The sequence below is a fragment of the Colossoma macropomum genome, unplaced genomic scaffold, assembly GCF_904425465.1.
Source record: "Colossoma macropomum unplaced genomic scaffold, Colossoma_macropomum, whole genome shotgun sequence".
NCBI classification, from domain to species: Eukaryota; Metazoa; Chordata; class Actinopteri; order Characiformes; family Serrasalmidae; genus Colossoma; species Colossoma macropomum.
In genome coordinates, this window is record NW_023494784.1 from 20516806 (window position 1) to 20660984 (window position 144179).

The window sequence follows — 144179 nt, forward strand, 5'->3', positions numbered from 1 at the left end:
CAGTCAGCCCTGTGTGCTACACCACAGCCTCCACCACCATACGCCAATCGCATGCCCCGGCCCGAGAGCAGAGAGGGGGGCAATGTTTTTTTTTTTCCTTTTTGCCCCTTGAGCGTCTCTCCTAACAGGGTCAGGTCACAGAGGTGATGAGACTGGCCCCATGTCTCCAAACAAATAGAACAATGCTGGACAGTGGAAGAACACTGAAAGTCAATGGTCTACTGAACCTACAGTGCTCTAAACTGCATTTAGTTATAGACCTTAAAATGTGCTATAAAAGGCTAGTGAACTTTTATATGACCATTATACCACTGTGTAAGCTTGAAAACAATGACAAGAAGGCTTTCTTTTAAGATTTGCAATATATTCATACAGGTATGTGCAAAAATGTGGGTGCCCCTGGCGCTCCTGTTGATTTTCTAAGTATATATGGAAAAAAATGTGAAAAATATGTGGAAAAAATGTGGTCTGTGCATAAGTTACAAGGAATATTTAATTTTTCATGTTTTGATTTTGTTTGTTTTTTTTAATTGTGCTCTACAATTTGTAGAAAAATGACATATTTACGTTTGTTACCTGTAAAGGATGAGTTAGCAAAACCTAAAATTTGACTGGGAGATATAATTGGAATAGAATGAAATGTAAAAGAATGGGATGCTGTGGAACAACTGCACATGAGCCTAAGGTCACCATGACCAATACCAAGTGTCAGCTAGAGAGTATAAAGTCCCCTAGAATTGGGGGATTTCCCTAAATGTTTTTTAGCCCCAATCCCAAATAAATGTACATTACTAGTTCAAATCATCTGTATGTTATTCTTATTCATTCACTATTCAAATGTGCCACTGTGTCTCCAAATTCACAGTATACGGTGATAGCAGGGTGTGACCTGGGGGAGGCGCTGCCTCTGCTGAGCTAACAGAGATTTACTAACGTAAAGTGAAAAGTGGATCCCCCGGCCAATCATATCAGACCTCATAAGTTATATGCCAATCATATCAGACCTCATAAGTTGTTAACCAGTCATATCAGACATGAGGGAGGGTCTCTGGTTTTACTTGGTCTGCAAAGTAACTTCAGCCAGCCAACACTTAAGCTAAAGACAGGCTTTTAAATAAAAGCTCAATAAAATACACATTAGGTCTTATTCAAAATCTTTAATACACAGAGTGAAACAGAAAGTAGTTACAGAGTGATTGGACCCACCTGCAATATGGATTTGTGGTAAATTATGGTCAGTATAGCTGGATATTGGATTTTTAGTTGGTTGTTTGTTAGCTAGCCAACTTTGGGTTTACATGAGGTAAAGAAAAGAGATTAAGCTTACACTAACATTAGCTAGCTAGCCAACACGTTTAACTTCACTTCACAGTGAGAGTGTGATAGTGTATATTCTTAGTTTTTTTTATTTCTCTTCAGTTTTTGGAAACACTGACACCAGTATTTGCCACATATTGTTGTTTACAGTAAGTTAATGTCAGTGAAAAGGTCAGAACACAATTTTATATCCCTCAGTACTTCAATCTGTAGATGGAAATAAAGAGGCAGCAGTTCCATAAAAGGCCAGTCAGATGATTTTTAACAGGTAAAACAAAAAAATGTGATTGATCTTTTATTATTTCCTTGAGTTCTTGTGGAACTTGAGTTTAATTAAGTGGTGTATTACTAAACAGGTGAGGAGGGGGAGAAAGAAGCTGAAGGAGACTGACAGAGCTGAAGGAACAGATCTGATAGGGAGAGTTGTCTAAGCTTTCAATTAAAATGAATACTGAATTTAATTGAACTTAACTGAGAAAATGTAATATTTTTCATCATGACCATGACAATCTGTCACCTAGCTTATTAAACATGCCTACAGAGCAAAATCACACTCTTTCTTATTGCACCAACTGAGACTGAACTGATCTCTAATCTGTGTATTTGAATAATATTGTGACTTGGGGGGGTTCTCACAAGAAACTTGGATGACTCAAAATTCTGGTCAATAGCTTTACTCGACTTAACTGAGAAAACAGAGTACAGAAAGGGGAAACCACAGTGCTCAGGCTAGCTCATGGCTCTTACTATTAACTGGCTCTCTCTTGCTTTCCTACAACAACACACAGCCTTGGCAGAACCTAGCGCTGCCGTATCCACAGGTGTGCTCTGACGCCACAATATATTTAGGACCTTGCGGCTTATCTAGGAGAAAGGAGATAGCAGAAGTTCGTGAGATTCTTCCCAGAAGAGTAAAGGCTGAAGCCAGTCATAAAAAGTTTTCTCCACATCAGGTTCATAGAATTCAAACACTGTTTCTAAGCTGTGGTCAAATTCTGATTAAAAAGTCCAAACACTTTTGTCGCCTCTTCAGGCAGAGTTCTCTGAACAGGAACAGCAAACTCACATTCCAACATAAAGACCAGGCGTCAGACAAAGGAACATCGCAATTGCGGTGTAGTCTACAAATGGTTGAGAAATATCCAAGGCTTTGATGTTGTTTCCTGCTCTTAGGCAGTTCCCCTTCTTTTAAGGGCAATTTGGAAGACAGTCCAGCTGATCCCAGCTCCTTCTCCACCGCCCCCTCTCCTTTCCCCCAGTTTACTCTAACAGCACTGCCTTCCTTACAATGCCAAAACACTTAAGAGAAGACCAAGGCTGATCCTACAAAATCTTTCACGGGCCAATGATAAATATAGGGTCATTTTCTATTTCTGTCTCACTCAAATCTCTTCTGACACTGGATTAGTCGGTCAGCAGTTATTCCAAAGCTATGAACATCTGTCAGAACCACTTATAATTTCAGGGTAAAAATCCCTAAATAAATGATGCAATTTAGGAATGCACTGATTTTAAGGCATAAAAGGGTAAATGGGTGTGCTTAAAAAGAGAAACTAAGGCCCAGATTTACTAAAGTAAAACACAATCAAATTTAATAACACCAGCAAACAAATGTGCAGCTCATCTGCTAGCAGGGCCTGCAGAGGACTCTGTCTTTCAAATAAGCGAAACATGCTGTCCATTTTATATGTCTGCTTTAATGGATATGCAATTTGGGCTCGTTCTACTTGCAAAATATAGGACAGAGTCAATGCAAATAGAGGCATTTAGCACCCGCAGTGCAATTTACTTATGGTACAAAATTCACTTGCAACTTCATCGTGCTGTACTATTATTTTCAGTGGAGCAAACTTCTACTTTATGCAAACGAGTCCAGCCACTGCATTGTATTTATTGGGGAAAGATATTAAACATATAATATAGCAGACATCACTGTTCCTCAAGTCTTTAGCTTAGAATTTTGTTTAATTTAAACATTATTATTTTGTATAAAATATGTACAGAAATTAAAGGTGTAGCTACAAAAATGCCTCATACAACTGCTAATGGAGGTACCTGAGAAAAGCTATTTTTTAGTAAATTTTAAGTACATTTTATTTGTCATGAAATCAGAATAATTAAATAAATAAAACTAATTTATAGCCTCTCATCCTGCAAGTGAAAACAATCTGATCTGGTAAAAAACTTCAGCAAATAAAATCAGGATCAGTAGTAGGATGCTAGTACTAAAGTTGATCTTATTTGTCAAAGTTTTATACGTTACTGTATGTTATTATGTGCTAATTTTGCTCTTCTCCTTATGTTTTGCCATTTTCTCCATATTTTCTATGTGTTTTTCCACATGTTGATTCTAGGTTTTTATTTTATTGCTTTAGCTTTAGTTGTTTTTTCAACCAATTTATCACGTGTTGTCAACATTTATTTTTTGTACATCACCCGCAAAACTATCCACTATGGACACATTAAATCTACTATGATGCACATGTAAATAAGTACTCTTAATCTGTGGTCTTAGGAAGTCAGAGCCTCAGTGTTAAAGACAGGAGGTTAAGTCATTTATAATGTCTTCATATAGTCTGCAAAAAGAGCCAGAAACACCAACACACTGATAATAGCAGAGGGAGCAGGAGGGACCCTGCATAACAATCAGGAATAGGTTGACTGATGATATCTAACTGGCAGTAAATGTAGTTCAGATGTAGGAATATTAATTTAATTATTTATTAGGGGAGTAACAATTTGAAACCGAGCCTGAAACCATGATACAAATGCCTACGGCCTTGGAACCGCAATGGTCCCGTCCTCCCCCCAACCGCAACCTGCTGCCACCACATTCAGAGAAGTTTATTTTTTGTTTACTTAGACTGGTCTTAAGAGAATATTTATTTATTTATCTATTTATTTATGTTTATATAGTTTATTTGTATGCAGTTAATCTACCATGTTCTTTAGTGTTCTTCTCTTTAGAAAATCGTTACACCCATGACCACTGGTATATAATGTTATAAGATTTAATTATTTAATATAATGTTATATTATTATATTTAAGGTATAATTTACTATCATTTATTATTATTAAAATTATGTATCTATTTATTTATTTATTCACTCATTTATTAATTGAATATTCAGATTTTTAAATGCCAAACTGACTAGGAGATTTTATTATATGCATTTTCCACATGCTAACTGCCAACTAAAACTAATCACTGCCAGTTCACTGAGAAGGCAGAGAAGAGTTTGGCTAGTGACAGAGGTGGAGAGTGGAGAGAAATAGAGAAAGAGTGAGATGGGGGGAGAGAAAGAGAGAGAGCGAAAGAGCGCAAGAGAGAGGGAGACAGAGTGAGGGATAGGCTGGGGTTGGGTTGGGCAGAGGGAGAGAGAGAGAGAAAAGGGAGACTGTGAGGGAGAGAGACAGACAGTGGTAGGGATAGGCTGGAGTTGCGTTGGGCAGAGGGAGAGAGAGAGAAAAAAGGGAGACCATGAGGGAGAGAGACAGACAGTGGTAGGGGTAGGCTGGGGCTGAGTTGGGCAGAGGCAGAGGGAGAGAGAGGGAGAGAGATAGAGAGAGAGAGAGGGGTAGGCTGAGGTTGGGTTGGCGTTGAAGGGCTCCAGCTGCCTGGGTATCAGGGTTAGTGGGACTTGGAAGCGGGGAGATAATCAGCTTTATTAGCGCTGCTAAAACCAATTTAGGAGCAGACTAAGGGGATCAGACGGGCCAGCTGTCCACAACACCCCCGCCTACTTCTCATCAGTGCCCTATTTCGTTTCATTCAGCATCACCACAGGAGCAACCTCCCCTAAGAGCAGGTAGTATAATTGAATTAAAAATCATCCCCAAACAACATGAAAAACTGACATCCTTACCTTCCATTCAAATATAATTATGCTTACTGAAACATCAAATAAAACCATACAGCTACAGACTGGCTGATCTGAAAGATAAAAGCTTGAGTCTTGAATTATCTTTGTACGACTGACTCATCAGCCATTTGACTGTTTGACTTATTGTCTGTCATTTGTGAAATTTTAACACAGTCAAAGCCAGAAAAAGAACAAAGCGTACATCAATAAGGGTTTAATGCAAAAGATATATTGTGCAGAAGAGCAATATTTTTTCTAGCTTTTCATAAGAATTTAAATATCTTTGTGTATGACGATGATGGCTTGGACCAGTGTGATGACCTCATAGTATTTCTGAAGGACTGATATATGCATATGGAGAGAAGGGAGTGAGGGAGTAGGAGGAGGGGGGCTCTCAGAATGAGGCCAGCTTCATCTTAGAGAAGCTGGAGTTAACAGGAGTCTAGCACAGCATTGCCCCAGACAGAACTTCAACAAGTCTCACCCAAATCACTTTCCAGTCAGTAAAAGAGATTACCTTCTGCCATCTCCCTCTCAGCCACAACAGTCCAAGAGGGCACAGCACTCTTCCTGATTGTGGATATAGGCTACTTAACATCTGCATTAAAACCTTCTAGGAAAAAAATAGGTACAAAACGTTGGACATGGCCTTACAGTGGAATTAACGACTTCTCAGTAAAGAGAACAGAAGCAAGGAAATCATTCAAGCTGCCAAGCGTCAATGCCAGTAAAAACAGACTATCATGAGGTGAAAAAAATCAACACAGTCAAAACATCAAGACGTAACCAAATCGACTGAGATCAACTAAGAACACTTATGTGAATAAAAGTATTTCAATCATGAAGCAACACTGTTGAAGTGATCAGGAATACTCTCTAGGAATAGATGCGTCAAAGATGATCACAAAGAGAAGAAAGCAGGGGGCTAAAACTGGGAAATACAGTCATATTCAACAGTTATATCGCTGCTGTCAGATCAAAACCTTGTATCTCTAAAATGATAACCTCACAAGAGAAGGAAAAAAAACATAATTTTCCTTTAACGGAAGTCAATGGAACCAGACTTTTTCCAAGTTATTTTGGGCCATTTCTTTTGGTCCATTCAACATGAAATTTACAGACAATATAAAAGGCAACAGGTATTTTAAAATTATGTCAAAAACTGAAAAACGACAAAAATGGAGATACAAGGTTTTGTTCTGATAGCAGTGATATGCAAAAAATGACTGATAGTTCACCCAGCATAGATGCAATAACCAACAAAATTAAAGCTGACATTCTGCACTTTAAACTCTCTACATTTTTAATCCAATATGTAGAAAAAAGACTCAAAGTTTTGTCCGTTTTATACAAAACAATTCTATACAACTAACAAAAATTATGGATTACAATATATTGTAGCTATCTGAAAGAAAAAAAAAGGTGTATCCATATTTTTCTACATAATTTGAGCACAACTATGGAAATGAAATAGACCAATGGAAATACATTTTTTACATTAAAAATGTAATAATGACAATATGTTGACCGCCTCAATATGTACAGTATTTGAGGAATAGTTGACCTAAAATCTTACCACAGGGTGCACAAGCAACATCAACGCTCTTCTCACAGCACCCTGAAAGACTCACAATAAGTCTTGAGCTCTAAACCATTCAGTAATGGTATAATTTCACTGCTGAATTGAGTGAAGCTGATTGGTGCCTTTCATCAAAAGGGCCAAAAAGACACAACTGACAGCAGCTTTCAGGTAAACGGATTTACTGAGAGAAAATGACGGACTTGAACTATCTATAGTACAATGGGATCATCATAACAGACTCCTCTGACAGGGCTTTAAGTCCTCCGAGCTATCTGGGACAGTAATTTTCAAAGTATTTAAACACACTCCAGAATCAAAACACTAACAGTAGTTCAGTGGTGAAACATATCTTTGATACTGACATTTCAAGCTCCAATGATAGTAACCAGAAAGATCTACCTAGTATTGAAAAGATACGGTGGTTAACAGTGTCAAAGAAAAACATATGCTACTGAGAACTGTTAAAAATCCACTGAACTTCTTCAGAACCAATTTCTCAAGTAACTGTGGTGACCAGATTGAAATGGTTTTTTACCAAGAAACTTCTCTTCTTGTGGTTTAAACGTCATTATCACAAGATCTGTCAGAAGTGGTTAGCGATAGTTTGCACAACCTTAGACATGCAAGTGACAGTGTTATCAATAAAGGTTTGGGTAGCAGGTTCTGGAGCTTGGCCTTTCTAATACTGTGATACTGCTTTTCTATGGAATGGAAGTTTGGAACACCTTAAAAAGGGGAAGTTGGGTAATCTAAGATACTGTCAATATTTCCTGATAAGGATACATCCTGTTCCACTAACCAAATGTTTTGGTATTATTTCTCTTATCTATAAGGAAAGTGGTAAAGGCAGTCATAAAGAGATTAGATCACTCGTTCCCTAGACGGCCTCGCCGGGCAGGGCTTCAGTAACTAGGATGTAGAAGTGGGTGACACCGAAGATTGCATTAACGGAAGTCGTGTGACATCCTTGAACTAGTCCAGCACTTCACGTGGGGTGAACTGGCAGTCAGTCATGTTATCTTGGTGCAAGTGTTTGGGTGACCCGATGGAGTATCCTGACCCATGACTGCCTAAGCTATGTCGACCTGGACAGCATGCCAGTCTGCATGTGAGTAAATGCATTTAGAAGGAAAACAGAGCTCACGTCTGCTGGGCCAAATCCAACTTAATCCGCTGTTTAACGGTTGTTTAAACAACCTCCGCGAACGTTAAGTGGGCTGCCTGTGCAAGTCTGAATGGGAGGCATTTACCTCATGCAAAAACAGGCACAGGGGGCCTCGGGGGTCATCCAGAGCACCATTTAATGTGCACAAGAAAGCAACCATTATCACTCCCGCACAATGCCACAATTCTCCATCGCTGTTATCCCTTTTGGTTCACATCAGCTGAAATGAGCTGGTGACGCCTATCTCTAGGCCACGTATTGTTTCATTAAGAACTGAAGTGCAGCTGATGAACACCCATGTGCCATCTTATGATGTTCCTGAGGATGACTGTAGCTGATTTCTAACCCTGGTGCATTCATGAGCATACCATTTGCCTGCTGTGATAAAAAAAGAGAGATTCTTGCTACTAAAATAAGCTATATTAGCTATATTAGCTGTTTAGCTATATTATAGCACATAGGAGAACACCAACTACAGCATGTCTGTAGATATGCGCATGTGCATTTGTGAAAGGGCTGAATGCGTCCCTCTGTTTTCTCCTGTCTTTATTATTACTTTCCGTGGTAATGTAGCAGCAGGCCTGAAAAGTGGGGAATTAGAGGAGTGGCACGTCAACGCGTGGAGAAGGCAAACACGGCTGCTGGGCTGGGCTGCTAACAGGGCTTCAGGGGATAGAGTGATTTACTACTCCTCTCAGCTGCGTTAGAAACAGCCCCTTGGCTGTAATGAGCTTCTGACACTGAGCATGTTTGTACAGTGTTTTCTTTTATTTCAGGGGCATGACACGCTGATTGCAGAACATTAGGACTATATTCCCTCCCCTGCCTAAACACACCCTTTCAGTTCACAGAAAAAAAGGCAGTCAACTAATCTTTCACAGATTGCCAGGATCAACATAAGAACCACAGCCACCTGAAGTGAATCTTATTAAAATTCAACAGAAGTTTATCAAGCATGATTGTATTGGCTTCTTACCTTGCCACTTCACTGGGGACCGACTCTTGATTCTTCGTCATTTGAATCCTCCACAAACTTCTCTTTGTTACAAAATCCATAATGACATTGTGCCTCACACGGGAAGCAAACAGGCATATCCCCTCTCGTGGTTCTCGCACTGGCTTATTTAGACTGTAGCACAGTTCAATACACCCTACTGCCCCATTGCACATTGGTTCCTGCTGTCTACTGGGAATGGACCTATGGCAAAGGGCTATGTCAGACTGGATCGGGCCATGTCAGACTGGATCGGGCCAGCTGCTGATAAAGCCAGACGGCATTGAGTAACACCACAGCATCAGCTGTTTAGGTCTGTTACGTTACATTAAATCCCTCAGTCTGTACTACAGTGACCTTCCAGCCCTGACACTGCTAGGTCAGGATATATACTCGACTGGGACAAGGATTACTTTACTGATTTACCATAGTAGCTACAAAATGCCTTGTAGGCTGTGCTCTTGCATGCCTCTGTCAGTATTAGTCTGTACTTGTGCTCTTGGAAATTATATGGAAACGAGACATGGCTCACATCACTTACAAAAAAAGCAGACAACATTTTCACCCATCTACAATCAAACACAAAACTGTCTGAGTATTTCTACCATTTAAAATGGTTAACGGAAAAACAAACTGTCCAGTGCCATAACTGTCCTCCAGTACACTTTAAAGCCTTCATCAGTTCAACCTACAAAAAATATTTTATGTGGTAACAAGTAAATGAATTAGTTTTACTGAAATAACCACTGAATGAACTACAGTGGTGTGAAAAAGTGTTTGCCCCCTTCCTGATTTCTTATTCTTTTGCATGTTTGTCACACATAAATGTTTCAGATCACCAAACAAATTTAAATATTAGAAAAAGATAACACAAGTAAACACAAAATGCAGTTCACAAATGAAGATCTTTATTATTAAGGGAAAAAGAAATCCAAACCCCCATTAAAACATAAATTAACTGTGGTTTATCACATCTTTGGAAAGCTGAGTTCAATTTCCCTAGCCACACCCAGGCCTGATTACTGCCACACCTGTTCTCAATCAAGAAATCACTTAAATAGGACCTGCCTGACAAAGTGAAGTAGACCAAAACATCCTCAAAAGCTAGACATCATGCTGCGATCCAAAGAAGGAACAAATGAGAAACAAAGTAATTGAGATCTATCAGTCTGGAAAAGGTTATAAAGCCATTTCTAAAGGTTTGGGGCTCCAGCGAACCACAGTGAGAGCCATTATCCACAAATGGTGAAAACATGGAACAGTGGTGAACCTTCCCAGGAGTGGCCGGCCGACCAAAATTACCCCAAGAGCACAGCGACGACTCATCCAAGAGGTCACAAAAGACCCCACAACAACTTCCAAAGAACTGCAGGCCTCACTTGCCTCAGTTAAGGTCAGTGTTCATGACTCCACCATAAGAAAGAGACTGGGCAAAAATGGCCTGCATGGCAGAGTTCCAAGACGAAAACCACTGCTGAACAAAAAGAACATAAAGGCTCGTCTCAGTTTTGCCAGAAAACATCTTGATGATCCCCAAGACTTTTGAGAGAATGCTCTGTGGAACTTTTGAGACAAAAGTTGAACTTTTTGGAAGGTGTATGTCCCATTACATCTGGCGTAGAAGTAACACAGCATTTCAGAAAAGGAACATCATACCAACAGTAAAATATGGTGGTGGTAGTGTGATGGTCTGGGGCTGTTTTGCTGCTTCAGGACCTGGAAGACTTGCTGTGGTAAATGGAACCATGAATTCTGCTGTCTAACAAAAAATTTCTGAAGGAGAATGTCCGGCCATCTGTTCATGACCTGTTCTGCAGCAGGACAATGATCCAAAACACACCAGCAAGTCCACCTCTGAATGGCTTAAGAAAAACAAAATTAAGACTTTGGAGTGGCCTAGTCAAAGTCCTGACCTGAATCTGATTGAGATGCTGTGGCATGTCCTTAAAAAGGCGGTTCATGCTCGGAAACCCTCCAATGTGGCTGAATTACAACAATTCTGCAAAGAAGAGCGGGCCAAAATTCCTCCACAGCGCTGTAAAAGACGCATTGCCAGTTATCGCAAACGCTTGATTGCAGTTGTTGCTGCTAAGGGTGGCCCAACCAGTTATCAGGTTTAGGGGGCAATCCTTTTTTTTTACACAGGGCCCTGTAGGTTTGGTTGTAGATTTCTTTTTCCCTTAATAATAAAGATCTTCATTTATAAACTGCATTTTGTGTTTACTTGCGTTATCTTTGTCTAATATTTAAATTTGTTTGGTGATCTGAAATATTTATGTGTGACAAACATGCAAAAGAATAAGAAATCAGGAAGGGGGCAAACACTTTTTCACACCACTGTAGTTCAATAACTTGGTACTAAACAAAGTATTTTTTTGGGTTGAACTTGTCCTTACAGTGTACCAAAAGGTGGTCAGGCGCTGCCGTTTGCTATGAGTTCCCCACACTCTCACCACTCTTTTCAATGCTTTGATTTTTCTGAAAGCAGCAGTTGTGCTTTTGAATATTGTGTTACTGCCAGCAATGAACAATGGTGCCTGTTGGGGAAACTGAAGATGTGCTCGATAGAACATCCCTTCCTTCTCAAAATCATACTCCAATTTTTCCTAGTCATCATCGTTATCTAATTGTTATCTAATTCTTCTTTATTGTCAGCACTGCCACTGTCAGTAAAGCCTTATTTTCATAACAGCCATCGTGGCAAATTTCAACTGGTCCTGTGGTTTCTTAAAAGGGAAAAAACAAACAAAAAATCTCAGAGGCAAGTTGCTACTCGGGCCTTAAGCTCTTAATTTTCAGTGGTCAAAATGTGAAATATTGTCACCAGAGGCACCGGGCAATAGGCAATGTCAACTCCTGAGTATCTATTTAGCTTTAAGAGCATGTGCAGAAGCTTCTGGATAAACAGAGAGCAAATTATACTGAGCAAATAAGATAATTAGGGCACTCCTAAACTGCCAGCACAAAGGTCTGAGATGAGTTCAAACTGACACTTAACTTGATACACGACCAGAGGTCACTCCAGACAGCCAGTGCCCTAATGACCGGTTCACACTTAATCCCACCACTCGACCTAACACAGCAGAGTGTGTCATACAGGTGCATCCCATGTAAGTGTGTCACCCACATGTGGAACCAAAACAAATTCACTTCTAGTAAGCATTCATCTCTTAAAGTAGCGTTTTGTTATGTACAGAAAGGGCCGCAGATCAACAGCTCACTAATCACTAATCAGAGGTTCAGAACTTCAGTTGAAATACTGATGAATGATCATGATTATGAACAGCACACTGTATACACTACAGCGTGGCTATTATTAAGCAGTTAAAGAAGCAATTCTTTAAATGACATTGGCCTTGCTGCAGGCACCCCAAACTTCCAGTATCACCGTATCTTTTCCAGTATTCTATCCTTAGCTTAGTAAATGAACACCATATGGACACTCCAGAGAGACCTGTGGGAAACAGGAATGGTGAAAGAAGGAGGCATTAGATGACAGGTCCACTATTGTGGCCATCTTGAAAAAAAAAAGTGAGTTTGAGTAACAGCTGAAAGAGAGGTAGCCTGGCCTGCATGAGCAGGTTGCAGTTAAGATACTCCCACTTCAGTTGGGAGATGACCCTCAAAGGTCTTGTGTGTTAGTTTTATTGGGGACATGTCTTTCTTATCCTATAAAGCGGCGTTTTATTCTACATATTCTACATTTTTTTCGTCTGCTTAAACAGTTTGTATGGATTCATTTTTCATAAACATTTCCAACCTCTTTTTATCCCTGTGTTTTTGTTACTGAACCTTTAAGATGAATGTAAATGACCTATGTTCTGAATGCCTGCCCCATACTGTACCTCATTTAAAATTCAGCCTAGGCTGAAAGACTCTGAGTGGATGGACTAAACTGCTGTTGGTGTAATAGGCAGAGGTATGTAAAGACATTAGATTTCATGACAACATAGAAACATAGAATTCAGAAAGTGGCAGCTTTTGCAGCTTAGTTTCCATATATGGACTGCATGGACTGGTGAGTTATGTTTTGAAATGTTAACACTGTTTACATACAATAACAAACTCTTATTTTAAGAAAGCAAAGACAATTTTGTAGGCCCTTTAATAACTGATGAATAAGGCATATGCAGTGTTTCCTCTGGATTTTTTCAGGTCTTTTTCAAGTTCCTTCATACAGTAAATACACTACATGTGTATATATATTAACTTTTACATTGTTTATACATTTATTTTAAAGAAGTGCTACTTTGATTAATGAGAAGTTCATATAAAATCAGTTCATTTGTATCAGAAGAATTCATGTTTTACTGATTGCTTTACAGGTTATTACTTTATTAGGCCAAAGAATTATTCACATATATTTCTACAGAAATTTACAAAAAATAGTGGTAAGTTCCTTAAATTGACACTATTACTGTTTGGACTGTCAAGTCCCCCAAATATAAATGTTTTTGATTTTTAGGACTTGAAGAGCATTACAGGAATATGATTGCTTCTGTCTGAAAATATCCAGAAAGGGGAGCTATGACTTGCCAGTAGGGGGAACTATCACTGGTTTTCCTTGCCAATTAAATGTGAAAGTTTCGCCCTCTTTTCAACACTATATTTCAATAAAACCACCCCAAACTGATATCTCTCCTTGCATAAAAAAACTTTGTTTCTTCAAGGATCGAGAAATTATGTGATTAAATTCTACTGTGACTAACTACCAGCTAGCTGGACACTGCTCCTCTGGCACAAGCCAGCTCATCTCTGCCAAACACTGCAATATCACTGCTTTATCAATGATCACATCTGCACCAGACCTGGGATCTGAATTTAGTGCATCTTTACATTTGAAAACAGATTGAGAATTTAATTTGGCCAAAAAAATGAGTGCATCCCATCATGAAAACTGAATGCTATGAAGCAAACGTTGTGCATTTCTGTATCTCATTCAAGCCAGTGACGGCATTTGAGTTTGGCCGGGTGGCCTATTTTGTGATAGGTGAAATGCTGTATATGGGTTCAAGGAATTTAAGAATTTGACAACCTGTGAAATAATCACCCTCCCTGTGCACTCCATGGCCTTGGTTTTGCATAAGACCTCAGCTCTATGCTATGCTCTGTAGAGCACTACAATGCCAGGAACAGTTTCTCTGAAAAGGACACAAGGTTGCTGTTTGTTCCTCAAATCTCATAAGGTACACTCAGTCTTACCCTCATGGGACAGCTAGAGGCATAAACAGATAGAAAGCAAAAGCAATGTAAACAAAGTAACAATAGGCAGCTCTGGCCAGCACAGCGTTCTCCCTCTTGGGCAGTATGAAATCAATGGCTTCGGTAGGTGTTCATGCATGAAAGCGATACTGTCCATCCTCAAGGGAGGTAATGAACACTAGCATGACATACCTCTCCAGGGAAATCACAACGCATTGAAATCTGAAAAATGTGGTCCGTCACAGCTCACATACAGAACAAAGCCTTTATAAAGCCTCCGACACTGATATGCTAGAAGGGGCACAAAAGGGTTGTTGGGTAAATACACATTGTACTGGATATACATTGAGCACTGCTTTGTCAAATATGGACCTTTTGCCCTATCGTACCATTACAGCAGAAAGAACGCAAATGGGAATGGGAATGGCAAAAGATCTGTGCTAATCTGAATTCACCTCTTGGGGTTGAAAAGTGCAGCCGACAGCGAAGGCTGTTACTTTGTGGAAAAATACCTTAGTCTTAACTCATTATCAACAACATGGGTAATAGATAGCAGGTGAAGGATGAGATACAACAATGTCAACACTGCAATTGGGACCAACCATTGGCAGTCCTCCAAAAAACTCTCATCTTGACAAATGAAGTTGTCATACTTTCTTCAGTACTCTGAAATGTGAGCATAAAAACTAATCCCCCTGTTTGACTTGGACATGCCAATTAGATGAGCAGAACAAAGGTGGGGACAGAAAATTGCAAGCTATTAGAGAGAAATGATGAGCAAGTTGGAAACATTTAGGTAATATGTGATCTAAACCAGAGGGGACAGGATTTTGCCAGCAAGGGTGGTAAATAAAGGATGATTAAGAATAATAGCTTAACATTGTAAAGAATAAGAACAATGGGGAAAAAGGATGGCACTGCGATGACCAGTGCTCTGTTGCACCACACTTCTGGTGATTGCATCAAACACAGAGCAGAGTTTGAAAGATTAGAGATAATTATTTTCCTTATGACGCTATGACAAGTCAACCACACTAAGCATATTACTGTAACACAGATGAGGTGTCCTGCCTCTCTGCAGTGAAAACATGTCTAGCGGGTCTCCATTTCAAGATTAATCCACTTGACTGTCTGGAACACTTCCTCCTCAACAAATCTCTAACGAAAAAAATGAAACATACTCAAATAAACAAGCATAAGTAGCGGTGACCAGAGTCAGTTGCCACCCAGATTACAAGTCACTGTCTACTTGATGATGTGTGGCTTTAGCAAAGGTTTTTGCTTCCTGCATTAATCCATTGTTTATGGGAGAGGGGCGGATGCAGTCACTGCCTCAGTGAAGGTTAGCTAGTGTCAGGGCGGCTGTGCTCACACAGACCGCTAGGTCTAGACTCCAGTAGCATTTTAATGGGATTACACAGATTTGCAGTGATTAAACTAGTGGCCATAGTACACACGGCGCACTGTGTAGCTTTGGCCGACAACAAAACCTCTTGTTCTAGGCCTTGAGCTTTTGACATTGTAGGCTTTGGCAAGGAAGCATGTTTCCGGTCAATGTCAGTCTCAGTATTTTCTCAAACAAAAGCATATAAATTTATTTTCACAATCTATGAACTCAACACCTCGCAAACTAACTGCCACACAATAAATCACTGTACCCCAGACTCATGTCCGTACTACTGTTTAGAGTGGTGGAGATCGAGCTAAAGTGTTAGGTAACCACTGTAAGAGACTTGTATAGGTGCAGCTGCACAAGGCTTGTGGTTTGAGAAGTGTTAAGTGGTCCATAGCGATGAGAGGAATGGCTGCAGCCGGCAGGGGAAGGAGAGGAGACGGTAGGGGGTTTTAGTCAGCTCAGGCCTCAGGTCATTCTCAGATGGACCATACAGTTTACAGCCCCTTTTTATGACAAGTATGCTAAAATTCCAGGAATTCTTAGGTCCCCCCTCCCCCTTCAGATTCCTGGAAAAACTCTTGGACAAAAGTCGCACCAAAGGACAGCCTGTCTCAACTTTCTCCAGTTTTCATTAGATTACACATGCACAGGTGTATGTGTACAAATACACAGTCATTTCAGGTCTTACATTCTTAATAAAAGACAGACTCTGATGATGCTAGACATTACAAATTTGGCAAAACATTACATAGAAAGATGCATTACTGTGCAACAGTGTACACCAGCAGAACATTCAGTAATTACTTAAGCGTTTCTCTTTTAGCAGTAATGTCAAGTTCTGCTTTGCATGGTCACTTATTTATAGATTACAGTTGTATGCAAAGGTTTGTGCATCCCTGGTCAAATGACATGTTTTGTTGATTTTTCTAAGAGAAAATAAGTACACACCCTCTCAATACTTCTGCACATTTTAATGCACAATTACTGTTTATTTGCTGAATTTAACATATTAAAAACAGAGGCTGCCTTTTACATTGTGTGAAAATTTCACGATGAATGGACCAACACAAAGGCTCTAAAACTGCTTGAAATAAGGTCTGATTACACCAATTTATATTAAAAGCAAAAAATACTTTTGCCATCTCCTGGAAAGCTGTCTTATAAAATAAGATATGAGATAGTTATTTTGGACAGCAACAATTTGCTAATGTAGATGATATGTTAACTTATTTTCACTTAAAAAATCAACAAAACATGTCATTTGACTAGGGGTATTCAAAGTTCTGCATACAACTTGTATTTATTCGCCTGGTGAAGAAACTTCAGACTGCCACATGCGCCCAAGTCATGTTCACATGCTTTACATGTTAAAAAACAGAAATCTATTCCATTGTTACTCTGAAATAGGTATAGATGCCTCTGGGAAACCATGATGTATCTTATTTTCATAATTTTACAACTCATCTGTACCATCAGGGTTCATAAACTGTATGGAAAATGCTTAAAATTTTCCTCAGATGATATGGACACATTCTAAAAGAGAGTAAAACATTACATGTACATACTATTTAATAACATTTACCAAACTGTTTAAATTTAGATTAGTCCCCTCTAGTTCTCTGTTTGTTGTCTTTCACAACATGGTGATTATCACCTTTGAAGCTTTGTCATCGGCTTACTTGTCAATCATCGCTGATATCCAGTTACACTGGCCTACCGCCCTGGCCTTTTGGGACCAAGATGGACAGACATGTTAGAATCAAGATGATCATTATAGATCTGTACAGTCTGTGACTCTTGTCTTTAAAAGCATAATTATACTGCACTTTGTAAAACCACTAGTCTTTAAGTTTTATTTTTCTTTAATAATCAAGCAAACTCATCTCTCATCTCTTGCTGATTTTCTAGTTCTATAATTGTTCCCATTCAGTTACTCCAGGTGCACAATGAGCCTTTTGTATGACTTATTGGTCAAATGCCCAAATCTTCACAATGCCACAACACCATGCATGCAAATTAGTAACGTGAGAAGACGCCTGCTGACAAGGTAGTCATTAAAACATGCTGATTTGTTCAGAGTACCATCTAAAAGCAATCTAAAAGTACTTTTTAAATGTGGTTCATCAGCACAAGCTGGACACAACGGGGAAGTAGAAATGTTTATGAGATATCATGCATCAACACTAGTTTTGGTTATCTCCACTTCCCTAGCATATTACACAGCTCAAACCAATCAAAGTTCTTGGAACATGATTTTAAACACTTTGAACTTTCATCAGGCACACCTGTCAACGTAGGAATCCACCCCCTTCATCCAGGAGCACACCATCAAAGCAGCCGCAAAGCATGAAAGTTGTGGCAAGTAGTTATGGGTCAACTCATTCATGATAACAAAAGTGAGAAGGGGGAACCCACTGACCTCTGACCCTCTCTTTCTAAGGTGCTCCTGAGAAGAACCAGGTCTCCCTGCTGAAGCCTACGTGATCTGCTAAAGTCATTCCCAAGCCTTTGTAGTTTATGCTGAATGCTAAAAGCTGAAAAAAGCATGTTAGCAATGACAACAGGATCATATCTTCAAGCTCATGACAGGACGGCCACTTCTGGACCTTTTTAAGACAAGCATCTTTTAATTTTCAATGATTTCCACAAAGACACACAAAGGCAAGAGGATGAAACAATTGTGGGACACTTTTCTCTTCTTATTCAGAAAAACATCCTAAAGAAACACTATTTGAATAGGAAAATGACTGACCTTGCACAGTTTCCAAGTGTTTGGCTAAAGTACAGATTAGCTAGGAGACCAAAAGATCACAGACTTTCCACTATCACGTCTTTCGTTGTTCCTCAGCAGCCTGAATATATCAGACGCAGAGAGTCATTTACGTTTTGGAAGGGAACAGCCAAGCACCAGAGGGCCTTGCCCCAGTCACACTAGCAAAACGGGGAGAGTTTCCTCTTTTTGCATGCAGATGGTCGATGCATATCTTAAGCCCTGCACAGATCAAGATGAAGCCCTAGCCTGGGGTCCTTGCAACTCTCCCTGGCGTTTGGTCCTGCTTGAAAAGGGGCAGATAGTATTCAAAGAGCCATGACAAGATGGTGACGCACGGAGCCACAGCCCTTTATCAGTGCATCTGCAGCTGAGAGCAAAGCTCAAACTCATGCCAGTCTGCTCATATTTCCACAGCCCTGCGGCAGCCGAGTAATCCGCAAAGAACACAATAATAAATGCATTACCAATGAGGCATGATGAGATGATGAAACAGCACAGTGCAGAGTTCCTGTCAAATAAAAAAAACATTGAAAAAATAAAAACACTTGAACTACAGTTAGACTACATCATCATTAAACAGGCTATTTTCAGAAAAGTGTCACAAGTGGTGGTTTTTGGCAACCTTTCTACCACTAAGTGTGGATTTGACAAGCACCTGAAATCCAATTTATAAAATTCATGGTATCAGTTTTAGAGGCTGTAGGAGAACGTCTGGTAAACTTGTACTAGGTTTTCGAGAAGTTTCTACCCTTAAGCCTTTTATCAAGTGGGATGCTAATGACCAGATAAAAGAAGTTAATTCTAAACAGATTTCCCTCAGAAAACAACAGGATATGTCTACCAACAGAACCCCACCAAAGGGTATTTCTGTGGTATCTTTGAGGACATGCAGCTGGTCAAACCACCTGTTAACAACCACAACACCATTGGAATGCCACAGAAAAAAGGCTTGTTTGTTCTCATTATGTTTGGTAAATTTGCAAACGCTGCTGCTCTTTTCCCAAAAGGCCACCAGGAACTAGAATCAAACTCCCGAAAAAAAATCCTTGGGCTTTTTCCAAACCAGAGAGAGAGCGATACTGAAAACAGTGAGGGTAAAAAGGAACAAATGAAAAGCTGATAAGAGTGTGATAAGAAGAAAACATCAAGTTGATGTGAGCAAATTGAGGCTCTAAGTAACATTATACTATGATCATATATTTGATTACATGCTGGATATAGTTCCAAGAGCTTTGGGCACATTCTCATCTCTTGCTGATTTTCTAGTTTTATAATAGTTCTAGTTCATCAAGCAGTCTAAAGAATGTCTTGGGGAAAGCCCACAGTGCATAGACAAACAAGCATCAGAGGTGAACTGGGAAAAAAAACAGCTATATAATCAGGAGTATATCAGAAACTGCGCTACAAGTGTACACCTGTCAGGCACGGACAGTGAGATGAGCAAGAGGGTCACCACGCAATTTGTTTAGTCATCGGAGTTTCCAAAAATATAATGGTGAAGTTGTATGGGAATTTTCTTGGTGTTAGGTCTTTAACAAGGTCACACGCTAACACTGAGCCAAGTGTGTGTGAACGTGTTTAAGCACACAGTCGCTCATAAATAACTAGGAACGGACGTGTAACATGTAGATGAAACTCGGCATCTGGAAAAAGAGTCAGGCTCACACAAGGAGAGGTTCCTTGTACACGTGAAGTCAGGTAACTGTGCAGTCATATGCAAAAGTTCAGGCACCCTTGGTCAAATTACATGTTTTGTTGATTTTCTAAGTGAAAATGAGTGAACACAACCTCTACAAGGAGCAAACTTAAACATGGCATATTTTTGCAATTTTTAAGGCACAGGTTTTCACAAATTTCACAATAATTGTATATACAGCAGACAGAATAAACAGCAAAAATACATTTTATATTATGTTGAAGTATATTAAAGTATATTGTTAACTAAAGCTAACTCTACTGTTCTGCTTTATTAATTATAGTGCTCTCTAAAGGACTTTCCTGTTATATGGCATCCTGATAAAAAAAAAACAATGGGCCTCATTGAGTGTGTGTAGATTCTGTTCCTACTTAAGATCAAATCTTAAAATCTTCAAATAAGAAAACAAATGGTGAATATCAGAATCTTCATCAAACTGTATAAGTGGGATTTAAGAAGAAATTTCCTCTTAAAAACGATTGGGGAAGGCCCAATGAGTATTCTGAGACAAATAAACAAATGATAAGCAAGTACTATCATGTATTTACTTATCTTTAGCAATGTTTTAGCCGAAAACTGATAAAGAACTATATAGGCTTATTTAGAAGGCTGTAATGATGCATCATGATCCTGATATCGTGATGCAAAAATGTGCCAATGCATCATGGTCAATACATCTGCATTGTTTGAGCTCCACAGTTTGCATCACATATCAAATTGTGACCTCCAGTATCAAGAATCGGATCATGGGCCAAATGTAACCTTACACCCCTAGTTAGTTATGTAACTACATATTAATTAAAAAAATTGAGATTTGTGTGCACTTTGCCTCTGTTTAATGAAGTTTTACTGCCACTAGTTCATTTATAACCGTTAATTGTAGCCTTAATGTTACTTACCATCAAGAAAGGTTACAAATAAATATTCTCAAAAATAGTCATCTCTATAACTCCAATAGTGTCACAAAATATGTTATATCTTTACATCTTCATAAATAATAAATATGAAACAAATAAATGAATAAATAAATAATTTTGTAAATAAAAAATAATAAAAAAAATTACACATAAAACTTGTTTGAAGTAACTTTCTGCCTTTCTGTTTATATGACAGTACTCCACTAATGAAGTCCTCAGTCAATGCCATCTCAAAATGACTTGCAAAAGCAGCTACTACCATCTAGTGTCCAAAATCGCTACATGGCGCTTCAGCATGCCTTCCCCTTCCGGCAGCCTGCGCTGCAGCAAACTGTGTCCGTCTCTTTTGAGCAGCTCTTCACTCAGCCTCAAACAACAGCAATAAACCATCTCTATCATTACCCGAAAAAATGAGCCAAAACCCCAATCCAAGCACAACCACAATTTATGGGAAAACCGGAGGTGTTTTTCCAGGTCACTGCCCCACTTCAGAGGCCTCTGGTCTCTTTCTCAGAGAGCGTAAGTTTGTCATTAGCAGGGAGGACTTTATGATCGGGTCTCGTGCTCTGGCACGGCCACTGTTAGCACGACATGGCAGGGTGAGGAAATAAAGTGGTTTATGAGTCACACATGAACATGGCCTGACTGCTGTAACTCCTCTGATATAATCTGGGTTCAGACAGCAGGCACGCATGCTGTACAGCAGTTGCTGTTAGGCTTTGCATCAAAATGTCACACTTCCACACAACTATTTCTCACAGCTTACCTGAACAGTAAGATAAAATAAGTGGTCAGACAAATTGTGGAGCCATTTTTTAAATTATTTTAATGATTCTTAAAATAAACTGTTGAACAATGCCTTTGACAGTAAAGGCTATGTGTTCATATTCACATGGACTTCAGCATCACAAGGAGTTACATATATGTCTTGTTCCTTAATTGCGGGCCCTGAGTCAGAAAATAGAACCACGACCCTCAGTTACCCAACGTTTTGAAGTGGTACCGTTGCTTAAAACAACAAAAAACTTCCCATGACAAACCAACCACCTCCTAAATGACCAAAACACTTCCACTAGTTTCATGGAAACTTTAGCATGACAAATCAAGACACTCTTTGTGATACCATCAGCTGTACCATAAAAAGATGGGGGCTCATTTAGGCTTCAAAGAAGTCTAGACACAATGGGACTCACACAAAATTATGCACCACCCTCTTAACCTCAACACACATTAAGGACTGATTCCCATCAAAAAAGCGAGACCAGGAATTTCGGGATATGTGCTTATTAACCAGTTATGCAGTTTAATGTTGTCTGGTGCTGCTTCATTCATGTTTTGATGAGACTATTAAGAACTAGTAAATTATAAGAGGTTTTTTTCTGTAATGTAGACCTACTGTCTCAGTGCCAAGTAGATTTTCATTTTAAAAATGTTGATTTAAAATTGTTGGGATATAGACAACCACTGACAGCCTACTGGCCATTATATGGCATGCGACAGAACAGAGTTTCTATCAGACAGATTAAAAAATACAGCAAGAAAAAAAAATTACCAAAACTGCTGCAGGCCCAGACGCAAGCAGACTTTACTTTCCTAGATGTGGAGTAAATCTACCAAATGTCAAAGGACAGTTAAATGCTTTTCAGGTCTTGTTCAACTTACATTATTTAACTCACCTCATTTCTTTAACAACTGAAGCCTAAACTAAAATCCTCAACTGACAGGAGCACAGAGGTGGTTAACACCCTATAGAAAGATAAGGCAAGACAATCTAACAAGAAATACCTGATGCCTGACCTTTCGCTACTGCTGCTATGCCTGACAAGCTTTCAACACAGTATGTCGACCGTGGAGTTTTCAACGGCAAAAGCAGACAGTTTACCCAGTGAAAATCTTAAGGATTTTTTGAAGGAATATCCAAAAGCTCTGAAAGAGTAACAGTCAGAAGTTCTACATCTTCTCTTTCCACACTGGATCCATTTTAGTTCATGTATTGCCTTAACTGGTCTACAGAAGACACCATATCCTCTGCCATTTACCTCCCACTGACTCACCTAGAAAGAAAAGACAATTATGTGAGAATGCTGTTCATAGACTTTAGTTCTGCATTCAACAAAATCATCACACAACAACTTATTGGAAAGCTGAACTTGCTGGGCCTGAACACTTCCCTCTGCAACTGGATCCTAGAGTTCCTGACTGGGAGACCTTAGTCTGTCAGGATTGGCAAGACCACCACATTGAACAGTGGTCACTGAAATGTGCTGCAAAGCATAGCACAAAGCACATCCTCAAGTTTGCTGATGATACTATAGTAGAGGATCATATCAGCAACAATGATGAGTTAGCATACAGGGAGGTGGAGTAGCTTGCAGACTGGTGCAGAGACAACAATCCATCTCTTAGTGTTGATAAGACAAAAGAGATGACTGTTCACTTCAGGAGAACTCATGGTGATCACTCTCCACTGCACATCAATGGTTAAGCTGCGCAGAGTCAAAACCTCAAAGTTCCTTGGAGTACACATCACAGATGACCTCACCTGGACCCTCAACACAACCTGCCTAGCCAAGAAAGCCCAGCAGCAACTTCACTTCTTGCGAAGAATGAAGAGAGCAAATCTAACCCCCTACTATCCTCGCTACATTCTACAGAGGACAATAGAGAGCATCCTGACCAGCTGTCTCACTGTCTAGTTTGAGAACTGCACCATCTCGGACCACAGGACGTTACAGTGGATTGTGATGACAACTGAGAAGATCATCGGGGTGTCTTTACCCACCATCGACATCTCCTATCACCAGCACTGCATCCGCAAGGCCGCAAGCATCGTGGCCGCCCCCTCCCACCCCTCTCACGGACTCTTCAACCTTCTGCTATCTAGCAGAAGGTACCAAAGAATCCGTTCCACCACTACCAGACCCTGCAACAGCTTCTTCTCCAAGGTGTTCAGATTACTGAATGCGCTGATGCCCCACAACATCCACCTGGACAAATCTACACTCTTTCCAGCATACACAATAGACAGATCACACACCTCTTTACCACCACTGCATGCCTGTGCTTTCTTTAATTATTAATTATCTAAATTATTTAATTATTTGAATGCTGCTATGAGACCATAGTTTACACTAGTTTCTTCGTCACTCATATGCTGCTTTGATGCCAATTCATGTGTGTATAGATAGGGGTCGTTGCTGAATTTTCTACATCTATCTCACACTGTCATGCACCTGCATTCTATGTAGTCATGTGTAATGTGTTGTTGTTGTGTGTTGCACCATGGAGCCTGAAGAACGACTTTTCATTCCAATGTGAACAAGTTATACTGAGGAATGATAATAAAGATCAATTGACTTGACTTGACTTGTTTGAAGGCTACATATATAAACATTATGATCTCTGGGTAGCCTAGCAGCTCTAGAAGGATAAATATGGAGGCAAAAAGCATAACATTAGCGAAATAAAGATATACACTCCTGATCAAAATCTTAAGACCAGTTAAAAAATTGCAAGAACTTTCACTTTGCACTATTGGATCTTAAGAAGGTTCTAAGTAGAGCTTCACAATGCTAAAAGAAGAAATAGGAGCAAGAGAGCAGCCAATTTATTAAAAACAACAAGTTAACTTATTGCTCAAATAACTTATAGAACTAACAGACCAAGTAATGGGGAAAAAAATCTGTTTTTATTTTAAAATATACATGTGAACAAGTAGAATTTTATAAGCATAAATACACTGCATTGTTGAACAGTTTAAAGTGTGAGCAAGTCTTTTGTGCAATCCCTAAAAATACGGTTGCAGTTCAAAAGAAAGTTACGCAAAGCCATTTTTGAAAACTTTCACTTTCACTCCCTCTAAAGGTTTAAGTTTGTTGGCTCCTCCTTAAAGGGGATGTTACTCTTGTATCATTTCCCCCTGTCTGATCAGGAAGGCTCAGTTTAGCCATAGCGCTCAGCTCACTATATCATGAATAATCCAAATGAAACATGGGCTTTAAGTTTCATTGCTGGTTTAAATGTATGCAGTAATTCCTATTGATGCTCATTTTCAGTATTTGAACTTTGTTGCCTGGATTTGTATGCCTGGATTTGAGGCCTCCTTTTGGTTTTGGTCACATTATCACAAGTACATTTTACGTGTTAACGCGCAAAATTTTATTCACGTAACGTGCATGGTTAAACATGTTTTGAGCCCAAAGGCCTTCCATATGAGCTTGGCTTTATTTCGCTGTTAGCCTGTTAGTTCATAGTTAAGCACCTCCGCTCTGCGTTATTTTGCGGTTTGCTAGCTAGCACATTAGTTCACAGTTAGCACGCGAGCTAACTTTAAATAACGTTATTTTAAATGTCTGTATACACAGCCACTGAAATGCCATGTCCGATATTACTAAAAAGAGCTGTATCTTTGCAATGCTCAAATCTGATCTGTTTCCACATCAACATTACATTTATCAATTTGATATAAAACCAATCATTTTAAGATGTTTTAAAGAGCAAAGACTGAAAGCTGGCAAGCTCTCCCAGATAGCAAAAAAGATCTGGCCCAGATCCGGCACAAATCATCCAAAAGCTCCGGCCCAGGTCTGTAAAACGGATCTGGCCCTGTGTCCTTTTGCACAGTGGGCCAATACTGGTACAGATCCGGTTTGCGGATTTGGGCCAACACCGGCCCAGCACTGGGCCAGTTTTCAGTGATTTCTTTACTCATACAGCCCAAATCCGGGCCACATCCGTATCCTCATTTTACATTTGGATCGTACACCTCCGGCCCAGATCTGCACCTCCTCCGGCCTGCATCCGCACTCCTGCTGGCGTGGATCCACATCTCCTCTGGCAGTTTTGGTTTTTCCTTACATGACATAATTGAGTAATTTATGCTAACACTAGACATTATTTAATTCAATTACAAACTAAATAATAATTAGTTTATTTGGTTTTAAAAGTAGAAATAACTAGATGTTTAGACTAGTTTGTTTCTCTGTGTTAAATATACCATGGTCTAGGACTATCTGTTCTGTATATTTTAGTGTTTTTCTTCTCCCACACACCCACATTACTCAGGTCTTGTTAAATACAATAGCTGCATCATGTACATCAAGAAAAACACTAAAATATGCAGGGCAGGGGTACTCTAAGACCAGAGCAGGTAACCTGAAATACAAAATTATTTCACAAACAAAATGTATTTCTTAATAAATGTCTAATTGAAGAGTTGGGAAATAAAATTAAACTTTGGTGGTTTGACATGAAATGATTAATTGTAGAGAAACTTACTGACTCTTGCTGAAACGTATTCTTTACAATGGTGGTGACAGAAACCAGGGGTTACCATGACTACAACTCAAATACTACAAATAACCATTTTATTTATTTTTCAAAACCACCAGTGAACCTACACATGTCCTCTGAGTTTATATGGAATGTTGGGGTAAAATAGTGGGAAAACTGAAAAGATTATTTTGGGACCATATTGCCATATCCTTCTAATGTATCTAAAAAATGTTTTAGACCTGAAATCTATTCCAGACTATGGTGAAACAGCATCTCAGGGAGTGTAATCATTTGGTGTAATTTGGTGGAGCTTTCAGAGGTTCAGATGTCTGGTTCCATCTACCACCACTGTGAAGTTCTGACTTTATAAGATTCTCCAGAATGGAGTGTTTCTGATATCCTGATAATACTGATATCCTATTAATGTGTAATATATAATAATAATAATTTTTAAATATGCTAAGCATTACAAAATCAGATAGAGGTAAAATTCATTTTTCATGTAATCTGTATCAACACTGAATATTTCTTTTACTTGCATAAATTAACTCTTCAATCACAGCACAAAAAGTCAGTTAAAAACAGTTACAAAACAGGTAAAACCAAGAACAATTCCAAAACTGTACTGAATATGAATACAATATTTATTGAACACTTAACATTTGGCGCCTTTTTGTGTTTTCCAAAAGTGAATTATTAACCCTCTGTAGTTTGAAGAGCTGTAGATGACCTGAAAGAAACAAAAGGAAAGAAAAAAAAAATCACAACTGAGAAACTCAATTAGTTCATAATTGTATGTAATCAGGAAGTACAGTGAGTAGCACTGAGCACATGTTTAAGCTTTCACAGAAGAGCTTCTCAAAAGCATGTACATAGTATACGTACAAGTGAATTGGTAGAAATTTCTACAAAAGACCAGAGCCAGGAGTATAAATAATGTTCTTATTTTATGATTTGACTTATATTCTTAAATTTCACTTGGTATTTTACTGATTTATTGTTTGTGTTATTGCTTCCTTCAATCCCTGTTTTTGTATATGTTTAGCTTTATTTAAAATGAGAGCCACCCTCAATGTACTTCCAAGTTTAAAGAAAGGCAGACTGATTTGATTAGTTGATAGAAAATACTACTTCAATCAATGTGAAACTATCAAGAAGTTACAGTAAGAAATGTCTACCTGGAAAAAAGAATCACAGGCTAAACTAATAAGGACTACTGGGACAAAAAAATGCTTTTGTGTTGATTAGATAAAAATACAAAGTTAAGAAAACTGCAAGAAATGGACATAATACTTGTTAAATAACTGAAAATGGCAGTTCTTAATTTTGTTCAGGTAACCCTTAAGGGCTTGGACTATGTAGGAAAATCTGATTTCTGTATTACCATCCTCTCTGAGGAATAAAGAAAAAAGAATAAAAAGTTCATATTAAGTTGGTGCTTCCAGATTCTGCGCTCCCTGCTCTCCTATTTCAAATCAAGGGCACCAGTGCTCCTGGGCAAAAAACTTAACATAAAACTCTGATGAACCTGTATATCGTTCACTATAAGTTCAAACCAGGTTGCAACACAAACCTGTATATCTCTCGGCGTCCGCCTCCGCGGTCTGATGCAAGATTGAACCATCGGATAGCATGTTTGGAAATCTCTTCTGTGGTGTTGCTGCTCACTTTGCATTTCCGTACAGCTCCTACGTGAAAACATAAGTAACTAGATATGCATTTCCTGAAGGAAATACCAGAGCTTGCAAAGCAACAAAATAAAAAAAAGTGTGAAATGAAAAAAGAAAACGATAGACAGATACAGACTGGGAGTTGTAGATAGACAGATAGGCAAATAGTTGTAGATAGATAGACAGACAGACAGATAGACAGAGTTGTAGATAGACAGAAAGACAGAGTTGTAGATAGACTATAGACAGACAGAGTTGTATATAGACATACAGAGTTGTAGATGACAGACAGACAGAGTTGTACATAGACAGACAGACAGAGTTGTAGATAGATTGTAGACAGACAAATAGACAGAGTTGTAGATAGACAGACAGACAAACAGAGTTGTAGATAGATTATAGACAGACAGACAGATAGTTGTAGATATACACAGAGAGACAAACAGAGTTGTACACAGACACAGAGAGACAGAGTTGTAGATAGATATAGACAGACAGACAGACAGAGAGTTGTAGATATAGACAGACTCTCAATTTGGCTATTAAGCTTAGGAATTGGGACAATAAAAAGTAAAAGAAATGGAGACAAACTTTGTGTATTCAACATGCAGGAAAATGAGTATTGCAGTTTCATTTGCATACACTATACTTGCAAAAGAGAGAATAAAGAGCCTTACCTTCAATATTCAGTCATCTCCATACAAGACACAACCTGGAAAAACAATAAATCATGATTAAAGACAAATAATGATTAACTGAATGCATGTGTGCATTACTTTTAGTGGTGTACAATGTCACTTATCACTACAGAAAGCATCCTTTTGAAATGTACATCTGTTAAATTTCCTACATATTTCTTCATATCGTACGTACTTCTTCACGTGTGTGTACCTGGCACAGAATTTACTGCTTTAACAAGCTTTAGCAGTGAATAAAAATGAAAAATTCTTTCTTTGAGTAACTAAAAATAACACGTCCATTATAATTTACACTCATTCAGACAAACGTAGCAAGGGATGTGTGACTACCAAGTTAAATAATTAACTTATATCTTAAATAAGTACATTTCAGCTAACGTTAGCTTGATAGCTACGTTACTGATAAGCTAACCTAGCTAGCTAGCTAGTACAGTAACTAGCAAAGTAAAGGCTAATTGTATTTGTATCTCTAGTAACGAAAACAAAGTTATCTGGACATTAACTCGTGTTCAAGATTAGTATTCTCACATTGCCAGAAAAAAAGCACCTTGCTTCTGTCGTAATAATGAGGCTGAAGAGTCTTGTTAGCCAGCTTGTTATGTGAATTTTCCGTTCCACCTTAAACGGTGCAGCAGGGCTACTGACTACTGCGCCTTTTAAGGTGGAACAGACCATTCGAATGAAAAACTGGCTAATAAGATGTCAATTTCACATTCATTCGGTAATTTAACTGGCGTTATAAAGCTACGTTGCCCAGACACTCTTATTTAAGATTTATTTCTCGTCTTTAATAACATTAGTGTCACTGATAAACTAGCTAGCATAGACGCTAACGTACAGCCCTCAAGCTAGCTAGCTAGCTAACGATACAAAGAAAGAGAAAAATAACATTTAAAAGTTTCCTTCTTATCAAAAATATGACTATTAATCGTGACTCTGATAGCAGTATTAGCTAATAAGACATGAGATGTGACCAACCAGTTTTAATGGCTCCATCCTGGCCAAAATCTGGTAGACCGTTGGAAACCGTTGCGAATTTTTGAACGGTCTCGCAGCGAGGCTCTGGATCAGATCCGCAGCGCATTCACACAGCGATTGGCCATCCGTAACGTTCCCGGATTTGGAGCAAGCGCGCCCCTGTTCCGCAGAGTTACGCTGACTCCGGTGCAGATGCGTAAATGCAGATAGCACCGTCTGCCGGATTTGCGGAGACGCAGGCGGATCTGGCGCGGAGTCAGCTGCTATGTGGGCTGCTTTTGTTCAGTATTAATAATTTGTTGCTAACTCTTTGCTGCTCAGTCTACTGTAATGAGGGCAGAATACAGACCAGTTAGTTAATGGTAACCAGCAGTGCAGTCAGGGGCGGCGGTATGTTTGTGTCTAGCTGTGCGATGCAGCCAGTAGCGGCCCCACCAGTGTAGTTTATTTCCTACTGCAGTGTTTAAACGACGCTAAGTAAACGCCTCAGCTAATACATCGTTATGTTCTATATCTGTGAAGGAAATGTGAGGAGCAATGACCGTTTAATATGAAAACGAGAACAAAAACTGCAGAAGAGAGGCTGAATCCGGGCGAGACGGTGAAAGTTTGTAAGACGTCCTGCTTTTAGCACTGCTGACTGTTCAGCCTAGACAGAAGACAGAACCTAGTTCAGTTTGGAGCATAACTGTTCTGCTGTGCGTAGTCATGAACGCTGCTCTTATTATTGATCATGTTTAGTGTACTGACCAAGTCGGTTATTTACCTTTTCATTTTTATTAGTGATTATTTTCACTCTCTGACCCTCGAGCGCTCTGCGTACCGCTCGCGTGCTGAACTCTCGTTAGTTTACTGTTGCTATGGATACTGGCCCCGCCCCCACTGATCTACAGCATATACGGACCGGCGGTGACTTACTAGCTAACGGGAGCTCGTTCTGTTGTATTCTAGTAAGACAACGACGGCGGTTCAGATCCATCGATAGGTCATTTTGTGAAAATGCGTGAAAAATGTCAAGTGTGGAGTGAGATTTGAATCTCATTGCCAATGCGTGAGAGTTGGTAGCCCTCTGTTTCCTGTTTGTTGTGTTATTTTTTCTCACGCCACATTTGATTTTGCATGATTTATTTTGATTTTGTACCATTGTAAAGCACAGTTTTGTTTCTACGTTATTAAGACACCATTCAGATCTGCCCAGACTTCACTGTGCTGTTAATATTGTAATCCCTAATCTCTAATATTGCAAATGTATAATGTTGAATGGCCATATAAACTACATTGATGCATCAACACACTCTTACAATAAAGATCTATGGTAATACTACAGGAATTTCTACAGGATTACCATAAGAATCTCACAATAAACTTGGACAATGACTGTGGTTTGCTACAGGATACGTAAAGATTATTGTAGTATTATTACAGTTCTTTTTTATAAGCATATTAACATCAAACACATATACCATAAAGTGGAAAATGTGGCTCCAGTTCGTACATATGCCTTTAGAGGCATACTCATAAGGGAACTGAAAGTGCAGGTCTAAATTATAGCACTGTGTGTTGGACACTACTGGTGTTTGTAGATGGTGTTTTAATTTCAATGGCTTATTGCAGCAAATAATATAGCAGATAATGATCTAAGTGGTCTAGTTTAGGGCCCAAGCACGAGGTGCATGTCTGACCAAAAGTTTTCTGTTGGCATTTCAGAACATTCTTTGTAAAAGTTGAAGCTAAAATATTGCCATTGACCTGTGCTTTAGATGAACGGAGCTGAGAATAACCCTGCAGTGCAGTTTACCTTTTGCTACAAAAGCCCAGTATTTCTGATGGCCAAGCATGTACGGATGCCAGGAAGGCTGTGGTGTTTGTTGGCTAATAGCCCACCTAAAATAGGCCTACTTACCTTTATAAATTGGTGAGGAATTATATGAATTTGACCATTATCCAAAGGCTGTCGACTCCAGGCTCCAACAGATTCACGTTGTGTGTTTATGTGTGCCAAAGGCAGGTCATCAAATACATGATTGGACATTTAAATCTGAGTCACTGAACTAAAATTTTAAAAGCTTTTAAAAGCTTTAACAAATCTAAACAGTCCAGAGTTGAGTACTTTAAAAGTTTGCATCCAGTAAAATTCCACTAGATGGAGCCATTTACTGTGTCTATTCATTCAACTGGCTACTGTTGTAGAGGTCACAGTCCATGCAGTGAGTGTCTTTTGCAGGCATCAATCAATTTAACTGATTTCCCTTAGAACTCTATTATTTTGTTACTGCAGTTTTCAAATCATGTAGTATATTAAGGATATTTTATTTTATATATTAAACATTTTTCTAAAGCTATAACACTCATTAGGTATTCTTTAATATGTGAATAAAAGCTGTGCAACACTATCATTATTATAATTATTATTATAAAAAAAGAAAAAGAGCAATGGTGGTAACTTCACTTGTCTGTGGGCTTTTAACTGCATTATCTTGTCTTTCATTAATTCATTAATATATTATTTTTATTTACCTCACAATTTGGTGTGATTTGTTTTCAGGACAACACTGAAAGTAGTTTGCATACACACTACAAATACATGCAAATATACAGTATAACACTTTCTGTCTTTTTGTTCAACATTTTTTTGTTTACATTTTTTTTTTCAGTTGCAAATTTCATTTAACCACAACCAAAATGTGTAGCTTTTTTCTCAAAATGTAACATTTTTGGCAAATGACAGTAATGGAATAAAGTGGTTAAACCAGGGCTGCCCAAAGTGAGGCTGCAAGCCAGAGTTGGCAGTTGAGGATATTTCTTTGGCCAGCCAGAAAGTTACTCCAACCCCAAGCCCTTACCTAATGACAGAACAAACATATTGTTATTATATATAGAATTTATTACATTTATATTTTCCTTCTACATTTTGTTCGTATCTATTTCTAACAAAATATAGTGTAATGTTGTAAAATACATTTTTTAATCTTTTTAATTCTCTTTACCTCCTTTATTTCTACATTGTCTATTTAGGTCTTAAAAACGTTGTCTATGTGTGTGTGTGTGTGTGTGTGTGTGTATGTGTGTCTGTGTGTGTGTGTGTGTATTACTAAAAATTTCTTTCATTATAACAGTGTAAGAGAATGTAGAGAGGTGATCCAGTGTGCAGTGTGCACTAAAGACAATGTAGCCAGTGTCTCAGAATGGCCTATCAGACTGAAATTACCTGAAAGGGGGAATAAGGAGCCCTTTCACAAAATAAAACTGCTAAGGAGGCTTTGTGTGCACATTTGCATGTTAAAAAATCACTTTGTACATTTGTTTGTACATTTGTAGCTCTCTGAAGCTATACATATTTTTTGTTTGTTTTTGCATGCAAGAGTGATATTCTCTTTATCCCTTCAAAAGGACATTAAAATTAGTTAGATTTGCAGCACAAGTGTGAATGCATAATTGTTCTTTTTTGGTTGGTTTTGTGTCTGTTGCTAACTATGTGTTTTAGAGGCAAATGTATTTCATGCATTTAAACTGGTTTTATTACACACAAACAAATACTACCAATGAAACAATGCAAAGCCAAGTTTTAGTTTAGACAAACAAAGGCAATATTTTACATGAATTCATGCCTCAAAACACTTCAAATCACCATCTGCCCTGTTTTGCATTTTTCACTGTTGTTTAATGTAATGCACAAGCACAGAAATGACTACAGAATGAATATAAATAAGCAACAGCTGTAATATATAACTGACATGAAATGCTCCAACTATTGTATTTTTGGCAACACTCTTCATAATGAGAGTTTGTAAATGCTTCTTGGCTTGGATGAATAGTTCAAGGAAAGATTTTTTTATTAACTGGTGTAAACCTTTATATTATGTAGAGGTTGTGTACACTCTTAGCAAAAAAGTGCTCTATATAGTACAATGAAAAAGTTTGATGAGTTGGAATGACAGCAGAACCACTGTGGTGCTATATAGTAACTTTTTAAAAAGCTATTTAAAGAACCACACACACAAATGACTCTTGAAGGACTCTTTGGTAAAAGCAATTTATATGTTTTCCTTTGTCCATCACACCTGATTCAGCTATTCAACTAATTGACAAGCCCATCCTGAGCTGACGTGAGTAGCTGGTGGAAAGGTGGGTCCTCGGTAGCACTATCTTATGTAGGCTCCCTGTTTGTATTACATAATACAAAAAAAGCATGCACAAAGGCTTATGGGTGACAGAAGACCATGAAGGATACTCCTGGTATAATGATCCAGCTTCACATCAATTGAACCTATTCAACAATAAGAGCCAGTTCTTTCGGCTCCCAAACTCTTCATTCATTCAGCATTGACGTTTTTTTTCAAACTCAGTCAGAGTTAACATTATTATGACCTATGATTGTTTATTTTGGTTTATTTATGAGATGGTTGGTTTATACTGAAATAGTTAAACAACATCTTACTTTACCTCCAAATTAACAAAATAACATTATCTTGCATGCTATTTGTTATAAAGACTGTTATATTCAACTTTGAGATATCTGATGTATTTGGGAGTTGCTTATTCCTTCTGGATGTCATTACCTCTCATTTTACCTTGAAGGCATTTACAACACAGTGAACACTGCATAATTAGTGAAGGAAAGCTGATGTTTGTTATTTCAGTATTTCCTCAAATATGCCCACATATTCTAGGTTATGACTCTTTATTGCATGTATCCCCAATGCACTACGATATCGTTACAACAAGCAGCAATGCAGTCTGCTAATGCTGCTTAAACTGTGCACAGGTGAATCAAACGAATACCTCACCATTCTTGCTAGATTTGGCTCTAGATCTGATGACAACACACGCACTTCAAGCAAACATGTCACAGAAACTCCCAACATTCACCTAAATATGAGCTGGCTCCCAACATTCACCTAAAAGTTCACCTACTAAACCTGTGATACCTAAAATTGTCAGACTTTAGGTCACATTTCTCAGCTGTACGCGAGGATCCATCTGATTGAAACAGCCTTTGATGATGTAGTGACCTACAGATGCACCCAAGGACCAGGAACCTGTGATCTATGGTATCACTCCAAAGCACTTTTATTTTTAGGAGTGGTGGAGCTTCTTGAAAATGCATGATATCACGCATGATGGAAACGTATATCACCATGGTCTTGTTACCTTCTTATTTCCAAACCACACCTACATGGTCCCCCTCCACAGTGAGAGTGATATATTTTCTCTTTTTTTCTTCCATCCATGGAGAAGCCCAACATGCTCATTAACATTCCTGCCTTAGGGCCTGCTGGCACAGGAACAAGGCAAATGGTCTGTGTGCAAAACCTTTCATTCACAGCACAGGCAGAGCCATGGACACATGTGCTTGAATCACTTTTGATCAGGATCACTCGAGCATGATGTACCAAACAAGCAATGTCCTAGGTTTTTTTTTTCTCAGAGGCTGACCAGGTGATATTTAAATATGTTCAGTTTATTGCAGAACTGACCAAAACAACCTTGAGGTGAATGACATAATACCACTTTTGAGCTAATCTGAATGACGCAGAGATTGGGGAGGTTAGGGCTGCTGCTGCCTTGGCAACAGTGTGAAGATCAGCGGGCAGTTGTTTTATAAAGATGCACTCAGGCGGACATACACACAGCAGCAAGGGGGGCACACAGCAGCCACTCAGAGAGCTAGGCACTTTTACAAAGAATGCTTTTAAAGCAAAATATCTCAGTTCTTTTTCAGGTGACTTTGATTAGGAGAACTGCTTTAGTGCGTGTGCAAACTCTGTTTACTATCTTTCCACAGAATAAACGGCCCCAAAAATACAGAAAAACAAGCTCAGATGTTGTGGGGAGATCTATCATTTATCAGAATGAAAAGTTCTTATGTATATCACAAAAAAAGTAAAGAGACAAATGCATTTAAGGTTAGGATTAGGATAATGTGAGCACTGTAATATTTTACCACAGTAATATACACAGTACTGTGCAAAAGTCAGAGACCCTTCATCTATTTGATTTTCAGTCAAAACAGCCATTACAAGTTCATGTTACTCAGCACAAGTTTTTAATTTTTCAGAAGATACTTCTGCAGAGGTTACATCAAATAAAACACTTGCATAAAGAAGGGGAAAGTCAAAGAAAAATCAATGAAAATAAATTTCCCAACACTGGACCTCAAAAAATTATTAAAAGGTATAAAGAAAATGGGACTCCTAACAACCGTGAAAGGACTGGTAGACCCCAAAACTGCCCCATCAGATAAACAGTACTTAAAGCTTCAGATCTGAAAATAGCCACAGATTTCAGTTATTGTCCATCCTTCCACTGTAAGAAGACAACACTATGAGTCTGAAAGGATGTGTAGCTGTCAAAATGTTGGTACTGTGGAAAGAAAATAGACAAAAAAGAGGAAAATTCACAAATCAAACAAAAAAGCTGAGCAATGGACTGACTACCCCAGGGTCCAGACCTCAACATCATTGAATGTGTTCAGGATAATATGAAATGTAAGAAGCAGAAAATACAACCAATGTCTGAGACTGAACTTTGGAGGTGTGGAAAAAACATCACTGCAGATTTCTTTGAAAAACTGAAAGCAAGTGTCCTGAAAAGAATAAATAATAAAGGCAAAGGTTGGACAAAAAATGAAAAGATAAATAAAAAAATGTTTTCCCGATGTTGAAAAATGAATAACTTGGATTTATTTTGTTGTTTTGACTGGAAATTAAATGAAGGGTGGTCTCTGCTAAACTGTGGATCAATGGAAAATCCCAATGAAGTCTTGAGTCTTTGTCTGTCTTTATGTCTGTCTGTAGAAATGACCCAGTGCTTTAATTTACAAACACACCTGCACATCTTTTTCACATCCCTCAGGCGTTTATATACTTTATGTATAGAGTTTTCACTACTGGATATTTTAATTAAAGTGAGCTTCTCTAACAGCTGCATTTTACATTTTCTGTAGAGAATCTGCACACAATCAATATAACATATAGACTCAATTTGAGGAAAAAATAGGTGTAATAATCCACCTTACACAGATGTAGGCCTAAGTGTTCTTCTTGTGGTGATTTTAAATGCTGTTTTAGATAGAAATAAATTTAACGTTGAGACAATATCATGCATATATCAGCTGAAGAATATTATTCTTAAAATATCAGCCTTTAGTATAAATGATGTCAATTTTCTTGCTCTCTGAAGAGGTATGAAGTAATTCTGTCCTCTAGATGTCATTGTAACTCACAAATTTTGTAAAACGCGATTTTTCATGGTTTGTGGAATCACTGGATAAGAATCTCCACCAGTGCTGGGGGAAACGTATTTGATCTGCTAGCAAATAAATATATAAATAAATAAGTGCATGTGTGACAGAGGCATCATTAGCGAAAATATAGACTAATAGATAATTGGTTAATAGTAGTTTAGAATTACTCAGTACTACTTTAGTTACACTAGTGTCATTCTGTCCTCAGGTGGAACAGTACACACCTGCTCATGTGCACATTTTTACATCTCTTCAAGGACTGCCTCATGTTATATCACATCCATATGTTATATATTCACCTGCATTCACACATCTTTGCTAACTCAGTGTTGAAGCCTATTGTAGAAACCTCTTATAAATCGATGTTGTCGGAACAAAACCTCGTATCTCCAAAATGATAACTTTACAGGAGAAGGAACAAACATACTTTTAATGTAAGTCAGTGGAACCAGACTTTTTTCCAAGTAATTTTGGGCTGTTTCTTTTGGGTGTTTCATCATGAAATGTACACACAATGTGAAGAGCAACAGGCATTTTCAAATTATGTCAAAAACTAAAAAAAGGAGATACAAGGTTCTATTCTGACAACAACAATATGTATGTTTTGCACTGTCCTTGTTGCTGCAATTCCTTTGGGTTACTATGGATTCTATGTGTCTGTCTCTCTATCTATCTATCTGTCTGTCTGTCTAATATAACTAAAGTATAGCTAAATATTACAATCACCAATGTTCATAATATTTCTATAGAGGATTAGTTTAACTTGAGTTGTATATGATTAAAATGTGACAAATCCCTGCATGTGAATTAAATGTGCTTCATCAACACAGCTCTCCATTAACATTGTGTAACATATTTTAATTTTCCAGTTTTCATCAGAGGTAGGTAAAGAAGCCTAAACCCATAGAAAAGTTGTACTAAAGTCCTGTTACTGCAATGAAAGAATGAGCCATTTCCTTTCAGTGTACATTGAATAGATCTTACATGCTAATATCTAGATATGTAGGCTATTTAGATAGAGTGACGAATAGATGCTGTCATTGGATAAACTGCGCAGAGAAAATGCACAACTCTCACAATCGTGTACCCTGATATTAAAGACAAAAAACCTCTACACTAAACTTTCTCTTGAGTTTTGAGCTAAACCTGGCCCACGTGCTGAACTGCTCAGAGAGTCGGGGGTGGGGGGGTGATAGAGGGGGAGATGTGGAGATATGGGGAGGGGAGAGCAGTGGGAAACCAAACCAAACCAACACACTCACACATCTCTTGCTCATCCCAGCGCCTCAGCCTCAGACTCAGCCTGGGCCAACTTTCCGGCGCGCTCGCAGCGAGGCAGGGCAGGCGCGATCAGGCAGCGTGTGTGCGTGCAGGAGTTTGAGGCTTCCCGCGGACTGCTGCTCTCTCGCTCCGCTGAGTGATGGGACTGGCTGGAAGGGCCACCTAAAAGCCGCGATCGGCTTTGCAAACTCTGCCTGATACTCCTGGAAGGACATTCATGGATTTTCAGCACAGACTGCGAGCGAACAGTTCTGCGTTTTGCCTTTGTTCAGAGTTCACTTTGGGAAAGAGAAAAGTTTGGAGGCGAGCTGAGTGAGTGAATCCAGAAGCTCCAGACGCAGAGGTGAGCTCGGCTTTTACTCAAAATGCTCTGTCTTCGGCTTCAGGCACTCTGTTTTCACCTACACTCGAAAAGCATTGCTAAAGCGATTAAATAAAGAGTTGAGTGGAAGTGAAAGTATATTTACAGAAAACAGTTTGAGTAAAAGTACGAAAGTAGCCGCTGAGAAAACTACTTGAGTACTGAGTAACTTAACACAGCTGCAGTGGAACTTCTTAGGAACGTTACATCCAGCACCTATAAGGGGTCTCGAAGTTTGTTAGGCTCTGTTAAGCTGTTTTTTGTGGATTGTTTTGGTCTAAAATAAAACGATAAACCTCAGTGGGAGCAAAGCTAACAGAACAGAATGAACTGAAACATAATAAAGGAGTGAGCAACTTATTGTTTATGACTGAAACGTAGCTGAGTAAAAAGTAGTACTTTCATCACAAACTTGAGTAGACGTAAAAGTAGCTTTTGAAAATACTCAGCAAATTCGTCAAAATGTACATGACAAATTCGTCTAATTTACTTAAGTACATGTAACTGAATAAATGTTACTATATACCCACCTCTGGTTTTCATGAACTGAGTTTAGTCCGTTTTTTGGGCCAGTTTGGAGCTGCATGCTAACGTTAGCAGCACTAACAGCGTGCTGCAGCGTTTTGGGAGATTCATAAGTCATGAAGTCCGTACCAAACTCATTGGAGCTCTGAATATGTGCGAAGCTGGATAAAATTAGACAAAATTAAGTGGAAAATAAATGTGAAAACAGACTAGCCGAGCACTGGTGGCATGTAGCAGCACTTTTAATGTTAGTAGACAGTGTTTATTCTCTCAGAGCCCATGAGCTTGGCTGTTTTTAATGCTACAGAACAAATCAGGTTTCTGCAACATTCATTTAAATGTAGATACATTTCAGCCACAAACATTAAGCTCAAACAAAATCAAAACATGTAAAAATCTCATGATTATAGATGTAACTTAAGCGTACATTTATATTTGGTGCCCACAACACGGTTCTCTTCTGTAGAGCCTACTTATTTCACATGGCTTATCATCACACCCTCATAGGGTTTCATGGCCAGACTAAGTTTTGCAGTTTATTCACTAGTTACTTTAACTTCAGAAGCAGTGCATGCTGAGCTTTCACAGTTGGCCTGTGAAAATGTAGGAGAAATAGGACAAAGAATAGCCTATAATCGACTGTTTAATCTGTATCGGGTAGCATGTCAAAGGAAGACTTTTACTTTTTAGCTGAAGCAGTTAGATTCTACTATAAAAGTTTTTATTATTTATTAAATAGTTATTATTATTAATATAAAATTCTTTCTTTTTTAAAAGTGCTGCTTTTGCATTGAATAGTTCTTACATGCCAACATCTAGGTATATATTTAGATAAACAGACAGACAGATGTTATGCATAAATGCATAATTATTCAGAACAGTGTGTAATAAACTTTTAATTAATTAGATTTTTCTGTTTTCACATATAATCAAATTATCCACTTTGTGCTTTCCCCAGTATCCTACTGCTGGGCTTAAGCTCTAACAGATGAACTGCCACAAACGTGCTGTAGAAAAAGCTGCTCGGGCTTGCTCTTTATGTAGGTTTGCAGTTGATTGATAAAGCCACTCAGTGGGCGACGTGGTTTAATAGTTTACATGGTTGGAGGTCTTTTGAGTTATAGTGTGTGCTCAACTTCAAGAAAAAGCAACACACTGTGTGTGTGTGTGTGTGTTAAATTTAATGTGAAGCCCCAGTTGAGTCTATTAGCATAAGAAGAAAGGTCTTAGTGAATTTGCCATTGTGTGAAATGAGGAGTTCCAACAGTCAGAGGCAGAGCAAGTGAAAGGGTGTAAAGAAATGATCGGCTATTCAGATTATTCAGCCCTGCTTGGGCTCCGGTCATCAGCCTCTGTGACATGGGATGGCTGCATCACTTTCATCTTCTAGGCCTGCTTTTCTGTGCATCATCCACCTCCCCCTCCCCTCCGTCTTGCTCTCACTCTCTCTTTCTTTAGCTTTTTCTGCCTCTGTTGTGTGCAAAATTTAATGAACATTGAAAAAAGTGGACCTTAGAAAACAAACAGGAATGTGGTCTTCTATGCGCCGGTAGATGAGGTGTAGAAAATGCATGTGACAGCTCGCTGAAAAGTTTCAGTGAGGGCAACTCATAAGTTTGGACAGCAACAGTTATTTTATTTGTGAAGTGCAGAACTGCACTTTGTGTCTACACAGCCAAGTGAAAGTGGTGTAATGTGATGTCCTCTGTGCATTGCATGCAAATTCTTGTGCCAAGCGAGAAAGTGTAAACAGTGAGTTGTTTTATGATGTTTCATGTCACCCTGACAGTGTCCACCAGTACATTTTTTCTAGAGGACTGCACAAAGATATTGGAATCATTGGCATTGGCTAGGTTTGTTACAATTGAGCTGGCCCCAATTACTTTACTTTCACAATTATATGCTTACTTTTCAACAAACAGAATGAGAATTTATCATGCGTTTTTATCTGTTGAATTGAGTCAAATTTGTATAAATAAAATTAAACCGAAAATCCTTTTATTTAGATACACGTTATGGGTCTCACAGCAACACAAGTTCTTCTGAGTTGATGCTGTAACATGTTTAGAGGCAGTGGTGAGTACTGATTGTTTATTCGAGCTTGAGCTCTGCCTCTTGTCAGTTTGGAGTTACTAAGTATTGACAGCAAGATAGCTAATCAAGGAATTTGTTGACTTTAGGCTTGTATTTTCACAGCTGCCATCAATGAACAAAAAATACAATTAAATTGTTAATCACGATTATTTACAATTATTTCATGATGGTGAAAGGCCTAAAATTGGTAGATAAAAGCAGATAATTAGATTTGACCGATGTTTCAAATCAATATTTGATCATTTGTTTATTGTACTCCACAACAGCAGCACAAAAATGCATTTTATTTAATGTACTGCATTTGCAACCCTACAGAAATAAATGATGACACATGTACACAAATATTAAAGTATATATATATATATATATGTGTGTGTGTGTGTGTGTGTGTATATATCTTAATGTTTGTGTACATGTGTCACCTGATATATATATATATATATATATATATATATATATATATATATATATATATATATATATATATATATATGACTATTTTAGTCTGATAGGAAATGGTTTGAACAGTCACTATTTCAAGGATCCATTCAAAACGGCAGTTTGACAAATGCTGGAGGCCACCATAGGACACAATAGCAGTTAATCTCCTACAGCTTGAATAAAAACTAATGATGACACACTGCATCATTTGAAAGCCATTGTATCAGTCAGTACACTGACAGATTTTATATTGAACAGAAATGTTTTGTATTTTCAGCATGTGAACTAGAGATAGTGGGCCTAGTCATCATATGAATGGAACACAAATTGATGTTCAGTCTCAACTGGACACGTCATTGTTTCTCTGACTATGTTTGTGTCAAACAAGATCTTGAAGGTCTTAGACGAGATGGAGCTAAAACAGTAGCTGAAGTACAATTGTGTCTCCAAGTGAATTAATGGACTCCTGAATGATCTGAAAGATAGCGATGTTTCAAACAAGTCTGCAGTGTTCCTAGTGTTGAGTTGATCTGGAGATGAGGCCAGAGCAGTGAGGAAACAGAGAGATGTGAAGAGTGCTAACTGCTTACATTCATTTACCCTCTCAAAGGGTGCTTTTTGAGTTTCAGCTCCTCAGCGCTGGCCTTTAGGGCTTGGGACAATCCCTGCATTTTAGTGACTGGTGTTGGAGACCTCTCCAGACATCTGCTTCATTCTCACATGAGTGTCTGGGGTTAATTAAGACCACATCACATCCGGATTGTCGAGTGTGGATAGGATCCTTCATGCTTTTTTTTCCCACTCATGTGCAGCTACCAGGGCATTGTTAAGCACCTTTGCTCTGGGCCTATCATCAAAGAAACCAATGAAACCACACACTCATCTGTGTAAGAAATGGCCTCAATAAGACTTTAATAAGCCTTGAAAAAGTGCATGGCAGTAATCAGCGCCGGGCCCAAACGTTTGATTGATTGACCTCATTAGTCGTTCAGAAACTTTGCCAAACCTAAGAAAATACGCCTAGTTACGAGCCACCAGTTCATCAGAGAAAGTGACAGAGAAATGGCGTCTGTGTTGAGTGATATAGTATTTCTTTCACATAGCATGTTGGAGATCATATAAGAATGAACACATGCATGCTATTATGTGTGACTATTAAACCCTGCTCAATTATGAGGTAAGGGAAGGTGAAGAGGACATTTCTGTCCTGAATATTCATTACAAGAAATGATAAACAGGCTGTAAAAACTCATTTTTGCAATTCTGTATGTGATGAACTGGAACTCTTTTCCAGAATTTAATAAATGTTTAAAACAACAAAAAGGGGCTTTCTCCTTTTGTGCCTTCTATTTACTTTGACCTACATTTTACTGTGTCTCTTTCTTTTAAACTCTAGCCTTCCACACTAAAATGGGGGAAAAAATCAACATATGAAATCATAAATGCTGTTTATACAAACTTATATATGATTTGTTGGAGCTAGGCAATTTCTGCGTCCACAGAGCATTGCTAGCATTTCCCAAACCACACATCCACCTGTGATTCATCGACACTACCAGGCAGAGTGTGCGGAGGATGGACTCGAATTTATTTCATTGCTCAACCAAGAGTAAACATTACACTTTACCAAAATTATACATCTTGTTGAGCAATGGAGCCCATGTAGAGACAGCTGGTGGTTCTACGATGCGTAGGTCAGCAGAGCATCTTTAGACCATGAGAACAGTTGTCCTTGCTATTAATCATTGGTAGACCACCTTTAGAATGAGCTAATGCATGGAGATGGTGGCTCCTGCTCAACGTCTGACTCATCGAGAAGAGGGATGATGATATGGCTGGAGGCACTGTAAACACTCAGCACCATAGATATATGTGTGTGGTAATCTGTGGTGAGAAAAAGAAATGTACTTCGCCAGCTTCCGAGGAATCAAGTATCATATGTTGTTCCTCTCTGAGGACCAGCTTTGATATACAAGTAAATTAATTCCTGAAGGGTTGGGGTAATGATTCACTGTTACATCAGGGGCAGCCCCTTGACAGGAGCCAGTAGAGAAAGTATCATCATAGCAGTCTTGGTATCATCTTCATGGCTGTCCTGCTGTTTATCCCCCTGACTGACACTGCCTCAAACAATGCCGCACTGTTCCAAGTGTTTGTTGTCTGCTTTAATCTGATGCAGAAGCTGATTCTAAACCATAGGCGGCTCAACCAAGTCTCCATCAAGGGAGTCTTCTGTTTGTGCTTCCAAGACCAGATTATTGGAAGTGCAGAGGCCGACGTAAGTGAGTCGTGATTTATCGAGTGGCCTCCCGTAGCTCCAGACAGGGCTTGCCAGGAATGGAGTGGGCGGACGGATCTCCTTGTTATGCTCCATAGGATGAGCAGGACCATTGGAGGTTAGCTGCTGAACCCCTGCCAGGCCACAGACTCCTCTCCAGCCGGGCTGGAAGACGAACAGGACGTGTTAAGCGAGGGGAAGCCATGTGGTAGTCTTTAGCAATCGACCCGCCCCGCTCCCTGACACTCACACGTCCACTCCCGCTCATTGGCCTCTCGCTGAACGCCGTGCTGGGCCCTGGCCAGGCCGAGGCTGCACACTGAGGAATTCACTCATTATGTGCAGAGAGATTAGGATCATCTGTGTTCCTGTCATCATTGCCTAAGTTACGCTGTGGCTTAGATATATAGTCCTCCACTGTGTAGGCTTCATAACAGCGCTTTTCGGAGAACTAAAATGGTCACATTCTGGATTATGAGTAGCACTTGTTGCGCTCTGGCTACAAACAGGGGGAGAAGTTCGCACCCTTCCATCACATAGTAGTTGGACTGCATAGCGGATAGTATCATTGGCCTCCATAGGTTCATTTCCCTGTTCAATTACTGCTGTAGCAGTAAGGGTCCTTGGGCAAGATTCCTAACATCCTCACAGAGTCATAGAGCGTCAGAGGGTGTCCCATTTCTCATTTCAGGGTTGAAAGGGGGCTCATGAGCACCCTCTGTGCACCCTAACTGCACCCTTTGGCAAAGCCCACTTTGATGTAGACTCAATGCATTACAGTGCATACTAGGACCAGTCATGCTAGATTGATTTGTTTACATCTGTCTGAACAGCATGGCCTAGAAGGAGATATTGACGTAAGCAAATTAGCAAATATAAAGCATGCGAATGTAATTTCACTGTTTATGGTAGATCGGACACCCTTAAACCTAGCACCCTTGTGCATTGAAGCTCTTTCCTGAAGCTGAAGTTTTTTCATGTCACCTAAGTGCTGGCTTTAAAGAGGACCACATAGCTTAATGCACCATATGGGACGTTGCTTTCACCTACCATTGTAATTCACTCTGGATAAGTGTCTGCTAAATAGCCTATGTGGACATAAAATATCCTTCATGCTCCAGGGTGATGGACTGGCCACCATCGGAGAGCAGTTGGCTTGTCTGTGATTAGATCAGAGACTGTAAAGGTGTTGGGGTGTCAAGCAGCTGGTATTCCCCCTTCCCCTCCCCCCGTCCCCCTGGCACATACACACTCAGCATCAGACAGCACGACCCCTCTCTTCCTCCCCACAGCCAACACACTGCTGACTCACAGCTCAGACAACAAACCAGGACACAGATGGATGTCTCACACTGAGCGGTAAAATATGCTCACCTACAGTGACAGTGCTGAGAAATCTTAGTAGACACTGAGTGGAATCTGACACATTAAACATGGCTGATTGCTGAGTGGTAGTGAAGGATGAGCTTTATCTTCATTAATTTGATTCAAAATTGATTTTGGTTTTTTCCCTTGTTTTTATTTTGCAGCTTTGTAAACTATTTACCTCTGGTTTTTAGTCATACACACCAGCCCACAAGCTGTTACTTCACCATTTCAGACATTTAAGTTGTATACAATGTGTGGTTGTTGTGTTTCCCCACAGTGACTCTCTTTGTTGATGATAATTGATAGGCTAACTACTACCTTGTCTAAATTTCCCAAAGCTGATCATTGTGTTACTGGAATCACGGATAGAATCTTGACAGTGACGCCAGTGAGTCATGCTAACAGAGCTGAAGTAGAACATTTTGTAAATAATAATTAAAGGGCCAATATTATGGGAAAAAACAAAGTTCTCACATTTCGAAATAAAAGCGTTTGATGTAATATGCAAACACGGTTAGAGTTTCAAAACATACTGCTCACTTATTAGTCCATGGGGTCCATATATGGAGTCTAAGCTGCCAAAACAGCCTATTTTGAACTCATTGTTTTTGTGATGTCATGAAAACATATTTACATATATCTACTGAAGTTAGAAGGAGTGTTTAAGCCCAGATTCTTTTTTAATGAGGTGCAGTGCAGGGCAAGCAGTCACAAGAGAGGTCATTTACCTATATCAGTCTTAAAGGCACAGTTACAAAAAGATCATTTTTGACTGTAAGGGATAAAGAGAGATTTGTAAAAATCAACAATGATTGTTTTTGGTACATAAACACACACAAACATCATGTCAACTTCAGGGGAAAAAAATAATTTAAAAAATGTACAATATGGGCCCATTATTTATTTTGCATTGGAAGAGTTAAAACTGAGTTAAAAATAAGAAATAAAATGCAAAAGGTCTAGGCAGTTCTAACATTTCCCTTGTGCTCCACCTCTTTATCTCTCCCTGACACTGTTATCTCAGCTATGTGTTGTTTTTGTGGTTAAGATTCCTAACCTTAAATAGTTGCTTTTCTGCATTTCTTTCAGAGACTTATTATATGTACTTACACAACCACATGCTACCCATTGTGTTTGTTGCATAAATATGTTACACAATAACTATAATTGCCTTCCCGAGTGTGTAATTAACTTTTTAATAAGGGAAGTATCGCTGTGCTGTTGGTTCAGGGTGAGCGGAATGACAGCTGAGGCTGTGACGAGAGAGTGCTAAGAACACCGCTCGGTTTTAGCGACCCAAGCAAATGGTGTTGAGAGGAAAGAAATTCTTTCATGAGCTCTGTGATGTGAGAAGCAACAGCTGTGGCCTAGGACTCTCGTAGAGTGTCTTCTAAGTAAGCCTTACCTTGTTTCTAAACCCTTCTCACTGTAAACATGAGCCTCATAATGATTTAATTAGCACCTCCAACGTACACGGCTACATTTCTCATGCAGGCGATGCAGAACGTTTGATCAGAGAGGGATTCCTCCTCGTGTTATGTGTAAGTTCTGAAGTCAACATCTGTTTTAGATTGGATGTGGACAAAGAGATCAACCACAGGATATTGCATTTACTGAAGGCTTAGTGGGGGAGGGGCAGTCTCATCCTTTAGACTTTGGCTGTCTTTTTGACGTTTTTTCTTGGAGGTCAGTGATGTTACTGACGCAAGCCAAGCGCCAACTCATCAAAGCCCGCTTGTGTAGAAGGCATTGGTGCATGTTCTGGTAGCGTTTAGCACATCTGGCTTCAATAGCCATTCATATCTGCCTTAGTCTGCCTCTATTTGATTCACTTTCTGAAGATTTTTTTTTTTGTTGTTGTTTTGGAATCTCAGGTGGCAAATCTGCTGTCTGTGTCACGAAAAGCACCTGCAGCTTTGAAACTTTTGGACAGACTTCTGGTGCTCCAATTAAAGCACCAAAAAAGCTGCAAAGTAGAGGTACGATGAAAAAGGGCATTAATATTGCAATTGGCTTGCCAAAGTGAAGTGGAATGGAAGGCAAAAGCTAAATTGAAATCTCTAATTCCACAGTAAATTTAGTATCTCTCCCATGGCTGGAATGCCATAAAATACAGTTCCTCAACACTATTATTTTGACATACTGTTACTCAGAGCAAGGCAGTATTATACTGCAGCATGCCCTTGAGGGAAAATGCTGGTCAGTAAAAAGTGAATTAAATTAAAGGTTTCCACAGTGCATGTACCGAAAAGAGGAAGACCACATTGGTGGACTAGCCACAGTGGTCAGGCCTTGCCTCAAAAAACAGCTGTGTTTTTGTCTGAATTACGTTGGCCTTTTCTGCAAAGAAAATGCTTGTGGGCCTATAGATGGACTCATCCTACTTTGTGCTTTTTGTAAAAGGAATTGTGTGCAGGAGAAAAGCAAACTACCTGATTATCTGAAAAGGAAAAATAATAGTTAACTGTGATTTGTCCTTTATTTTGTTTTCATTTTCCCTAAGTGGGTAATAATCCTGTATTTGTTTTAATCTTTATCTTCATTTAATTTATCTTCAGTTAAATCAGTTTGTATTCTTAGCCCTTGAGTAAAGTCTGCATTACAGCAAATGTGCTACAGTCTTGGTGAAAAGGGTTGTACAGTACCAAAAAAGGTTCTACAGGAGATTCTTTCTGCAGTGCCATAGATCTATTTTGCTTCACTAAGTAACCATGTTTGATTGAGATGTATGCGTGTGAAGAACCTTCCAAAAGTTTAAACCTTCTTATATTAATGTTTTTTTTTTCTAGAAGGTTTATATCCTGTAGGTTCTTCACATTCACTAATATTATTTGCAAAAATGGTTCTCCAAAGAAGTATTTATTGAAAGGTTCTCAAAGGAATTAAAAATGGTGCTTCTATAGCTTTACACAAATAACTGTTTGTGGCGTGTAGTGCTGTATAGAATTTTTAAAAAGATCCTCAGAAGAGCTATATATAACAAGTTTTAACATTTAACCATACAAATATCCATTTAGGTCTATATAACCATTTAATTCTATATAATTCTGCCTTTACTGAACAACCCTTGAAGAAGAGTGTACGGAAGTAACCCATTCTGGAAAATGAAGTATATTTTAATCAAATACTTTTAAGCAGTTTGTGAAAAAAGTGTGGAACAGAACATTTTGTACTTTAAAACAATGGTGACTGTATTTCATTGATCCATGGGGCATTCCATATGATTCAGCTCTAACAAAGGATTGTCTTTGTCTGAGGATGACTTAGAGACAGGAAACTTCACTTACCCTGACCTGCTATTAGGGTCACCGACTCTGAGAGAACACTGGTGGACCTCCATCTCCATCATCCTCCTGTGTCAAAGATAGGGAGAAAAGAAGCGTAAAAAAACTGAACATTTCAAATTAAGAGTTCGCTTTGATGTGTGTTTGCATTCCACTGAGAACTGGTGAAAGAGAGGAGCAGCTGAAATGGAATGAGGCTCCAAGGCAAACACGCATGTTCAGTCCATTGCTGAGAGTACTGGAGTTGTTGGACTTATTTTATGTCACTGTCATTTATCCACTGGTGAAGGGCCTACAGTGTGCCACACTGCATTTGGCAACATTACAAATCAGACATATTTAAACCCAGAACATATAGCTTTAAAACTATGACTTTATGTGATGGAATTTAACGAGGACTCTTTTTAGCCTTGCCTTTGCCTGAAACTGCTTGTTCTGCAGGGTCAGGGAGGTTGCACTTTGTATTTCTGGAATTGGTCATTCTCACCCTGGCCTGTAAGCACAAGGGTCCTCTGCACACCTGTTGCTTCTTTTCAAAGTGATTACAGCCACAAAAGGAAATGGTCAAAGCTGTCCGTCACGCATTCATTTCCCCAAATCTCATTCAGTGTGAACTTCTTTGAGAGAAAAAAAACAATTTTGACACTTTGAGAGCTCACATAACCACTGCTTTTTCAGTAGAATTACCCCAGTCTTTTTCATTACTTAAAGTGAAAATGGAAATTCTTTATAATGAACAAGCAAGTAGATACCACAGGTTTTGTTGAATAAATCGTGAGTCCTTCCTTTGTGAAGCTAGTAGCATGGGGAATGAAAAAAGAAATGATGGAAAGTATTAAAGAGGTCTTTCCAAACCTTTTAGATGATGTCTTTCTTCTTAATGTGCCAAAATTTTAAAATCTGACTTTTTATGTTGTAAAACTATATATAGCTAGCATGAAAGATAGTTGTGGTCTAACTGATAAGTAGCAGAAGGAGAACGAGAGCAGGGGGCTTCTAGCGAGGATTAGCCTTCAACCCTGCAGGGTCCCATAGACCTCGGTCACGTGGACTTGAGGTTCTGATCCTTTTCACACGCTGCACTTGTCAGAGCAGCCATCCAGAATGAAAGAGGCGCTCTCTTGTCGTTCTTTTGCCCTCTCTACCACCTGTCCACTCAGTTCCTGACACCTGTACTGTCCCATCAGATCTCAGCAGCCTTGTCAAAGGGACAGCCTCAGCCTGGTTCTTCAGACCATGATGGAGAAGGGCGCACGTGTTGTTGGCACCCAGAAGTGGGAGAAGCACTAATTCCTAGTTTTGTTTGACATATCTGCACTGTTTCACTTCCAAAGCAGGCAGTATTGCTATTGTTTCTGCTTTCTGGTGCCAGTTTTAGCATGGTGGAATTTGGACACTATCTTCAAAGATTAATTTGGATCTTGCCTAATGATTTTGCTAATGACATGGAACAAGAACAACCTTGCTCAGTGAGGGTCCAGGTTACTTGGGGAGGAGTTCTTCATGAGGGCAGTGTACAAATGTGGAAAATGTTATAACTGGCCAAGAGTCATTTGGTGACAACAGAAAGATCACAGATCACACACAGCATGAGCGCCACGTTATCTGGGTTTATAAAGGCACCTTTTGAAATCAAAGTTGTTTAGTAGCATCTCCAAAGAAAAGTCTAAAAGAAGCGTCAATGAGACAGGATGGCAAATCGACTTTCTTGGCTTACAAGAAGTGAAACAGATGCTGTCCAAGCCCAACAGCCCACCTCTAATCGGCTTACCTTGGCAGTGAAATCTTCGACTGGCAGCCCTGAGAGGTGATGAATATGGTCTATGTTCATCTTACAGGACGCTGACCATAAGAAAAATGATATTTGGATTTAGCATGTTTAAACAGGGAGGCTTATGCAATGCAACATTAAGTCTTGCAGACCACTAACAAGCTGGTTTCAACATGACTCCAAGCAAATTCCTAAAGAGGCAGTTATAGATATTAGCTTACCATAATGCCATAATGAAGCAATGCTGTTACCAGACATCCAAAATACATATGAATAAACTTCATATGATTATAAAAGAAAAAGGTTTCAAAATTCCCCACGGATTGAGGCTGATTTCAGTCTGAAACCCTGACACCCCTTTCAGTCCATGTAAAGAAAACCATTTCTTTGGCTAACAACACTGACTCAGTTGGAAATTATTTTAGAGAACGTAAGTGTTAATTCCCTTTTGGTTGCCTTTAAGCATAAACACATTTAAATTGTGGCGTCCGAGTTCAGCTATAAATGAAAACAGCTATCCTCATGTGCCATCCAATTTGGAAAGCTCTGCGCCCAGACTTGCCAACAGGTGTAATGTCTTTGCACTTTTATGTGTGATTTCATTATTGCCTCACAATCCACAGTAAACTCAAATATGCTAGCTTGCACTCTGGTTTTCGGCATCAGTCCAACCCTTTGGGCTTGAATATGACTTAACATTTGCTTTATTCTTCTTGTAACCTTGAGGATCAAAACCACATAGTTATGACTGTATTTTCTTCATCCAGGTCTTATAAAATGCAAACAGCTTTTGAAAATGTTATGTATGTTATATTCTTCTTAATGTCTGAAACTGTAAGCCCAGTAAAAGCATGAGGGGAGGCTAAACCACTGACAACATCTGTTCTTTAGCCACTCTCAACAGTCTTGTTCATCGGCTAAAAAGCAAACACTGTGGATAGCCTCAATCAGTGCCTGAAAGGCCCCAAAGAGGGACTTCTTTTCAGTCTCTGACCGGCACTTGTTTGCACTGCACCAAGGATAATCTTGTAGGTTTCACGAAGTTAAACAAGCGGCACGCTGCCAAATCATCTGCTCTCAGTGCGGCGTTTGAGTGCACTGACAGAGATACAGGAGAGGAAGCTCTTTGTATGCTCCCTTTTCGCAATCATGCCACAGTTTTTGGTCTAATCATTTACACAATGTTCTTAAACATTCTAAAACAATAGACAGTACGATGGAGGGATAAAAGAAGGGATGATGGTGATCACTCAGGCAACATATTTCCTTCCAGTCCTTTGGTCTGTTTTGTATTCTTTGAAATCTTAATTCACAACGCATTGCAAATGCTTTTAATGAGTAGACACTGACATATGTAATTTTCACACTTTCTTCTCCTCCTCAGGCTCCCCACAAGTCCTGTCATGGAGACCACAACCCCAGCAGCCCCAGAGAAGAAGGAGTGTAAGGGCTCAGGCCTGGATGTTAGCAGCTTCTCCGACCTGCCTAAGAAGCCCTCGCCCACTGCAGTGACACGAGGTGGGCGAAAACTTAGTTCAAAAACATCAACTTGGCCAGAAATCCTTAACTAGTCTCTATCAATATTAAGTGAGAGGCCTGTGCTAAATCATATGCCTGTGATGATGTTCACCTTCAGGTGAGCGAGTCCCATGCATGAAATACTAAAAAGGAGATGATCAAATGCTTTAGAGGTGACCTCAAGGACAGTGATGAATTTTCATGAAACCGGCCCTACGGAGCTTATATGTAAAACAGCCCATAAATCTCATAAAAAGGACAGTTCTGTGCAAGGCTTTCATGGAATTTTTAACATGCGCTATTACTTGGTACAGTTTAGGAACCCATTTTAATTTAGTAGTCAGAAGATGCAGACTCGTGTTGACAGGCTTTCCAAAAGGTTCGTTCATTTAGCACTTGTTGACTTGATGGTGCAAAAGAGAATAAAGCAAAGGGGAGAAAGGCAGCACATGTTTAAAAGATGTCAGTGAATGTGTGATGAAAACCCAGACTAACGAGGTTGAAAGACCTTGTTCTTACCTCCAGAGTATAAATGTTATAAATTACTTAAAGCGGCTGGTGGAGTAGTGGTCCGCTCTGTCCGTCAGAGTCCTCTGACAAACATGAGGATGGTGAAAGACCTTTGAAATGCTAATGGTCTTTTGATATTGTGGCATTTTACTGTTTAATGAAGGGCTTGGTGGCCTGCCATAAGAAGGCAATGATCATTAATTGTTTAAAGAAACTGGTGAAAATAGGGCATTGGTTTGCACACTCTCGAAAGTCAACATAGACAAACATGCATATTTTCTGATGATTACAGCAGATCATTTGTACGTCTGGATTTTAAACAATGGACATCATTTTAATGATCATGACCTGAGGTTAATGAAAGTATACATGAAATATTTTGAACAAAAGCAAGGATTAAAAATGTGGTGCAGGAGATATGTTCTCACATATGAGGTTGAAGGATCCTGTTCTTATCTCTGGAGTATAAATGTTATGCATTACTTATCATGACTGCTGGAGCTTGCGAGTTTCACTTACTTTGCCCATCTTGCTCCACAGAGAGTGAACATAGATATGGTAATAGAGTTTACCATCACAGCATATTACTGTTTAATGGAGGTGGCTGATGACCTGCCAGAGGAGATTAATGGAATGATAATCATTGTTTTTGATAATAAAAAATAGGACACACAAATTAAACAATTCTCTTTTCAGGATTTTATCATATATTTATCAGTGATAGATAGCGATGGCATGATACACCTTTTTTGCCCATATCAAAACTACTATTAACATTAATAGCCGATAACATTAACGGTCCAGTATCTATTTCTTTGAAAAAAACTACCAATATTTAAAATGATTATTGAAGTAGTGCCATCTCTACTGGAAGAGAAATGAATTGTAAGATCATACATATAAAATAGAAAAACTTAATAACGGGTCCGCACCATTGTGGGCATTCTGGTCCGATTCTGATATTCAATATTTTTCCTGTACATATCGGTCAATGATGACAACAATGTCTAGATATTTATAAAATGTAGAAATTAGGCCTAAATGAAAAATAACATTTATTAATATAGGGTTTCAATAAAGGCAGCATAGAATTTTGCACAGAAGCACAGCGGTGTTCTACTAAGGACCATAAATATGTCATTAAATATCAGTTTAAATTATCAGACTATTCAATTTGATTCAGAAGTCTTTGTACATCCTAAGTTCTTAGATGTTTTGTGACAGAATGTAAGTTTGATATATTGTTTTTTTGTAGACTTTGATATAGAAGCCAACTACAGAAATACAGCCCTACCTACTGCACACATAAGCATGAAGAACACAGGGTAAACAACTACATGCCTTACCTTCTCTGTTTAGTAGTATGCCCACTAATTAACACATGGACCAGCTGTTTTGTCAGAGTAGCCTTACCCAAGGTATTCCATGATGGTGAAATCCCTCTTACTGTGTACTTTGACTTAACGTCATTCAACTCAGTTTGAATCTTAACACTTTTTCACATTGGCACATACATTACATTCACAGACATTACCTTGGACTGAATGCTGGTCATATGGTTAGGTGTTGGACCATGTGCCTTGTTAATGACTTCAAATGAGCACCTATATTTCTACTGACAGTCCACAGCTGTCAGGCCTTACACACACTTGTAGCAAGACGGCAGTCCATCTGCAGGATTTATAAGGCTCTTTGACCAGTTGTTGTTCACCGCTTAAGGCAACATGTGCTCGAAGCAGGTACAAGTATGGAGGTACAAGGTTAGTAAATGGTGTCTGTTTCAGAGGAAGTCTATGGAGGATTCTTTCTGACCGCACCACATTCCTTGACACCAGCTCAAGCCAGATTTCAGAAAGAAACCCTCAGTGTAATGTTCCATTGTGTGATTTTTCAAAAAAGTGTTTTGGATGAGAGTGGTGAGATGGAGAATGCAAGTGATTTATAACAGAAAAGTAATAAAGAAAAAAAATTGTTTGACTAATACTGATCCAACATGCAGTAGATGGACTAGGTGTTGGTCATCAGCTTGTTCTGTACTAGTACTTGGAGTTAATACTAAGGACACTTTCTTTATCTCTCCCGGGTAGGTCTCTGTGGAGACGTAGAATGTCGGATAGAGAAGGCGGGGGGGTGCGTTCTGCTCAGCCATGCAGCAGGCGGCCCTGGGGGACGGGGGGAATGCGCTAGAGGTCAGGCCACTGGCAGAGAAAAATGTGGCTTAAAAAAGCTGCTCCGTCCGTAGCCCACTCTAAAGGGACAGCCACTAATCTTCCTGAGAAAGGGATTTATGCTCTGTTTTTTTCCCCTCTTCCCTTTCTTTTTCTCTAAATGAGGCCCTTCCGCCGCTGTGGTTTCTTGGCCCCTGTGAAAAGCAGTCAGAGAATAGGGATCTTTCACAGGTAAGCCTTAGCGGCCAAAATCCACATCAGCTCCTCCTTCTTGATTAAAACCTACTGTTTTGAAGCTCACATCTGATTTTTAAAAAACAATAAGAGAAGACACTAAATCTACGTGGTAGTCAAGTATTCTTATTCTTCCAAATTGAACTTGTAAGTTGAGTTTGGGACAACAAAACAAATAGTGTTTGAAGAGAATCCTGCTGTCCTGTGATAGACAAAACAAATAACAGTTGTTTTGTGTGAGTATTGGCTTTTAAGGGTTACAAAAACAAACTATATACAGTTGTCTGTATGTATCGACACTGCCTCTCCCAATGGTTGATACCTGAGAAGACTTGCAGGCAATTTCAGGAAGGCCTATTGACTCAGTCCATTTTTCTCTTCCTGTTAGCAGTACAGCTGCCCACTATCTGGAACTGACTGCTTTCCTTAAGAAGACACTGATATATTTTCAGAGTGGGAAATATTCTGTCAAAATGTAAGACGACCCAAGAATATGTATCATTTATTTACAGAACATTTTTAAAAAGCGCTGGATCCGTGCTCGCAGCAGAAACTCTGTGGTAGCCATCAAACTTAATGCATATGGTGCTGAGATGAACTTGATGTGTCAGCTGAACTTGTGTTGAAAAAGATTCCAGAGTTTTACTTGAACTTTCTATGCATTCTGACTTTGAATCAGTTACATCCATGTGGAAACTACTTCTTTCACCAGCGGCGGCCCACTGAATAACTGGGCTAAGGGGATTTGTGAAGAGATTAATTCATGTGCCTTTTATAAACAGTTAACGTGATGGCTTTCCAAGATCCCCCCGCCCCGAACCCTTCCATCTTAAATTTCACTTGGGGGACTGGCCAGCCCTAAAGGGGATTTAAAGATTAGATATGGTAAGTGAAAGCAGGGGGATGTCTTGATTTTGTTTTTTTGCCATGTGTCTACAAAGTCATGACAATTTGAGCAAGAAGCTAGAAGAGTTGAACTGGTTTCTTTAGCAGTTTGAGAAAGTTAAAGTCAGAGAAGTCATGGCCTAGATACAGAATGAGGCTGGCTAGAAGAAGTCCAGCACATTTTCCTTCAGAGTTAGCTTGAATTAAACCACATGGGTTTTAGTTCTTTTTTTTTTCTTCAACATTTTGATGTTGGCACTTAAAAATGTCTGGCATATTTCTAAGATTAAGATGAGTGAAAATAATGAATAATATATTTATACTGTTAACTTGTAACTTCTGAAGAATGTTGTAGAGCTTTTAGAAATACCACCAGAAAGAAGTGTTTGAGAAAGAAGTTCATGATTATGGGGTAGAAGAAACACCCGTTTTGATGCAATTTGAACCACATTGTAATAAAATTCAGACATAATATCACACATTTGAGCACTGACAGAGATACAGTCCAACTCCCAAGAAGATACAATACATAAATTACTCTGAAATGAAAGTACATCCTTGTGATATTCCTTTAATGCCAGAAGGCACTGTTCCTGCTTCAAAGCCTCTAGTTAAAAGTCAAAAAGAGGCTGCTTTAGGCAATGTCTGCGCACATAAATCTCTCCATACTGGAGGAGTCCACACACATGGGGTCCAAAGACAACATGTTACATTCCAAGCCATTTACAAGCGGTGGGAGAGGAGTTGGGAGCAATATATGGATGCTTTAGGGGATTAGTTGGCTCCCCCTGCTCATTCCCTCTTCGTTTCTCCCTCTCTCTGTTCTTCTTCCGCTCCTTTTTAAAAGCATGCCATCCCCAGCATGCACGATTTAATCCTGGCATCAGGCTCAGAGATAGTTCCTTCCTGTTTTCGGTTTCCTGATGTGGATCCACCGGCCCCAGACATTCTCTTTCCAGGTGTCCTGATGGCTCCCCTTTTTCCAGCTCCATCCATTGTCAATATCTGTTGGCCAACCACCCATTCCAGCTTGAATCGTTTCGAACTAAACTTATTGTGGGAGTGGAGAACAATAAACAGCTCAAGAGTCTAAAAGAAAAGATGAACATGTGAGAGCTGTAAACATGAACTTGCGTCAACAGGCTGCTTCCTCAGGCTAGGGTGCAGGCGAGACACAGTGAGATGTGGCGTGTCCAAAGTTCAGACACATCTGTGCTCGCCGTAATGAAAACAGGGTGTCAACCACTACCCACATCTTAGCCCTGAGCCAGACCAGCAGACCAGTTAAGCGTGACAGGAAGAACATGTCTGAAGCCATCCAGGCATCCAGAGTGGATAGAAAAAGACAATTTACACTGCAGGGCAGTATATCAGCCATAGCATTCAGAACACAAACAGAACTTAGGTTACTCAGGTTTGCTGGGAGCCTACAGTTTCTTAAAGCCACATTCAGTAATTATAAACTGTTAGCAACTTTTTGTGCATTGTCATCGAGTGGATTCTTGAGCTCAGACCAGCTGTCATAGTCATGTTTTTGTTTTGTAGTCACTTCCATGCCCATATAAGGAACTCAGAGTGTTTCATGGCCATTGATCAACAAAAGCAGTTAAGCAGTCAAATTATGAATATGGCTACATTCAAGCTAACACAGCTGCTCTTTGACAGCACCAATATAGTAACTGCGTTCTTTAAAAAGACTTAATCTCAGTTGTGGCATTTTTTGTTTTGTTCATACAAAGGTGAGTTTTTTTAAACAAACATCATAATTCCTCCCCTGAGACTTATTTTGCTTGTAATTTTAACTATAAGTGTGCACTGGTAACTCGCTATCCTACATTAAAAGCCATTAGTGATTAGCACACCTATCAACCAGCTTAGTCACAGACACACATTCCACAAAGTCAGCTGCCAGCACTTGCAAGCCTAATTGTGCTTCAGAAACATTCAAGAATTTTAAAGGTTTAGCCAAAGGATGTAGGTTTAGACCCGCTTAACTCCATGTAATGTTTAGCCTGCAGTGCTAACAGAATGCCCTAAGAGGGCTTCACCTCATTGTGAAAGTCCTGGACGTGCATTGTTCCGCTTCTGTGTGTTATCTGCCACTAATGATGCATGAAGAGATTTTTAAGGTTGATACAGTCCACATGAAATGAATTTTATATGAATTGCATTTTCTAATTCAGTTCCTAATTTATTTCGAATTTAATTCCAGAGGAAGTTTAAACCTGTATTGTCAAGAAATATTGTTATTAACCTCTTAACATTCCAGGTTTATTTCATACAAAGACGCATTATTCAGTAACTACAGGGACTTCAGTGCAAACTAATGGACCTATTCTTAGGTTATAGAAGTATGTAATAAAACTTTGAGCCTGCTGGTGGTCCCATGGCTTTAAAAAAGGGGATTAATATATTACACATATTAAAAGTTTCAATTTTAATTTAATTATCTCCTTTACTGTACAGAAAAAATACTTCTGAGTGGGCTAAAATGACTTTCCAGGAACTTTCCCATAGAATGGCTTTGATGGCAGTTGAAGACAGTCAAAGGGAGGGCCGGACAGCAGCAGTCATTACTGGATATGCTCCAAGGACCCGGCCCAGACAGGCTATAGTAAACTGTGTGACCAGCAAAATAAGCAGCAGGGGTTGACTGTGTAAATGCAGCGAACCGAGGGATAACAAACAGAGGAATCCTCTGACTGCTGGTGGACAGACAGTCGCCCTGGAGCATGAGGGGGCTGTGCTCTTCTTAACCATTCAGCCAAATAATGAGTGCAAGTGAAGATCACTATGATTGCTCTAGCTTATGCTTTCCCTCACGGTGCGTGTGCAGACGACGTGGTAAAATGACCTTGCTGGAGCGGTGTCCTGCACTCGGTAGTGGATTGTGGTTGTTACGAATCAAGGCTTGTTTTTTCATGGAGAGGAGGTCAAAGCCCAAGAGAAACTAAGATTTGTTTGGATAGAGGAGAGTTGGTGTAGTTTGGCGTTCGGTCTGTAGGGAAGCATGGCTGCTTTTAGAACTCCTACCCTGATACGCCCTCTAATTTCAGGCCTAGTGGAAGTGAGCAATATGGCTGCTATGGTTTAAGAAAAGAAAAACATGAACGTCTGCTCTTGAACTGTTACTGACAGTGCTCTGGACAGGCTGGGTGGTTTGCGTTGCATATACAATAGTGTGAACAGCACAGTCTGTTTTAAAGTTGTTTATCATGCCCCAGTTAAAATTCCTGTAAAACATGATACTAACACTGCAGTTAAACACTGTATGTGTCTGTGTGAGTGTGTGCTTAATTTTATACATTTTCAAAACAAATATTAGTGATTTTTTTCCTAGCTCTCCCACCCTCCCAACCCCCCTCAACCTCCAAGATTGAGTCGAGACCAACCCCACTCCAGCCATCCACTCACCCCCCAGCTTCTTTTCTTTACTGTCCAGCCACTGAAGATCAGGTTGAAGCCGTCAGTCTTAGCTACCTGTTTCATTTAGTACATTTTTTCGATGGAAAGTTGTAAACAAACAACTGACAACCGTTTAATTCGACACCTGTAACCATCATTTCAAATTAAAAGCCCCCTGCTGAATTTTCTAAATGCAACTTCATGACATTTCATAAAATTCTGGCCTGCTGCTGCAAAATATATATAGCAGAAACACTGCATATGTCCCACCTTTGTGGAAAACATGGCTAATGTACAAAAACAAATTGGTCCAGATTAGAGATGCCACCAATCTGGCACCAGGTATCAGTGTCAGCTTGACTTAAACAGAAAATGCTGGATCAGAATCCTGCAACAAAACTGGCTTGAAATAGCACACACTCACATCGTGTGATATGATGTTGTTAGCTGTGTATTTCTTCCTGTAGTATTGTAGAATGTTTGAGTAGTTTGAGCAACATAGCCTACTTTAAAAAAGTGGTATTGTAACAAAAGGTGATATTGTGGCATCTTTAGTCCTAATTTGCCTTTTACAAAAGAATTTCTTTTTTGTTAGGCTTTAAAAAGGCTTATTTTTAAACTCTATTAACACATTTTCCTAGCTTGACCCTTCGAAGCATTCATAGTAGCCTGAAGCCCAGTCTTGTGCTGTTACTCTGACTCAGCTTGTAGTCATCTCATTCAAAAACAGCTTTAAAATGGCAAGAAAAATGGCTGTATAAAAGCAGTATTAGTTCCAGCAACTGCAATGCCGTAAATTTGTTTATCACCGAAGGAAGTTGAGTACTGATGCCAGAAATATCAGTAATATTAGAAACATTAGCAATGGAGGACACTATCAGCAGTCTGCACTGGACAGTGCTCACCGGAGAACAATGGAGAAATCAGTGTGCCGCAAAGTCAAAACAAGACATGATGAGTGATCGGGTTGCAGTCGCAAAGAGCTTGTAACATGCAGCCACTTTTGCTCTAAATGGACGTCAGTAATGAAAACTGGAACCTATTTTATGTGATTTCCTCTTCAGGTTTAGGTGAACCCTGCGTTCACACGATGAAAATAATTATTGAAAGTAGAAAATACATTCTGATTAAAGTCATTTAGTCCACTCATATATCCATAACAAAATGCACAGCTCTTTAAATTGAAAAAAAAAAACTTTTTAGGGTCAAATTTGAGTAAATAAGACACAAATGACTTTGATGAACTACACAAAATAATGTAATTAATTGTGATTCACTATTTTAGTCATTTGACAACCCAAACATATATATATATATATATATATATATATATATATATATATATATAAACAAATGTGTTTGTGTGTGAAGTAGGCCACAGGCTCTAAAGTGTCTTGGGTACTTTTTCTTCTCTTTCTGTGTGGCCTGTGGGCAGTAGTGTGAGTCTGCCAGAGACCAACATCTTTGGAAACTCAGGAACATTTTACATGGGAAATGTAAGAAAGTTTCCTTACTCACTTGCCTTTTATCAACGCCAGTTCACAAGTCTGGCAACAGCATCAAATCTCAATCACTCTAATAATAATTTTCCTCATGGCTGGCTTAAAACCAAAAAAAGTTACAGCATTATGGAAAAATGTGGAAAACCATTCACACATTTCAGCATATTTCTGTGGCGAGAGACAGCAACTACATATCAAAACCTTGGAAAGTCTGTGTTTTAGCTATTTAGTGAGTTGAGTCTGGGTTCAAGGTCAGTCTGAATGACATGGTACAAATCGGTGTGAATTTAACGTCTCCGGATGAGTCTGCTGGCCCCGTTTTGTGGCCCAGGTAATTTCCCACAATGTAAACTATGCATTCTTGGCTTGGGCTTCAAAGCAAAGCGAGGTCAGCGCAGCTCGCTAGCAGATACGGACTTGTTCCTCGCTCTTGCGCTCATCCCACTCCTCCTCCCTGTAGCAGCCAGCCGGTTAAGCAGGGATCCAGAGGGGGATCTTATCTTATCTGTGACTCAGAGGATGGCATGAAACCGACTGAATAAACAAGCCATGCTCGTGACATGCTGTGGCATGGAGCCACGTACACATCATCACAAACATGCGGGATCGCAGTACAGCGAAAAATGAAAGCCAAGTCTCAGACCCTTCATTAATATTGGGTCTGAATCTGAAGGCTAACCCTGTACCATAATGATCAGCACTTTAGCCATACAGCTAGTCATTTAGAGCTCAGTGGCCATTCCAGCATGAACGTGTGCATTTCCAAAAGTTTACATGTACATATACTGCGTGCTATACTTTTCCAAAGTGTTGGCTTTGGCACAGCCGTGGGTCAAGTCTTTAGAGTGAAATCCCCTTCTAATCCTTCTTATTCAGTGCAGTTGTGTTGTATGAAAGGATCATGCTTGCTCTGAAATTCCCACGACACACACAGGATACTTAAGAGGAGACGGGGAGGGGGGGCTTGTTTATATTTAGAAACACAAGCACTTCTTTCAGCTCTGAAAAAACTTTTTAACTACTTAATGTGGAGAGCTTAAGTGTTTAGTGTGTTTAACAGCCTATGTGACCTGTGTAATAATTCCCATCCAGGTCAGCCGCAAACAAATCAACGAGACCTGACCCTTTTAAGGCCATTTATTTGCTCTTGATAATACCAAACTCCCTAATGAAAAAGAGCTGTAGTAATAGTGTAAGAGATGATAAGATTTCCATAGTGCTGTATAATGCTTCTGTAACAATGTGTAGTAAACACTTTCACCCCTGTATAATCCTGCTGTAGAACTGTATCTGTTTAAATATCTGTTTGGTACACTGTTAATCTAAATGTTTAGGTTTAACACTTTCCCTGTGACGTGTTTTATAACAGTGTTTGGTCACAGTGAACTGTTTCTCTCTTTAACAACAAATTTAGGGACGTTTGACCGTGACATCAAATAAACAGCCGTGTTTAAAATCTAAATGCTACATGATTATCTTTTGATGTGCTCTCTTCTTTATTACTAATGTTTAAATGATTTTACAGTCAAGCTTTTCCCGATTTGTTCTCAGCTGAACCCTGTTAGATGTTTAAAAGGTGTGACAGAAAGGTGTTCAAAACCAGTGCTCTCTATAGTAAACTGTCAGAATCTACTGTACCTGTAAAAATACCTGTAGTATTACTGTAATTCTCTTTTATAAGAGCTGCTTTGATCACTGGCAGTATCTATTATTTATAATAAATCTGTTTTATCCTCACTATCATTGTAGCACTATTTGTGTTCAACTGTAGGAGTAGGATTACGGATGCATGATTGGAATTGGCACATTTTCACTCCAAACACGTGATCGGCAACTGGCCAGTTTATTATTTATTATTTTTATTTTGGCCAGTCTGTGTTGCTATGTTGTTGTAAATAACTGTAGGAGTGAGATTAGGGGTGCATGATCAGAATTGGCCAAGATCAGAATTGGCAGATTTGTGCTTCAAACATGCAATCAGCAATCTGCCAGTTTGTTATTTTTATTATGGCCAATCTGCGTTGCTATTTTATGACATAAATAACGCCAGGTAAGTGCACTAATGCTGTATTTGAACATCTATACCAGTTACTTTTGGTAGAAGGGCCAGTTACCTCTTACATTGGATGTAGCACTTTATTTGATTCATGTTAATTAAATACACATTTGAATTTTACATATTGTAATGCTAGTTTGACCCATTAAGGAGAGAACAGTGTTCATTTAGCCTGTACGGTGTGAGTCCCAGGTTAAAACAAAGGCTGATAAACATCAGCCTAAAATATCAGCCAATTCGGCTGTAAAGAAATCAGGATTGGAATTGTAATCTGTGAATCTCTAAGTAAGAGGCTGTCACTAATCGTGATTGCTAAGGACGCTCAACAAGATGAAGCATATCTAACCCTCAGCATTCAGCAGCCAGACTGAAGTCAGCCATTAACTCATCTCAGCGCTAATGTTCAGCAGCTGAAGCAACAGTGGGCTTCAGAGCTGTTGGGTGTGGGGAAGCCTAGAGAAGCTGTATCCTACTGCCACACCCATGCATTAAGAGAGGACAGACTTATCCATGTGAATGTCTAAGCTTTAGGAGCTTCAAGTACAAGATCAAACTGGGAATAACAAATACAAAGCAGACGGATGCAGACAGCCACAGAGCCCGAGTGCAGACGAGAAACTGTTTTTCAACAAAGTGTTTTTTTTTTTTCCTGACTCTGGGGGTGGTTAAGATCTTTGTTCACATTTACCAGGCGCATGGAAAAAGACAAAAATATCTCATCTAACAGCTGGTGAGGCCAATTAGGTTGATTTTACCCTTGACGTAACTAATTCTAAATAGAACTAGCGAATTAGCGTCTTTTCACCCACATTTTCCCCGCTGTTCCCTTCTGTTTTCCTGCCGCTTAGTACGAGTGCCCTGCACATTCATTAGCTAGAGGTGTCTGGGCAGCAGCCAATTAGCGTTCTGCTTCAGGTAACATTTTCTTCCGTCAGGCGGGCCTCACCCTGCTGGTAGAGACACAGAGGCGTCTGGGCCCAGAGGGAGCCATCCCAGGCCTGCCAAGAGCAGGCAGAAAGAGAAAAAAGAGCATAGTTTCTCCCACACAGCCTACCAGCTCACCACACACTCTCATCACAAGTGTGTAGAGGGTAGCCCCCCACCTAACCCCTCCCCTCGAGAGGTTACCGCGTCACTAAAAGAACCTCAGTCAGTCTCTTACTGTGTTTGCCCAGCAGCCAAATGGCTAAACTGAAAAGGGGAACAATGTTGACTGAGAAGTTGTCATTGATGAACTGAATTGTGAAGTTGGATCAGAGAGCAAATATGTTTTGTCTTATCTGATTTGCTAGCCCTGATGCCGTATATAGTGCCCTGTGGGTCTTCACGCAGTCACCAGATAGAGATCTGCCTCCAGTGTTATGATTTTGTCATCCTTTATGTTGACAGATAGATTTCTTTGGGAGCTCCCATTGGTTCAAAGTGGTGCAGCGTATTCCCATGGAATTTAACTTTGCAACCCAAGGAAATTTTGTCAGGCCCCCTCGGTCATTTTTCTTTCTTTTTTGTTCTGGTATAAAATTAATTATCAGGAGATCTTATATAAATCACTTTTTTATTTATTTATTTTTGGTGTTTTCTAGTCTTAGCATATTCTGGCTTGTGTAACTGCAAGGCCTTAAAGAAAATCTCAAGAGTCATTTGTGCAGACTTTCCATGTGAAGTAATAGATTTGCTTTTATCAGTGAGTGGATTGGGTGCCTGTGGAAAATCTGTGTGTCAGAGCAGGACATTGAAATGTTATTGCAGCGGGCACACACTGACTGTGGAAGTGCAGCCTACATTTCGCCCTAAATAGGCCTTGTGTTCGTCTGTGTTTGTGTAGCTCCGTTTTGACACCTCAAGCAAATTCGACATGGCAGCTTTTCAAATGCACCGAGACAGCATGATTGCCATGTAACTCCTAATGAAAATGTAGTCAAACAGAAGAAATAACATCACTCTGACACCTTCTCGTGTTCAATAGGCACAGCGTGTAATAGATCCTGGGACGTTTAGCATGGCACACGCTGACGCAGAAGTTCTAAAGTTTAAACCATATGCCTCGAGGTGCCTCTGACGATGGAAACTGACTCTCATATGCACTGTCAGACACTCATGTGAATTAATAAGAGTGATGAAATAGTGTTCAGAGGTTTAGAATCACATTTTTCAGCAATATAAAACAGATACATGTTTGAAATGATTCCAATACGTGAGTCCTGTGCAGCTTCACAGGTTTTAAAATATTAGTAGTTCAGTTGGAAGCTGAAGAAAGTAGTTTAGATTAACTTACTGTGGAAGCTGTATAGCATAGGTATTAAAGTTATAATAAAATAAATATCCAGAATTATATTTCCAAAGTGAAGATTAATTCTTAGGGCAAGCAAAAAAGAATGTAAATTAATAATTACAGCATATTTTTTATCATTTTGTTTACTTCTTGTTTACATAATACCTGGTATCTAAAATATACCTTATGGTGAATAGGTCATAATATTTAAGTGAACATTGTCTATGTTATTATTGTATATACAATTTTATTGATTCCAAACTTTAAAACAGTATCGTATATTTATCTCATGCTCTACATAATTGAGGCTCCTGTATGCCTTTCAGGTGACCTGGATGAAAGAATACATGTTCTAATTAAAATCACGGCCTACTGGCGCTACATAAGCTCTTTGAGGTAATGATGACGGCCCTCCACTCATGTTTGTCTCTCCACTTCGAATAGAATCGGAACATGACAGTGTACAAGACTGTAGACGTTTTAGGATGTTTCAAAGCCACAGAGGAATCTTTGCTGTCCAAAGCTGAACTGTCGGATGACTCAGAGTTCGCTGTCAGAGGGAATACTGCATCATTTCAAAGCATCAGATCGAATTTATATTAGGATTTAATCACAGACAAAGACTAGCGCTAAAAGATGTTGCTTTGGCTCACTTTTGGTGTTACACCACCAGGAATGTTGTTTATCACCAACAGCCATTTGGCTGTGAGTTTATAAAATGCTAGCGAGGCTGGAGAGCATGTCCCTGATTCATAACCGCATGATGTCACGTCTTCAGAGAGATACTGGTGCCTGGTGAGACACATGCTGAAGAAGTCTGTTGAATGTGGCGACATGTGACCACAAAGGTCAGTGGCTTTCTGTCATAACCGTTCTGTCTTACTAATAATACATATCATAACATCGAATAAAATAGGCCTTCGTTGACATTGTGTTTGCAGTGCCTTGTTCATTGTAGAAGAGAGGCAGCATGTGATATCCATTAGCAATGAGAAGAATAAACGGAGGATCTGGACACATCTGCAGCACATGTGTATCTTCATCAAGGCGACGGCGACTGTTAAACTTCAATGTGCTTTGAGATTACTTTGAGGGAAAGGAGAAATGCTTTTTAATCAGGTCTAAGCTAAGCTTTGCCCTGCTTAACTCCACGTCGTTCCTATCACGATGGTAAAGAGGCCAGATGTTTGTTTAAGTCTGCGTGTGGATGAGCTCTAATTTACATTTGAGGTCTGTCATTGTGTGCTGCGGTTGAGCTTGATTATCCATATGTTACCACTTCACTTCAGTGTTAGTGTTACTCTGTGCTGTACTCATAGCACATAACCTAAACCTAAATTATAAAACTTTAGTTTTTCGTCAAACATGTTTCAGCATAAGCAACACAGCTTCTCTTTCAAAGCCATTATAGGAAACATAAAACCTCTTTCTCTTTGATACCCATCCAAACATCTCATTTGGAGTCCTGGTAGTGATTTACACATGGACTTAATGACAAACTCCTGATTTAGAGTGGAACTCCATCATTTTGACAGCACCATCTTGTGGGCTTTGTGTTACAATATGACTATAACTTAGGAGTGGTCTTTTAGATCTTAAGAAAGATGACTCTTTACTGGAAACATTGCTAGTAAAAATGGTTAGTTATTTTTTTAACTTCTTTAGCTTCTTTGACTTTTTGTCCAAAAAGAGGTTAAAATTCTAGGATTATGACGTCTCAGGACTTATTATTCAGTGACTACATGGAAAACAGTGGGTTATAAAAGGGTGCTTGGCCCCCTTAAGATCAATGTTAAAAAAACAGCTGTTTGTGCTATTTAATCTACTGTTGGCCTTTAATAATGCGATTTCTCAGTGCTGTTGTTACATTTATTTTGATATGTAAAGAATATGATCCAACAAAGCCAAAAATGTGTAGATTATTATTATTTTATTTCTGCCTCACACTGCCTTTCTGAGCAAAATGACACCTGAAGAGGTGTATTCTTCACTCGTCAGTCATCTTTTATTCAGGGTCCAAATTGTGGCAGAGATCTTGGGGGTTTTCTTTGGTGCAAAGTGTGACTATGAGGTGATTCTATAAGATATTTTTGTATACTGTATTTTTACAATATAATATTGGTTTACCTTTGTAGTATTTTTACTAGGCTAAAATAGTGTAACTTCATATCTGTGTCAATAAAAAGATTTTTACACTTAGAAGCCTATGAAAAGACACAGCAAGTGGGTCTAACAGCCTACTTTTTCTTAGTTAGTTAGATAAAAATAAGTTACTTGGGTGGTAAAAAAATTATTTTGGTTGTCAGCAGGCAGGTTTAGTGGGTCCAGTAAGAAGTAAAAGCAAATTACGATTCAGTTTGGTGATATGTCTCCGTTTACACAGACTCATGTGTTGTTGCATAGGTAAGTGTAAACATGGCATATTCTCAAACAGCCTAAAATGAATGTTGATTTATGGCATGGCTGCTAACAGCATTTATTTTCTTTCATGGCTGTTGCTGACTTAAAATCAAAAGTATGTAAAGTTTAAGATGCGCTCAAGCTTTAATGTCCTCCAGATTTAAAGCGGAGTGATGTGGCTCAGTTCACTACGCTGTACGGTTATGTTATGACAATGAAAAGGAACACCTCGTGTGAAGGCATTCATTCTGTCAGACTCTTCGCAAAGAAATATCACAGGAACCCCAACTTCAATTTGTCCTTCTTATAGGGAAGGGGGGGTCCCCTTTACTCTTATTAGAGGTTTGGGACCCCTCCAAAGGCTCCTTCAATTCAAACCTTTTTTGCCACTCTGATTAAACAAATCAATAAGAAATGCTTAACAATCTGAATTCTGTTCTAAATTTTTGCTCATGCTCAATCAGAAACTATCATAGTGCATCCAACAATAAAGGCAGCATGATTCTTCTTCAGTACAGTGATAGAAACACAAAGCTCTAATTCCACATGCTGATCTATTTCACCACGCAAAGATGGTCATGCATGCGTTGTAACAGCTCTTGCAGCAGATTTCGAGTTAACCCAGGATCCACTGGCAGACCCAAATTTTTATTACACACTTCTATAACCTAAGAATAGCTTAGCTAGTTCCTGTTGTAGCCCATGTAGTTACAGAATAATAAGCTTTCGTACATCATAAGCCTAATATTTTAAGGAGTTAAAGGAGACAAAGACCAAGTCTCTGAATGAATCTCCAGCGATGCGTTTAAAAGTGTCAGACTCACAAACTTGCAGAGAGATACACCCAATTGAATACGACCCATCTGCCTGTCCTATTACTTACACTCTGAGGAAAATGACTAATAATGAAGAGCTCTCAAGAAAGCTGTCATCGTGATGTCTTCATGGCTAACCTCCTTTTAGCTATCAGAATGCACAACCCACTCAAGAGTGTCCACCTGTCAGAAAGTTAGTTCTCATCATGTCTGCCCAATGCAATGACAATGAAACAAAATTAGGATTGAAAATTGTCAGCAATTATAAGAGGGAAATGAGAATGAGGCTGAGAAATGTAAAAGCAGAGCGCTGTGAATATGTGAAACAGGTGGAGACTAAGAGCCCCTCTGGCTGAATGGCTGCAGGCTGACAGTGAAGAAGAGTTCCACAATGAGCTCTGTCTCAGCTAAGAGAAGGGTCATTAACACAAATAATAGAGAGAAGAATCATTTTAGACACCTCAATTTGGTAATTAGCCATTAATGACAGGAAAACGCACTCGTTAGAGGAACGACAGCAGAGGAGAAAGAAAACTTTGCACCGTGTGCCCTTAACTTTCAAAATGGGTGGTATGTCTCAGATTGGTGACGTCCACTGCAGCCAATGTCTGTTGGTTAGTGTCTTAAGCTCAGACCAAGCACTGGACCCATCAACGAAAAGCCTAGGCTTCATTTAGAATTCATGCCAAGCCAAGCTGTGTACTGCATCATTGTGAGTGTGTAAATTATATTTTGATTTTATGATATTAGGCTCTAAATACTAACATTAGTATTGCGTTTAATAGCATAGTACAGCAGTTTCCTCTTGGCCCCTACTCTGCTGGTTAGTGCTCCTGCCTTTGTCATCAAACAGTGATGTGTTTGCCTGCTTTTGTCTGATCTCCAGTTAGTGCGATGCTGTTGAATCGGGGTCAGTCACTGGCACTTTTCAGTAAAGTGTTGGAGGGCTGTCTCAGATCCCTCTGAAGTGTTTACCTAGCCCCTTGTCCTCCTTTCCAGCCTGCTCTGGCAGGCTGTGCTAAGATAAATATTGCCCTATGCAGAGTGCACTCTCAGGGCCAGACAGAAGCATGCTTCTGCTCGTCGGACAATATTTACAAGAGCACCAAAAGGCCTTAAACAAGTTTGTGAACAAAAACGTAGTAGGCTTAAAATTTACTTTTACTCCCGTAGCCTGAGTCTAAATACAAGAACGTATACAAGCATTGTAATTAGTAGCTTATATAAGCACTGTAATTAGTTTATTGTGTAAACATTTATCAAAATGTTTTAAACACTTGTGGTTAAATGTGACGCCAAATGCAGGATCCCTTACTCATCAATGTTTCTAGAAAAACAGGCTGTGTTGTGGAGCCTAAATTCACACAGTGCAAAGGCATAGCATGTCTGAGCTTGAGCAAAGCTAATGCTCAGTCACTCACAGTGAAGTAAGTGACTTCACTGATGACACTCATTTAAAAAAACTTTGTAACATCATTTTTCAGCTGCCCATTTCATGACAAATGAAACAACAGAATTAGTCCAAAATTACTACATATTTTTACATTAAATTACATCAAAACACATTTAAACACATTTTTTTCCTTCTTACCATTTTGGAATTTTGCTGATTTCGTGACCCTGAATCATAAATATTATGAAAATATTACGGAAAACTGAATTCTCAGTTTTTTTAAATAAAGGAATCTGATGTAATATGTAAAGTTTCAAAACATACTGTTTACTCTCTGCTGCATACATATATATGTAAACTAATCTACAAAAACAGCCCATTTTGAATTCATTGTTTTTATGATGTCAGACATCCACTTATTCAGCCTACAGCAGTTTAGCATTGCCCATTCATACTGAAGTTATATGGAGTGTTTTAGCTCAGCCAGCTTTTTGAATAAGGCACAATACAAGACACTCTGTCAGCTCTGTATATATCAGTCTTAAAGGCACAGTAACAAAAACAGCCTGTTTAATTCTAAGAATTAAGAGAGGTTGAAAAATCAGGTACAAATGAATTTATGTTTTTGATACATGCAGATGTCAATAAAATAATAAAAAAATTAAGGATAACGGCCCTTAATTGAAGAAGAACACGTTGACTAACTCAGTCCTATCCATCCAGATCTGTCCTCTCCACTGGGAAGCTGAAGAAAGCTACATGTGTTACTCATAGCTCCCTGTTTATTTATTTTCATACTTGCATCACAGCCAAGTAAACAGTGAAGTTGCATACTGTCTGAAAGTCCCCAAACAGAGTGTGGTTTCAGAGGCATGGGGGAGTACAACTTTCTCTCAGTGCTGAAGCTACGTGAGCCCCCTGCACTACAGGCACATATCCCGTTACCTGGATTCACCTCAGTAGCCATCATAACAGTTTTTGTTTGCTTAGATATAATGGAATAAAGTTTGAATCACAGCCCTCTCTGGCATTTCTGAACATTTGAGGCCAAAATTGTGGTGAAAAGAAATCAAAATTAGCAAAAAGTAAAGGTTATGCCTTACATTGGTAGAAAAGAAAAAAAATTATATGGTGTATGGCCAGCCAGTGAGAGACAGCGTTCGGCTATTGAAAGACATTTGGTCTTTGGAGAACAAAAGGTCTCTGAAAGCCAGGTCAGAGGTGAAGCCTAACTGAAAGGAATCTTAGCAGGATGTAGTCCTGCACCAACATTCTGGCCTAACACAGTAAACAGGTGGGTTCCTGAAATAGGAACAGTGGCGGGAAAGGCATGACTTAGCAAGATAGTTTTCCCACACAAACAAGGGAACTAGAGAGGATACAACTTCCACGATGATTTATTGCAAAGTACGGAGAGCTGACAAGTGTTCATTAAGGCTTACACGGTTCCTAAGAAACAATACAGTGTCCTGAGACAGCAGGTGTCATCTGCCATGAGTGTTTTTTCTTATTTTAACAGGCTGTCTTTCTCCCAAACTTTGTCACTTGGTTTCTTTTGGCGATTGTCCCTATAGAATCTCAAGAAGATCTCAGAGGTCTCCAAGTGGGTGATGATCTGTCTCACGTTTTACTCATGAATGTTTAGCGAGTCGTTTGAATGACACATGGAAGAACACCATCTCTTGTTCTAAGACCCTCTGCTGAAGGACTGGCACTGTTGCAATCGCTCTCCACTCCAGAGAAGAAAAACACAGTCTCACTGCTTGTTTGCTTGCCAGGTCCTGGAGTTTGCAGTTTAATTCATGCCATTGTTGACTCTGCCCCACTCCCCTTCCCTCTTCAACCCTTAGTTCTAACTGCCCCCCCCCCTCCATGCTGCTGACTGAGGCTGTTTATCTTTTTTTTCAATAGGGCCAACACTGTTGTGTGGGGACAGGATCCATTTGATGTAGTCATTACCTCTATGACCCCTTATTCATGGGTCATCCTGGGTTTGAGAGCAAGAGCCTGTTATAGGCCCTCCTCCAGTGTCCTGTGAATCGCCGTAAAGGTGGAATGCACCCCTATTGTTGGAAAGAAAGGTCCTCTCAGCCTCCCATCCCCCTTTCCCCTCAGTAATAGGGGGCCCCCATACCAGACTGTTGGACATTCTCCTGCTCCCCTTCTCTCTGTTGCTATCCCGTAAATTGAGCCTTCTCTTTGGAAGCACTAATTAAGAGCCTAATCTTCTCTTCCTTTGGAAAAACAAGAGCTGAGGGGCAACGTTTCCTTAAAGCACTTCATTATCTACATGTCCAATGGTGCTGAGACTAGCAGCACCGCACAGGGTTGTAAATGCCTTAAAAATGAGAAACAGCTGTAAATCATCTTACTTCTTTGCAGTACATCTGTGTGAGACAGTAAGTTCAAGTCAAGATGCTGTTGCTCAAAGAAAAGAATTTCTGCTGTTATGTACTTGGAATTACAACTTCTTTGAAATATCTACAGTGCAAATGTCTAAGACAGCAAGCTTTGGGCTGATACCATGAGCCAAAAGAATAGTAATAAAGGGAAGTTGCATCCACAGGGAGTAATGCGGTCACAATAGAAAAGCATTTTAATGAGGGGTCTTGTTGTCAATGGCATTGAGACTAGGCCTTGCTGACCTGGAGCCCCACATAATAGACGTCACGCATAGAGGACTAGGAGAGAGGGCTTCGACACTATTATGTTCCTGGTCCCGGGAACTCAAAAAAGACTACAGCTGTGCATAGTAGAACAATAAAAAAAAGACATAAGGAGAGCAGGTAATCAGTGATTTTATGAAGAGGACATAACCCCACTCAGTACATGTTTGGAGGTATTTGAAATAACAACATAAACACAAAATAGAGAGCCCCCTGTAGAGGACAAAGGATGGGTACCCTAACCATGCAGTCTGTCTGAATTCTTACCCCCAGGAATGGCACCCACAAGGCAAATTACTTTGTGCCTCCACAGCTGTTTTTAGTTTGTGCTTTTACAGCAAATTCTTCCCTTAAAACCCATTGAAGCTGGAGCCAGAGCTAGGATTAGGCTGGATGGTTAGGTGCCTGTTTTATGTAAATGGCCCATTGACCTGCTCATATCTTATCACAGAACATAACCCCTCGCTCTTGCACTCTTGCTTGCTGTTTTTTTTTTTCTTCCCAAAGAATCCGGGCATAGAGTGAGCTTCAACTGGGATTCCCTCAAATGGATCGGCATGAGTTCTGCGTGCATGCTTTGTCCGTCTTGGAGAGCACTTCCTCCACAGGCCATTCTCTACCCTGGTCCTTTAGTGCAGCAGTAATGCTGAGGCAGCATCGGACATCTATTGTATCAGTGGATGTCTCTTATGTCAGCTGTAACATAATGGCTGAAGGGCAGGAAAGGACACTGGAAGAGTTAGAGTTCTCATGAATATGTGGAAAAGTAAATATTTTAATTTTACCATTTTAAGAAATGGTGTACTCAGGAAATAGGAAGCCATCATCATCCTCACTGCTTTTGTTTTGTTTTTTTTTTGTTTGCTCATGGTGGAGCATTTGTTGCCAAAACCAGTAATTTAAAACGATTATAAATTGGTTTACAAGTGAATGCAGAAGTGCCATTTAATTAAGCTAATAAGTTTCATTTGAAACCACTAAAAGAATGATAAATGGACCTGGTAAAGTTTTAATTCACTCCATCTTAATGACTATCTTCCTCTTCCTCTAACACCAGTTGAATACAAAAGCTCATATCTGCAACTTTGATGATAATGGACTTATGTCTGCAAATGTAATTACTTAATCTGAATTTTACAAGACATTTTGAAATGTGAATGAAAGTGCTTTTAAACATTCCAGTGATAAATTAGGGCACAGTCAGGTGTGTGATTAGCATTATGTGTAATTAGCCTTAGGGAAAAGGCCCTTATCATCTCGTTAGCACCACAAGTACGCCAATAGCATGCTAACTGCACTAAAATATACAATAGCATCACATTTAAGTCTCTGGTTACTAATGCTGTCCCAGCCTTGTATAGCTCTCTTGTTTGCAGTGATACATTGGGCTTATTAGCAAGTGACCCTAGGCCACAACTGCCCATCACTGATAGCTTTTGTTCCCTGGCTGAAGTTGTCCAATAGACTAGAAGCTCAGACAGGGCTAATAAGTCTCAGTCAGATTTCCACTACCTTATGAAGGCCAGGAGCCTGCTGGAAACGACACAAGTGATTGGACGAATCCGGCCAGTTGTTTGACATGGCTTCAGCTTACCAGAGAGAAGCCAGCAGGGCCCAGCTTTGTAAATATTAACAGGAAAGACTCACAGGGTTCTGCTGAGGATCCTCCACATCTGGGGCTACTGTATTTAGGACATCGTCCCGTAAATGCTTGGGTGATGCCAAAAACTGGAGCTATTCTGTGTCCATTTGATCATAGGTTGATCATGTGAAAACATGTCACACTTCAGCAGTATGGCTTTCTCGTGTTGTTGTATTGTTAGAAGACATTAGATTACCTTTGGTTTCTGTGTAATAAATCAAGGGGCAACATAAGCATGTTATAAGGATAACAGCCAGTGTTTGGTTCTGGTTTAGGCCTGAGCGATAGTATTGTAAATTGGCCTCTGCCAATTAAGTTGAACAATTTAAATGTCAAAAACATACCACCCGCATGTTGTTTATGATCTTAATTTTCTCTTAATCTTTGCTTTCTTCTGAAATGTAGTCCACATTCCTATCAGTCTGAATATGTTGTCTGGCTTCAGAACGTTCTATAACAGTGCATAAATGAATTAAGAGGATGTTTTCATCTAGTTCTGCACAGACCTTACTATAACTGTAAAAAATGTAATGACATCTGTCCCAATGCGTTTTATTAGGTTTTCAAAAGTGGGTGTGGACATGAGTGTGATTTTGTCCTCTTGATTTTGGTCTTCGTCATGAGTTTGTAATGGGCAGCTGTTGTGCTTACTAAGCAGATAAAGCCAAGCCACCTTCCCTCTAGTTGTGGTTACATGAAAGTTAATGAAAACAAAAAAGAAGCAAAATAACAGTAGCCTAGAGACAGACTGCATGTGGTACACTTTAGCTGTTTTACAGCAATTTATAGACTGTAAATGCATGGTTTATTAAACATTGCAAAACCAACAAACTGTGCTAAGAACAACAAAACTAAGAGTGAAAACAACATTAGCATAAATGTTTCTGAGCAGAAACTGAAGTGTGTTTATTTGGTCAGGTTTAAGGAGGCTTCTGTGAGGTGTTACCACATTACCTGCCATGCTGAAATGGGTTGCTAGAGAAAGAAAGCACACGTTAAGAGGATGCACATTCTGTAATTTAGAATGTACGTCCTGCTGGTGGTGCAGGAAATCACAAGCCTACCTCAAATTTGCAAAAGCATGTTTAGCATATTTAAATGCACTATCCTAATACATTACCTAAAAACACAGAGCAAAACACTATCAATATGAAGTGTATCATTTTACAAAGCTCCACCGAGTGCTAAATGAAAAGTCATTCACTTAATACTTCCTTTCATTGCTGAAAGCAGAATTCGTGCACTCCCCTAAACCCTTAATCCTTCTGCCGCCACAAGTAACGCCTTGGGGGAAAAAAAAAACATCAATGCAGGCTAAACAGAGATGTTATACAGTGTGCATGTCTCCCAGGTGCAGGATCACTAGAAAAAACAACACCCTTTTGGAGTCTTACAAATTGTAGTCTGCTGTAAGTGGCTGTGTATCAGTTGGTGAGAAAAAAAGGCTTATGATGTTGAAATGAAGGGTAAACAAAACGCACGCTACCAGGAGCAGCTAAAGCTATTGGAGGCTACCGCTCGGCCCGCGGCTTTCCAGGGTTCAAGGCGGCTCGGGGACCTGGTGTGTAGCGGTTGGCATGGTGCTGTGCAGTTAGGCCCCTTGCCAGTTTTTTTCTGTTGGAATTTCCTGTCGGAGTTGACTCCCTCCTGCTCACTCCCTCCTTTTTCCTGGAGCAAGACAGAAAAGCTTTTTTAATTACACTGCCGCAGCCTGGCCTCTCAGGATATTATTATTGTTCTTGAGTGCTTCCTCTGAGGATGAGCTCTTCTCACTACAAAGCCGCCCTGCTCTCGGCTTCGTTTGGGCATGAAAAGTGAGTGTTTTTCTTGCGCTTTGGGACCCAAAGTGCCCGTTGTTAATGTCTGTTACCTGGCATTGTCTTTAAAAGGAGTTCAAATCATAACTTATTCCTGCTGCAAAAAAAGAGGTGGCTGGTTCTCACCAGACCTTGACAGGATGTTTTGTACATTTGAGACATTAATATGGGTGTCTGGAACAATAATATTTCTTCATAACTTAAACAAAACAGCTTGCGAAGGAACAGGAGTAGAAGTTCTCTTTGACTTATACCCAAGTGCAGCACATACCCAGTAAGGAAATGATCATGAAATTCATCTTAGAGATTAAAGACTGCACTATGTCCTTATGCAAATAATCTTGTCTTGTTAAGTTTCTTTGCTAACAAGTTTGTAGAAATGTTTTGCCCTCCTGTTGCTTGGACGTACAGTTTAGGAAAAACTTTTTGTTGGTGTATAATGGGGTGCACAAACTTTTAATCTTTGGGGGGGAGGGGGGGCAGAGTGCAGTGTTTCAAATTGAGTAGGTCTGGAAAATTAGGGTAACTTTCTAGTGGGCCAAAGCAAACAACAGGCGTCCCCATGGGCCAACTTTGGGCAGCTCTTTAAATGATGTAGAGGCTATTTAAACTTTAAGCTTAACAAAAGTTCTACGCACATCTCATTTAGAGAAATGGTTCTTTAACATTTTTAAAGCTGATGCAAAAACGACGATTTCTGCCATTTAATTTGCTCCTCTCATTTAATAACATGATTTCTCAATGGTGTTGTAGCATTCATGTAAAATGTAATGGACATAATTTAACAAAGCCAAAAATGTGCTGATTTTTTGTTGTTTGTGTCAACAACTACCTTTTTGAACAAGAAAACACATGAGCAGGAATACGTCACACATCATTCACACTTTATCCTTACTCTGATAAAACAGTGATAAGATGTTACTGATCTGAGCTGCACACTGAATGAGCTTGCACGCTCACTCAGAAACAGTGATACAAAATACAGTAACAAACAGAGAGCTTGGTACACGCTGATACATTTTACTCTGACCAATATGCACATACACACACTGTAACAGCAGATTTAAACGAGGTCACCTACAAATGCTAAGAACGGATTGCTGGCAAGATGCTTGGTTCAATATGGTCAACCCCTTAAATGGCCAGGGCCCACCGGTAGGCCCAAAGTTTTACTACACACCTCTTTAACCTGAAAAAAACTCAACTAGTTCGGATTGTAGTCCGTGTAGTTCCTGAACAATAAGCTTTAGTTTGTCATAAGCCTGGGATTTTAAGGGGTTAAAGAACCATGCATTGACATTTTCGATAGAGAACTAAAAGTGGTTCTCTACCACTTTATTTTTTAAGAGAATAGAGAGCTACTAATGCTAATATCTATGTCTGTACAAAGAGCAGAAGTTGTGAGGACGTTAGAGTGAACACCATTGGGAATGCGACTGCATACACCATGCGATCACACCTGTGAACTCTTCAGGGGATTGGCCTTTGGTTCTTCCTTTGGCCTGAGAACAATAGAGCTGTCTGGGTGATAGAGTAAAAGCCTACTCAGCCAATCCCTGTGCTGTAGCTCCTCCAAATATGCCTTCTTCTCCCAGGGGGCTCTTGTGGGTGTTAGTGGGTAGAACTGTCTCCTCATAAAGTGATGTTTGTTGTATTCTGCTGTGAGCTAACACATGGTTGTCACTGTCGTTGTCATGACTTTAGGGTATTTGTAACAGTGAACCAAACCCTCACACTCCCTTTGGAAGTTACATAGCTGAGTCTGAAGTGGTTTAAATGGATTTCTTTAGCAGTTTACTTAATGAAAAATTCCTGTCAAGTATGCTAGTCCAACAGTTAAAGAAAAAGGAAGGAAAACACGTGAATTAAGCTTATGAGTGTAATGACTGAGGTGTTTGGGCTGCAGTCTGACATGATCCCTCACACTCTCCTGTACCAGTTCCCATCATTCTTAACGACACAGACATCCCAGAAGTCCACCTCCCCCGTGCTGGATATGTCTAACTCATGCACTGACGTGCTGCACATGGACTTGGCCGGAGCGTGAATGAAGATGTTATGCATGCACATGTTCCTTCTCCCAAATGCCCTCATAGAGAGGTTCATTATTCTGGGCCCTACATCACATATGAGCAACGTCTCTCTCGCAACTCTCCAAGGACAGGGAGCCTAACTCAGTGGCATAGAAAAAAAGCAGCCGCCCCGAACCGGCTGTTTTTCCTGGTCAGTTTTTCCTGAAGGTCTACCAGGCTTTATGAGCAAGATTTTTGAAGACAGCGCCCTCATGTATTCTACAGATGCTGTGTAATAACTGTTATTCTGCTTGCCCGTCAGTTGTTTTTTCCATTACTGCTGCACAAAAACAGATGCTGATCATTTCTCCAGGACAGATTTCACAGAGACTACAAATGCCTACATGCAGAAAAGATAATTGCAACACAAACAGTCAGCATGTTGACTGCTGTACTGTATGCTTTTTCCTTAAAACTGTTTTGAACCCTTATGAGTTTAGATATATTCATGTCACTGCCATTCAATATGAAGTAATTACAGAATTATGGAATAAATTACATTTACATTCCATTTAAAGTCTGTATTGACAGGTTTGAGCCTTTTTTGGTTCCCTAAGTTCAATGTATGCTTTATGCTGTTTAGGGAATAAGATGTCTGAGTGTGACTAACCTTTGTAAACTTTAAACAACCTCTACATAATGCAAAGGTTCTAGGAAGAACTGTTAAACTGATGTAGAACTGGTATTAAGCATGTGAAGGTTCCTTAAGCTTTTGAAAGGTTTTTCACACTCACAATTCTCTTTTCAAATGTGCTTCTTTAGTAAACCAAAAGTTGTTCTTTCATGGCAATGCTCTTAGAACCCTTTGTGACACCTTTTCTTTTGTTTTTTGAATGAACTACAACAACTTTTATCAGATCAAAATCCCAATAAAATATCTAGGAATGCACCAGTGTGGGTTTTATGGGCTGATGCCAATGTCCAATATTTCTCATACATAAGTCTGCTGATGCAGATACATACACATTTGTAACTGTTATTCTGTAACTATTATTCTAATATTCTGTGATTCTGTGACTACATCATAGCATTACAGAGTAATATAACAAATTAAGGGGAGGGTGATATGGAAAAAAATCGTAACATAACACGATCATATGCTTAATAATATACTTAACATTTTTGCAATTTCTAGGGGTTAAAAAACCTGCTGATGAGTGTTAATTGCAACACATGTGCCCAGCTTAACCACTGGTTAATCATGCTTGAGGACACATCCTATGTTCCAAATAATGAGAAAACTCTTGTACACACTGGCTCAGGGTTGTAAAGGATAAAGCTTTCACTGACAGTACACCAGGGTGCACCCATGCCTTTAAGAAGCAGAGCAGATCACACAAAGGAGTTTGAAACCTTTTTTAAGAATGACCTCTTGGCTTTTAACAGAGTGGGAGTAAAGAAGTAATGCGTGCTTCAGAGTTATTCTCATGAGTAGAGTGAGAGTGATGGGTTTGGAATGCTGACTCATACGGGCCTCCTCCCCGAGCGGCCCCCTGTTAGTGGCCTGCAGTCCTCCTCTCGGCTTTACCCCAAGGTTCTCTCAGGTACAGATAATGATCACAGGCCTTTTCCCTCCATGCTCTCTGCTCTCAGGTCATGCCTGACTCACTCGCGCACGTGACACCTTAAGAATTTTAATGTGAGCCAGGAGCAGGCCTGAGGAAACGGCCCCTCTCTAGCCATGGCACTGACAGACATATACGCATTAGGACACTTGAGAGAGAATAAGCAATGGCTGCCATAGCTGCGGAATTGGTAGACAAACTAATTAAGCTCAAAACAGTCATAATATTCACCAATATAAGATGCGCTCTGCAGTGCTTACTCAAGGCTGGGGAGCCAGTGCCCTGAAGTAAGTTCCAGTGTTTAATGAACGCGTGTTGCTATTTAACAAGGCTTCCTTAATTCAATGCACCTTTTTATGGCAGGAAGAGGATTGTTGCTTCTGGTCTAATGGATAAAAACTCATCACAAGAAGCTTTAATCCACTCTTTGCAGATTTCCAATAGTTAGTAAAAAGGTAGTGAGGGTGCCGCACTGTCTGTAAGGTTTCAATTATTTAAGAAAGGCGAAGCCCAGACTCCATACACATTCCTCTCTGAGGGGAGGTGGTGGGTGTCTATGTTCCAGAATGGCTTTACTCACTTCCCTTAGAATATGAGCAGTTGACTCCGAGTTTACCCTCTCAGACTCAATAGATGGGCAAAAGCTTGTGTCCATATGACCTGGAAATAGATCAGGAAACCAGAAGGTGTTCTTGTGTTTTTCCTCATTGCTGTCAGGTTAGTTTGTGTTGGGACAGCATCTTCTCTACTGTCTGAGCCCATCAGTTCAAAGAGGGCCTCACTTTCAGTCTGTCTCATGTTGAAGATGTAGGATTTCTCCAGCTTACTTTGATTATTTATTTATCCCACTTCTCCTGTGTGATACTGCCAATATCGTGCACAAAACTGTCTTGCCACCTCTGAAATTCATGTGATCAGCATTGTAGGCCCTGTTTCCCCCTTTGAAAATTTTTCATCTGAAAGCCTGACACTTATTTGAAGTCTCTCTTTTTCTCCCTTCCCCCCACCCCATCTCTCTGTCTTTTCCTCTTTCTCCTGTCCTTGACTCCACAGCTCCTCCTCTGTTCCCGACCTTCCACACACCGATACCGATCGACATGCGCCATCATGAGGGTAGATACCATTACGAGCCACACCCTCTTCATGCCATGCACGGGTAAGTCTGTCAAGTCTTTGGACACTAGGCCCACTAGGTAAAGGTGGATGATAGGGCTCAAACATAACATCACAATACTTGAAGACATTTTTAGTATCTTTCACAGTGTATCACAGTATCAAAAGCCAGTTTTGGGGATTTGGATTTCTCTGGTGGAAATGTGTAATCTGCATGCAATGTGCAGAAAAATGTTTTGTAACATGGTTTGTGCTTCAGACCTCCTTCCCGAGTGGATGAATCTGATGCCTCTGACTTTAATCCCTTAAACGGCCAGGCCCAAAGTTTTATTATACACTTCTGTAACCTAAGAATAGCACAACCAGTTTGCATTGGAGTCCCTGTAGTTACATAATAATAAGCCCTGTAATAAACCTGGGATTTTAAGGGGTTAAATTACTTTTTCAACATTTTAATTTTTACTCCAAACTGGTTGGATCATTTAGATTGCACCAGCAAAAGTGTAGTGACAAAGTTTATAAAAGTCCAAAGTATTTATTTTTGAATAAACTAAAAAATAAACTATTTAAGATGGAATGGAAGGAAAACTCAAACAATTAGTAAAAATACATTTATGACAAAAGATCCAATCAAACGATGCAGTCACTACACAGTGCGTCTAAATTTGTTATGTTCATTTCTTCAATGTTTTAGAATTACTGACAATACTTACACTGCGTTGTAACTTCTCATGACAAAGATAACATATTGTCACATTGCCCACCACTAATACTAGGTCCTAACTATCTATGTATTTGTTAATTGTTAAATATTACTAACACCATGAGAGAATAAAGCTGCTCAGTTAAGCTAAGCTAAGCTAAGCCCCATAATGCAGCCAATACAGAATGAGCAGATGGCAATCCAGCGCAGCGGTTAGTCTTCAGCCTGAGAGATCTTTCAGCTTCCCTCCGAGCAGCACTGACACCTGAACAGAAAGCTTCTACATAAAAGAAACACTGCAGAAGCAGATTAAACATGGAGTGAAAACCAATGGAGTAAAGCCTGTTTAGTACAAAGCTGACAGAATGTTAACAATTCCACCCATCCTCTATCTCTCCCCCACTAATATTTCATTGTGCTGGACAGCTTTGTGATCTTGGCATTCACTGAATCAAGGAAAACTCTGCCAATTGACATCCTCTTTCCATTTGTGGGGCTTCATGTGCGGGGGATCTGTTGCACACACACACACACACACACACACATACATATTCTCCACCTGATACAATGAAACACTCATGTGAGAGTGAGATCGCATGACTGGCCCCTGCCAGAATCCTTTTTTGTATAGCTTCAAAGAGAACTTGGAGCCATGAACTGGATTCTAAATAAGTCCTGCTTAAAATGCACATAAATGCGAAAGGTAACCCTTCAATGTTCGGCTCAACCATTTGGTAGAGCAATTTTTAGTTACAATATATGGTGAACAAATGCGTTCTGCTTATCTTGGGTGCCTAAAGCAGTACGACACCTGACCTACAGATGCATGAGGACTGAAAAGAGAATCAGTTAATGCAAGCCAGGAGGTTCAGGTCTGGGTTTCTATTTTTTATTTGGTATTTTGATGCATATATTTGGTGGGGCAACAGTGTTTTTCTGAATAAAAATACATAAAATTACCAAATGAACAAAAGAAAAATCTGCCCTAATATGCTTGCCTTGCATTGACTGTATCTCCTTGTGCATCTATAGGTTTTATGCATTTTTATAATTTTTTTCTATTCATTTCTTCTTGTCATAAGGTTTCACACATTGCCAGTATTTATTAAATAAAGCAAAAACTATGCAGATTAAAGGAAATGAATTAACTGATGATAAAAAAAAGTTGCCCTATTGTTGGCCCTTGGCCTAACTAAAAAATGCAAAGATTTTTTTGGCGAGATCATTAAAGGTCTACAAGGCTCTGGCTAGTTCTCCAGCTGCTTTAAATATTCAGCTGTTGTATTTCACCTGCTGTACCCTACTTTATCTTTTTGCTTCACTGAGAAAGGTGTAGCGGCAATCAATAGAATTGGGCATACACATTTACATCCAGAGATTTGACTGTGATATGTAGCGTGTGCCTAGCAGCAGAAGGGCTATTCATCACAGAGCGTAGGAGAGCTAAGAGAGGAGTAGAGTCCTACTCTGGCTGCCTTGATTAATGTGACTCGGTCTTGACAGAGGCCCCCTAATTCATCAAGACCTTGATGTAGCTGTCTTTTTTTCTGCTTGTGCCAAATTCACCTAATTACGACATATGTTGCCCAGCAAATTAAGCGCAGTGTCATCGGTCGGTGGGCCCAGTGCTTTGTTATCCTCATGAACTGGAGTGTCAGGGGTCTTGGCCTTGATTGCTGAGCATGACTACCATGTATACTTCTTGTCCATCATTGTTTGCATGTAACATAATGAGAGACTGGTCATTTTGTCAAATCCGTCACCCAAAGAGGCTGCAGAGGGGTTTGGCCCTGGATGAGGAATGAGCTATGCTATAATATTCTCGCACTGTGACTAAAGCCTGACAGCTCGCCAACATCTGTAGGACTCCTCATTAGAGGTCCTGTAATGTAGTACCTCCTGGTAATGTAATACCTCTTTTTACCACACTGCAATTCATCCTTGCTTGTTTGGACACTCGTTTGCACAAGCTAAAGGTGTAACCCTATTAGAGGAATACTTCAGTGTTTTCAGTCAAACCTCTTTCTTCTGAATTTAAAATGTACAGTCAATTACCACTGACAAAATTTTTAACGCCTTTCCTTGTGCTTTTACATGACACACCTAGAATAAACATACTTATAATAGAAGCCTTTGGGCAGTTGCTTTAGTTATTTTCTGTGGTAATTTAAAAAATATTTTCTGTGGTAATCAGTGTAGGGTAGCTACTCAAAAAGCTACCTATTACAAATTACTACCTATTACTTTTCACAAACTGTAAAGGAATTACTTTACTTATAAAGTCCTGGCCAATCACAGTAAACATCATTTTAAAGAATTTTTTAAATTGATCAATATTCCTTCCTTTGGAACAAAACACAGCCAGTGTTAAAATTATGAACATTCTAAAAATGATGAGCAGTTTCTACATGAAAATTGAGTCTGGTCTCTTTAGCTGAGGTTGGGACTCTCTCTTCTTCTGCATACGAGTCTTTAACACATTGTTTTCTGAGTTTATAGCGGTTCTCGTGCTTGTGCTGCACTGGTCATATTCATAATCAAGGTGGCGCAATCAGCTGTCACAGCTGTGTAGCACACACTCACAAATTACGCACAGTCAACTAAAATCTATATAGAGGAAACTTATGTTTTAAATGCATTGATCACAGCTAATATAATTCTCTTAGAGACATATTTGTACTGCAGGTAATGAAGTTCCTATTAAGTCAGTAACTGTAACGTGATTACAGGACTTCATACTGTAATCTACTTTGTTACAGGAAAAAGTAATCATGTTACTGTAATGTATTACTTTGTGCCATGTTACCCCTAACACTCCAACACTAGTGGTAACTGCTGGTAGGTTACAGATGTAGCAGATCGAGATTAGACTGTAATATTCCTCTAACAACAACATTGTCACCAATAATGGTGAGTGAGCATTGTAGCGAAGGGCTGTTCAAAACTGTCTCTACTGTAAAGTTCATTTAAAGCATTCCAAAGCATGTGACCATCCTCTGAAGGGAAGAAGTTGACAGATAGCGCTTGTGTACCACCACAGACCTTGCAAAGGGAGGGAGCACTGTGTTAGTGCAGGCCTAACAAATTGAGAGTTATGCATGCCAATATGTAAACGTGGTACTTAGTATCCAAAATGTAGCTTTCCGTTCCCAGAACCTCAACAACAACAGTGAATGAGAAAAACATATCCTCCTTCCCTCCCACTCAGCAACTGTCTTTTTTTGGGAAAGCAGTTTAACATTGTAGTATGGAGGTTTGCCCAAGGTTTTCTGTGGTGGAGTTACAGGCCACAGCAGCTTTGTACTCTAACAGAAGAGCCTCGGCATGTTATACTATACATTGCGTTTATGGTAATGTTGTTTCTACCACTTTTACACTCAAGTGCTATTTTGTTGTTAATAAACTTGCCTGTTATTATTGATACATTTGTTTATTGATTTGTTTGTGTTGCCGGTTGGTTTAGAGGATATGCTTCTTTGAGTGCTAATGGGGCATAGGGAAAGCATGACTGAAGATGTGCATGGAGAGAAAAAGGCATCCATCATGCTCCCTTGTAAATAAACCACAGCCGAGGCTGTTATTTCTCCACTGACCCTGGTCTGTGTCCACAGCAAACCACAGAAGTATAACTATATACTGCACTCACAGTCAAAAGAGTAACTAATGCCTTAACTTTGGCAGTAATTCTGCTGGTTTCCAGGTCACCCGTGTTGTTGGTTTGGTTTGGCATGAAATAGAATATACAGTAAAGGGAACACTGTGCTGAAGTTGAAAGCAAGCGTCAACTGTGGTAGAGCATCTAGAAAGCTACAGTGGGAATTGACCGACTCCAGTGCGATTTATCTAACTCAAAGCACCTGACCAGAAGCACTGACGTGTGTGTCAGGGTGTAATTCATCTCCTCAGCTAGGAGGGAAAATGCCAGAAAGCAGTTCAACCAGACAACATACCTATGCAGAACAAAGTTTGGGGGCAAGGATTTTCTAACCATTAAAAGATTTACAGGCCTGCCAATCAGTAGATCCAGGCCAGTCAAACCGAAGTCAAAGTTTTGCATGAATGACTATTTTCGGGTTTACACAATATTTATTGTATAAGCTTTAACAGCTATGGCTTTGTTCAGTATAGATACACAAGAACGGGAAATTGCTAAGGCCTTAAGCCAGTAAATATAGTATACGTCTGCCAGAACAATTGCCTACCATAATTCAGTGATGCTCAAAGCGATGGTGTCAGTGCAGAAGAAGTCTTCCCAAAGTACAGATTATGTGATTGTAAAACAAAACTGCCATTCAGTTGGGTTACATGGACAGGAACCACCCATGGCGTTATGATGAAAGCCTCCTAGGATCTTTAAGCGCCAGCTCTCAGAGTACTCCGTGGCACTGTCTGTCCGTGACTAAGGTCTCTTTAAGCTAGTCAAGTAACATCTTGTCAGAAAGAGGGTGGAGCAACATGATTTTAGTAATTTTGCCTGTCAGAAAGGCCTCCTATTTCTTGTCCCCAGTGGGGAAAGCTGTAAATTATGGCCTTTTATCCAGGACTCAAACCAGCACTTGGTAGTTTTTCTGATTTATTTGTGTGTTAACAGGTTACAGTGTCATTTTTGACTGTCTAGCAGTTGAAGCGGAACAAATAGAGTTCACAAGTGCATTTGTCTCTCTATTATTGCATAAAAAAATGATTTGTTTTGTCATCATACATGACAAATTTTAATCAATGTTGAAATAAGGTTGAATACTTAAGCCATTAAAATAAAGGAAATGTACTGGGCTAACTATGCAGATTGTGTCATTCAAGGTCATGTGAAAAATATTCAAGGCATTGAACATTAATCATCCATCACCAAGTACTGATTATACAGGATTTTGCAGGCAGGGCTCTTGTGTGAATATGAAAAGATACATATTTCAAAAACAGGCAGTTTGTTTTTGAAACATAAGAATTTCACATTAAATTGGCTAAACAAACTGAAAGCACACAGATACCAGTCCACACCTCACTAAACATTTTTAGCAAGGTCATGCCAATCTCACCACCTGCACCACTACTGTTTCTCTGGAGAGGCGGCCCGTCAGACTGTGGTTCAGTGATTAAGGCTGTGACCAAAAGGGGGCAAACGCCCAACTGCTAGCAGTGTGCTCTGTAGTGCCAGTTTGTAAAATCACAGCGTTATTGGAGCTGAACGTTAATGTTGAGAACACCCTCCCCCCTCCCCTCCCCCAGCCGCTGAATGGAGGGGAGGGCTGGCTGTTTTGTGTATGGGGCGTCTGTTTTCTCTCAGCTCCCCCAGAACAGAGCCGTCTTTATGGCTATCCTTTCAAGGGGGCTGATGGCAGAAAGTTGGCCACTACACAAGCCTGGTAGTCTGCAGGCGTTTACTGGAAACTGAGCTGGGCTCAGGCTGCGTGCAGGTTGGCCTCCACACAGAGGAGGTATAAGTGAGGGACTGAGATGAAGCCAGCTTGTGCCAAGCATAATGCATCTGAGACGCACCTTTCAGATAGTCAAGCTGTAGGGCCTCTATAAGACCTTAGAAATGCTTAAGAAATCCAAGATTAGCTCCTGAATCAACATAAACCTATATCAGAGGAGAGTTATGGAGTGAAATATTTGAACTGGTTGAACTAAACACAGCCAAATATATTTGAACAGATGAAGATCCTTTGAGTAAAACTATAATCCTCCTTTTTTTCCAGACTAGACTAGAGGCCTGAGGCATCTCAGTAAGTTACTTAGCCTTATGTGAAAGTATTTCCCTCAAAATGAATAAAAGATACTTTCAAGTCCTCTCATTTTCTTCAGAACAAGGAACGAGTGACTACATTTATGGCCTAAAAGCTGTCATGTCTTCATCATCAGAACAGCAGCGCACCCATCCCCCAGCTCCCAGGCTGAACGCTTAGCGTACCCTTAAAGAGCTCAGTCTCTGATTCATCAGTGTGATCATTTCCTTTCTGTGTGGAAAGTGATGGGAAACAAATGAAGTGTGAGCACAGAGCCTGGCTAGCTTTGTTTAATGCTCTCTGATATCTCTTCTCTATTAGAGCCACATTCAGCACCTGCAGAAACACTGCCATGACCTCCTTGTAACTGGTGCTGAGTTTACTACAAGAGACTACAGTAAACACCTATTTTATGTGATAGTGGTTATATTGCTGCTATTCGAAGGTTTCTACTCATAAATGCCCTGCTGGTTATTTTACTTGCACACCTGTCCATTTTTCTAGATAACAGTATGTGATACAGTGTCAGAAATCACATGAGTAAGTCTGTTTGAGATGACTTAATAACTCAACATAGTATGAAGCAAGAGTGGGATGATTTAGGAATGCATCTTTCTCACTGCTCTCTGGTGGCTGTAAGCTTCCATTACTTGGTAGTTACATTGATTTTGTAGCTCTAGTGCAAAACTAAAGAAGCAAACTTCAAACACCAAATATGTCTTGCTGATTTGGAGTAAGGAGAAACTCTGTATATTTGTATTATCAACATTTCAGCAGATTGATTTGAGCTCATTCTAGATAGGAAGTATTGTGTAGCAAATCAAGTCCATTCCTGTAAGTAAGTATTGTTTAGAGCTGTCAAACTATTAAAATAATTATTTGTGATTAATCACATTCTTTTGTGTAGTTACTTGTGTTGCAATTAATTGCATTTATCTTATTTGCTCAAATCTGACCCTCCTCTTTGAGCATACGCTTCATCAAAATGTATTTATTTCTTTCATTAATTCAATAACATTATTTTTACTTTGGGAACACTTGCAACAGTGGTTGCATGTCCCAACTAACTGTATATACATTCACTGAGCACTTTATTAGGTACACTTTCCTTGGATATACGCTCATTGTCCATTTTATCAGCTCCATATACCATATAGGTGAAGTTTGTAGTTCTACAATTACAGACTATAGTCCATGTGTTGCTCTTCATACTTTATTAGCCACTTTTATCCTGTTCTTTAATGGTCAGGACCAGCATAGAGTAGGTATTACTTGGGTGACACTATGGTGGTGGCATGTGAGTGGACCATACACAGCAGTGCTGCTGGAGTTTTTAAACATTGTGTCCATTCCATTAGACCCTCTTACCTTGTTGGCCCACCTTGTAGATGTAAAGTCAGAGACTGTAGCTCATATGTGGCTGCAAAGATTTTATTGGTCATCCTCTAGTCCTTCATCAGTGGTCACAGGACACTGCCAGCTGGATATTTTTGGTTGGTGGGCTATCCTCAGTCCAGCAGTGACACTGAGGTGTTTAAAAACTCAGGCAGCACTGTTGTATCTGATCTACTCGTACCAGCATAACACACACTTAACACACCACCACCATGTCAGTGTCACTGCAGTGCTGAGAATGAGAAAGAATACCTGCTCTGTGGTGGTCCTGTGGAGGTCCTGACCATTGAAGAACAGGGTTAAAGTAGGATAACAAATTATGCAGAGAAACAGATGGACTACAGTCTGTATTATATACACTAGTATTAGTATACCTGCATTACAGGGGCATGCTGATTAACCTTGATCTGCAGGGAGTGTATTTGACTTTTTTCCAGGTGTCCTCCCACCTACAAACACACTATCATGAAAGTGTAACTCATATAGATAAGCAGAGTCAGTGTCAGATCCATACATACATCTCTTCAAAAGGCCTTTTCAGGAAGAGATCAGACAGAGGCAGTGATCTACCTTCAGGAGGTGTTACAGTTGCAGTCTACATCCTGGCTGAGCTTCCATGAAGGCCCAGCTACCTGCCAAGAGATGACACATTTATATTCCCACCTCGACCTGTGGGCTATCTCTGAACTTCTATTCTGGCATCGTGTTCTACAAGTTGGTTCAGTCAAAGGATGAGAAAGGCTGGACGTTATTAAATAGTCTCGTCTCACCTCCGGAGCTATCCCACCCAGACATCATAGCTTACACGCTTATGTATTACACGCTTAGTCTCAACTTGCTCGCTGCCCAAGGCATGAAGAACGGAGGTAGCTGTAGAATATAATAGGTAGCGTGGGTGTAGGAAAAAAAACATGGCCAGTTTCACAGCCAAGTCTGATTCATCTTAGAGAAGTGCTTAGATCTCATTGCATATGGACTTAGCTGATGAAAAGTCTTTTGTCATTGTACTTAAGCTGTATAATAGGCGTTGATTGGGAGGAAGCTAAGGTGTCTGGCTGTTGATTCAAATATAATAATATTTCCAAACTTCTTCTTGTGGCAGCCCAGTATTACCTGTAGTTATCATCCAATACCTGGTTTGGCTGATCAGTGCTTCATTATGGTAAATTAAGTGTGCTGGTGATGGAATTTAACAAACCTATGCAGTGACTGGTGGCGTCCAGGAGAAATCTGGAACCAAACTTTGTTCTTCAAACTAGCTCTTCAGATATCAGTGTAGACTGTCTTGTTACTTTTTCCTGTATTTATTTTTTTTGCATCTTTTCTAATTATACAAGGTGTTTTTTACACACATTTATTTTTAGAGTCATTTTTGTTAAGATAAATTGTTTTAAATAATGTGCTAAGACTTTTGCATGGTACTGTATACATTTACTGCTCCTGTACATTTTGTTCATATGCTTTTTGAGTTACACTGAATTTAGGTAGTGCACAGTTAAAAAGAACATATCTTTTATCTCATGTTACCAGTAATGGTAACATGACACTGTTATATTACTGAACAAAATCTGTATGACAGCATATGATACCTCTCATGACATGTTTATAGTATGATTATGTCAGTCTTATCTAGTTACGCAGGGTTCAAGTAAATTGTTACAGTAGATACATCTTGAACTTGGGGAATTAAAAAAGATTCTTTCTCTGATATAGACTGATAATGCATCATGAGGGCAAGAAGCTAATATCTATCTCTCCTCTCTTTGTCTCTCTCTCTCTCTCTCTCTCTCTCTCTCTCTCTCTCTCTCTCTCTCTCTCTCTCTCTAGCCCTGCTGGATTAGCTGGAAGTCCGGTCATCTCTGATATGTCTCTGATCCGGCTGTCCCCTCACGCTGCAGCCACAGGCGAGTCCCCGTTCAGCCCGCCGCATGCCTACGTTAACCCCCACATGGAGCACTACTTGCGCTCAGTCCACAGCAGCCCAACACTGTCCGTCCTCTCGGCCGCACGAGGCCTCAGCCCAGCTGATGGTGAGTCTTCTACGAACACCTGCGTGTAGAGGGGCACACATTCAGTCCTTTGATTCAACAGTTAAGAGTCCACCAAGTTGAATATGGCTTAAGAGGCCTTCTTATATTATGTTGAATGATTCCTCATTAACACTAGCGGAGAAATTCCATCCTAAGTGCAGATTCAAAACTTTCATTGTGTTTGTAAGTGGAAGAGATAAATCTATCATGCGAACTTGATGAAGATCATTATTGTGGTTGTTTTGCTGAAAAAAAAGCTCCCTTACATTTTGCCATGTGTTTGACATTTGTCAGAAGTGGATTCACTTATTGATACTGAAAGTCTGGTGTAATTATGTAAGTAAATACATGTTATTACATCTAAGTAATTAAGTAATGTAAACCAGATGTATATAAAATCAACAGTATTAACTCTAGACTCTTTTAGGCCTTGAGAACTTTATTCATACAAAGAGCACCTAGGTCTGCCTATCATCTCTTTAACGGAATGCAGATGGTTTAAAAATGGCTAGCACTATAACTTTGTGCCTGCCTCTGTCACACTGAGGTTGTGATGCATTGGCCCTAAAGCGGCAGTGTTAATGGTGTTTGAGTTTACAGTACATGGCCGTGCATTAAGAGGATGAAATGAAAGCAGCAGGCTGTGGTTAAGAAGGAAGAAGAGCTAATGGTTCCACTCCTTCACAAACTCAAAGACACTACAAAGACTGTTGCAGCACTCTGCCTTGTGTAGGTTTACATAAGGGCTTATCTCTGCTGTTGTGGTCATTAATCCTATGTCAAATACGCTTTGAAACTTAAAACATTCTGGAGATCCGCTCTTATATAGCATGTGGGAAAGAGTAGGAAGCCATGGAAATGGATAAAGAAAACAGAGCCAAATGAGAATTTCCCCAAATTTAACTCCTATGCTGACAGCTCTGTTCTCACCAACCATCTTAGAATAACAGGTTGGGACGAGCAGGCCAAATCAAAGATAAATCACCTTCTACAGTCTGTTGACAATAATGGTCTCTGCACTTTTACAGTTAAATAAGCAATGCGGAAAAGATCGCGTCACTGATTACATGGTGAGAAGTCAAAGAAAATGGAGGGAATTAAGCTTCAGTGAGCACAAATAAAAAGCCTCAGTCCCTCTCACCTTCATTCACAAAGGCTCAGGAAGATCTCCTTTAAATATAATATAATTTGTCGAAATTGGAATGTTGTCGTAAGCTTAGTTTGTGTTCTTTTCAGTTATCTAACACATTTCTATGCACTTGGCAAAAAAAAGGCACAGCTGTCAACCTCCACACAGAGTACACTCTTAAAAATAACAGTGCCAAAAAGGGCTCTTTGGAGTGATGCCATAGAATAATTACTTTTCAGAACCTTTTAATGGATGTTTTAATGAAAAAAGAACTACTTTTGAAAATGAGATATGCAAGTCTGAAAAATCTTTTTAAAGTTCAAAAAAACCCCACATAATGTATATTTCTATACTACTTAAATGACCAATACCTTGAAGGTCTTGTACTTCATTGTTTCCCTGAGGTCCACTAATAACATTTGTGTGGTTTTATGCACCAAAAACAGTTTTAAAACCTCTCTTTATCCCTTTGAATTGAACAGACTGCTTTTGTTACTGTACCTTTAAGACCGATAGGCTGTTGAAATGATCTCTGTTCTGATTGGCTGCCCTGTATTGTGCCTCATTCAAAGAGCAGTCCAGGCTAAACATTTTTCATAGCTTGTATGAACAGGTGAAACTAAACTGCTGTTGGTTGAATAGGATGATAAACGTAAATGTGAATGTAAATGTAAATTTTGTGACATCACAAAAACAATGAATTGAAAATGGGCTGTTTTTGCAGCTTAGTTTCCATATATGGGCCATATGGACTGGGAAGTGAATGGTCCATTTTGAAAGTTTTCCATGATGCAGGCCCTTTAAAGTTTCTTTTACAGAGCTGTGTATGCCAAGAACCATTTCAGAAACTTTATTTTTAAAAAATGCAGTTCAGCAGAAGTCAGCAAATATCAATCAGCTTGTTGGTGCAACGGTTTTCATTGTGTTGGGAAGTCCCCAGTGTCAATCCTGCTGCTCAGACTCCTCTCTGCACTGCCGGAGCTTCTGCGTGCCAGACTGGGACAAACTCCTCAGCACTCTGACACCAGACCCCTCTAGAGACAGCACTCCACGATCTGGCGAGTGTGGAGAAAATAAACGGCCTTGTTCTGCCATGAATCCAGCACAAACACGCGTCTGTTCTTTTTTACCATGCTGCACCCTAATTGTCCCTGATAGATCAGATGTGGCATGAATGGCCCAGCAGGCAAGGGGAAGAGGAATGAGCCAGAGCTCCCTTTTCTTGAATGGCCGGCATGGACAAGAACAGCCTGCTCCCCCCAGCATGCTGGATGAAGGAGAGGAAGTAGGAGGAGGTGGCACTAATGGTCATCTGAGCCAGACAGAAAGCAAAACAAATTCATCTCTTATGCAGATTGCCCCTGACACCTTTAGACTGCGGTTTACTAGGTGCAGGTGTTAACACATTTTACATCAACGTTACGCAGGTGCTTAAGAGGGTCCCCTCATGCATATGTGGTGGGGAAGGCTCTAGATTTATGAGGATATTTGTGCAAAGATGAAGGTATGGCTGTTGTCGTAAGAAAACCTCGTATTTCCAACACTGAAACTTTGTGGGAGAAAGAAAAAAAGCCTTTAATGAGAACTGACATAAACCTATATAGACATTTATGAAGGTTTATTCTAAAAGGCATCAGTTGTCAACACTGGTTGAGTTGAAGTGACATCAAACGTGGACAAAAGCAGCCTTTATGACTACTGACACTTATTGGAAAAAGCTTTTATAAACATTTTTGTAGGTTTGTGTCAGTTATGAAAGGCTTATAAAAAAAACATTCTGAAGTAAATTAAGTTTCTTATGATTTTGGACTATTTCTGTTGGTTCGTTTATTATGAAATGTTTACGTCAGATAAAGTGGAGTTGATATTTTAAATAGTCTTAAATACAAATGAAACTCATAAAGAAATAGAGGTTGTAACAGTGATGATATCATGTAGCTGTAGGTCTAAGCAGGTTATATGTACTCTTTGTCTGAGCAGCCTGTTCTGTTTTAGCTGTCAGAATGTCTTAGGTCGGGAAGTGCACTAACTCTCCAGTGTCCTCTTGCCTTGCTCTGTACAGTGACACACGAGCACCTGAAGGAGCGGGGTCTCTTTGGCCTCCCCCCTCCCCCACCAGGGACCAACCCAGCCGAATACTACCACCTGATGACCAGCCACCGCAGCCCCTATGGAGAGTTTCTCATGCAGACGGGGGCAGCAGCCGCAGCCGCTGCTGCAGCACATCTGCCTGATTACATGAGCCCAGTGGACAGTGAGTAAATCTCCTGATGATTAATACATTCAGGTCCACTTCACACATTTAACTGTTTATGTGGCATATCAACAGTGATATAAGAATCAAAGCAGCAAATAGAAATGAGCTGTAAATTGTTGTTAAATTCCGATGTAGCTTATATGCTTGGGCAAAAGTGGCAAAATTTTTGCAAACGGCATATTTTAATTTATATTATTTTATATTTTGTCAGTTAAATTCAGCAAATAACCAGCAACTGTGCATTAACATGTGCAGAAGTGTGTTCTCTGTAATGTTCTTTTTTCACTCAGAAAATCAACAAAAACATTTAATTTGACCAGGGTTTGCCCACACTTTTGCATAGGACTGTATATAGTATAGAAATACTTTTGTTCTCCCACTGAGTGAGGAGGTGTGGTTAGGGTAACTTTCTGGCAGGCCAAATCAAACATCCTCAGGGGCCTGTTTTGGCCTGCGGGCCACACTTTGGGTAGCCCTGCTCTAATGTATTGGCTTCCAACAGGGTTAAGAATTCAAAAGCAAGAACACCCATCTGGCTGCAGATAACATGGGTGATGGGCACCTGAATGCTAGTGGTTAATGAATGAGCTAGGGATGGGATAGTGCTAATACCAAAACAGACTCGCACCCTGAGCTGTGATGGAAACTTAATACAAATGGAGCAGTCTAGTAATTTGAGTTATGGTTTGAGCTACAGGATGCGCCACAAGGTTCCCACTTCAAATGGAGGAGGATGTTTTGTTACATGTATATAAAGCATGACTCATAGTGAAAACTGTCTATAAACACGAGCCTAGTCAGCAATTTATGGGATGTGCCTTCTGGGGCCTCTAATTCAGCCTGTACAACAGGTGTGCTTTGTTATTATAAGTAACATCCTTACAACGCATCCACCATAGCCTTAAATGGAGAGCCTCAAAGAGAGACAGATTTTTACGGAGGGGGTACTGCAGGCTATGGCAGAGCTTTCATCTCTGCTCTTTGTTTCTGAAGCAGTGTTATGGCAGGTATGTAGCACTCTCCTGGCGCTTTGTAATGTGATCCAATTAGTCATGTTCTGTAGCTGTGAAGATGCCTGATCTTTTAAGATGCCGACTGCTGCTTGGCACACTGCTAGATAGTGTTGCATTGTTAAGAAGATGCCCAGAGGCACTGACCTCAGAACAATCTTACATTCACTTATAATGGTGTAATCCGTAGCGGCGAGCATGTCTATAGATGGGGTCTTTGGGTGAGCCGGGTCCGTCCTGGACCCAGTCCAGACCAAAGGTTCTACCTGAATGGTTCCAAAGAAGTGCTGCCTTATGAATGGCCAATAGTGTGCAAAGAGATGAACTATGGGGAAAACTGTGAAAGCTCGGCTTTAAGGTGTCTCCTCAGAAAATTTATTATCGTAAATAATCAAGCACTTTTGCTGGCCCTGGCTCTTGCGTATGTGCCATGCTTTGATCCAGCACAGCCACCCACAGGAATCAGTCTTCTCTCTCCATTATGTCTCACTGGTTCCGTGCCTGTCCTGCATGGATCCTCACGCTCTTGTAGGAAAATGCACACTCCGGCGTTCTCACGTTGCGTTTTCCAATTACTCCTCTGTTTGCTAATCAAACACGCAACGGTATGTTATCCGCAGGCCATAATGAGATGGTCATGAGAGCGTCCTACATCTGCGGCCGCTAACCCAGGCCTCCACCACGCCATAGTTTGTCTAGTGAAAACTGTTTGCTCAAACACCCACAAACACCAATACAGCACAGGGCTTTCTCCAGCCCGGCCCGTGTCGTTGGCCTTCTCCACTGCCTGGATTGATGTGGTCTCTCTCTGGGCACTCGCAGGTCCAGGCCTCTCTGCGCTGGCCCACAGACACAGGGCCCTCATTCAGACAGAGTGCCAACTAATGGCTCGGCGGCCCGACCCTCGCATAAAGGAGCCCGTTCAGCAGAGCGAGGAGCTGATAAATATGCATTGCACAGCCCGCCGTTTGTCTTGGAACGGAGGGCCGATAAAATTCATATGCATATTTAAAAATCAATTTATGTACTAATAAATTCAGCAGACCCACCACAAGAGCAGGTCCTCAGTGAACTCAGAGTACTACTCTTGTGTTCCCTGACGATTCCCATTCGACTATTAGCCGACAGCAGGAGAGGATTTAGTTTGGGGTTTTCCTGTAAATGGTGATCGTTGTTGTAAAAATGAGAAATGTGCACATGGAAAATTCTGTGCACGGTCATTATAGCCAACATGCACAGCACTGTAAATTTCTCAGAATGCCTGCCATTTTCAATGCAATGGTGGGTTAAAATTTGACATTAACTGGTGCACTGAGACACTGACTGGACTGGAGAAGTAGGCCTCAATGTAAACTAGGCAAAATGGTTCAGATTTTCCTTTCAAATCAGTGTTTTTTTAAGCCATGTCATACTGCAGTTAAAGCAGTGTTTTTCTGTATTTTATATCAGTAAGGCAGGCCTACTGTACACTATATGTCCAAAAGCATTCAGACACCTCTTCTAATTAGTGAATTTAGCTGTTGTAAGGTGCACCCATTGCTGACACAGGTGTTTAAGTGCACTCACACACAGCTCATATAATCTCCATAGAAAAGCAGTGACAGTAGAACGGGATGGTGTGGAGCAGCTGCACGTGAGCCTAAAATCACCATGCCTAATGCCAAGCATTGGGTAGAGGGGTATAAAGCCCTCCAATACTGGGCCGTAGAGTAGTGGAACTATGTTTTCTGGAATGATGGAGCTCCATACCTTTGAGATGAATTGGAGTGCCAGAACTAATCATCAGTACCTGACCTCAAACTGTCTATTAATACCCTTGATTTCAGAAGAAACTTTGGATAAGCAGGTGTCTGCAAATGTTTTGGCAGGTAGTGTGCAGTTAAGACCACATTTGTCAAGAAACATATACCTTGAGACTAAAATCTAAGCCATCTTACATTTAGGCTTTCTGGCTAAGAAGAAGACTCTCTAAACATTTTGCGATCACAACTTTAATGATACTTACTTTACTTTAGTGATATTGCCTTGTTTCTTCTTTCACACAGTAGACAGGCTGTATGAACTGTATAATACCCTTTCAATTCAGGGTTAAGCAGCTCTTTTCACCTTTTTATCCACTCTTCACCTTTAGTAAGTGATTTCTTAATGCTGCTATTGCATTTGTTTTAATATCTAAAGAGCATGATGTACCGAAGCTGAGAATTCATTGATTTCTTGTCACAAAGTACCATTTTGAGCCTGAAAACAAATTGATACTTCACCCTTCGGTCACCTTTAATGGTTGCTCTGATGAAACAAATAAGCATTTCCTTAGCAATCTGACACACATACTAGCTCAGAAACAGGGCATCCAACAATAAAGGCAGCATGATGTTTTTTTGTCCACCAATAGGAAATACATTAGCATGGTTTAAGCCCCAGTTCCACTTGCTGATATACTTTACTATGCTGATTATTGAAATGCATGTGTCTGATTTACACTGGGGCCAGATTTTAACAAGTTAAAGTGCACAAAGTCAAGAGGTTTTAAATGTATCGCCATACAAAGTTATGTATAGGTTGAGTACAATGTCATTAAGGTAAAATCTTTCTTTTTTCTCCTACTACGTCTGACTACATATCTAATTTGTTACCAAGTTCCCTCTAAGAGCTACAGATTTAGCTCTTTCATTTGACTGCAACCTTTGCCCATGATGCGAGCAGCAGGGGTATTTGCCTCAACAGGCCTAGGAAAAAAACAAATGGTGGTAAACAATGAAAGGAATCGGCGTCAGCCATGAGTGTGCGCCTTTGCTTAAACGCTCCAGTGCAGTGCCAAGTGCATGTCCGTGCCAATAGTGTGTACTTAACATGTTAATTACGGCCCTGCGTTTGACAGGACGACACGCAGAGTGAAAGCACAACCGCTGCTAAAAGCAACATCGGCCCATTTCCCCTCCCAGACAGAGGGATTTCCACCCAAGAACCACGTTCCTCAGGCCCTTTGTGTGTACCTACAGTGAATCTATTGCGCGTGCAGCGTTACGAGTGGCCTCACTCTGTGCCTTTGAATGGCTGAAGCTGGAAATGCTGGCCTTAAAGCTTTGTGGATGGAAGGATGCTTAAATAAATAAAGCAGGCCATATCGCTAACTGCAAGGCCACGGATCACAGCCAGACACTGACTGATACCGGAGAGACTGGGATAATACATTAAACAGATTCCTTTGCTGACTCTGTCGGCCGCTCCGTCCTCCCTCTGCTCTGGCTAAGCGCAAACAAGGCCGGGCTTGAACGGTGTCTCTAATTGAGATGCTTTCAGAAGAACACTGTAAAGAGATTGAGAAATTGAAAGGAAAGAAGTGGGGCTCATGGTGAACTCATTTGTGCAGTGGAGCCACCAGGGAACAGTCCCAGCTCCCATAACAATAGCAGCTGCCAAAGCAAATGTCTGGTGTCCGGCTGAAAGCAAGAACGTGGTGTTGGAGGACAGAAGTTTTCGACCGTAAAAGAGGGGGTCTTGTCACCATGTGGTACCTTTACACATACACAGGCACACTGAAAAAATCAGTGCCTTAGATGTTCCACATGAATTACATCAAACTACAGCACTGTGCAGAAGTCAGAGACCATATTTCATTATTTAATTCAAACGGCTGTTAAGTACAAGTTTAGGTGTGAGGAAAAAAGTATTTCACTTTAAAAACAACTAAATATAATTTAAAATTTTTCAGTTTAGTGTGTTTATTATAGCTTATATTCTTTCCTGGAGACTGCTTTCATTCTTCCAAAGGAATCTGCAGCAAGATTTTGCCACACCTCCAAAGTTCATTCTTAGAAGTTGGTTGCATTTCATTCCAAGTAATTCTGCACACTTTTAGTAATGTTGAGGTCTGGACTCTTGACAGCTGCACATTCTTTCAGACTCATAGTGTTGAGTTGTCGTCTCACAGTGGAAGAATGGACAGAAACACCTGTGGATTTTGATTTGGAGTGAAGCAGAGTGAAGTGGAGCTTGATTGCCTCCTCTCTCTCAAAGATAAAAGCTGTAAGTACTGTTTATCTGATAGGAACAGTTTGGTGGTCTAACAGGTCCCATTTTGTGTTTATATTTTCCATAATTAGTTTTTTCCCCTTATTTTCCTTTGACTTTTCCCTTCCTTATTCAAGGGGATTGCATCTGATTTCCTTAGAAATATGAATAACTTGTACTTAATGACCAATTTGACTAGAAGTTAAGAAAGTGAATGGTGGTCTCTGACTTTTACACAGTACTGTCGTTTTTGCCAAAGAAGTAAACTGAAAGACTGTTTTGGTTCACATGCAACACATTTAAATCCTGTAAATTGAAAGCATCATTTTTCTCAGAGCACACACTTGCAAAGATGCAAACACATATAGGCTGTGGTGGGACACTGAGGCCCGGAGGGCATCCGGTGCAATGCCTCTCTAATAAAATTTGCAGTCATGGCATTAGTCAGATTTACCAGAAAAAATAAACCCTCGCCCACTCCAGTAAGTGCTACGTTTGCCTTGTTGGCAACAAGCTCAGCATTGCAGTACTGAGATCCGCTCTCGTGCCAGGATGCTTCTGTTGCTTTCGGAAAAGTCTATTTCACCTCGGTTCAGGGTCAAGTGCTGGAAGTCATAGAGGCCAGTTGAGCTATGGTTGCCAGAGCTACGAGCTCCAAATACATAATCTAGCGTTAGCACTAACCACTGCGGCTACAGGCCTTCCCTGCTCCCACCTCTGTACTTGGGAAAGACAGCACAGCTTACAGCTCTTTGCTACAGCCTGCAAAGGAGACCTCCAAAAGCCTGTCGTAATGTACAAAAGGTGCAGGACTATGGGTGCCCATTAAGCCCTGCCTGGCCAGTGCCAGTGGCAGCTCAGCCCCAGGAGGCCATCGGCGCACGGAGTAACGGCTGGAAGCGGAGGGGTGATCTGAGGATTAACACCCACCAATTACATTATTCTGAACCTCTACAAAAGGCATCCCAATTAAAGCAGCGCGGCAGATGCCTACAATAATTGCCTCCTCTTTTGTAAATGTGCCGAGAGTGCCTGTAATTTTAAAGCCATATATCAGGCCAGCTCCCCAATTAGAGTGGCCCTCCACCCCCACTCCCACCAGGGCCGTGGGGCTCCCTCAGCTCGCGCCAGCCACCCAAAAGCCGCACGACACCGCACATCTGCTTTAGCGCTCTCGCAGGGACCTGCACACCCCTAAATTAGAGCCACGTCACCTATAAAAACAGCCCATCCCAGAGCGTGTGGGCCCCCGTGACCTCAGGCAGGCGAGACACGGCTCTGCCCCCAGGCTAGAGGAGGCAAGCAGTGTGCAGTCACACTCCAAAGCATATGAGCGTGGCAAGTGGAAGGTTAACTGGGATGGGTGAGCGTGAGCTTAAAGATGCCTTAATTTGGACCATATTGAGCTCTTCCTTCTGTTTGTTTGAAGACGAAGTTCTACGCATGTAAATTCCCGCTGGCATGAGTGCAGTGCTTTCTTGCGGTCCGCAAACAGATTTCATGCCCACAAATCGTCACCACTTTGTTCCACACAACACCAGCGCTCTTACACAGTGCTAATGATACGTGACACGTTTATTTATAAGCTTCGCCGAGGAGCATTCCAGGGGTTCGTTTGTTGTCTTTGCCAACTCTTTCACAAATACTGCTCACAATTCTCTACAGTTTTCGGAAACACTTGTAGGGCAGCGTCCATAGGTTACATGACATCTAAATGAGTCTTTCATGACAACTACATAAACATTTATAAAGGCCTATTCCAACACACATCAGTTGTCATAAAAGCTGCTTTTGTCAAGTCATTTCACCTCAGCAAGTGTTATGGCAACTGATGTTTGTTGGAATAAGCCATTATAAATATCTATACAGGTTTATGTCAGTTGACATGAAAGTCTTATGTAGGTGTCACGTAGCCTTATGAATGCTGCCCTTGTTAAGATTTTTGGAAAAACAAAACAACAATGAAATGGTGTCCATGTTGTAAAACACATTAAAGGGCTGAGAATCTAAAAAGCAGTAATCAACCAGAGGCAGGAGTTTGAAAGGCCTCTGTTTGAAATTTCACTGCATGTGTTTTTTGGGTGTGAGTGACATGCATGTGTTTGTGTGGAGTCATTATGAGCTTCCTGCAGCCAGCACCTTTGGTGATGCCCCCTGAAGGGCGTAATGGCCTCCTGCTCTGTGTCCCCTCACTCCCTTGCTAATGCACAGCACCTGTTGAGCACTGAGCAGCTGGGCCAACACACACACACAAATCAGGGGCCTAATAAGCTAAAAACTGCAGTTTAACAATCAAACAGCACCATAAGCAAAATACAGAAGATTTGTCAACCTGGCATCATCAGTTATGTTTCTGTGAAAGACCTAATAAGTGCATTGAGGAGCAGATGCAACTAATAATAGGTCTTTCTCTCTTTAGAAACTGAAAAAAAGTGGAGGTCTGATGAGGAAGGAGAGGAAAATACTCTAAAAAAAATGTTGCTATTAATAATACCTCCAGAAACACTAGTGGAAAATTTGCCAAATCAGCTTTATGATCTGTTTTCTTCTCTAGAACAAGCATGGCCTACTAAGAAGGGGTAGCATGCAACCAATCTCAGTGCCTTTACTCTTTAATTGTGTTCTGAAATGGAAGTTGTTAAATTGCCTCTATTTAGCATGCTGCAGTGCCACAGGCTTGGTGAGATTGGTATCAGCGTAATTACTGTAAACGATTGGGCTGATTAATTATTCATAGGGGGCTGTGAACGTGCAGCAGTGTGGGAGCGATGGTGAAGATAAAGGAGGTGAAACAAACCTTCTCCTGCTTGTCCTGTGCATAGCCCCGTACTCAAAGCACAGGGGGGAGGAGAGGGAGTAGAGGCATGCAGAAAAGAACAGCGCAGTCACCGAGAGTTCACGTGTGTTTTCTGTGCGTTTCTTTCCCACCCAGTGTCCCGTTTCCCCAGCCCCAGACTGACGCCCCGGCTGAGCCGGAAGCGGGCGCTCTCCATCTCGCCCATGTCGGACGCCAGCATCGACCTGCAGACCATGATCCGTACTTCTCCCAACTCTCTGGTGGCCTACATCAATAACTCTCGCTCCAGCTCCAATGCCAGCAGCTCTTACGGGCACCTCTCCGTCGGGGGCATCAGGTACAGGAAAGCCCAATGTCACTTTTAGTACCTTTTGCTTAGCGTAAATGAACTATACCTAAAAAAGTTTCTCATTCTTTCATGACACTGGCAAAATCTGCTTCAAATGCCCAACAGGGTACTCACAGAACGTTTTGAAACATTTTAAGTGCAACATTTTAAGTGCCCCAAAAAGCCTTCCTAGAAGATGGTGCTTCTGGAGGAGCTCTTGAAAGTCAAGTTCTTGTAGGAACTTCAAACTGCCTCACCTATGGTTTCCATCCAGCACCATGCTTTAGCTGTAGGGTGAATTCATCAGAGAACAACGCTTTCTTGGAGCCTCCCTAAAGGTTTCCACCCATCTGTGTAAGCTGAAAAAAGAAAGAAATTATAAATGCATCCCAAATGATGAACAGATCTGTGTAAATTGACGAAGAAAGGTTTATAGTATAAGTTATGCAAGAATTAAATTATAGTAAAATTGACATCCAGAGTTTTTTGTATTTCAGGGGTGATCAAACCTCAAGGCAGAACCTTATACTAAATACACAATTACAATTTATTATTTAGCATTTAATACCTGCTTATATGTACATTTACCCATTTGTCAGATGCTGTTTTGTATCGTGTAGTGTAGTGTTAGAAGTGCTGCCCAACAACTCTTCCATCGAGGGCAGCTGTATTACCCACCAAAAATGATAAGAAATGAAAACGTGGTATATAATATTTAACCCAACAGTGTATAAGTTTTTATCTAAAATACCAAAAATGATTAATATTGCAAGTGACTCTAAACTGTTGTACAGTAGTGTAAGTCTTATGTAAATGGAGCAGTGTCCTGGAACTCCCTAATTCCAAACTCTCATTTTCTCATCAGTCCGTCCTTCACCTTCCCACACCCCATCACACCAGTGGCTTACCAGCAACTACTGTCCCAGCAGAGAGGGCTGAGTGCATTTGGCCACACACCCCCCCTCCTGCAGCCCTCGCCCCCCTTCACCAGTCGCCAGCAACCCCTGGGAGGCACCGCAGCCCACAGCACCAGCAGCAACCCCAGCACCGAGGCCAACCAGGTGAGCCAGCCATGACATAAGTGCTAATAGAACTTCTGAATGCACCATGATCCATAATGGCAGCATGCCAAGATTCAGGGGTTTGAGCGTAATATCGCTGTCATAAGAAAACCTGAATATGCAACTTTGCAGGAGAAAGGGAAAAATTCTTAACATCTAGGAACCTTAAAAGAAGTCAAAAGTTTGCTTTTCAAAATATCTATTGGTTCATTCATAACCACACAATGTAAAGGGCAGCCAGTATTTTCAAATGGAGTGTTTTAATAAAGGTTATGAAAGGTAATAGAAGGTTTTCCTATGGTAGAGATGATATGTATTGGACGTGCACTACTTTTAGAATTGCTCATTCATACATAGTTTTTTTTAAATAAAGCTGCAGTATCTGAAGACCCATGCATCCTCCTTCTGCGATGTCTTACGTTCATCGTCCAAGATTCTAAGTGTTGTTTCACCTCCTCTATCACTCCCATGTAAACATTATGGCCGCCCAGAATGTAAACTTCCTCCAACTCTCTGACCCACTCTCATCATATCCAGACACCCACTGGATCCATTTTCATTCCATTTCTATTTCACAACCACAAAACACACACACACTCACTTCAGCAGTGATGAGAAACACATTTCCCTCGCTTTTCAACAAAACCATGTCAGAGTTATTGAGTTATTGAAAACATCGCCCTCCGCTGTATTCTAGTGGTTGGGTGGGATTTGGAAGGTGCAAACTCCTCTTTTTCTTGCTTCTCCATGGACAAACTTTGTGCTCTGAGTGTCTCTGTGTGCTGTGTTAAGAATTCATCTAAGGATCAAAGTCTGCAGCCGCGCTCTGTGGGCAATAATTTCTCCCTTTTCATATTTCCATCTTACGGATGCAAATAGGGCAGTCTAAACTGTTTAGTCTCTGCGGCGGGTCACTTTGTGAAAGATGGGATCTGGAGCGTGATGCCTCTGCAGCTCTGAAATCCCAGCACTGCTGCCAGCAGCCGCGGTGCCTACAAGGATGACTCTCTGTTTTGTGGTTCTCTCTCTTTCTTTCCCACTCCTCTGCCACCCTCTCATCTTTCACCTTGTCAGAATGCTGGAGGTGACTCAGCTGTTAGCAGTACGGTTAATCCCATGATCACGAAGAGGTCAAAGGTGAAGACAGAAGTGGATGGGACACGTCCTCTCTCCCCATGTTCACAGGTACTGAAATCCATGAGGTTGTATGTTCAAGTCCCCTGCTTTTGTTTAACTCTGACAGCATAACAAAAGAACAGTGAGCTAAAAGTTAAAGGAATGCTCTAGTTTTAAAGCCAAATCTTTATCTTCTGCATTTGTAGCATACAGTTGATTAACATGGACAACATTTTTGATGTGTATATAGCAAAAATAAAACAGAAAAAACATGGACTCAAAATGACTTTTATATTATATTCTATTCTAAGTGCGTTATGAGTTTTTCTGTTTAGTTCAGGGAGATATTGCCCATGTTTGAAAAAACAGTATTCCTTCAATCTTATATCAAAAGTTGTTTCCTTTGACACAAGTTAGGTGTTCGGTCTAACTCACATGACACTCATCCTTCAAGGGTCCCAGTAATCTTGTGGGGTCAGACATGATCTCATAATGAGAATGTCTGCAAACAACCATCAGAAATTTTGGTCTTGATGTAGGTGGGAATGAACTGAATGTAAGGTTTCTAAACCAATCCAATGCCTTGTAAAGGTGGAGCTCAAAGTAGGCGGGCAATGATGCACTCATCAACATTGTGCGTTGGACATCAGGCCTGTCAATAATAGCTCATGGATGTAACATAAGTTATCATGACTAAAAGGTCCACCCAAAAAAATCCAATTTTCTTTTACAAGGAAAAAGACTTCTTTTAAACCAGATTATAGGTTAACTTTTGGAAGACATCAGAGGACTGGTGATAAATGTTAATGACGGGTTACCAGCCACAGTGCTTGGCCTCTGCTGGTCAGTTAACAGTCGGACTAAATGTGTTGTGGAAAGAATTGGCAGCTATGTTTGAGAAAAGAAGAGCTATCAGATTTGCATTCGAGCCAAATGGATTAGAGGAATTTCTGGGCAGGTTTTAGAGGGGGCACAGTCGAGCACCAAAAGTTTAACAGGTTGTCTGCAGATGTGTATTCTCATTACAAGATCACATCTGTCCCTGCGAGACTAGGGTTCCATACACCTTCATCTGATACTACAGTACTCAGAGAGAGAAAATCTTTCCACCTGGGACAAGCCACAGGCCGTCCATTTCCGCTCTCAGGCCTGTGCTGTAAACTGTGCCAGGCAGTGGTGTCATAGTGACAAATCAGCTAAACATTACTATGGTCTGAGGAGGCTTTCTCTGTCTCTCTCTGCTAGTCCTCCTTCTTTTCTCATAACTCTCAGCTCCTCTTTCAGCTCACCTCTGCTCCCATATCTCTCACTTCTTCTCTCTTTTTCTGTTGTTTTCTTTTGATAAATTTGTGGCTCCTCTCCTGGGCAGTGACAGCATGGCGGTATGATGCATGGCGACGGGTGCTGAGTGCGATCGTGGGGCCGTTGGGAATTGATGAGGACGTGTGTGTAGCGGGGCAGACAGAAACATGCTGGAGTCAGCATGGAGGGGGAAATCACACCCTCAGTCCAACTGTTTGGAAGTGGTTTGCTGCTTCTTATGGTCACACATGGCTTTTGGGCTGCCTGCTTCTGCCACTAGCTGCTAAACAAACCCATTCCTTTTTTTGAATCGCTATCAAACAGAACGAGTTTGTAGAGAGGGATATTGGATGTGGCCGTAAAGCATTCCATTCGCTCACCACATTAGAGAAGGTTTGGACCATTTAAGTTTAATGCAGGAATCATTAAGAGCTCAAAAGCATTCTGAACGTTCCCAGACACCAACAGAAGAGTGGGTTGCTAAACAGCTCTGGAAACAGGCTAAAGATTCATACAGCACTTAATGAACACCTGCAATGGTGTAGTTACACAGTCTAAAAAAAACTGAGCTCCCTTGCCTCTGGTCTAACTTTAGAGATAAGGTTGTAGGTTACACACCAGGTACTGGAACAGCAGCTAATAGTTTACAACAGTGTTTCCCAACTCTAATCCTGCACAAAATACACTAGAAAAATATGCCAATGTTTAATGAATTGTCTTTCATAATCAGAGATTATTCCATGAACAGCAATGTGTGCAGTCCTATATGTGTACACCAAAAAACGGGAGAAAATGGGACTCCTAACAACCATGCAGGACCATCAAAACTGTTTCTATCAGATAAACAATACTTAAACCCTTACAAAAAAGTAACACGTTTCACAAATGTTTTTTGCACATTTTGTGTGTCAAACATGTTATCACATGAAAAAATGTGTGTGAAAATGTGAAAAAATATGTGATCACATGAACACATTTGTTCAAGTTCTTTCACATTTGAACACACGATCCCTTTGTGATCCCTTATAAAAACATGGGTTTTGCACACTCCACATGTCAGATATATGTGACTTTTCTGTAAGGGAAGCTTTCATCTTTAAAAGGTCGAAGAAATCAAGTTACATTCTTGTTTCAGATTTTAAATAAATCCATAGATATTTCTGACTATCCTTCCACTAAGCTATGAGTCTGAAAGGATGTGTAGCTATCAAGAAGCTATTTCTGAGAAAAGGCAAAGCACAAAAAACAATAAAATTTGACCTAGAACTCCAACTAAGACTGAAAAAGATTTTAAGATCTTTTTTTGAAGGACTGATAAGTCTGAATTTGTAATTGGGATCATGAGATACAGAAAATGCGACCAACTTCTAAGACTGAACTTTGGAGAAAAATATCCCTACAGATTTCTTTAAAAAACTGAATGCAAGTCTCCCAAACAGAATGGAAGCTATACAAAGGCTATGGGTGACCTCGATAAATACTAACAAAAAATATTTTTTTAGTTGTTGAGGCTTCTGTATGATTTTCTGTTATATATGTTTTCTGCTTTTTTCCTATTGCTGAAAAATGAATAATATGTACTTCATATCCATTTTTTTTACTAAAAAAATGAAATAAATGAAATGATGGTCTCTGACTGCACAGTACTGTAGGTATAAAACGCTTTACACAGCAGTACTCCTACTATCCCATAGACTCACTGCAGATTTGGTCCTTTCCACAGGATCATGTGGAGCTGAGAGAGGAGGTGGATAAGGACGAGTGCAAGCAGGAGCCAGAGGCCGTGTACGAGACCAACTGTCACTGGGAGGGCTGCTCTAAAGAGTACGACACACAAGAGCAGTTAGTGCACGTAAGTCACACTGTAGTACTAACAACATAGGCTTGTGAGAAACAACAGTCTTGCATGTGCACAAAGCGAGAATTCACGCCTTAAATGTCGAGTTATTATGTTCCTTTTGCAACATTATTCAAATATAATTACATCAGTACATATTTCAATACACATTGAGTTACATTTACATTCCATTTGCCTTGTGCATTGACTGCACTTCTGGGTTTTTGTTAAGCATGTACATATAGGACGTGGCAAAAATGTATAGGTGGTTTTTCGTTCTGCAAAACAAGACACAGCACAGCAATGTCCAAATTATAAGATGTCCAAATTATAAAATATCTTATATTCTACTTACAAACACAAACATGAATAATCCACGCTGACAGAATTTCTCTGCTTGAATTGTACCATTGCACTTGTATGCAATAACTGCAACTTCTAAATGTTAAATTGCTCTAAAATCAGCTATTTTAGTTGCAGTATTTTTGTGTGCAGCAAGATTAAAAAGAATGCTATACAAAAACAGTAGTAAATAATTAAGAACATAACACGTTATAGATCAGAAGCTGAAAAGTAAGCCTTCCCTCATTAAGGCCAGTTTGTTAGAGACCAATTCAGGCAGCGCTGTAACTGATCGCTTCCTGTTGCTGACACGTGTGGGGTTAATGAGCACGTCCATTTCCACAGAGGTGCAGCCAGTTGTGCTGGAGCCTTCTCATCTCACACAGACACACACACACACTCACACATGCTCGTGGTCTCCGTCTCTGCGTGTCCCCTCGGCCTTTGACCTTGCCTGAGGCCCAGCAGTAAATCCGTCATCATACCAGCAGTTCTGGTGTGGTTCTCCCCTACCGTAGCACCTCAGAACAGCCCTCGGTGATTAACAGCTTGTTCTCCGCACCATGACACTCACCCAGAGCCAGTCAGACTTTCTGACCAAGCCTGAGTGCTCAGAGCCCTGCCCACCGCTCAGAAGGAACTCAGAAGAGGACAAAAGAAGTCTCCTCTGGTCCTGTTACCATTCCAAGCTGTCCAAACTGAAGAAGCCTGAACTAATATAAGTCTCTACATGTGTGCACGTCTCTAAAAAGAGACTTATTCTATCAGCAGTGTGAGGTATTGGGTTTCTAAACAACTCATGTGGGCAATTATACTGCCAGAAGTACAAACACATTGCGTCTCAAGTGGTTGCAGATGAGCAGTTGTTTGAAATGACATGGGCCGTTGTCCTGCAATAATTAGATTTCTGAGAAAGTGGATCGGACGGTTAAGGAAAGGGAAAGCAAGTAGAAAGGGTATAATTATTGGCACAGGAGATGGGGGGTAGAAGGAGTTGTGGAAATATTGTGTTTAGAGACCAGAGAAACAAGGCCTACACCTCCTCCTTTCGGCCCTAAGGCTTCAATCTGTTCTTTTTCCATGCAAACTAAATTACACACCTTGAGAAAGCAAAATAATGGCATGGGCTTTGGTTTTATTTGTTCTAAGTGATCGTTCCCCATAGCTCTAAATTATGGTTTTAGCTCAGTATGAGGAGCATAAGGCTGAAACTGGAAGTGCATTCCTAGCCACACGCATGCTCTCTCCTCTTTAAAAAGAACCAGACAGAGGAAAATCACCTCCCAACTGTGGGAGAAGAATGGTATCAGTATCCTTGTATCATCTTGTACTTCACTTTTATCACACAGTCCATTGGAGAGAATCAGTAAGAGTTCAAGTTTGGTTTACTTCAACTCTTGAGTTGAGAATAAAAAATCAAAGAGAATACACTACAGTAGCTTACCGTGCTATAGTGCAAGGCATACAAATGACGTGAACTATAACATTATTGTGTGTTAGATCAGTTGAATCATGTCAGGTAATAGATACTGATAGGTTTTGTGATCAGAGAAGGGGGATTTCTATGCCCTCAGGAGCGCAGAATACCCTTCAAAACCATGTCTGCTATCAAAAGAGAATCTCTGTAACGCAAGTCATCTGACTTCATTGTGTAAATGTGATGTATTGGAAGTCGCACGTCCTTTTGACAGATGGGACCTCTTTTCATGTTATAGTCATGTGACCAAAACTGCAGCGTGACCGGGACTCTTCTCTCCTTACAGCACATCAATAATGACCACATCCATGGGGAGAAGAAGGAGTTTGTGTGTCGCTGGGAGGAGTGCTCACGAGAGCAGAAGCCTTTTAAGGCCCAGTACATGCTGGTAGTGCACATGCGGAGACACACCGGAGAGAAGCCTCACAAATGCACAGTAAGAACCACAGCAGGGTTCGAGAGATCTCTGTGGACACTCACCCTGGATTCTTTTTCTCCTCTCTATGTGCTCATGTCCCCCTGAAAGCTACAGCACATTTTTTACACTGTAAAAAATAGAAGGTCCTAAATTATTCTTAACTTGTATGTATGGCTCTAGAATTGGCTCTTTATATTATGTATTATGTTCTTCAGACTTTAAAGCAGTTATTCACACTTTAACATCTTATTTGCAAAGAGATCTTTGAAGAACAATTCATTGAAAAGTAATTGAAAAGGAAATCAATCTTCTATGGCAGCCCATTTTGGTACTATTATTTTTCACAAATAAAGTGGTACATAGCAGCACAGGTGAAACCTAATTCTTTTCACTAGAGCTCTCTAAATTTATACCCTACCTGCTACTTTTGACCCATTCCCAGCTATTGCCCTGATTTTAAACAGGACATATTTCTTTTACCTGAGACTGAAGTAATACGGCATGGCTTAAGTGCTGGATTTGCATGAAAACACATTGATTCAGCACCTTGACCTCTCAGCTTCAAAGCATGTTTTAGTAGCTAGAGACCCCAGTACAAATAGAACTTCAGAAAGGAGTTCATGGTGATTGACGGGACAGAGACATAATAAGTCTGAAGAAAGAAAAAGGCCACAGGCCCTTATTAGTGTATCCCAGTACTGCCAGAATGTTCTTTAGGCCAGTCGTAAGAAGAACAGCGCTCTTTGATTTTATTACCACTTTTTAAGATGATATGATTTGATGTTTTTGTACACCAATGACCAATTACCTGGTCAAATCAAGCACTAACAGACTAGTCTGTATTATAAAATACAAAAGAATTTCTAATAACAAACAAAGAGGATCAGTCAGAGTAAAGCATGATGACATGCACTGGACAAGTGGTGAAATACCTGTAACGGATGTTGATGACTTTTGTGTGCATGTGCAACTGACAGCTAGTGCCCTGCTTTAGCAGATATCCCTTTTCTCTGTGTTCTATCTAGTTTGAAGGCTGCTCCAAGGCTTACTCGCGACTAGAGAACTTGAAAACCCATCTGAGGTCCCACACAGGAGAGAAGCCGTACGTGTGTGAGCACGAGGGCTGCAACAAAGCCTTCTCCAATGCCTCAGATCGAGCCAAGCACCAGAACCGCACACATTCAAACGAGGTACTTCTACTGAATATCTGCTCCTTCGTGTTCTTCTTCAAGGAGTAAAATGCATTCTTGAAGTGAAAACATTACCATTAACTAGGAAATACAGTGTCATTGACACAAGCTACCACTCTTACATAGCACTGCTGCTGCTTTTTTTCTGTAGTTATCTCTATAACGTAGCTGTGTGAATGTTCTTCATATCATTAAGCAGATGTTGTCATGTTGGAGCGGCATCAGTCTCAAATTTACCCTGCATTCATACTTAGGGGGGCATATATTTAATATGGTTCTAGGCCTTTTATTTTAAATACAAGCACTTTGGTCCCGCAGACAACCATGCATTCAGGAGATCTTACTGGTGTGGGTTCACAACAACTACCTGAACGAAAAATTAAAGTTTCACAATATAATGTTGTAATTTCACTTTCCTGCAGAAACCATATGTGTGCAAGATCCCAGGTTGCACAAAGCGCTACACAGACCCCAGCTCTCTCAGGAAGCACGTGAAGACAGTTCATGGGCCAGAAGCGCATGTCACAAAGAAGCAGCGTAGTGACGCCCCTATGAAATCTCAGCCTCCTAAAGGGAGCGGAGAGAACGAGGCCAGCACTAAGCATGCTGGGAGAGGAACAGAGGGGTCAGCTGAGGCCAACAGCACTACCAGAGGAGTGGAGGACTGCCTGCAAGTCAAGTCTATCAAGACTGAGAACACAGTGGTAAGAATACTAATTCACTGTTCGTTTAGTAATATATTTAGTAAAAGTTGGTAGAAGATTTAATGGCATGCTTATATAACACCTACTACCTTGTTTTGAAATTTTAAGTTACTACTGTTACTATTGTTACTACTATTATTCTAATACACTAATACATTTCTCATTTCCTCAATAATATTGTGCTATGTTAACACTTGACTTTTGAACACCTCTCATGCTTTAAATCTATTGGACAGACTTTGCTCAGGTGAGCACAATCCATATCTTTCTTATTCTTGCATGTCAGAATCAATCCATCTCAACAGGGCAAATTGTTTGACATGTTTGACAAGTCAACCTGAAATCAGAATAGACCTTTTTTACCTTGTCATGTCTATGGTCACATCAAGCACTATCCATTGTGTCGTATCATTCAATCGTGTTTCTCTGTAATCGTTGACAAAAGTGTAGTGATTTCTTAGTGCTGCTGAATGCTGATGTTTGGTTGCATCAACATGTTCCAGCAGGCGGGAAAAATTATACGTAGCAATAACATCTTAGCATGTATTCCTACCCTTCCCATCACCCTGACCTATCACTGAGTAAGAATGCCTGTCATCACCTCAGTTCCAGACCTCACATGAATGTATTTTAGCAGACAACCTCCTTTCAAGTCCTAACTTTAGTCTGTCTCTTAGTCTAACTAGTTGTAAAATAATGAGTTTCAATTGACAGTTTCAAATGAGATTTCAACTCATTAACCCTGACAACTCATGTTCATGTTAATACAAATGAGGTAGCTCAAATATCTGGCAGTACTTGTGCTGTTTTCTAAAGTTTTCTATCATGCTGCGATGCTGTGAGGGGGGGTCAGCTGATAATATAGTAAAGTGCTCACACACAAACACAGACAGTCCAGTCCATTTTTCTCTCGCTTTTGCAGTGAAAGAGCAACGCAGATTCTTCAAATCAAGTAAAATCATGTCCCGCCCACAATTATTTCCCACCTGAGTAGCATGTTTCCCTCTGAAAAGCGCCATGTTAAGGAAGAAAAATGCGTGCTGATTTCCAATTCACGTTGACTTTTATCTTTTTTAAATTATTCTGAGATTGAACAGTCTAAAGACATTTTCTTTATTTATCATTTTTTATTTCTATCATTTGTTTTGCATTAACATGCTAAAAGTGTGCAGAAATGCAAGTGTTAAACTGTATCTTTGCCTCTGTGCATGTAGTCCTTCTCATTTCATTAGCTGGTCCTGTTGGTAACTGACATAGAGGCGTCCATCTTACCCCACCATATTCTGTTCTCTTCCTCTGTTGCAAAGGCATCTGCCAGTTTCCTCTGTAGTTCAATGATAAAAGTCATTATCAAATTAATATTCAGAGGCTGGGACTGCTGTGTGTGGACTGAACAAAAAGCATCAGCAATCACACTGTGATCAAGAGGCGCTTTTTAGTTCAGACTTGGTCAGAGCTCATTTACATCATTGAAGCTTTTTCAGCTGGGAAGCAATACAGCGTGAGATTCAGTTGTGCTGGTGTACTGTATTACTCTTCCCTCAGAGACTTAAAATGTATTTTTTTAGGGAAAGTTCTTGTCCAGAACATTTTGTTCATGGTATTAAAGTATTAGAGTTTCCTTAACAATTACAGTGTCCATACATGATTTGTTCTACAGTGTATTAGTGAAATCAATGTAAATATTAAAATAAAAACATAAATCATTTCCCACCCTTTCTAGATGTATCAGTCCAGCCCTGGTGGTCAGTCGTCATGTAGCAGCGAGCCATCGCCGCTTGGTAGCACCACCAACAATGACAGTGGAGTAGAGATGGCCATGCACAGTGGAGGCAGTTTGGGGGACCTGAGTGCTCTGGATGACCCCCCTGTGGTAGATTCCACTGGTTCTCCAGGGGGCTCAGCAGGAGTAGGCCTCCAGCTGCGTAAGAACAGGGGGGGCCTTCTACAGCTCGAGCATATCAAGAAGGAGAAACTAAAGACTGTGAGAGACTCCTGCTCCTGGGCAAATACTGCTCCTCAAGTCCGAAACACCAAGCTGCCTCCTATACCGGCTGTTGGTAAGTGTGGAAGCAAAGTGCAGTGCGTTAGAGTTTGAATGTGACAGATGTAAAACAGTTGTGTAAAAATTCATCAGTGCACCACGATGCACAGATCTGAAGGTGGCAGTTCAGCTGTGTTCATTTTAAAACGTTACAGTTGATTATAATTGATTATAATAAAATTTAATAAGTGTGCACTCATTTTATGACTCATTCCCCCTGTTATTTTCAGAAGTAAAAATACTCCACAAAGTTGTTTTGGTAACATTTTATAATAAAAGGCCCTAACAGATAGAAACTTAATCATCATCTTACAATTTGTTAATGACTGTTAGAAATTAATTGCCACCATTCAAAATTTTAACCACTTATTTAGTGACGCACAAATAATTAATAGTAAGTGTGAATTATAGAAATAATAATAGTTATTTAGTAATCACATGCTCATAGCTCATAGCAAATAAATTACAACTTGAAAAATTAATAATTTACTTATTTGCATAAAAGCAATTCATAATTGTTATGAACAACAACTTAATAACAACTTAAAAACTTAATAACGCTTTAACAAATTGTCCACACCCTGTTTTAAATGATGAAATAGTTATTTATCATCATGGTACTTAATGATGTATGAACCTTTCCTTAATAGTTTATCAATAATAAGTGGTTAACATAGACATTAAAATCATTGATTTGGTGAAATTTATAATGCGTTAATAAATATGTAACATAATATTACTTCCATCAGTGAAAACTAAATGCATAAAAAATGAATAAAATCCCTTTTATTTGTTTATAAAGCCTTTTTAATGATTGGGCTTCTGTAATCCAAAATCATTTTTGGTCACTAAGTAAATAATAACTGAACTAGTAGCATTTATTAATGCATATGTATAATTATTAATAATCATTACAAAATTGTCAGATGATAATGAAGTTGCTTTTTATTAGAGCCTGTTATCAAGTGTTACTGCTGTTGTTTTTTTTTTTTTATATTTTCTTTATTTTACTACTGTTCAAATAGTTCCTCCAGTCACATGCTGACTGTATTTTTCCAAAATAATCAGATCAAATTGTGGCGAATCATAATCAGTTTGAATAATTTTGGGTTCATTTATTTTACACCCCTAATGTAAAAACACTGTATGGAAGCTCTTTAGTTACCTTGCTCTTTCTCTTCCTCAGGGTCTCTGCTGGAAAATTCCAGTATGGGTCCTCAGAGTGCTGGCCTGCCAGGGCAGCGTTTTGGAGACTTGCCCTTGTACGAGATGACAGTACTGAATCAGCTGAACGAGCGCAGAGACAGCACGACCAGCACGGTGAGCTCGGCCTACACGCTCAGCGGCAGATCCTCAGGCATCTCACCCTGCTACTCCAGCCGCCGCTCCAGCGAAGCCTCACAGTTTGGGGGACGCAACAACAACGTCAGCTCAGCAGACTCTTACGACCCTATCTCTACTGACCTGTCCCGTCGGTCCAGTGAGGCGAGTCAGTGTGGGGGAGGCGGAGGTGCACTGTCGGGCTTGCTGAGCCTCACCCCAGCCCAGCATTATCGCCTGAAGGCGAAATATGCAGCAGCCACTGGGGGTGCTCCACCCACACCCCTGCCCAACATGGATCGCATGAGTCTTAGAACTAGAATGGCCTTGTACAATGACTCCCAGGAGGGCTCGACTCATTTGTTTCAAGCTCGGATTGCAGCCACCTCAAGGCGCTGCAGTGATACAAGCTATGGTGCCCCTGGTATGATGCCTCACGAAGTCCCAAGCAGTCTGCCGAGGAGAGCCAGCGACCCCGTCCGTTGCACGACTCTGGATCCGCTCTCCTTGCCTCGAGTTCAGCGCTACAACAGCTTGAGCAGCATGAACCCATCCCGCCTGCCTCCTGGAGTTAACTTGCAGAACAACACCTGGTCTGACAGCAGCTTGCATCGTCATCCCTTCAACCAGAGGCCACCAAGCATTTCAGAGAATGTAGTCATGGAAAACATGGCCATCGATGGAGTTGACCAGGCAGAGGATGACATGGTCCTTCCAGATGATGTCGTGCAGTACCTCAGGTCTCAGCATGGTGGCTCAACTCAGGGCCGAGGGATGGCCTACAGCAGCGGTCAGGCACAGGATTTCCAAAGCAACTTGACCCCCCAGCAACAGCAGCAGTTTTATGGCCAGCGACGCATGGCTTTGGTTGATGCTAACATCAACCACACTGAGCAAGTAATGCCCCCCTGCCAAATCAGCCCGGGTTCCCAGCAGCCATTCCAGTCGCCTAATAGCATGAACAAGAATAACATGCCTGTGCAGTGGAATGAAGTTAGCTCAGGTACAGTGGACAACACAGCAAGGCTTCCGAAACTACAGCTACCCAGAGCCAACCTGGCAGTGATCCAGCAAAAGCAGAACATTGGGGCTTATCAGAGCTTTGGCTCAAATCAACAGATTGCACCAATGAGCCAGAATTTGGCTGTTCCTCAGCAGGGTAACTCACAGAGGAACACTCAGAGGATGAACTCCATGCAGCACTATAGACAGTCATATGTCAACCCCTGTCAAAACCTCAATGAGCAAACAAATGCCCAAGCAGCCTATAGGCAGGACATGAACACCAATCCTTCATCAGGGAACCCCAACCAGCGCCCAGTATGCAACGGCTTGGCTCTGCAAAATCAAAACATGCAGAATTACAGGTCCAACTACTCACACATGGAGAGCTTCAACCAGCAGAATTATGAACCACAGACCCAAACGGTCCTTCAAAACGGCAGCAGAGTGCCATTTCAGCCCAGGCCTCCTTCTGAACCCAAACCTTCAAGCAGGCACCACTCAGGTTCGGCTATGCCCCAGCAAACTGGTTATTCTGTGTCCAATGCTAGCTCTGACTTTAACACCTCAGAGGCTAGCCCTAAGAGACCTGCTGGCACTAACCATCTTAGCAATGGAGACAATAGCATGTGCTATTCAGGTGAGATTCACATGTTAGACGGCAACTTAGAATATAGCTCACCAATGTCTCCCTGTACCAACCAAGCTCCTCGTTCGACAGTGGCTACAATGGCATCTCCAGGGGTCAACCAGGTCACCAGCACAGTGGACACGTCTCAAACTGTTGAGCATACTCAAATAGACTTTGACGCTATTTTGGATGATGGAGATCATTCCAGCCTAATGTCTGGCACACTGAGCCCTGGCCTCTTGCAGAGTCTTTCCCAGAACTCCTCACGACTGACCACCCCACGTAACTCTGTCACGCTGGCCTCCGTGCCGGCAGGCATCAGCAACATGGCTATTGGTGACATGAGCTCTATGCTGACTGCCCTTGCCGAGGAAAGCAAGTTCTTGAACATGATGGCTTAAGGATTAATTAATTATTCATGTTAAAAACTAGGAAAGACATTACCTGTCTTATGCTTGGTGATCTTTGTACCTTTTTGTAAAGACTGTATGAATAATAATAGAGATATGTGATACAACAGCCACTTATGTCCTTTGGGGAGCAAAACATGTATATATGTTTTTTTGTTTTTTTTAAGAGAAAAGCACTGATACATAACAGTGAGATGTAAGGAATTCCAGGTGAGCATTACCAAACGCCTGCATCAAAATTGACATTTTCAGAGAGAATTATATATTATATGCAATCAGACCGAATTACAAAGGCCTCGAGATGGCATATATCTATGTCAGGAAGCCATATGTTTTGCTTATAATGAATGATTTAAAAAGAGATGTACCCAGAGGGTAATGGTCTCAGGCTGGCTTAGAATAAGTCTGATTTTTCCTTCCTCAGCAGTGCACTAAAAGTGGTTCACAAAGTGCCTTGCAAAAGAATAAAAATAGAATAAATAATTAATAAATAAATAAAAAACACACACTAAAAACACAAATGAGCATTAAAATTGCCAAACTGTATGTAATCTGGTATATAGTTACAATTCTAGAGTTATAGGTATTTGTGTTGCATTTTAATTTTGTTTTCATAAAATTATAGACACTATATGCAACATGCATTAAATTATGTTCATTACTCATTAGCTGCACAACCTTAATTTGTGTGATGTACAGTACTGTTTGATGCCCTCTTGTTCATTCAAAGAGATTAAAAGAGACTTTGTTGGAAAATAATCCTTATTATACTGGAAGATAATGATGAATTTTGTCAATATTGTCAGATATCCTCCAAGTGCCCTCCAGGAACTGTAAATCTCTGGATGAAGCTCATCAGGTTGTGTGATTGAAAAGGACAGCAGTGCATCTCGGAGTGAGGGTCCGTGGGGGGACTGTCAACCCCCACCTCCCTCAGAGATGTCTTTAAAGGAATATGCAAGTACTCTACATGCTCTCAGTGGAGATCCCACCCTAATTAACAGGTTCATCACCCCCATGAGCTTAGGATGGACCAGAACAGCTTACAAAGGGGAATGTCTTTGATCCTACGTTGCTGGAGAACAGAAATCCCACAACAGAAACTCCGCTTCTTGAATGTTTGAATTAAAGGATTTTTTTGTATATCGCCGTCCCATTTACCAAGCTTGTATAGTTTTTGTATATTTTTAATACATAATCTTGCTATACTTGGACATTTCTTTTCTAACAGAGGATGTGTGTTGTCTCTCTCTTTTGAAATCATGTGATCTGCTTCCAGTAGCCCACATGAAAGTGAGTGCCATTTTTTAAGCTTTTTCTAGCATGCCTGAAAGAATTTTAGGAATGCAAAGAAAATCCACAAGTTCAATCACAAGCACATCAATTTAATCTGAAAAATGGCACAACATGAAGTACTTCAAACAAAGGTAAAGCAAAATTTTAGCACCTTTTAGCACATCTGCCCATTGTCTTCTTCATACACACTGTTATCTACAGGGATTTGCAGTGATCCATTACTTTATTTACAAATGCCCATTTTAAATGTGCACATACAGCATCTGTCTCTGTACTACAACAAGAGATTATGGATAAATTGTGTTTTTATGAGAGAAAAGAGAAAGAGTTAGCCCGCATGTATTCCCTAGTGCTCCACATAACAGACAGTATAAAAAAGGAAGAAGTAGAAAAAAAAAAAGTTTGCCTTTGTATGTTTATTGGCATTGGCAGTGTCATAAACCCTCTGAAAACCCAAGGAAAATGGTTTCGCTCTGACAGCATGTTTTGCTGAAGATTCATTTGATCCAGAGTCTGCTGATTGCTTATGCCACTAGAATTCCATATTCTCTCTGAGAAAAGATGGAGAAAAAATAGCCCCAGGGTAAGAAATATCAGAAGTACCAAGAACAAGGGCTGCCTGAAAAACAGCAAAGGCAGTTCGATGATGACGAACTGTTACACAAATATTACAAGGGATAGATTATATCTTCACAAGGCAGGGTGCATACAGAGATGACTGGGTCACGAAGAAGTGCTAAAGAGTTTCGGCCAAAAAAAAAAAAGTCCAAAACAGAGGCATCTACACTTAACAGACAAGAAAGTCACAACGGACAGGCCGCATGCAGCTGTCCTCTTTCTGGAGGGCAGGAGACAGCTGGGGGTGGGCAGCTGCCTGCACATGGGTCCGGACACCCAGAAACATGCTGATCAAACCAAGTAGCTCCAGAGGTCCAAGAAAACAGCAACACCTATTCCATTAATGATTCTGCCTGCAAATGTGTGGTACTTACATTCGTATCCAAAAGTTTGGACTTTTTTTGAGTAAGTGAAAGTGAGAATGTGAATGTATCCTTTCAAGAGTACAAGCTTAAATATTTTAAAAGAATTAAAATATTTTAAAAGCATAAAATGTGCCATAATTTTTGCACACACCACGTTTTATTTTTTCATCCAATGTGTTAGGTTCAGCAAATAAACTAGTAATAATTATGCATTTAAATGTGCAGAAGTACAGAAAATCAACAAAATGTCATTTGACCAGGGGTGCCCAAACTTTTGCATACAATTCTGCTGATAAAATAATTTTAGAAAAAAACATAAATGGTAAAATTTAACCTCAATAAGTGGGATAGGAATATCCAAACTCACAATGCCAATATCAAATTCCAATATCCAAACTCCAAAATATAAACTCCTTTATCAGAACTCCAAACTCCTATATTAAACTATCAAAATTGGGGTTATTAGTGACTGTTTCTGAAATCGCTCACAAATTCTAGGTGGAGCAGTACTTGGGTTTTACTTTATTTCAGAGCTGGTGTGGCAGGCATTGAAAAGTTCTGAGCCAAACCAAAGTGTGTAGTAGATAATTATAGCTCTGTAGAATCTAAACATTTTTAACACCTAAACTTTTAAAAATCGGATCGAAAAACAGCCTCCAAAGTGAAAATTGTATCAAACTTGAAATTGTGTATCATTACACCCCTACCCCATCTTCTCCCCGAATCAGATCTGTATATAAGCCTGCAGAGCCCAGCTGGAGCTGAACAGTGGGTCATTGTTTTTAAAGAAATCATCGGAACATCTTAAATGATCAATGAGAAGCTCCACAAACCCCAAACCAAATCTATTCAAAGAAGGCTTTGTGAGTTTCCACACACCGGCAGAAAAGAAAGGGAAAAAATGTATGCATCCATATGGCCATTAAACATGATGTAGGGTAACACTTTATAGACCGTTACTGTAGAGAAAATTACTGTGGAGAAAAGAGAAAAAAATAATCCAAGTGACATTAGAAAAACTACACCACAAATATTAGTTAATAATACATAGACTACTATGTCAGAATGTATGCAACCCTTAGTAATGTCATGCTGTTTAAAGAGGTGATATGAGTCAATGAATTTTGTAGCACTAGATACCCCTTCATTCTACAGTGTGAACAAATGATCACTTGGTCAAAATTTGAGCTGAAACCGTTTGAAATGATGATGATTATCCACATTTACTGCTAATAATAAGCATTTACTCTGATTAATTAATGTACTTGATTTACTTCTTTTTAAATACTGGATTGCCATTTCAGATATGAAGGCTGAACTCCACATACAAGCCTTTTAGAGCAGCACCTCTCAAACAAGCAGTTACAGCCTATTTTGTCTTGAACATGGTAGAAAGAACTGAGAAAAATTGACATTACTACTTTGCATGGATTAAGTTCAACCTGTAGTGAATACTGAAAGCCAGAGTCTTATGTTTGATACCAGAGTGATACCAAAATATGAGACTACTGTACAATTTAGCTTGACATAAGCTTGTGATAACTTAAGTGTGTAGTTTGCATTATGCTAATGTGTGGAATAAGCTTCTATTACTTGTTAGCTACATTACTTGTAGCTCCAGTGCTAAACAAAAAAAGCAAATCTCAGACACCAAACATGTCTTAACTGATCATCCATGTCCAAAATGTGCAGAAAATTGTGTAAATTTAATTTTTATCCAACTCCTGTCTTATACATTTGTGTGTGTGTAGGTATGTGTGTTTCTCACAGCAAAAAAGGAGAAAGAAGAAACTCTGGCCTATATTTAATTTAAACTATCTCTCAGTGGCCTATGAGTGCTTTAAATAGTGTGTCTCAGTAGGACCTATGACACATGAGGGCAGGTCATCATAATAAAGTGATTCTGTTGACCAGGCTTTCCTCTGCCTTTCTTCCTGGTTCCAGTTAAGACTCTTTATCAAAGGGGACTTGCACAGAGCACAGGGCTTTGGGATCAGAGGGCTTTGACCTGGGTCATGATCCGAGGCACACTCAGCAATGCTTTGGGCAAAGCATGAGCAAGTTTTGGCATCTCAGTGTTAAAGGTGCGTTGTAGTAGTGCTGAACACAGCCAGAGCCACCACTGCCATTTCAGTATTTTAATATAAATGAATAAATGAAACGAATATGCTGTAGCGTTATTACTTTACTCGCACTTGAGAGGCCTGACTAATTGACATACAACACAACCCAACAGTCAGATACGGGTATCTGTGACAGGGGTCATGTTAAAAGTTACTATGAGCTATTAGTGACACCGACTGTCACTAGTGACAAAAGTCTATCAACTTCAGTTGAGCTGTTTTGCAGGCTGGGATTTTTTAGACAAATAGGACAAAATAGCTTGTTCTAGGGTTGAGCAGTACTATTTCAGTACCCTTGGTCTGGCTGCCTTTTTATTTAGTTCTCTGCAAACTACTTTTTAAAATAAATTCTGAATATTTTTCTAGGTCTACGTTACCAGTAACATAAACCTTTGACTCTCTGAACGGCACATATATGGTAATTACACGTGGCGAGTGTTCTTGAAACACATTGAAAAGGCTATTTTCAACATTTCCTCCCATTTAATTGCATATTTGCTGTACTGGGCAAAACTGTGTTGTCAGAAAATAAAAAAAAGATTATGGAAATGTGCTTAGGCTTCCACGCTACAGGAAAAAGATTATGATGTTAGTGAACAGCACTCTCATTTTCAAACTGGCTTAAATACATAGTTTAGAATACAGTGGAATATTCTGTAAATCATAAGTATTTATTTAAAGCAATAAATTCAGTTCATATGCTATACGGTAGTTATATGCTAATCTAACCAGCATAGAAACAGAACAGTTCACAATATGCAGTATGAGTGTATACTGTGCAAAAATACTGTGCAGAGAGATTCAAGTATTCTTAAATACACTTAGGTTAATTTACATATGTATGTACGTATGTATCATAGACATAGTGTACATAAGCAGTATAAAATATACAGTCCTGTCAAATAGAAAGTCATATGTTGAAATAGCAAGTGTGTAATTGTGAAATGTATTGCATAGCAGACACTGTTGAATTGCCCATTGCTGTGTGTGAAAGTCTGTAATGTTCTATTGTAATGTTTCAGTTTTAGTTTAAAGGTAATTACCTGCATCTCAGAAGTATTATATGGGCCAAGAAAGGGGAAGAGGTTCTTTTTGAGAAGTGGAGGGAAAATTGCCTCAATCTACCGCACAATAACTCCATAACAAATGCACAGGCTGAATGCTACACTGTGAAACAGAGAAAGAGATTTGATATGAGTTTAGACTTGTGTCGTAGAGCTGCGTAGTTCATGAGTTCATTTCAAAACAAGCACATTGATAGCCACTGCAGCTGTAGAGTTACAAGAGGTGAAAACAAGTTGTGCTTGACGCTGATAGTTTATGGCTCTCATAGAATAGAATTATCAACACAAGTTGTGAATTGCTTTATTCATAGCATTAGCTCATGCTCTATAACATCTGCCTGTTCTAAAATCTTATCTCAAATCCAAAATATAGGCTCCCCAAGAGACATTAGCTCAGAGGGAGAATCCATATGTTTAAAAATTAACTACCCTCTGAAATCCAGCCTGCTTTTTTTAAATGCAGTCATGTCCCTGAGGTTACATTCTAAAGGCATTTTTGATTCTTATAGCCTGAGGTGTCTTGAAGCTGTTTCTACTGATATTTGCGTCAATAACCTCAATATGTAGACACTGAGCAGCCACGTGGAAAGCTAACAGGCTTTTGCATACTAACCTTAGTCTCCATTTCAGTCATCAAGTTATTTTTCAGATTAGCTACTGTCGGAAAATTGAGGGTACCATGTCACCAACAGAGACAAACATCTAACTTTCCTCTGGTTTTAAACAGCGCTCTTGGTCGAGGTTAGCCTCACTCTTTTATTTGTGATATTTTGTATACACAAGAGATGTGAAACATGGAACTCCAGGGTTGGAGCATTAGGAATGTGTACTAAGAATACACAAAGTAAGTAACTGTATTCAGTCCAAGTGACATTTCAAAAAGGCCCTACAGAATACAGTCACGTTCTTGGAGAATACTTTTAGAATACTACAATCTTCAAAGGAAACACTTTGTGCAATGCTATTATATAAACTATTTTAAAATCAGCACACGTATGTAGCAAACATGCTTGTTAAGCAAACTCTAAAGAGGACTTCATTTATCAGCTTCTTTACAAACACTGAAGTTTCTACTAAAGCCTGAGTAGACTGATAAATTAATGTGATGAGCTAGTTATTAATCTCGGTGTTACAGAGCTCTTTTGAGCGAGGATCACACTAATAATCTCTTCAGTAGTAAACATGTTTTTGCAAGTGATGAGCTAAACATCAGTGTTGTACTGGACTCGGGATATTGTGGGAGCAGCAATGGACTGAAGCAGGCGGTGAGAGACAAAAAATTTAATTAAATTCTTCAATTAAATTCAATTAAATTATGAACTAATTTTTCATGAACAGTGTGAATTAAAAAAAAAAAAAAGATTTTTCAGTGTCTTACCAAGATGTATTATAAATATATTGTAAATGTACTTTGAATACTTTATTTTTATGTATTGTGATGGAATTTACTGAATACTTTTAGAACAGTATATTCAGTATTCAGCCATGAGTAACTCAACCATAGTATACCCTTGTAATCGAATTAAGTGGACATATTTTTTATATATTAACAGATTAGTGCTTTTTCCTTCAGAATAATAACTCAAAATGATCTGCTTTAATTTCCACAGGCAGAAACTTGCATCTTCATTTAAGCTCCACTATGTACAGCACCAGCTTCATAATGTAAAGCAGGGGCTCTTTATGCCAAAACACACATTTCTAAGACTAGGGAGGTTTTGTCCTCAGAGTATGAAATTAATATCACAGAATAATCAAAAAATAAATATTCATGATGTGATCCTATGCAAAGCAACATCTGTTTCTGCCATCTGCTTTAGAGACTTTCTCCAGTGCTTTATTTACCCATTCTGAACAGTGCTTCATGTTTACAGATCAACCTAACCTGATAATCTCACATGAAACATCTCAAGCGATGTATATCTTAAATTAGTTGTTTACATACAGACAAGTGACAAAGTCAAAAAAGTTAGTGCTAAACCACCACAAGCTACCAAAACAGCTGCGCCTTGGATTCTGGAGGTCTCTGGACGGATAGAGCACCATTCTTCCAAAAGATGTTCCCTCAATTAGTATTTTGATGATGGTGGTGGATCAAGCAATCAGACCTGTTCCAATCTCTTTGTGTACGTCACACATGCACTCACCGGTTCACTCACATATATATATACATGTCTCAATACTGTTGTCACATTGTCACTTAAATCTTTTCCTCTTACCATATTGATCCAAAATTGAAGTCAACAAGACCTGCTCAACATTTTTATTTTCATGACAAAAACTCATATATCCAAAATGGTAACTTTACAGGAGAAGGAGAAATACATTCTTAACTCAGAATAGAGGTTAGTGGAACAACATCATTTTTCCAAGTAATTTTGGTGCCTTTCTATTGGTTGTTCTTTTTCTATTGTTTATATTTTTCCAATCTCTGTTGGAAATTTTAACAAAGTGTAAACATCAGCTGAGATTTTCAAATTCTCTAAAAAACCCTGTAAAACACATGGAGATAAAAGGTTTTGTTCTGACAGCAATATAAATGCAACAGAGCACGGTTAGATTATAATTGTACAATTAACATCTAATCGCTCTGTTTCTCCACCCATTTACTCAGGTTTTTTCTTGATTTTTTTGTCGCCACCTTTCTGATTTTAAATAAGGTGAGATGAAAATGTCAAAATGAAAATAGTAAATGAACTATAATGAACTCAGGCAATATCAAGAATGCTGCATTTTAAAATGTGACCAGAAGAAGACCAACTACAGACACTAGATCATCTCAGTCCATTACACACATAATACACAGCTACACTGGTTTTTAGAATCCGAATGTGTCAGATCACTTTATTTCAGGTGGCAAAGCCTCCTGCCCTTCATGATGTACAGTATCTCTTGAGAAAGCCAGGGCATGGAAACAAGGGGCCTAAACAGCCTCATTTCTACTTATTCCACAAGATCCACTTGTCTGTGGGAACATCATGCCAGCGTGCAAAGTGGGAGGCAAGGATTAGATATGCAGTTTGGGGATTTAGATTCTGATCCCAATTAGTTTACTTTGGCTATACATGTGCAACTAAAAGTAAAAATGATTGATGGTGTTCGCTTTCCGCTGATGTTTGAGGAATTTCAGAGTTCACCCCAGCCAGTTGTGCACTGAATTCCCAGCATGGGCTACATACATTAAGTTCAACATACCACCTACATCTGGGAGAATGCCTTAGATATCCCATCTAAAACAGAATCGCTGCAGTGAAAGATTTTTCTCTCATTTTCTGACCATTACTACTTGGTCCATCTGATTTCCATTATCTCAAAGCCAACTTCTTCCTCTCTATTCACAATGGGCCTAATCCATGAGCTGACGGGGGGGAAGTATGTTCATTAGAGGGTTGGGATCTTGGATAGCATAGTGTTTGAACAAAGTCTCGAGGGGGCTTGATATTCTCTTGAGCTGAAGCACCAAAGGAAGGAGAAAGCTTTGAAAAAAATATAAAAAGGGAGTTAGATGTAATGGGAATCTCCCTTCAAATGTGATCCAGCAGAGGGGCAGAAGAATGTGAAGAATGCCTAGATCTAAAAAGAAAATGAACATATTACTCCCGTATTTCTCAAATGTTTATAACAAAATATAAACATTTCAGAACATCACAACAGTCATATTAAGTGGCATTCAGTCAGTATTTAAAGTTAATAGTTGTAATGAATATATAGTCAGAGCTGCTCATGTGTTAGTTAACCTATTTATGTATAACAGCTAAACTTAGTGTGATGAAAAGACCCAAAGCTTGTTTGGTCTAAAGTGATGAAATGTTATATAGCTCTACCTTGAATTAATGTCTTACAGTGCTCATTTTATAAGCAAGTTCATGCTTTTATTCACAATCAACTTTGGATTTTCTATGGTTTTCTTAGAAATCAGTAGTGCTGTGTGATTAATACTACACTTAATCTCATCAATGTAGTGACAAACAATTAAAAACCATCTTCAGATTTGTGCTCAGGGAAGCTCAAAGAAGACATCGTCCCTGTCCAAAAAAAGTTGCTCCATTTATTGCCAGTTTTATTTCTCTGCATCATTTGAACATACCAGCTGTCCTTTATATTACATGAACATTTCATAATGAATGACCAAAAGAAAGCTCCAGATTTACTTGGAATAAACCTTTTTACAAAAACGGCAGTAAAAGTTCAGAACCTTTGTTCCTTCTCTTGTAAAGTTTTGGAGATGCATGTTTTCCTTTAACAGCGATGATATCAACCAAAGTAAATGTAAAATTTCAGATACAGAACTTAATGAGTTAAAGCTTATGTGTTCAGTGGGAGTCTCTGATTGTTAAGGCCCTTCGGTGGCTCTTGTATCACAAAGCTGCTGACCGGACATCTCGCTTTATCCTCAGATAGTATGTCAAAAGTGTCAAAGCAAATGAACAGCGAATAGAACAAAACAAATGTGGCACGTTTTTTCAAATACATTCTTTTTACTGGTCTCAGTTGTTGCATTAATTCTATAATACTGAATGATCCACAAAATGACCCATCATTATTTCACAAAGAGATGCACAGACAACAGAAATATCATGAAAATAAAAGCCTGAAAATAACATAATAGGAGATAACAATTTCAAGCAGATGTGTACTGGACTTGGCCGGTTTCTGCTTGTGTTAAATATAGTAATTTCATTGAAAAACAAAGCAGCACTGGGTCGGCTGCTGGCCAATCTGGCCATTTCGGGGTTTCTAATGACCCCAAGGGTCACAGTGGTGAGGAAGTAAAAGCAGATCAGAGGGATCATGGGGCCAGCAGGCAGGACAGGCTCCATAAATCTACCTCACTCAGAGGAAACCATCTTTTATTTTCTCATTTCAGTTAAAACACAATCACAATCTGCGCATTGTGCACCAGCCCATAGACAAAGGTTAGAATTCATAAACAGGTTGAAAGCCAGGAAGAGGAGGGGGTTCAATAGGGCACCCTTTAATGTTTTAGGATTTTAAGCCTACATAGTGCATCTTTTCATTTACTCTGCTTTAATAAGGAAATTGCATCGCAGCAGTGACGCCATTCTTACTTTTGCTGTCTCAAACAGCTAACCGAGCTGTGTTAGATCTGACCAGTTATTGTATAGCAATCTGATTACCTAGAAATTCTAAGGCAGAAAATTGCAGATAACTAGCAATAACTAGCTTCTTATATTATTATATAATGTTATTATAATATTATAAACAGAAAGAAAAAAAAAACCTTCTTTTAATAAACCCACTGACATTGCAGATGTCAAAACTTGTGCATGATTAAATGGTTATGATGTAAACAAAGTAATTCTGAGTGGTTTGATGTGAAATGCTCCATTCCAGAGAAGAGTCAGAATTGTTCACAGTGGTGGTGATAGGAACCAGAAGAAGAGTTTAATGCCTCTAAAAGCTCCCTCACAGAAAGGGTGTTCTGAAAAGGTTTAAAAGCTGTTTTATTATACATTTATGGTGGAGAGGAAATGCAGGGTGCTGTAAGGTGAAATAGCACCCAAAAAAAAACAGATTTTTTTCCATTAGATTTACCAGTAGTTCACCGTTATCAACATACAACATCAAACTCAGAAGACACATGTAGGTTCACTGGTGGTTTTGGATAGTAAATAGAATGGCTATATTTGTGTTGTAGACATTGTGATTCTATCACCACCACTGCAAAGAAATCTGAGTCAGTAAGCCTCTCTGCAGTGAACCATTTCACGTCAAAACACTCTGAATGACTTTGTTTACATCTCAAGCATTGAAATACATAGACATTGAGACTGTAAATAGGTAAAACATGGAGGTTAAAAAATAAACTGAGTTCACTTTGCAGTACACACTTTTGAGTCAGAAAAGACCTTGATCACACTCTAGTGGTGGAACAGAGGAAAGTACACACTTAGCCAATTTTCCAGTATCCAGAGAAACAGACACACCTTATTTATGATTTTTGGAAGAAAAAAAGACATTTTTTTCTCTTAAGATATGATAGAAATAAAACTGAACATATTTTTTCCTGTTTTGCTCAGTTGATTTTACACAATACACATTATATGTCTAAAGTGTTGTAGACACCTACTCATATAAGGTTTCCTCTGAAATTAAGGGTGTTATTAGGCAGTTTGTCCCTCTTTGCTGTAGCAATTCTTCAGGGAAAATTTTACACTACATGTTGGAACATTGCTGTGAGGATTTGACTGCATTCAGCCACAAGAACATTAGTGAGGTCATTTCTGGACAGTGTAGGAACCAACACATTTGTCTAGAAACACTCCATTAACATATTATTAACAGTTGTATGTAAACGTTTTAATACCCCTGGTAAAATTACATTTTGCTGATTTTCTTAGTGAAATAAATTTTAGTGCACAATTTCTTTCACAATATGTAAAAATTCAGTAAACAAACAGTAATTGTGCATAAAAATGTGAAATGTGTTATTATTTTCACTTTAAATCAACAAACTGTAATTTAACATTGAAATTTTGTTTCAATATCGCACAAATTCAAGGGTCATCAAGATGCCACATATGTGGCCTTTATATTAAAATTTTCATAGCAACAGCAATATGCATGTTCTGAGTCTAGAATATAAGTACATCAAAACAAGGAATATATTTTATGTTAATTGTTGTTTTTTGTATAAATAATACATAAGTAATATTTCCATTTCAGCTATCACAGAATAGACTCAACAGAAAATTTAACCAGTGCTGCATATCGTTGTTGTCCAAAAAAAAGATCTCCAAATTAGTAATTTTACAGGCGAAGGCAAAAATATTCCTGACTTTTAAAGAACATTATTGTAAAGTGGTTTTATTCCAAGTGTTTTAGAGCCTTTCTATTGGTCCAGTCATAAAACTTTCACACAATGTAACAAATTAAAAACAAGTAAAATGGACGTATATGTTTTGACAGTGATGACATGAACATAATTTTTCTGCCATGCTCCTGCCCTGAGATACTCTATAAACTATGACAACGGCACATACCATCTTTAATCAAATAACCTTTAATAAAAGTTAGAAGTAAACCATAATCACCGACAGATAAGTGGTAACAAAAGTTCATAATGTAAAGTGTGCATCCAAAAATCCAAAAACGAAATCCAGTTTAAAAACAGTGCATTCAAACATCTATGTAGAAAAAAATATTTCTATTTCACCAAGTGCTTTCATTTAAAATATGCTTCAAAATAATAAAAAAAACAATATTTTGAATGGCATGTTGGCCAAAATTAAATGAGTTTCATCATTACAGTCTCAGATGGAAAAGAAAGTGCTGGGAAAAAATCACAAATTTAGAGAAAAGTACAAAATATACAGTAAGTAAAAAAATTGTTCTTGTTATTTTTTGTATGTAACATTATTGCAATATTAAAAATTTCCATATCAAGGAATATTGAATGGCAAACTAATTAATGCTAAGCAAACAAGTACAGATTAAAAAATTATAATATTAACAAGATGATATGCGGCTGCTAAAAATGTATTCCAGTAAATGATACATAAACAAAAGGCATGTACAAAAAAAGTTTTAAATAATTTGTAATGTTACTACAAAATGGTAGTTATACAACCATGGCTTTCCGTTTCAGTCTTTGGTCCACAAATTCAGTGAAATGGATATGTTGATATATTGTGTAAACTGTTAAAAGGCTGAAATTGTGAATTGAAACGTTATGACTCTGGCTGTATGCCAAGAGCAACTGGACCATTCATGGTGAATCCAACAAAAAATGACACTTTGGCACCCAATTCTCCACTCAACTGACTTCTGAACATTGGATAAACTTGAACTTTCAATTTTTCATTTGGTGTGTCTGCCAGAATGGCATTCTTACAAATTCTTCCAGTGACTTTGCGGAGGGTATTTCTGACTTTCTCATGCTTCCATATCTTTCCATTTTGCAACTGAGTTGTCATGCTCTGCTCGGATCCCACACATTTGTGAATGTCTTTTTGGGTGATCAGGCGTTCGTAACCGGTCTTCTTGCCCAAGTAAAAATGAACAACTGCTCTCTTGCCAATGCACACTGGTTTCATCTCATTGGAAAAAGAATTTCTCATCTGTGATATGTAACTTTCCAGCTTGTCACTCAAATTCCTACCCGAAAAGATATCGATGGTCTCTGGCCACAGCATCACAACTGAAATGAAATGCAACGGCAGGCTTTCACTGAGGGGGGTGGGGCGTTTAAGTGTGTCACAAAGTAAATTAAGAAGCTTCATGTAGGCCCAGAGGAGCTTAGATTCAGGCCTAACCCGACTGAGAACAATACTTGCATAGATGAAGTTGACAGTGTCCTTGAAGTGCCCATCATCTTGTGGCCTGGTGTTCTCAAATAAAAAAATATACCGCTCGACAATTTGTTCAATGTTTGCAGCAGAAGCTTCATTAGAAAGACAGTCCAACAGTCCACTGTAAGAATCAGCCTTGTTCTTCTCCAGATACTGATGGGCCTTTTCAATCTTGAGCATGCTCATCAACATCCTGTTTTTCATCAGTTCCTTTGAATCTGACTTGCAAAACACTTTAGCGTATTGTCGAAAGCACCTGAGGACTTCCTGTCGTGTTCTCAACTCTCGAATATCTTTCTGGGAATAAAATGAGCCCAAGTTGACGTAGTAATTGTCAAGAAAATCAAACTGCTTCTTCATGTTGTCTTTGAGGTTGTGAAGAAGCTCTGCAAAGTCCTGCAAAAAATGGTAATATGATGCATGCTTTTGTTTCTTGGGATCATTTTTTGCCACATCTACTATTTTCGTCTTCCCTGAGAGAACTTGAGTGAGAATGTTGCGTCGAAGCTCATCTAACGAAAAAACTGGGATCCTCTCCAGTATGTCAGTCACTATAACGGCAATTTGAAGCTCACCAAGGCGACCAGCAGTATTGTAAGGGCTAAAATCTTTTTTCCCTTTGTAGCGAACAACGACTTCTTTTCTGGCAATTTCCTGGGTTTCCCTGAAAGCCTCGATTGCAGAGACAGCCATTTTGAGATACTCTTTCATTTTTTCTGGTTTTATAGGATCATCTTTGTCATTGCTGATAGCATCTTTCAGTTCATGCTTAATGACTTGTGCAGATGTATCACAAATGTAAGAGTTATCCCTTTGGAGATCTCTTGCCTTCTTCGCCCAGTCCTTTGCCTCTCTAAAGGCTTTCTTCCTCAGGTAATGGTACCTAGAAAGAAGCTGGGATATTACTGCATCCTTTTCGAAGCGCTTTGCCGCATTGAGCAAAACGTTCTCCTCGAAGCCAGGCGTCTCCTTTGTAATCGCTTGGACAAGTGGTGAAAACTGGCATTCTGCTGAAAGACTCTCAGCTGAGTAATTCCTCTTCACCAGCGTACTGTGAACATCTTGCATTAGTTTTTCCTTTCCCTGAATGCAATCGTAAAACAAGTCTGTTGTAAGCAGGAAGTCAGTAATCTGTGCTTTGGACACATTGAAAGTGGTTGTAAGCTCTTCCAAACAACGTTTTGCTATGCTTGAGTGGATTACTCGCACAGCTTCATAGACTACACTGGATTCTTCAGTGCACCGTGTCAAAAGTGTGGAAAACTTCCTGAATCCATCTTCTGCTTTGCATGATTCAAAATCTGGCCTTGTTGCCAAACCAAGAAATTCTTCACACACAGAGACTGATAAATTTGCATTCTTGCAGTAGCAATCCAAGAGCACCAGGACTGCGATGAGCTGAGCATGTTTATGTTTGAAGTTGAAGCCTTTCAGGGTATTTTTCACAATGCCCTGTATGTACTCTGTCGAAAAATCTTTCTTCAGGATCATGAAACCATAGAATGTTTCAGCATTCTTGTAGATCTTTTCAATTTCCTCTAGCTTTTTCTCAAATAATTTTTGTTCCTTCCCAGATAGTTGGTTACCAATGAAAACCGTGTCATCTGTTGCTTCAGTCTGCGCTTGTGATTCAGCCCTCATGCAATTCAGAAGGACGATTTGGGGAGACCTGGAAGAACCGTTTTTCTTCAGACATTCTTTTTCAATGTGTTGCTGGAGATCATTTACAGCATCAGTTTCATCAAAGTCATCAAGCATAAGTAAAACAGGAACCCGAGTTTGCTGGTCAGTCGTCTCACATGTCAACAAGGTAACTACCTGCCGGGCCACATCGTCGTAATCAGCTGTTTTGCCCTTCAGTACGGCACATCGAAATTTCTCTTTCAGGGTCCACAAGACATGCATGGCTAGAGTAGTTCCTCCACAACCTGGAATATGGAGTATGTTGAAGCGAACACAAGCTTGTGTGAGGGAGCACATGTCTGGAATAATGGTATCAATGATGTAGTCAAAATTGTCTCGTTTGATAAAAGGCATTGATCCTGGCTGCTCTGAGAAGTAGAAGTTCCACCAGGACACCTTGCCTCCCTTGTAAAATCTTTCCTCTTGTTCCATCTTGTCCTCATTTCCTCCTTCACACTGGTTTACACATAGAATACTCAGTCTATCCAGGCTGTCCTCCACCTTCTTTGGTAAGAGAACTTTACCGCCACCACCAGGCAGGAATCGGCTTGATTTGCGATTTTCTGACCACAGACTGAGGACCGTGCCATTAATTTCAGCAAAACTGAGCTCATAGATGCATCTTCTAGAAATGCTGACACCATACCGTGCCTCAATGAGTTCCTTCCAGTAAGTGTACGAGCTTCCATTTCCACAAATGCATAAGATTTGCTCTGTACCTTTCAGCTCCTGGTAAAACATACTGAAGGTCTCAAGCATCGGATCATGTTTGTCAGTGACGTCACTCAACAGCAGAAACATGATGAGGAATTTCTTCTGAGGTAACACGTCTTTTCGGCAAAGAAAGGACACTACATCACGAATGGAGGAACCTTTCTCTAACAGCCAATTATTCACGTCAGAGGGTTTTTCTTCCTTTATTCCTCCGTTACAGAAAACCCAGCTTGTGGTTCTGGTCAGCTTTAGCTTACTCGCAATTTCCTCCACTGGCTCTGTGATTTTATACTGCACTGGCAAATGAACATTAACGTTTCTTTTCTCATCAAATAGATTATTCAAGCCAGTCTCAGCAGATTCTGGATCAAAGTCCAAAACAGCTGTCAAGTTCATGTCTAAAAGGAAAGCAAGGTATTCTTTCTGAACTGGATGAGATTTGTTGGTGACTAATACATATCGCTCAAAGTGAGATTTGTCCAAAGAACGCGAGCCTCCTGTTATCATTTCACAGAGCCTAGAACCCTGCACGCTGTTTTTAACCACAGTGAGGTGCTTTTCCTCAGCTTCCTTCCTCAGTTGGGACAAGCGCACTATATTATCAACATATTTGTTGTACTCCTCCAAGGACTTGGTGGACGAGGCTTGGGCAAGAAGGTTCCTGCTGCTGCTGTTATCTCGAATGTAAAATAACTTTGCACTGTCCTTCTCATCAGTCTTAAGGTCTCTGGTTTTAAATCGTTTTTTAGATTTTCTTGTGTCTACACTATAAATGTGAAAGAAGTTGTCTTCACAAAGCAAGGAAGACGGCTCTATGTCCACCTCTATGACATATTTTCCTGAGCCTGTCATATCAGCTTCAAGAACCTCAACAAACCTGGGGGGTTTAATACATTTTTTGACCACATCAATGTGCTTATATTCAAACCTACCCTCGATCACATCTGCTAGTTTCTGATCAAATGTTTCTTTGTCTTCAATTTTAGTACCCAGAATTTGCCCATGAGTGAATTCTGGTCTGTCTCCAACTCCAAAATGAATAGTGCCATTAGTTCGGCTGTTCATGCAGGCAGCAGCAAATCTGATAACCTCTTCTGTGAACTTCTTCAGCTTTTCCTCTGTTGTCACATTTTCAAAGTTGATAAATGCTTTGTACTCATGACATGGTTCTATGAGGTTCAGAGCACCTGATTCTGTTACATCAAGTATGCTGTTTTCCTGATATCTGTAGGCAGCATGATACTGACTGAAAGGGTAGGGCTTGCATGATTTACTAGACTGGTTTCCAGGGCTGACTGACTGTTGAGCTTTTAGTTTAATGAGTTCATCTCTCCTGTGAATGATCAGTTTTGCTGGACCCAGCTCGATGTTCAAGTCTATAAGGTCAGCCTTCTCCAGTAATAAAAGACTAGATCCACTAATCTTCTGATTATACAAAATCTTTGCATATTCATCATCCACATCTGTTAACCTGAGAATCCAGTCTCTCACATGGTTTTTATCCCAGTCCTTAATCTCTGCAGGAAGTTCAGTTGAATGTGACACTTCGCTTCCATTATCCTAAAAGATAACCAAAAGCTATGTTACATTCAACACACATGGATGAAAATATGATGATATGATGAACAGTTGTCAGTTTAATGCTCTGGCATAACTCAGGGTGTCCTGCACAAAATGAGCAGTATATTAAGTTGTTATTTAATGGCATGATGGATGGGTGGATTGGTTGTAATACAGCATCGGGGCTGATTGTCATAATACACCTTAGGTTAAGCCTATAAGTAATGACTATGCCAAAGTTTATTTCTCATGAAAGACAAAGAACACGGGATGAACAATTCATATAAATAGAAACTGAGACCTAACTAATCAATTAATTCAATTCTCAACTCACTTCATGTTAAATCCCTTGACAGCAGATAAAATAATTCAGTCCATCACCATCACCATACACAATGCTTCATGCTTGCTTTTACTTAATATTGTACACAATATTACAATGACCTCACATCTGCATTACTGTAGGAAGATTGAAAGTAATGACCTCTTCACAGTCATGGTAAAATATTCTAGGAATTCAGAGTTGTTACAAAGTTATGGCTGACCAAACAAGGTTATATGTTATGCCTACCTGTGCAGATAACAAACCAATTAACATAGTAGGGCAAGGAATAAAGACACACTGTCTCACAGGAAGCACACTTACACAACTGACTGACATTTAAAATTGAACTATCCATGTATAAAACACAGTACCTCCAAAATCCCTCTGTCAGCCATTCTAGACACAAGCAGTGGACACTTCCCCAAGCCTGAGTGAAAAGAAGGTCAAACATATTAAAACATACAATGCATTTCTTTAATAAGTTAGCAGAAGGTAATGAGACATCTACTCACCGCTTTGAGTGAAGTATTATTGTCCACTTCAGCAGGAAACAGGCACGGTCTTGTTTCAAGAGAGGTGTCTCAATTTGAATAGCTGCCAATTCACCATATTGATGGCAGGAATGAAAACCACTTCCTCAGTGTCATGATGAGAGGTGAAGCCTTATAAACAGCACAACTGAAAATGACAGTAATTGTAAATAAGTAACTTTTCATATAAAAGTTACCACTGCCTATGCAATGTATATGAAAATGTGATATTATGATAAAGCTGGTATATCAGTAATACAGCTGTCTTATCTGGGAAAAGAGTTTCATTTTGAAAATTCCCCTTAAAAAGTAAACTTGCAGCTAACTCAGAGGTCACGTGATTCTTAAAAATGGAAAAAGGATAAGGATTCAGGCCATTTTTACAATCGACACTTTCACCACTTTATATTTAAGTGTTTGGGAACAGAATGAAACGGAATATGAAGCCAGATAAGATCTGAAGGTCTTGAAGCGCAGGCTAGACTAATCAAAACACACTGCATTGTCTTCTACAGCTGATAACGCCATCCAACCAACCATCCATACATCAAAGGCTATACGTCATTTCTGCATTATGCTATCTACCAGACAGAATTATGCTAGCCTGAGAAGAAGACATGTAGCTACTTACCGATGCACTTTACGAAACCACAGAAAGCAGAGCTCTCGGCCAACAGAGGAAAATCTTCACTTCCCTTCTATTCTAACGACAACACGGAAGAACTTTCTGATTTGACATCGCAATAAATGCCTGACAGGGCCGGTACTGTTAGAGCTGTGGAGCAGGGTGTAAACAGATAAACGAAGATACGCAGACAATGCAGGTAGTGCAGATGACAGCGAGATAACTTTCGATTCTCCTCAGCAGAGCAGAAACGAAACCACTCCGCTGTCTTCCTGAAGAGATGGAGAGCAGCTCAGGCTGAGGGTGAACGAGCCGCCCACATCTCTACTGGTCTCATTAAAGGACATTTTTTCTGGAAAAATTCACTTTTGAAAAAGAAGGTTGTATGTCATTAGAAAAGCTGCTGCCTATCACTAAATTAAAATTAAAAATATATATTAAAATATCCCTAAATCAGGTCGTGGGCGTTCGGTATACACAAGCTCAAGCACATCGTGAAACTCGTTAAATTAGCTTAGCTAACTGTGCAAATCAATTACATACTCCACATAGACTTACTTGTACGTTTCTCTCAGGTTTACAAACATAAACGGTCCTTACTTTCTAATTAAGGATTAAAAAGTAATCATATTTTAAAAAGTAATAAGGTAGTAAAAGGTTATAAGGTTGGAAAAATAGCATTTATTTAGTATTTTAGTCTAGAAATATTTATTCTTTCTTATATTTACATACCCTAAAAGACAGAATCAGAAACACTGCTGGAGGAAAGATGTGTTCAACCCTCCAACAGTCCCCTGCGGTTATTCTTCTCAGTTCTGGCCAGCAGATGTCGCGCTTTCCATGATCTCCGGCCGCGAGCAGGAAGACCAGGGAGACTGACAGGAGTCTACAAAACCAGAGCAGAGCCGGTTTAAAGGGGAATTCCACATATTTTCAAAGTTTCTGAATAATTCAGTCCTTGAAATGTAAACAGAGTCATTCAGAGTGGATTGGTGTGAAATGGTTTATTGTAGAGAAACTTACAGACTCTGATTTCTTTCTAGTAGTCCTGTCAGATGTCTGGTTCCTATCACCTCTACTGTGAACTGCTCTGTCTGACTTGGTAAGTTTCTCTGGGGCAGAGCATTTCACATCAAATCACTCCAAATTACCTTTTTTTTTATATCTCAATCTTTAAAAAAAAAAAATTAAGGTGCACCCGTAGAAGAAAACTAACTTGGATGTTTCCTTTTTTCCACAGCAAACGGGTTTTGGGCAGCAGGACGCCAGCATTACTGCTGCTGAGTACTGATTAAGTTGGCATTACTGCTTCTGAGTGCTGGTTGGTTTGCATTAACTCTTAACAGATTATCAGTAACACATCGACAGCATATCAGTAAAGTAGCAGTAGTGAAGCATCTGAATACACTGAGGTAAATATCTTGAAAATGTATTGTTGATACATTATTTACATTAAGTAGATGTATTGTTCATGTTACTTCCATTATGCAAAATCTAACCATACCCAACAAAACCTAACCCTAACCCTAACCCTGGCCCTAATCCTAACCCTAAACTTAACCTCATCCCAAAACTTAATCCTGACCTGCATACTTTTTTGATGTTATTGAGAGCCCGTTAGCTAAGTGTTTGTTTCATATAAGAAGGACCACTCAAAATAAAGTGTCACCAGCATTACTGCTACTACATGCTGATTGGTTGGTATTACTGCTACTTATTGTTGATTGGTTGGTGGACGGAGCAGCTCACTGGCTAAGTGAAGTAGTTCGTGTTCACTGATGTCATGAACGTACATGAGGTGCTGTTATAAAGTCCTATAACTGGAGTTTAAAAGCGCTCAAAATAACAGCAGTGGTAAAATGTGTTATGCTTTTCTGAGTTCAGGAAATGAATGCATTCTTCTGTGTAAAAGTGTTTATGCATTTACAAACTATAATTTTGTTCAAAAGCTTCATCTTAAATCATTTTGGACTCACTCTAGAGCACCCTCTAGTGTTTGACAAACCAGGAGACGTTACTGAGAAGCAGTTCTCCTCTCTATAAATCCTCTGACTAGAGCAGATGTTTGTGTATGTAAGTGAAACAGAATACAGGTATTCAGAATAAGTATTCACAATACAGAAATTAAGTATCTGTGTTCAGAACCAGTTTTTGTACAGGCCGTGTTCAGAATACAGTTACTTTTTAAATTTTTAGGAGACCACTTTTAGAATACTTGCCCACTAACTATACAATATGTATACCATCTTTAAAACAAACACCATCAATACTAATAAAATCAGCACATGGTGTGTAAAGACATACTCTCAAGAAACAACTTCTTTACAGATACTGAAGTTCCTGCTAAAGCCTGAGTAGACTGATAAATCAATGTGATGAACCAGTTACTAATCTCCCTCTTCCTTTGATTGAACATCACTCAGTAGTGGACATGTTCACAAGCGATAAGCTCAGCATCAGTGTTGTACCCGTGTATATATTTTGTGGCTAGTTACATACATGCTTAACTAAAAATAACATTGCTTCCCATTGTTGTTATTGAGATATGGCGAATTGTTCGCATCGTGAGGCAGCTGTGGGATTATAGCAGCAGAAGTGGACTGAAGCAGGCAATGAGAGCCAAAATAATGTTTAGAATTGTGTATTTTTTGAAATAAGTGATTTTTTCATGAAACATATTAACAGAAGAATTACATGAAGAAAACTGCCAATTAGTAACAGTTAGGAACAGCATGAATTAAATACAAATCACAACAGTAGGGTTTTTCCCATGTGCGTCAATGTGTATTCTAAATGTATTGTAATATGTTATGTTTTTATAAATTGTAATGTTACTGTATACATTTAGGACAGTGTGTTCAGTATTCAGCCATCACTACTGTTTTTAAAGTATTCTGCCCAACACTGCTGAGTGGACATGTGGAGCATTAGAGCCTAGAGACTAATCAGTAAAGGGACTGAGAACAGGGTGGCATTATTAAGCTCAGCTGTCCTCATTTGTACAGTTACACAGTATTTCCAGAGACCCTGCGTTCACTGAGCCATCACTCACTCAACCTCACTAACTCTCCTCCACATGCACATGCGCACATGGATACACTGACTTCATAACAACAGAAGAACTTAAGTGAAATGTATGTTAGATGCTACATTAGTGTACCCACCTCTAAATGACTGTACCTGAAACACTGACCTCATGGCTACAGAGGAATTAGGAGGAAAAATGGGTTAAATTATAACACACGTGCACATACACACTTCTGCCCTTCAACAGGATTCACTCATGACAACCTAAGAATTTTGAACAGAATGTTGTTACGCTCCATCCACAAGGCCTAACACTTCAAAACTGCATTACAGGTCTCCTCTGAACTCGGCTCTGCACACAAAGCCAGCTACTGAAGATGGACTATAGGGTTGTAAATAGGTAAGATTAGCACGTCATAAAACTAATCAAGAGCTGGGTGGCTTCAGTTTGTTTTTAAATAATGTTGCTGTAGATCCAAGAAGCAAGATGCAATTTTCTTTTTTTCTTTTTTAATTCTATTTATAGGCTTTTAAGGATGTGCAACATCTGCACACGATGTCAGTTTCATTAGCATATTTTAAAAATAAAAACAACACGACACCTAATAATGCAGAAAGTAAATATGGCAAATGAAAATGGCCATATTCTACATTTTTGTTGCATTTCCCCCTCAACTCAATTAGAACATATGTGCAATTTTATGTACCAAAAACTGTACAAATTCATTCTTACATGACAATTTTTCACTCTGTCTTCATCCTATACTTTTGAACAGGCTACTTTTACTGCTGTACCTAAAGACTAATATATGTAAGTTTTCGCTGTCCAAAAAAACAAGTATCTCATTTTTTTGTGATTTTTAGTTTTCTGCATAATTTAAACACAGCAGCTGTCCTTTACATTGAGTGAAGGTTTCATGAGGAATGGACCAATAGAAATGCTCCAACATTGCTTGGAATAAAATCTCTGTACATTAACTCACATTACAAGTTAAGAAGGTTTTTACCCTCATATAAAGTTACCATTTTGGAGACACTCATTTTTTGTTTGGACAGAGACAACATGTAAATGATCTGATTGGCTGCCCTGTATTCCATCATTCAAAATGCAGTCCAGACTGAAACAGTCTTTGTAATGTCAATGTGAATGGGCGGAGCTAAACTGCTGTAGGCTGCTTAGGCATATATACGTAAATGCATGGTGGTTTTTGTGATATCACAAAATCACTAAATTCTAAATGGGCTGTTTTTTGGAGTTTAATTATTTCATCTAGAGCTGATACTAAAACGTATCTAGCACATATGGGGAACATTAAAGTGTGAACCTGCATAGGACAGAATCCCAGACTTTACCAAAAAAACATCATCTAACTTTTGCTCCAACTGTGATCTACTGTTTAAGAGGCAGTAAAAGTGGTTTTTAAATATGCAATATTTAAATGTGCAATATTTATAATAAAATAATCATTAAATACATCATTTAATAAAAATAAACTGTCCATATAATGATGCTCACTGTGTATCAGTATCATACAAGACTATTAGCATTCAGGAGTGGACAATTCTGGCACAGAGCACTGAGACTTCTAAGAAGAGCTGTGATGCTGCTCTAGCATTAAAAAAAACATACCACTAGTGCCTGTACTAAACTAACATATTAATCACATATACTACACTTTATCATATAATGATCATAGACATGTAACACATATCATTATGTAGCAGTGCTTAATGCAGAAAGCTTTGCTTTATTATTAGTCTCTGTTTAGAAAATCCCATAAAATCTCACTAGCAGAAATAAGAATTCTCATTGTGAGTGTCAATTTCTGCTAGTGAGATTGTATTAGATTTTCTATTATACATTAGCATCAAGCTAATGGTGTTTTTTTTTCTTCACACTGGGTTTAACATTACATGTCTACACCTGTAGTTTTTACAAACAAAGCTTGTAACAGACTTGTAGGTAACTTTTTAAAACTTGTATGGTACAGTAAATACTGTGATGTCCACCTCAGGCTCCACATTTCAGGAAGGGCTTTTGGGGCGTGGCATATGTATGTACCTTTTCTGCTGGTGTAAATAAAAGAACACTTCTTGTGTCAGAAATAATGGCAGCTCCTGCGTCTATGCCAACGCCACAATACTTTACTTTAAATCCTAACTCTGAATTTTGCTGGATTAGCCTCTTAACCTTTCAGCCGAGCTGCCTGTTAAAACAACTTGGTTCTTAAGTGAGGTTATGTTTTATGTTTGTTTCATATGTTTTGTATGCAGTATGCTTTTGTGTTTTTTACTTCATACACAAGCAGTTTGTGATTGCAAACATACATATATTCTTGAGCTTTTTTCATTCTCCATGCTGGGTGAGATGTAAGTTTTTACCTGTTTGAGGGACAAAAACTTCTCTGACCACTCCTACTTCTTCCATGTTGTGGCTGAGCTCCTTGTAATTGTTTACAAGCTGCTGAGCCAGGGACTGTATCATGTGATCCAGAGTATGACAGTGCAGTAACAGAGTTTGTGAAAGCAGAGCTGCTCTGCATGTCTAAAAAAAATCTCTGGTTAAACAGCATCTAGTTTGACTAGAATGCAGTGATGGTGTTTTAAAGTGCATGTTTAATATATCAGTATACACGTCTAATCATTATTAAGCTAGTGCACAATTGGAAGTATGGTAGTTAAGGAAACCCCCAGGTACTGTTTTTTTTGTTCTAAGATCTGTTCTGTCTTGTTTCCCATACAGGAAGAAAGACTATTCTCTAACCTGCTAATCTAAATTCATTATGTAATCTAATACATATGCAAATATGTAAAAAAAACACCCATTTTGGCCTACTAAGAGATCCATTATTTATAAGTTTCCAAATAAAAAACAGCACAAAGTACTTTATTTAAAGCCAACAAAGTCACAGTGGCCAAAATAGCACAAGAGATATGCAGTCACCTCACACCTCAGATATGCAGTCAATAAAATCAAAATCAATATCAGCAAATAACATCCTTAACATCTGGACATACATGATTTTCAGAGTTGTTTAGAAATACCTCTAAAACCTTTCAGTGACACTTTTTAACACCAACATGAGAAATATTACATTTTTCTGTTATGTTATCTCAGAAAACTCTTGTTTTGTACAGTTTTGTACTCACACCATAAACCTACATAGTCTTGGCACACAGGGGATACATTGTTCATTAGCTTTGAAATGTGGAATTGGGAATGAAAGAAACTGGTCTAACGAACAGTTACATATTTATTTAGTGTATACTGTATATTTTCTGGAAAATAGTTGAAAAGCAAATACAGAAAATACATCTCTGAACAGATCCTTTCTCATGATGACAGCATGTTAGGCTACAGTGCAAACTAATGCTATGTCCAATGTGGTAAATGATGTAAATGGCAAATGATAAATGTGGTAATGAACACTGAAGTGCAAATCTTTACATACTCAGAATTAAAATCATATAGGAACAGAAAACATGTGCATCGTTACCCCTCTAATGCACACGCATGAAAGCATATGATATATACAGGAACTCATTATTTCTGTACCAAAAAATTTACTGTATCGAGACACCACAGTAAATAGTAATTTTGTGAGTGATTACACCCCTATTAAAATGACTTAATATGTAAAAACATGAAGTTGTTTCAAACAAACAAATGCTATAAAGAAAGCTTTAGCTTTAGTCTGACCAGTGTAGACAGGTGAAGACAGTAGATCTTATTAAGGGTCTGCAGAGACAGATATACTATAGCAGCTTTTGTCAGCTGTTTTCTGCTCATTATACAAAATACCTTAACATAGAATTTTGTGTATTATTGAGTCTTTTTCATGAAACAGATCTTGTCATTGCTGAGGGTTACATGTGATATGGTAGGTGCAATTTCACACTTGATCCAGGTCTTCCCTCATTGAATCCATGTAATTGTAATCCACAATTACATCTACACATGTACAATGTATACATTTTCAGACATCAAAATAAATGAACTTTCAAATATCCCAACTGTAAACCTGTTTGTAAAAAAAGAGCCACCTGAAATGCTCCTGTAGCTGTTAACTTCACACTTCACTTCAGTACTACATGGTACCCCTCGTTACTTTCATCTGTCATCACTGAGGAACAGACATAGTCTTCATTAATCACAGATCAGCAGCAAAAGCTACATTTTAGGAATTGCACACAAAGCAATGGAGTGTGTAGTTCAAGAGTCAGTTGTGTTTATTTATGTGTGAAAGTAATAACATTTTTCAACTTCTTTTAAACATCTTGTATATAACAAGAAACATTTAACCAGTGCATTTGAAGCTGTTGCATCTTCATTGTTATACTGTTATGAATGGCTTCATTAGTCATTATCATGACAAAAGCAGTTTGTTCATTACCTTTTAGAGTGCTGATTATGAAGCTAGTCTCCTCAGTGAAATTCTGCACCATCTGAAAAAGGTGAGCAGAGTATGGTAGTGTTGCAAAATATGAACAATAAAATCAGCAAACTAAAGAGCTAGCAGTTTGTATTAGGTATATATTGATTATTGCTAACGTTTGTGTACTTGGATTAGAGCAGTCAGGGTCTGATAATCAGTGACCACATTTAGTGATGACCTCCATGAAAATAACATAGATAAGAGTAAAGAGTAAAGGGCTGCACCTCAAACATGCAACAATGGTCTTTTTGTTATAGCAGTGACCTTTACTCAGAGCCATTAGTATGCCTTGATATGAATGGGCCACACTAAAGAGATAAATAGACAAACAGTGCTGGGTAGCTGCAAATTCCCAAGATTTTCTCTCATGTTAGAGATAAAAACCACTGAAGATGCATGATTTTTTTAGAGCATTTGTCCTTGCAGTGGAATGCTGACAATGTCTTTTTTTCTCTGAACCTCATATTACATAATCCAAAATGTTAATTCATTAACTAATAGTAAAATGTGTCTTGCATCAGACGAAATGTGAAACAGCTAACACTGTGTTTCAGCCTGGCTTAAGGATGCAATGTCCTGACTAGTCAAGTTCCTTGGGTCATGAACTCTTTGCCCACTCACCTCATCTGAAACAAGGATATGTATGCCTGTTGGCCCTTGCTTGTAGATATGGCAGATTTGTCTTGCAGGAACACTGTATAGGTTGGCTATTTTCTCAGTAAGCTCAAGTAGGGTTAAGTCTTCCAGGTAGAGAGCATGGTACACTTGGGACATCAAGATCAGAACAGAACATGAATAGTGATGTCATCCGCGATAATTTTTGGCTAATTCCCAGAATAATTAACTTAAGTAATATTTCATGATTGATTTGCCAACAGTGACTTTTTTCTTTACCCTCATCACCCCCTGGCTTATTGTGTGGCTGATTCTTGTTCTTCTGTTGGGTCACGTACATGGTGAGGCGTGGCTGTATACACCTGAGAAAAATCATAGCCATCATGTGAAGCAGCAGGATGAACCACTACAACAACAACAGGGTAGTAAAATGCAGTC

General features: G+C 39.6%; 3 protein-coding genes and 1 long non-coding RNA gene across 6 annotated transcripts in view; 1 reads left to right on the forward strand and 3 right to left on the reverse strand.

The window, feature by feature from the left end:
- Window positions 1-26801: 26801 nt before the first annotated feature.
- Window positions 26802-29742, reverse strand: LOC118810019. The gene is made up of 4 exons (XR_005007392.1): window positions 29527-29742; window positions 28528-28562; window positions 27754-27868; window positions 26802-26910 (listed from the first exon to the last, which is right to left on the reverse strand). It is a non-coding gene; the product is annotated as an uncharacterized LOC118810019 (long non-coding RNA).
- An 8301-nt stretch (window positions 29743-38043) lies between these two features.
- On the forward strand, window positions 38044-117678 carry gli2a (GLI family zinc finger 2a). 2 transcript variants are annotated; one of them, XM_036591195.1, is made up of 14 exons: window positions 38044-38396; window positions 51560-51693; window positions 80149-80251; window positions 89860-90062; window positions 93254-93445; window positions 101402-101603; window positions 102460-102655; window positions 103730-103840; window positions 106797-106925; window positions 109016-109165; window positions 110173-110337; window positions 110760-111041; window positions 112765-113101; window positions 114272-117678. In XM_036591195.1, the coding sequence occupies exons 2-14, from the start codon at window positions 51579-51581 to the stop codon at window positions 116437-116439; spliced, it is 4353 nt and encodes a 1450-aa protein (XP_036447088.1). In that variant the 5' UTR covers window positions 38044-38396; window positions 51560-51578; the 3' UTR covers window positions 116440-117678. The 2 variants fall into 2 exon arrangements, with proteins under 2 accessions (XP_036447088.1, XP_036447157.1); XM_036591264.1 differs by lacking the exon at window positions 38044-38396 and adding an exon at window positions 40970-41015.
- Window positions 117679-129165: 11487 nt separating this feature from the next.
- Window positions 129166-135981, reverse strand: LOC118822351 (sterile alpha motif domain-containing protein 9-like). The gene is made up of 4 exons (XM_036591393.1): window positions 135670-135981; window positions 135021-135186; window positions 134880-134935; window positions 129166-134183 (listed from the first exon to the last, which is right to left on the reverse strand). The coding sequence occupies exons 3-4, from the start codon at window positions 134901-134903 to the stop codon at window positions 129606-129608; spliced, it is 4602 nt and encodes a 1533-aa protein (XP_036447286.1). The 5' UTR covers window positions 134904-134935; window positions 135021-135186; window positions 135670-135981; the 3' UTR covers window positions 129166-129605.
- Window positions 135982-141544: 5563 nt separating this feature from the next.
- tfcp2l1 (transcription factor CP2-like 1) overlaps window positions 141545-144179 on the reverse strand; it is a 13288-nt gene continuing 10653 nt past the window's right edge. For both annotated transcript variants that reach the window (XM_036591595.1, XM_036591517.1), the window contains exons 12-15: window positions 144021-144103; window positions 143748-143890; window positions 143085-143136; window positions 141545-142814 (exon numbers count right to left, since the gene is read on the reverse strand). In XM_036591595.1, coding sequence (XP_036447488.1) covers window positions 142768-142814; window positions 143085-143136; window positions 143748-143890; window positions 144021-144103 — 325 coding nt within the window. In that variant the 3' untranslated portion in view covers window positions 141545-142767. The remainder of the gene's footprint in view (window positions 142815-143084; window positions 143137-143747; window positions 143891-144020; window positions 144104-144179) is intronic.

Bases quoted from the DNA above. Each gene is read 5' to 3' on its own strand.
- LOC118822351 (XM_036591393.1), bottom strand. From the start codon at position 134,903: ATGGCTGACAGAGGGATTTTGGAG. The intron at 134,184-134,879 runs GTACTGTGTTTT...GTTATCTTTTAG, and splicing joins CTGACAGAGGGATTTTGGAG to GATAATGGAAGCGAAGTGTC.
- gli2a (XM_036591195.1), top strand. From the start codon at position 51,579: ATGGAGACCACAACCCCAGCAGCCCCAGAGAAGAAGGAGTGTAAGGGC. The intron at 103,841-106,796 runs GTACTGAAATCC...TCCTTTCCACAG, and splicing joins CTCTCTCCCCATGTTCACAG to GATCATGTGGAGCTGAGAGA. The intron at 109,166-110,172 runs GTAAGAACCACA...TGTTCTATCTAG, and splicing joins AGAAGCCTCACAAATGCACA to TTTGAAGGCTGCTCCAAGGC.